Source organism: Apteryx mantelli, chromosome 1, assembly GCF_036417845.1.
Source record: "Apteryx mantelli isolate bAptMan1 chromosome 1, bAptMan1.hap1, whole genome shotgun sequence".
Lineage (NCBI taxonomy): Eukaryota > Metazoa > Chordata > Aves > Apterygiformes > Apterygidae > Apteryx > Apteryx mantelli.
This window is the reverse complement of record NC_089978.1, coordinates 7,980,575-8,124,753: the sequence shown is the minus strand read 5'-3', so window position 1 is coordinate 8,124,753 and position 144,179 is coordinate 7,980,575. Positions and strand designations below refer to the sequence as shown.

The window sequence follows — 144,179 nt, the reverse complement described above, 5'->3', positions numbered from 1 at the left end:
GAAAGACACGTCCCAGGCAGCAGTTTCCAAAGACAACTGCCCTCAGCCCTTCCTTTCCCACCTTCCGTCTTACCTCAGCAAAGAAGGACGTTGCCGTGGTCCTCAAGTTTGCCGCTGGCGAGTCCAGCCACGGGAAGATAGCATTTACAACGGCCAGTGTGATTACGCCAGCTCGGAGCAGAACACTGCACACACAGCACAATAAGACAATGAGGCAACAGCCCATGGACTTCCACCAGTCAAGTGCTGTGATGCAGGTGGTCTTGCTCAGCAGCTCAGGACAGGCTCCCCAGGCAGACATGCCGGAGAGGTTCCCATTTAGCCCCTTGCTGGCTTAGAGTCACCCCCCAAGAGGGAAAGAAGACCTCCCGAAGGCTCTTACCTAGTCAGCAGACACATCCCCTCATGGTGAGTCTGGGGATTCTCAAGAAAAGCCCAGGTTCTCCGCTTCCTGAGAATCCCCGTCCATTTTTCATCAATGCACTTGCAGAGCACGATATCGAGTGCTTTGATGGAAAGCCTGATTTAAAAAACAATTGGAATCAGAGCGCTTGAAACTGTGCCCTGACCAGAACTAAAGCAGCTCAGCCACTTTCTGAGGTGCTCGTTATCTTGTTCCAAGCCCCACTGAACGATAGGCAAAGTAGCCCCTGCAAGCACACTTCATAGCCCGGAAGTGTGCCAAGCTGCCAGGAGACTGGCCTAGTCATCCACTTTGATGCCCCCCAGCTCACTGCACACCTAGGGAACAACAGAAGCCTTGATTTTGCTGATGCTAGAACCTGAGGGTTCTTCTAGTCATCATCTGGAGGGAACTACCAGCAGACCATGGTCGGCATCTCTTTGCCCTGACCCTTGAGGAGCATGCGCATTTTCAGAATACCATTCCGTGCAAAAGATGCACACTGAGGCCCCCACAAAGTTGGGGAAATGGACAGTAACGGGCCAGAATGACCATTCGGTAGTTGCATCACCACTTGTAGGTACCTTGAACAGACCAGGACGAGTGAAACAGGAGGCCCAGCCCAGCCTGAGAGGGGCACTCAGTCATACAAGACCAAGAAATACTTTGTTCTCTACCATTTGCATGAGTAAAGTCTCTCAGGTTCCCCAAAAAGCTGGCATCCCAAGCTGCATTTGAACAGAGGTAAGAACCACCATGACAATCTGCCTCAACATCAAGGAAACAGGGCAGACCAAAGAGGTTCCTCCATGCCAAGAACAAACCTGACCTGGTGATGTAAACCAAAGCCAGCCCCCTCCATCTCTGCCCATTTTGCTCATCACCTGCAAGGATGGCTGTCTTCTCCACGCGCCACATGGACCAGCTTCTCCTCGACTCTTCCCGGGGACGAAGGCATCTCCTTTCCGAGCGTGTCGCTGATCTGCTTCATGAGCGTTGGAAATAACCACGGAAGCAAGAAGGATACTGCTTTCTGGGTCTGCAGAGCCGACACCAGCTCAAAGATGGCACAGGTCGCCTAAGAAGAAATGCCATCACAAACAATCGGTTGGAAAGAAGAGCTTTCCCCACCACTTGCCCCGCCTGCCTGCCTGCCTGCCTGCCTGCCTGCCTGGAATTCCCTGTCTGGATCTCTGACTTCTGCCGCAACCTCGAAGATCAGGAACAACAAGCTCTTGCAGCTTCTCACAGTGATAAAAACGAGGCTGACCTAGCAAAGCACACTGTGAGGCTTCTCCATGTGGATTTGCAAATGCCTGCGTAACAAGACAATGTCCTACCCCTTGCTTTCACTCAACAGGATGCTCAGCCAAAGAGGGGGCAGAAATGTGCCTGTCAGTTAACATACTGTGAGAGATTCCAAAGCAGCCTGATTGTTGTTCACGTCTCATCAGGGCAGTTCCTTCTGGTGGTGTTTTCTGCACTCTTTAGTTTGTTCATTAGCAACTGGAGCACTTCAATCACAAGCCTCTCGCAAGAGTCCTCCACAGCTTTACTGTATCACTGCAGGTGAACAGAAGTTTACACGTGATTCTGTGTGCTCTTGGACCTACAACCCCTCAAAGATACATGAAACACTCCCCCTGGCCAGTGTGGAGCTTTAGCAGCCCGGGTTCCTGGCAAAGCACTAGCACATGCTCTGGCAACATTCTGACTTTCTTCCTCAGGGAGAAAAACAGCCCACTGCTTAACAGAATCTCCTCTAGCACAGTCAGGCTGTGGCATCTCTGTGTTCCTGCAATGGAAAGAGAGAGGAGTAGCATCTATCTATCCACTGGCAGGTGTCTCTGGAGGAGGTTGTTGGTCACTGCCTCGGGGTGATAGCAGGCCAAGACAGATACCACATCAAAGAGAAACTCTTTCAGGTTGTCCTGATGAGCAGCTGGCAGATGATCCTAAAAGATTGTCAGGACTTCTGGTACCTGGATGGGACAAGGCAAGAACAGAAGGTTCTTTGAAGCTTTTCCTAGGGCTTCTCTTGAAGCCAGACACAGTTCTTCAGCACATGAGCAAGTCCTGCTTCCCTGACAATTTGTCAAGCTCTTGTCCTACACTTCACCCCTACCTGCTCTCATTTGGGTGTGAGTGTGCTCCTTGCCCTCCCATGTGCACAAACCTGCTCTCTGTTACTGTACATGCCTTGGCTCACTTCTGTTTTCAGCTTATCTTCTCACACACACAAAGGATACCCTCATATTTCATTTACTTCTGGCTATGTGTTTGAAATAACGTCACATCCAGACTTAACACATTTTCCACACCCTCTGAAGACACCAGGCAATTGCCTGCACAAGGGTCTCAAATCCTTCCAGGTTAACCCAGCTCTGCAGGGGTATTGTTCCTTGCCTCCAGCCACCTCATTTCTCATAGAATCAACCACTTCTCAGGAGGCAACTGCTCTGGAGGAAGGCATTTGGGAGAGTCTTTCCCTGCTAGAAACTGTGGACAAAAAATCTGGACAGAGAAATAACACTAACTTGTCCTGCGGATGAGAGTCATAAAGACACTATCTATCTGCTCTGTTTCCCTGCAGGACAGCAAGTCCTGCTGACCACATATGAAAGGAACATAGCCCAGGAGAGAGGGTGTCATCATTGCTAGGGGCAGGCCCAGACTGTAGTCACTGAGCACTGCAAGCCTCAGGCTTTGTCAGGCTTTTTCCGAGGACACTCTTATCCTCCTTGTTTGAGCTTTAGTAGACACCTAGTGTTACGCCAACTGTGATGAATTCCTCTCCTGAAGGGGGAGTAGCAACAAGCCCTTATTCTGAAAAGGGACAACTCTCTATGACCCTACAATTGAGGCAGGAGCATTGAAAAGAGTACGGGGTCAGCCGGAGAGCAGAGGCCTTGAAAGTACGGGTGCAGAAAGAGAGCTGAGCCCTGATGACTAGAAACAAACATCGCCAATGGGCAATAACTTGCCACTGAAGTAATGCCATTTTGTGAACAGGTTCAGGGATAATGGAGACAGCAAGAAATACAAAAGGTAAACTCTGATAGGACCTAGAACTGCAGACACTCATGTCAACTATGAAGCTTCAATCAGCTCCTCTGTGACACACAGAATACCCAACACACAGGAGGAAAGGTCCTACCTCAAATGCTCTACCTCAAGGAGTGCCTTGTAATGAACAGGAGAAGCCAGACAACCCAGGGACTCCTGCTTCATGAAGTCCTGCAGTTCACAGAGACAAGTACAGAGAAGTCAGGGGGCATGAAAGAAGGTGGCCTTCCCTCAGCAAGATGAACAGGCTCTTCTTCTGCACTTGTGACCAACACAGACAGCCTTCGTGCAGACTTCTCCCAGACCACAACTCCAGAGAGGACAGAGCAATTGCTCTTCCCAGTGACTGTCCACAAGGTGGCAGCACAGAAGGGCCCTAGCACACTGGTGGCTAGGTTTCGGAGGCTCCTAGGTTTGTCCAAGGTCTTTCAAAACCAACGGAGAACAGCGCATCTCTGAGGACACCCATCTCACCCATTGCAAAAACAGCAACTCTTCTTCAGGATGGCCTCCCTCGATCCAGGTCATTCACCAGCAGAATGGCCAGCAGCACCCTTCTGGAAGCGAACTTAAAGCTCTCCAAGTTGTTGGCACCTTGAAGGACACAGCTGACTTCTGAAACACTCTGGATCAGGGCCAGCTTGAGTTCCAAGTCCTGAGGACCAAAAAAACCAACAAGATGACGCAGACGAGGAGCCATTCAAAGGACCAAAGATTAATATGATTAACGTGACTGCCGAAAGATTAGCACCAAAACCAAAGTTCTCCTGAAAGTATTGTGCAGGGAAGAAACTGCATCCTCCAGAAGCCCACAGGACATGGCCTATGTGTCTGTTTCAGAGGAAAAGGATCTCTCTGTGGGTCCTAGGAACAAGTGGACTACCTGAAAGCAGGAAGGAGCTACCCAAAAGAGAGCCTCTGGACTCTGGCCTGAGGCAGTGGGGAAAGCAAATTTGCAACAACGGAAACTGGAAATGTGTGAAGCTGAAGGGCAAGGAGTGAGGCTCACTCAGTTAGCATTTACTGGTGCTGGGAAAGTGATGTCCAGCCTCTGGAAGGTGCAAGAGGAAAGAGTGAGAGGCAGTGAAACACAAAACATTGGCATGGGAAAACACGGCAGCAGTCCAGATTAGCACCAACACTACAAGTCTGCAGAGACTCATCTTGACCACTCTGTTCTACTCTGTTGCATGGGGAGCAACAGGTAGAACTGGCCCTGGGATACTGCTTGTGCTTAGGGTCTCTGGCATCTCAGATAAGCTCCCCAAAACACAAAAAACAACACAGGCCTATGTAAAGGGGATACAGTGACAGGTTTGAAATTGGAGATCCAGGACTCTTGTTGAGAGGGGATCTTTCCAAACAGATGCTCTGTCTCAGTAAGCTCCGGTTCAGAGGAGGGCAGGAGCTGGCTCTGGGCTGACAGCTCGATCAGCTAGCATTCAGAGCTCCCACCTGTGAGCTGGTTCTGTACCGGCACAGGATGTTCTCCACCAATATCTGTCTTGCCCTGAGAAAGAAGCTGCTGCTTGGGTGCATGGAGTGCTGTTTGGCTGTAGACAAGCATGAGAGCAGCATGTCTTCACTCTCTTCTCCTTTTGGTGCTCCTGGACAATTGGAAGAGCCATGAGGAATAGTCCAATCTCTTCATTTTACCTTAGACTTTCCATTTGTTTCTAGCTGAGAAACTGCCTCCAAACAGGTATGAGCTTGCCACTTTCATCCACACTTCTCAGAGCATTTTCCCAAGTACTTCAACACCTCTCTTAACTCTCTAGGGAAGAGAGCTGTTTTCCCTCACACAAGCTGGAGCTACTTTTTGTAGAAGGGCCTGAACTCACTGGAGGTTCAGAACCTGCTGTATCAGTTTGGGAGAGAAGAGACTTTGGTGTTGACCATTGCTAACTTCTCCTTCCCTCTGCATATTGACAGAGCCCTGGCACTAGAGGCTGACGCTTACAATCACAGAAGGTTTGCTTGATCCTGCTGTCATCTACTTGGTTCAGCATGGTGTGCATGGCATCCCAGGTCATTTCCACAAAAGGGATGCGTCTCAGAGCTGCAGAGAAGGGACAGGGCAGAGGGAAAGAAAACAACTTGCCATTAGGAGAGTATCCTGCCAGGGTGAAAGTGGGCTGGCTGACTTTCCCCAGAAGCATGGGAGCAAGGAAGCACTTCAGGGTAGGACTGGAAGCACAGTGGAGCAGAACTCCACTAGGTTTGCTCTCCCTGCAGTCCCAAATTTAGGGCACTTAGCTTGAGGGCCAAAGTCACAACTTCCAGCTGCCCCCAGGCAGTGAAAGACATGGTAGCCATAACCTTGTAGCCCTCCCATTTCCCAGCAACTGAATCCTTTCTCCCACTGCTCAAAGAAGTCAGCATCAAAGCCTGAAGCACAAGTTGCGGTATCATAGCTTGTGACAAGTTTGCTGAGGGTAACAAAGACAGACTCCTCAGGGATTTTCTCCACAGGCTTCAGATGACTCTGTAGCTCATCCATGACATGTAGGAAGTGAGAGCGGGCCTGTCTGTGGGGCCACAGCTTTTTGCCCAACACTAGTGTATGGGGGAAAAGGGAGTTGCAGACAGCAGGGTATGGCCATTAGTAGAGTGGAGGTGCTTGCTGCATCTCAGTGCCTTAGACTACTTAAGAGCTTGCTCTTGAAAGAGCTGCTCTGCATCCATGGCTGACCCAGCTCACATTTGGTGTGGAACTGCAGCTACTACTGTGGGGGCTTGGAAATGCTCATTTAGTTGCACAAGGTTGCATTTTTACCATGCCTTCATAAGTCTGCCACCATAGATATCCCTTTGGGTGAAATTCAGGCTGGTACTGAACAAGTTAGCAAGGTCTTTACCACATGGAAGTCCCTCTTAGGAATTAAATTACCCTCATGCTGTTGTTACAGAACAAGAATCACAAACCCTGTCAGTGCACCTCATGGGGTTTCTGATGGGAGCCTCAGAAGTGTTTTGCGTTATAGCCCTGCAGTTATTGCTTCCTCATGTCCTGAGTGCGGATGAACTGGCAGTCCCTTAGGCTGGGCAGATTTCATGCACAGATGGGCTGACCGAACTCAGAGCATTCTGGATGTGGATGTATCCCTATCCAGATATGGACAGACTGACATGGATAGACTGTCTTTTCCTAGTGCAGTACATCATTTATGGTATGTTTTTATTACATCCTCATTTTCCTGAGAAACATATATTTTTAGATGTCAAGCTCTCTGGAGCCAGAACCTACTTTGTCTTCTATTTATAGAGCCCAATGGCTAACGAAGTCCTAATTCCTGCCTAGAGCAATAGCAGACAGTACCAGGATGTAAATGACAAAATCCAGCCCTAACATGCTGCGACGCTGACACACCGGTCCGATCAGTGCTCGCACCACCGCTGCTTCGGTCAGTACCCCACCACCGCACTCCCGCTCCATCCTGAGATTCTCACTTGCTAACTTGAGTTACAGGTTTCGGGCCTGATGCTGATTTTCCCCTGCCGAGCGGTTTCCTAAGCCACCCCTCCCTTTTTATCTCTCCTCACTTTTGCCGAACTCCCTCGGATCCCGGAGGCTGAAAACCCGGCGGAGGTGAAGGCCTAGGTGGGGGGTCCAGAGCCCTGTATTGAGGCACCTCTGCCAAGCGTGATGGGGAGAATTAAGCCTGGAGTGGGGGGAGGATTTGAAGGATCCTGTGAGGGTTTGGGGGGGGGGGGGGGTCCTGCAGTTGCAGCTCCCGCGCGCGGCCGCCAGGGGGAGCCGCTGCCGCCGGCAACGCGCCGCGCGGCGGGGTGGGGGTGGGGCGCCTGTTGCCGTGGCGACCGGCGACCGTTGGCGTCGCGGCGGCGCGAGGCAGGTGGGCGCGCGGTGGGCCCTGCCCAACGGACCGCCGCCCGCAGCCGGGGGGGGACCGGGGCTGGGGGCGGCTGCAGTGCGCCGAGGTGATTGCCGACGGGAGCCGAGGCCAGCGCTGATGCGTTGTTTGAGCTGATAACGCTAGGAACAGCGCGGGCGGCGGTGCTGGCCTGGGGGGCGCTGGTGATAGCGACTGGGCTAACGCGAGCGGCCACACCGGGGGGGGGGGTCGCCGCCATGCGTGTGCGGAGAGTCACCGGGCTTCGGCTGCGGTGTGTGGGGCAGCGTGATTATTGACTGAGAAGGTGCTGGTAACGATAGTTCGGCTCTGCCGAGGGTTATGCCTCATGATTTATTTGCATGGGAGAAGGTAAACAAACCTTGCTCCCTGTAAAATGGTTTTCTGCTGGTGTAAAATCTGCAGGCAATTCTCAGCCCCCGGCCCCCCCCCCCCCAACATATTTCCTTCTGTCTCGTGTGTGTATTTTCTGCGGTTTGCAAAATCTTGCAAATCTGTTACTGCAGTATGTTCTTTACCTTGTTTTACAGCTTGGAAGCTTGCTTGCTGCTCCCCGCGTAGGAAGGGTTTCATAAATATGTCATGGGAGGTCATCTGGGGCTTGAGCTTCAGAAAACAAATGTTTGCAAAATACTGCTGCGCTAAATGTTCATTCTGTTTGTATCCCATTTTAAGCAGGGGATTAGATTATCCGTTTAGTGGAAGGGCCAGAGATCATGAAAAAGAGTCAGGGATTGCTGTAGTGATTTACTATTTTCAAGGAAAATCAGTAAAATATATGCTCAAATGAAAGTGGAATCAATACCACTCCTGTTAATTCTGCAAAATCAATCAAACACTTGCATATTTGGGCTGGAAATTTCAAAGGGTAGTTAAATACCTAACTCCTTGTCTCAGTGACTGTTTTTACTTAATTCACGTAGTCTTTTTTGAAAATCTCCATCTTACAACATTCAAGTGTTCACAGTTTTTAAAATCTTTGTGAAAAATACTGTATTTAATGAAGCTAAACTTGTATTGGTATCTGTAAAGGTTATGTGGGCATATTAAGGACTTACATACCTTCAGACTTAAAGGATTTCTTTTTGGATGATGTCAGTGAGTTTTACTGCTGTCACATGGTGATACTGTGACAGAGGCATGATTGTAATGAAGTTCCACGGTAGAAATATCTTAATCATGTAGCAGCCATGAACACTTTGATCTGGAACACTTCAGAAGTTCAAGATGCAGCTGGTGAGATCCAGAATTTTCCAGATCTTTATGAATGGAGTTAGCCGTGGCTGCGATTTAAATAGTTAGGTGGTGCGAAGACTGAGTTACAGCTCTAAAATATTGTTCCCGTGAGTGTGAATATGTCTTTAGCAGCAGAACAGACAAAATCTGCCTGCACAAGTAGATTTCCAAAATAGTGGGAGTAAAAATTCTTTTGGTTAAAGCATTATGAATAAGATGTTCAAAGGTGTAAGGTGCTGCATTGGTACCTAGATCCCAGTGGTATGTTTACCCTTTCTTTCATTCACCTTGTAGAGCTGCAAGTCACTGAGCATTCCTTTCAAATACCTCTCTGCAATATACTCTGGAACAGACTGCGGTCTCTTAGCACCCTCACTTGTTCCATCAGCAGACATCAACTACTCATCTAGCGTACGTGGATGAACAGGAAGTCATTTTGTGCACAGCCCACATTGCCTTGTTTCAGAGTATGGTGAATGCAGTAAGAAAGCACATGCGAGTGTAGGGATTAGGCTGCGTCTGTCATTAATTGGTTTAACTTCATTCCCTTGATTTTAGATTGATTTGGCAGGCTTGCTATGTTGCTTTCCACAGTGGCTTTTATTTCCATGTCTTCATTTTAATAGGAAAAGCATCCAGCCTGCTGCATATTTAGTTATGGAACAAGTTGGCAGCAATCTTATCTATTAGTATGATAATTGCAAAAATTCAGAACTTGAACAGCAAGAGAACAGGTTATATACAGTGTTTCTACTCGTTCGGTAATAAAACCTCCTTTGTTAAATCAGCTAATCTGGATTTGACATTTGATTATCTGACCACTAAAAGGGGCTTTTTTATTTTACATAATATTTGCTACCAGTTTCATTACAGAATTATTCATTGTCAGTTGAATTCTGAGGTTGGTAGTTGTGACAACATACCCAGGGAATACTGCTGACATGCATATCCCTTCAGAGAGTGGTTTTGTTCCAGCTCTGACAATGAAAACTGATATCAGAGTTGCAGTGAATGGCAAATATTCATAGTTCTAGGAGAATAGAAGGAGAGGGAAAGAGATGCATATTAACAAGTGGACTGGCTAAAACAAGCCAGATAAAGAAACAGAGACAAAGGACTAGTAAAAGCAACAACAGCTTGTTTGATTTGTGAGAATGTAAAATACAAACCCACAGCAAGGAATGCAGTAAGTAACTAGTGATAGAGGCCCTCTGTTCATGAGCACATATCTATTCAGGACAACATTTCAGGATATGCCAAAAGCATGTGCCTGAGTGCTGCCCTGGGCAGGAGTGTTATTGTCAATAAAACATCTTGTTTTGTTTATTTCAGAACTGTTTAGAATTTGTCACAAGTGACAAAGACTGGTGAGCATATGAGGATCATTAATTTCTCTTGTTTTTTCTTCTTTTCTGCTTGCCCTCCCCTCCCTTTAGATCTAACTTCCAGCAGAAGTACAACACAAAGCATGGAAGAGAAGAAGAAAGAGGAGAAAACAGAAGAGGATCTTACAGAACCTAGATCAGCTTTCTTTGAAGCCTTACTAGAATTTCAGTAGGTTTAATATATTTAACTTTTCACTCATACAGAATATATTTCATGGATAAAGTAGACAGAAAAATGAACTTAACCAGTTGAGAACCTGAACTGATTACCATATAGACTGTGGCAATTGTTTACTCTTCTTCTGTTTTCTCATTTGGGGTTTTCAAGCCTATTTCAGAAATGTACACTTTTCAAACTATTTTACCTATGACAAAGCATTTAAGTGGGTCAGAATTTTTTTTACCTTATTATGTTATAACTTAGGAAAATGAGTTTTATTAAAAACAGAACAAAACTTTTTTGTCTTATTAGTAACAGCTATTTCATCAGTATACTCTGAAGGGGCAAGTTCATATTTGATCATACTTTCCAGGATTCCTTACTTTTCATACAGGTAGGTAGTCACTAGCCGGAATTTTGAGACCAACAGTTCCTTTCGTGCAGCTGAGAGTGGAGCACAAAGGAAATTTTCACGTGCAGTAGACCCTCAGACTGCAATGTGTCATTCTGACCTTAAGGAGTAGCAGAGCCTCTGGGGTGCCCCAGATTGTCCCCCAAACCTCTAAAAGGCTTATCACTGTAGGGAATCACCAGAAGAGAGGGAATCATCCTTTTTCAATCCCACATCATGTATGAAAATTTCTCAGCTGGCAACTGATGGTGGAAAAACAGCCCCATTAAGATCAATATCTGACACACTGTCTTTCTACACTGATTGCAGAGGCCTCTACTGCACCTGTACATATTTCCAAATTGTGTTCTCATTGTGCTCTGCCTGAAAGAAGAACTTTGAACAAAACTGAAAAGCATGTTTAAAAATATCTTAGAGCTTTTATCAGGAGCAGCCAGTCTCCGCTTTCTGCTTTTTACCTATATTGATCCAAAGGGAACATGGTCAGCCATGACACAGGTATAACAATCTCCCATGGACCTTGCTGCTTCTCAGAGGCCCATCCCCAAAACACACCACGTAGAAATGATTTTCCAAATAGTAGTCAGCGTTTCTCCCAGGTGCTCTCTCTAGATTTATATTCCAAATGGTATTCAAGCTACTGTTTCCCTCTGTCAATACTTCAGGTCAGTAATGAATCATTAACAGAGTCTAGAAATAGAAATACAAAATCTTTAATAATCAGAATAATTTAGCAGCATCTGATGAGCTGGTTTCCTAGACAAGATTGTCATACATTCACCTTAATAATATATTTAACTCCGCATAATCAGAGCATCCAGTCTGCATATAATTGGATGTAAGCAGGTGATCATTTGAGAGAGAGTTGAAGGAGTTGTTATCAAGAAATTATAGGTACATCTAGCTAGAATCGTGTTATTTCTATCCACATGCAGATGGTAAGTTTCTAATAAGCAACTCCTAACCATGCAATTCCCCTGCTACATACATTGTTTAGTTGTTGTAAGTGAATAGGATTAATTTTCTGGCTTATCTGTCTCTGAACCAGTAAATGTTCCTGCTCTCCTTTTTCTTCTAATTGCAGTCAGAGCTGCTGTGAAATCATGTCAAAATGCATAGTCACTATATATTATTACAGATTGTAGGCTTTGTGAAATCAGAAGCATAGCTGAGCAAAGCTCTGTTCACAGCTTCTAACTGAGGATGTAGCCAGTCGCTGCCAGGATTGTCTCCATATCCAGTGTACACACTGGGTGATGAATGATAAAACTGTGGACCCAAAATGGGGGCCTTACTCACATAATGGCAACTGTACCCCTAAATTACTACCTTCCATTACTGTTAAAAATTACAATTTTAGAGATGGCCACAGAGAAAATCTCATTGCAAACTGCTGACACTGGGAGAAAAGTGGATTTTAACCAACTTTTTTGACTTTGAAAATAACGGAGGGAAAACTTAACCCAAAAGCTATGTTAAAATCAAGCAGAGAAAAGAAGAAGGTAAAGGGGAATAGTCTAAGAAGTTACAAAATAGTCTAATTTATTTGATGTCCAATCTCTCAGAGGATGATTGAAAGGAGAAAAATAACATTTTTTTGCTCTGAGACTTTTATCAAAGAGATGAAATTTGAAAAGGAAAAGTCTCAGCACACCCAGTATTCAACAATTATCATCAGCATTTAAGGAGCAATGAGTACTAGCTCAGTGTAGAAACAAAGAGCAAGGCAAGGGAGCAGAATAGTTACCACATACAGTTCTAGTGACATCTCTAGGAGTGTGCTGGGTTGATTATGGGATTTTCTGTTTCATTTTACAAAGAACAGAGTACAGATTTCCACAGTGAAACAGATCAGATCCAGCTGAATTATATCACAGGTAAATATTATCCAAGAAGTCAACAAACAATGAGAAATATATCTCTTTGCTAAGAAATAACAAAATGTACTGCTGGTCTGAGGAAAAAATACAGTTTTGGGGTAAAACTATTGTTATGCATATTCCAGTATCCAGACAAATGACTCATTTGTCAGAGAAGGCTTCCACTGAAATGTGTGCTGTACTGACAGAGGATAAGTAATTTCTAGAGCTACAATAGGTGGAAAGGGAAGAAAAAATACTGCTTTCTCTTTCTCTCTCTTTTTTTCCTCTGTCTATCAGTCTCTCTTCACCTCTGTAAATCTAAAACATCTCAGCTCCACTTTCCTTTTTGGACAAAAAAGCATAATAATGCAAGTGAAATTGTCTTTCACATTTATCTCTAGGATTTATCAAGTATATAATATTTATTTAACTTCCATTCCTGCTTTTCCTCCTGTACATTGAAGAGTGGTTGCTGTTCATAGGAAGTTCACTATTTTGTGTTTCTGGTATAATTTTCTATTTCGGGCCTGGGTAGGAACAACACTTACCTTGCCCTAGTAACAAGCCATGCATGACTGACAAAACAGTCTTGGTACTGGGGTGGAGTGTAGTTTCTGTGTGGTGAAATGGTGCATCTAGTATACACAGTTGAGAAAAATAGTATCAAAGAAATCATCAGTTTAGCTGTTTTGTAGCTTTTTGAATCTGACAAATACAATAGAAAAATCATCTAAACAGGAAAGGTCCAACATACTGCAAACAAAATAGTGTATATTTTTGAAATAAACAAAATGATAGACATATTCTACAAGTTAATGTAAAATCTTATAATAGCAGAAATTAAGACCAGCATCAGTATTCAAAATCCAAAGATTGATTAAAATGGCAGGTAATTTAAGAGGATACAGCATATGGCAAAGCTGTCACCTCTGTCTATTAAGTAATACATTTTTGCTGTAGGCATCACCTTCCTACTTCCAGTTTAGCCTTTCTAACTAATACCCCTAACAGAAGACCTGAAGAATACCTTGGACCACACTGGCAGCAGAGGATACAGCAGTAGTAACCTTAATTTACATGACTAAATCCCTTAAAGATCCAAACTTAGCCAGAAAAAAAAAAGATAATTTCAAAACAACTTAATGTGAAAGGGAGCGTCAAAACCTAAAAAAACGATCAAGCAACAATACTTGTTGAGGCAGTAAAAGATGTGATAATTGCAGTACTTGCCTCTATTGTTCACTATGGTGCATGAATTCCAGGAAGGGATATGAGAAAGATTATATATGATTTTGGAAATAGACATCTTTTGCAATCCAACATATTGATTCTAGAAGTGAGATCGATGTTTACTGGAAAAAAAATATTTATTTTACAGCTGTTGCAAAGAGGATAACAAGTAGTCTATGAGAACTGTGAAAGCTGTAAGTTCATTGGCTTAAATGTGTAAATATACTTAGAGGAAACTACTCAGCCTGCAGTTCTCTTAGAGCTTCTTGAAGGCTAACAAGTTCTTGGTGAACAGTTTGTGAGGCTCACCAAACCACATTTTCAGAACTGAATCCCATTAAGTATCCAGATTGGGATTTGTCTGACCTATGTCTGAGTGAGTTTCCTAGGCTTCTTTTATAGTGAGTGATGAGAAATAAATATTTCTGAAGTACAAATCATCTCCCAAAAGACACTGCTAAAATAGGTCAGCTAAACCACAGCCAGAAAGGAGAGAAACTGCTTGTTTCTCTCTGTTAGCTACGAAGAAATCATGGGGAAACTAGTTTAGATGCAGATGGGTACATTGCAGATGCTTTAAAGTAAGAGATGAGTTGAAGTGATGAAGACCTTCATAGTTCGTAGTGGAACGCCATTCAAAATATGGCCATCCAACAGGAGGAGGTGGGTTCCTTGTGCTTGAAAATTTGTTCCTACATTCAAATTGTAAAATATGCTGCTAGATACTGGGCATGTGACATTGTAATGCAGTAGCATACAAAGTGCTGTGCTGTTACCTTTGTTAATATGAATTTGTTAATAATTTTCCTTCCTCCTTTTCTTGTAAAAAGATAAAAAATATTATGATAAAGGATGCAGTTCAGTATGCCAGTGCAGCAGAAAAACCCATGAAATTCAGATATTTTGGAAAGTTATGTAGCCATCCCTAGCTGCAAACAGAGGAGGAATATGTTTGCGAGGGGAGAAACAGCAAGCCTGTGGATGCTTTATATCCTTTCCCACTTCCAAAAGCAGTAAAGAAGACTTTCCCAAGAGTAAGTAAGAATGGATGAAAGCATTGAGTAGTGCCATTGTATATCACCCTGTGTAGTCTGGGGGAATGACTCCAAGAGTTGCTTCAGGCAGAACTGTTGAATGATTCCTTCCTTGAGTACCACTTTTTCTATAGAAAGCAAACAGGTTTGGGGTGCTTCAGTGTAGTCCTTCAGTAGAGCATGCATGGTTTGCAGGTGTCTCAGCTGGTTCTGCAAGGACCAAATGGTATACTCTGGTGGGACATTTAAGAAAACTACGAATCAGACATTTATGGAGTTTCCCACCTCCCACTTTAGTCTGCTAGCTGGTTGCAGGTCTTATGCTTGCACAGTCATAATTATGAAACCTAGATTCCTTCCCTGCCTTTGCTGCTCTCTCATAATCTATATAGATTTTGGAAGCTTAGTTTCAGTTCAGTTTTGAGTTATAGAACTGAAATGGCTCAAGGCTGAAGGGGCAATTCTGGAGTTTCAGCTAATGGTCCCTTTCTTAGCCAAATTTATCTGCTAGGGGAGCAATTTATTTTGTTGCAAACTATAACCATGCAGAAATAAGATAATCAGGGAGTCTCTTTCTCAGTATGAGATGAGATCCAAACTAACATGAAGGTCCAGCTGTATCTGGTAAATCATTTCTTGTGTGCAGTAAGAAGACAGCAGCACTTACCCAATTAGTGAAGCAATATGAAATAGAAGACAGAAAAACATTTAGCAGTATTTATGCCTAATCTATTTTATATAATCTGGCTCTTCTGTTTTTATAACAACTTCTCTTACTTTACTCTTTCTCCATAGAATTCAGATAAAAGAAGAAACAATTGATCAGATTTTGCTTGATCTGAAACAAGTGGAAGAAAAGAACAAAGAATATCATGAAAGAGTAAGTTACCATACATCTTTCTCTCACCACATTTTACATGTGGTGTTTTAATTCACAAAATCAGATTTGATTCTTTCAGTCCAAATGCTGTAACTGTAGTCATTGCTGTGAATCCCTTGCAGTCAATGAAACTGGAGTTAGTGAATCACTTTATGTGCTTAAAAGTTAAAATGGTATCTAAATTACATGTAGCACATACATAAAGTATGTGAATTATACATATACATAAATATAACTCTATTAGCAGATATAGCTAAGTACTGAGATCTGCTGACTAAAAAGGACTTTTTTGATTCACTTCTGAGGTAATGGAATTGCACAGGTATCTATGAGGTCTTAGTTATTCTTGCAAACTTATTTATAATGAAAATTGAACAAAGAAGAAAGAGCATTGCACTTTCTAGGCCTGTCTAGGCCCAGTTTTAGCAGTACATGATGAAGGGTCACTTGTTTGTGGATTAACAGTTTTGTTATTAGGAGTAATTTTTAAAGCAAGGTATTTACTGTAATTACTGATCACACTAGAGTGACACTTAAAAGGTTTTACAAATGCCCATCTATTTAATTTTCCTTGGTGTGCCTTGGAGTCTTGAAGCCTTGACTGTTTCGTTTGTGGGCCTTAACTATCAGTGGAAGTGGCCTTTGGCTCTTCTTTCTGCAGACGTGCAATCTCCTGTGGCTGTTCCCCCAATTTGCATCTAGTTCATGGTCTCTGAAGGACTCGTTCATATTTCAGACTTTGCAGGGTACTTTAGGGCATGCTTCAAGTGCTTTTTGTTTAATTTAGGCATGTTCTGACAACCCCTTGGTTGGTTCCCTCTTTGTTTTCTGCTTCATATTTCTGAGTGGTTTCGAGTTAATCCTTTTAGAAGTGGACAATCTTTGAGACTCTCTCTACTGCATTGTTATTGTTAGTATTTGTCTGGTATGGTTATTTGTTCTTTCATCGTATCCTTTGGGAGCGAACATACAGAATCAGTAATTCCAAATAATTTGAGTGTCATGAGTCCATGATGGTCACGGCAAGAGGATGTAAGCACAGTTGTGGAATCAGTAGGTGTAACGCTTAATTGCAGCTCTGACAAGACTCTCTGCTGTGGTTATGGGCAAGGGGCTTGATTGTCTAATGTCCTGGGTTATCATTTCTATGTCAAAGATGCTAAATTTTCATGAGGAATATTGAAGTTGATAACTCTTAGAAATAAATATTGTTATTAAATCAACCCACAAGCAGTGTTCTTTCCAGGCAATAGAGGACTATTCATGTGATGCACCAAACAGAGCAAGGCCATCATTTGTCTCTCATTTCCTTGTCATAATGGGCTTGAAGTTATTGAGAAGCTTTTGAGACTTGCAAACTGGTCCCTTCCCTCCAGCCTTTTCAAATAAGAAGAATAGCTCTTTTCAGCTGAATGTTTTGGCAGTGCATCCTGGCACTAACCCAAATCTGACTTTTCTTTATTACTTAAGTTTGTAACTTAGAAAACTAATTAGAAAACACTTTAATATGTGCCTTTCCTACTGTTGTTCTTTCACAGAATGACCGTTTGAAGGATGAACAGCAGACACGCATCAGGCGTATCCTAAGAAAGCTGGAAGAGGAAGAGAAAGAACAAGACCAAAAGGAGATTGTAACTAGGGATGACGTTGAAGAGTCACTGAAAGCAAAATGGCAGTATGTTAAGGACAAGGAGCAACTTCTGAAAGGTGTGTTGTGAGTTGTGGAAGTGTGGTTTGCTGTTTACACAGTTGGGATTGAGTAGATTTTTTGCATTTTAAATAGAGATTCAGCTGCGTTGTTACATAATTTGGGGGAGGAAAAGCCGTATGCTTTTTAAGCTCTCTAGGTGTAGAATGAGATTTCTGTGATTCTCATTGGGAGTGAAGTCACATGTGTCTTTGGTTACAATGTTGCAGTGAGAACTGTTGTCTCTTGTTGGCAGAATAAGATCAAGCTGTTTTCATAAGTGATGGTGGCCCTTGACACTATGTGAGGCCATCGTATTGCAATGTATTGTGGGGTAGAAGAACCACCCCTCTATCTCCAATCCCAGTGAAAGTGTCTTTATTAAAAAAAATTATGAAATCACAAGAATTATCAGTTCAAGAAATTTATAAAGAACCCCTCTTCTGATGTTCTTACTTTAATAGATCTGCACTTCCAGATAGAAGAAACAGACCAAAAACTTTTGGTAAAGCGGGCTGAGAGGGATTATTGGTTGGAGTACAAAAATGTAGGAAGTAAAACACAGGCCAACAAGATTAAGAATCTGGAAAAAGACATCAAGGAAGTTAAAGATGACCTTCACAGGGCTACAGGTCAGTTTACAGCTAGCGTAATACAAATCTGATAGGCTCTTTGTGCATGAATTAATTAAATTATGAATTTAATTTGAGGCCCAGCTAATTACAGTCATTTCTATCAACATTTCCAAACCTCTGCACCTAAGCGCGCTGCCTAACCCTGTAAGATGGAAGAACCGTCCCTCTTTCTCCTGTCCCCGTGAAGCTGCCTTTACTAAAGAAATTGATGAAGTTGCAGGCATTATGAATGCCTAATTAAAGAAACTGATAATCCTGTCTTCTGACCATTTTATTGTAAAATACAGAGAAACCATTTTTAAAAAACGTACTGTGAAGGACAGCAGATTGCTAAAAATCAGGCTACATGTATTTGGATACCTACATATAGGTCCTCCTGGAGCCTATGCTTAGTAGTCATGTTGGAGATGTTGACTGCTCCTATTGCTTTTTTCATCATGCACAAGCACTTCACATGTTGAAAATTCCTTTGACAGAGAAGTGGTATGAGCTCATTCTTGAAATAGTCTTTTGAATCGAACATAGATATTGGTTTAAATTCAGTACTAAGGGGGAGCTTTGTAGCCAGTGGTCTGAATTTTATCTCCTAGTTGCATAGTCCCATGTATGAGGTGCAGCAAAGTTGCCAGCGCAGATATATACAAATGTTGGGAACTGTTTCAATTCTGATACAACAGTAGAACAGATTTAAGAGCTTGCATGTTCTGGTGCTGAGTGCTTTACAAAGCCACTAGATTCTCTCTATTACTGCGTTATTTTAAAATCATTTAAATATTTAGCTGTTATGTAACCTGAACTATTCAAAGGAGAAAGAAGTCCTGATTTTCTTCCTTTATGACCCTCTCAGTATTCATGATCACAGCCAAGCAGCTGGTTGTAACAGGCAGTGACACTGCTCTAAGGGTCTCTGTATATTCTGTGCCAGCCATTACCAGGCATCAACTACTGTGGATAAGATCCAGTTAGCTATCTTTTTGTCTCTAGAAACATATTTTATCATGATTAAGATCTGTAGTATGTATTCTGCATTGCCAGCTAGCTTACCAGATATCTAAGCTTGTATTCAAGGAGAGGTTGATATTTTTCATTATGCACATTCCCTGTTTTCAATCTGTTTAAACTTTGCTATATAGCTGCTGATACATGAAATGAAAAGGAAAATGGGCTTTTACATTAAATGCCAGAGTGAACCATTAGGAACACTCAGTCTGACCTCCTACATACCACAGGCTGCAGAGACAAAAACCTGTGGTTAAATTGAAGTATATTTATAAAAAGGTTGTCACAGAGGTACATATAGCAGTTGCCTAATTAGCATCCTGCAAAACTGTGTTACCTATAGTGCATGTTAACATACTACTTTACTCAAGTTCCTAAAATCAAACTTTAAAATTGGCTGTGGAATACAGTCTTCTAGTGGACAACCAACCATTTCACAAAGTTCCAGTGTGATGCTGCAGCAAATTGGGCTTGTTCAGTCCTTGAAAGTTTAACAGGCTTAGGGAGTAAAGCGTAGGGGAAGAGTTTCTCTTTCTTTAGGTACCATTAAAGGCCTTGGCGCTGGGATAGTTCATGTAGTCTAGAGATGGCAATTTAAACAAAGCTGTTGGATTGGAGACGCATCATAAGTAAGACATATGCTTAGGTGAGGTCTGGAGAAAAGAGTGTTGCAGTGACAGACTTGTTAGGGAAAATAGCCTCCATAGAAAAAGTGAGTATGTGTGTCCCTTTCTCCCATTACATCTCAGGTTGTTTAGCTATCTGCAAGAGGATGAAAAGTGGATTTATTTGTAGTGTGTAAGTACCTCCAGTTCATTCTGCTAAGTCTAGATGGTGGATTGATAAGGTGGGCCAGCTTCCACAGTGTTAGATTAAGAACTGATGCAGCTACTTTTCACATTTGACTGCTCGCAATTCCGCAGTGTATCCATGCCCAGATACTCATTTACAGCCAGGTCAGCAGGAGGCAGTGCTCAACACAAGTTCAGAGCTAGGCTGAGTTTCAAGCATCTGGAACAAGTGTGAAGTGCCTTCCTTCAAAAAAAAGCACCACAACCTTCATTAATTTCTTCACAAGAAGAAAATGCCAAACAGTAGTGGGCTGTTTAGAATAGTGCAAAAGTAGCTGAAGGGAAGGATGAAATAACTAAATAGGAAGTGACTGGAACTTGAAAGCAAACAAATTTAGACGTAAGACACACTTTCTAAATAATGACTATGATTAATGATGAAGACAATTGTCAAGGCAATTGCTACCTTCTACGTTTTGTCCTCTTGTCAAGTTAGATCCTTCTGTAAGGCTCAGACGTCAGAGAAGTTTTTAGGCTCCATATAATGATAACTATCTGAAAAAAAAAGCTATGCTAGCCCCTGTGCATAAGATGATCTAATACATGTTTATCCCTAAAAGCTAAGTTTTCTAAGCATATCTCTTTCATGACTCCTGAGACTCTGTTATTGAAAGAATCAAGATTTAGTGTTAAGATATACATATTTATAGCTGAGAATAACTCTGTTTATAAGCTGTTATAGCTGCCAATTCATAAGCTAGTTCAGATTTCTAGTTTTGTAGTTAACACTACTATCCTTTGGTTTTTGGACAATTTCTGTGGACAGGGATGCCTGACTTCGTGGGTTATATTCCTTCCTGCGGGGCATTAATACGTATGTGTGTGATGCTGGCTGGGAAGTTCCAGTTTAGGAACAACATGCCAGTTACTTATTTGTTGGCAGGGTGACACTGATGTCATATAATGATTTCTGGTTTTCTTTTTTTTGGTTTGTTCTTGAAGAATATTATACAAATGCTTTGAAAACACTAAAAGAAAAAAATGACAGACTGGTTGAGGCGCAAGTGAAGAAAAGTAAAGAACAGGCCCCTGAGGTATTCATTCTGCCTTTTTCAAAATGCTAACTGAATCTTATTGATTCATGTACTTTGTATTAATAATTATTTTAACTGGAATTAAGATTTTGAACTTTTCCAGTAAATTGAGAGTAAAATATCCTGTAAATACTCTTACTAAATACTGCATTGCTTATTGCTATAAACACACTGTACCTGTTTTTTACGTAAGACTAACAATGAGTAAATCTGAGGAAGTTTTACAAAGGAAGTAGAGAAAACCAGGGCACTGTGCAGTGACATGACTTGTTCAAGAACATGTCACTTTTTCCATGACCTTAATGTTGATGTTTGCATAGACTTGGAAAACCAGTAAGTAACGTATTAAGAGATTGTCTGCCTGCAAATAGACATTGATTTGAAAAATACAGAAGTGTGTTTTTCACTTTACAGGCAAATTTTGAAACTGCCAAAATAATGTAGTCTAAAGTAAAATTTAGGTTTATTGATGTACAGATCTTTCTGTCACTTCTGTCAGCTCTGATTGCAAACATGACTTTATAAAGTGTTTATGGTGATGGGGTTTTTTTTTCACTCCTCAAATGCAAAGCATACTTCAGTGTAACACTGAACCCACTAGCTGTTTACATTCCCTAACTTCAGTACTCTGATTTTCAGACATGTGAGCAGATAATCCAAAGGACTGTGTGTTTATGGTGATCTACTGTGGTTTCTTCCCTCCCAATTCTTTCTTTCTTATTACTACCATCAATAATTAAATTGTAGCTTTGGCTCATTAGAACAAACCTCTGCATGTTTAAGGCACATGGGATGAATCGGTCCTGCTTCATTTGTGATACTGCTTGGTTTTTTTAGTAGATAAAGGTTTGGTTTCCTCAAAACACAAAGATTTTGGCAGTAGTGAGAACTGAGCAGAACTTGTTAAACAGAAGAAAATTTTCTAATTCAAATATAGGAAATGATAAAATACTGGTAAATTGTTTGTACTATAAACTACACTGGGCCGGATGATGGAGACAAAACAGCTGCTCTTGTAGACTAAATCTCTTTCTAATCCCTCAAGGGATGTTACAGTCTGTTGTGCAGATGTTTCTTGATTATTTCCTGCTAAACAGCAGAAGATGCTTCTTTTTAGTGTACAGCACTGTCAAAGTCCTGCTTTCAAATGGGATGATCTTTAAATTGTGTTTTCTTAGAACGCTGTAAAACACATCATAGACAAAAGCAGTTGCAGGGACATTGAAGAAAATGAATGGCTAAAAGAAGAGGTAAGAGGATCACCTGTTTTCAGTTTATAATGACAGTTAAGGTTTGAAATTATCAATGGCCCACAGTCACAGCTCTGTTTCCATGATGGGCCTCTGAAGACATTCATAAGGAAAAGGAGAGTGGTTGTCCTGTAATTAGTCTGTAACTATGAGTAGCAAGCAGTGTAAGTGGCAGACAAAGGTAGAAGGTGACCATCTTTTTCACACATTCAGAACCCACTTCCCTATAACACCCATTCTCATATACGAGTTATATGAAAGATTACAATGTTTCATAAAATTCAGTATGAGGTGGTGTCAACAGGGGAGGTCCACCTCAGAGTACTCTTTGACAGGCCCTCTTCTCAGAGCTGAGAGAAGTGGGTTTCTTTCCCCTCAGGTAGAGGAGGAATGTGAACTCATTCCAGTTTCCTACATTATGAATTAGTGCTCTGAATTATTGTGGAAAAGAAAGATATTATTAACTTCTCCAATCTTCAGATTTCAGCCATTGTCTTGTAACAAATGTTTTAATTCAGGCTAAATGGAAATGCGTAGCTGACAGACTGTTCCAGTATTTTGGGGTGGGAAATAAAAATTTTAGTTTTATCCTGGTTCAAATTTCAGTTTGGCCACTGTACTGAAAAATGACTTACCAACACAGCCCTAATGTAGTTAGTTCCAAATCTGTATGGATTTGAAGACTCCAGTTATGTTCTTCGATGGTTACTCTGTCACGCCAAGATAATGCAAAGCTCCATCACCTCATAGTGCCAAGCAACATCCTGCTACTGTTTAATGTCCCATCGTTTTCACCTTTTGTAATCCCTGGGGCACATGTGAGCTAGCTTTTCACTGCAAATTTGGATGATTACAGCTGGGTTAATTTGGCTTAGGTGTGAGGAGATTTATTCAGATCACTAGGTACAGTTCTTATCCATGTGCCTGTGGCTAAGATTTCCGGAAAGGTATCCATCCCACAGTACGTCCCACTTCTTACCCCGGTGAGGGGGGTAAGAACTTGCTCGTACTTCAGGACAAGTGAGAGGAATTGTGGGGACTGAATAACCAGTATCCTTTGGGCAATATAACTTCATAACAACGTAGCATTATGGGATAACTACCAGACCAAAAGAAAGTAGAATCTGAGGTTTAAGCAGTGGCCTGGTTAACCTGGGCGGAAAGCATCACTAATTCTAGGTAAGAAGGTTTTGTGTATAGGCAGGACCTAGGAAAGCAACACTTTCTGAGCAAGAGCCTGAATTTAACTCTGCAAGGAAGATTTTTCTCACAAAGCTCTGGTGTGAAAGTGAAAAAGAAAAATCCAGAGCTCCTGTCCCCCAGAACTGATTGACTGGCTACATTAGAAGGTTCTGCTAGCAGAGTTGCATTGTCCAGTGGTGTGTCTGACTGACAGAGCTGTGCTCGTAGATGGTTCTAGTAAAGATGTGAAAGAACCAGAGAGGCCTTCACTTTGCCTGAAAATGTGTCACTGCACTGTTCCACCAAATGTACAGTCTTGCTGATACAGCTGCATTCTTCCTAGGAATGTGCTACTGAAATAGTTACTAGGAACGCTTTCTAATATGGATGTAGTCTTTCTTGTCTTTCTAAGATTACCTTTTTCTTTTTTGTCAAAAGGTAAAAATATACCAAAAGGAGATAAGTGATCTGAAAGCCTCTGTTTACCTCCTGGAAGAAGAAAATATAGGTCTAGTGATGAAACTGGTTGATCTCAGACTTCAGAATCTGAGAGTACCCAGGTAAAATGATACCTTTACAAACTCAAAGACAATTATTATTTTTAAAGGTAACACCTGCTCCTGCCTCCTCCTCCTATTTGGGCTCTCCAGCAACAAAGCCAAGGTAGTTTACTAGTTGTGGGGAGGCAGGATTTGGCTGAGTATGTGTGCGACTTGTATCTCTGAAGGATGACAGTGACATTGTAACTCCATGAACACCAGCATTCAGGGAAGAAACTGGATTGTCTATTAACAAAACAGATCCTCCTAGCCACACTCATTTTCTTTTGGAGGGGATACAGTTGGGGCTTGGAAATAGTTTCTTTTTTATTATAACTGTCTCAGACCCAGCTTCTCAGGCCAAGTGCTGAGTAATAGATTTGTCCTTTATTGTTGGCAAAATGTTAGAGGGTGTAAAGATTAATATGCAAATATATGGGGTTTTGCTATCTCAAGTGAAACACATGATGTGTGGTATGGAGCAGAAGTAAGGAATAGGCCTTGGGATGGTTCTGTCTGTAGAGGTGCCTGTGGTATTCGTTTCTTTTGTATCGAAATGTTTTAGCTTGTGCCCTAGGGAAGGATTAATTTAGCTGCAAAATGTCATCACTAATTGTATCAAAAGCGCAGTGGAACAATGGAAATGATCCTTCTTCCTTTCCCAGTCCCAGCTCAGTGATTTCAGCTATATTGCACAAAAAAGCTTCATCTTCCAAGTAAGAAGTGACCATTTTTTTCTCCTCCACAAACTTAGCCTGCTCTTAAGTGAGAGCTACCAGCTGTGGTTTGTATCTTGGACTGACTGGAGACTATAACATTTGTTTTCCTTTAGTCTCATGAACATAGTTGAGCTAAGGCACTAAGAATAAGAAAAGCAGTGTATTAGCCACTAAGCTACCTGGCTGCCTCCATTGCATTTTTAAACCATTGTGCTATTCTGCATTTGTGGTTAAGCAGCAAATGGCTTTCAGAAAGGGTCCAATTCCCCTGCTCCCTTGCCCCCTGAAAAGATTGCACAAGATAATTTAGAGAAAATTCAGAGCTCTGAGTTTCACTTTATTTTTTTAAAATTTATAGGCATTTGTTTCTTACCCAGGCAGCTGGCTTGCAAGATGAATTACCTAAGGATGGAATGAAAGGATTAGAGCATAGAGAACATAAAGGTAATTCACATTGCCAGCAGTTTGTAAGAACTGGTAAATTACAGAACATTTCATTTCTTACGTTTTTTTTCAAACAGCTTTGGTTACATGGTGAGCACTTAATTTCCAACTTAAATGCAGCCTCACAGGAATGATACACTGTAGTATGGGGTTAGGAAGAGAAGAACACAATTCTTAATACAGTTTTAAAACCGAAATCAGTGTTTCAGTTGTCGAATGTAATTACTCATTTTAGAACCTGGTTAATAGGATCGGCCATCTTTTACGAAGACATGATTCGTAAGATCTTTACTGATCCACATCATCATAACTTCCTTATTCTATGTTGTCCCAGAGAGCATACTCTTGAACAATATACTGGCTTTTACTTGAAGTGTACGTGCATATTACACTCATTCAGCTCATATAGATATTCCAAAGTTAATTTAAATGAGAACCTCGCAGAGCAGATGAAGCTGCATGGAACTCAGCCTGAACTGAAAATCTTGATAAGCAATACTGATCTTCGGGCTGTATATACACTGGTAGGTGTGCCCAGGAAAGGGACATACCATTAGGCAAGAAGACCACGGCAGTGTGTTTATCCATTCAGAGTGGTTTCTATGGCTTCCTTAGTATCACAAGTTGGGTTTTTTTTTTTTTTTTTTTTACATCTTTGGGTAGAAGAAAGAGAAAGACAAAATTAAGTTGAGGAGATGAGTTGTAGACATTGAAACCCTACAGTCAGAAATACACGAACAAGTCTGTTGAAGTTCTGATTGGTTCCAGCCATATGTGGGCCTTTCTGGAGCCATCAGGCACCAGCAAGCATGTTGGCTAAATCTGTTGAATTAGGCATATTTTCTTTGAATAGTTCAGCTCTATTGCTTGTTCTAGACCTTTACAATAGTTAATGGGAGGAACAGCTCTTGTTACAGTAAGCTAGGGTAAAGACACTGTCCCAGGGCACCATATAATTTGGCAGTTTACATACAGAACTGTCTATCATTCTGAGAATTAGTCAACTGCAAATGTGAGCTATTCAGGAGAGTTATGAGTAGGCTGTGTCCCGGGAACTTGTCTATATGTACATATATTGACACACAAACTGATGTAGAAAAAATGTATACTTTTTATTTGCTGTCTTTCCTATTTTTTAAACTATATATGGCTAGGTAGAATTTAAGTTTAATGGATAAATATTCATTTTTTACCCTTTCTCCTCCCACAGACCCACCGCTTCTAACTTTTGATTAACTTCAGTCTCTGACGTTGATCAGAAATTGTAAACAGAATTGAACACAGAAAATCAGTGAGCAAAATCAACATTCAGGTTGGATTGTCAATTAAAAATCCTACCAAAGCTGTTTATAACATCTCACTAGTCAAGCCACATTAAAGATTACAGGCAATGCTCATACTGAGTACTAATTCTGATATTCATGAAGTTTAACAATTACATGCACATTATTGTTCTTTTATTTTAAAAGCAAAGACAGATGGAGATGAAAGTCTTAGAAAAGACTCAGTTCCCCATCAAAAAGAAAAAGCCTTTTCAAAGTTTCTACCTGAAACAGAGAATGAGAAGTCCCAAGACAGCTATGAGGAGTTGTGGGAAGATTCATTCACTCCAACTCTTAGTAGCTTGTTGTATGAAGATGAAAAAGATTTCCAGGTATGAGTTAAAGTAATGGGTTCACTGACATGAACTTAATTCGCTCTGGAAAATGAGCTACTGCCAGGAATGGTCCTAATCTCAGTGTTGTTATGGCAGAAAAAAACCAATGTCTTTAAAATAATGTGTGATTCAGTTGCTTAATCATGGGCATCTAGTGCTATTTGAGATGAAGGACACTCCTTGTCCTTCAGGTGCGGGGCCAAAAGAGGATAGGTTCTGCGTCAGGTAGGCCAGCCTCATGTGTATGTCTTGGACGCCCTAGGGCATTTCTGATAGCATGGGACACAAATATTTAGGCAACTGAACGGTGTCCTAGGAATCAGCATATGTAAGTGTCAGGATGAAATTCCCCATGAAAGAGCTCTGAATGACACCAAGTGACAGTTGCGAAGGTGCTGCACAGACGCTCGTTTGTTTGGATGCTTAGGTTCATCGTAGCAATAAAGGATCAACAGGTCAATGTGGAGGCTGAGAAAATAAAAAGGGATGGGTTATATGTAGACAGAATTTGTGTTGCTCTCGAAAGAGGTGGAGGCACCTGCTCCAGGAGAGCCTAGGTCCTAGGTTGCAATAAGATGTTTCCTGGGTGTCATTTGATAATGCACACTTGAATTACCAGGACTTGAGTGCATTTGTAACAAACTAACTAATTACACTTGGAAAATACATTACTCAACCTCATGGATTTCTGCTGTACATTCAAGAAGATGATAAAGAAGTGGTGCAAACTACAGTGCTTGCTATGTAAAGATACTTCTCCATAATACATGGGGTTTTTTACTTTCAAATTTTCTATTGAAACACATTCAATAATGAAAGACAGTTTAAAAAAACTCTTTTTCTAGAAATTGGCATTAGTTTGAGTTATACTCTGCAAATTGTGTTTGGAGAAATCATCCTGTTGCCCTGCTCAGAGACTACTTTAAGGAGTGGTTCTGTCCTGAAGAGTCATTACACAGAAAAGTTGAACATTTAACAAAATCTGTCCAGGTGTTTGTTTCTGTGCATATGTTGCCTTGGGAGAGGAAAATTAGCTTTTCTCTTTCTCCTGCTGCTCTCCCTGCAGAGCCCACCCCACTGAGGGGCAGAAGTGCTCCTGAGATTCTTGCACTTCGTAACACTTAAGGTAAAACTGCAAACCCACACCATCTTATACCAACAGCAGAGTTGCGTTAGCAACTAATACAAAAGCACATCCTAAATACAACAGAGCTGATTCAGGTGCAGTTTTCCTTCTTCCCTCTCCTTGGCCATATGGTCTTGCTCCTGCCCTTATGGAACCTTAGTGCACATTTCTAGTGCAGTTTGCTGTTGGGTTAGTGAGCTGAATTGGCTCAGGGGTCTGGAGAAGCAGCACAAACATGCTGAAGGTACAGAGCTGGACTTGGACCTCTCTCTCTTCTGACAGTAGTGAGCTGTTGGATTAGCTTAATCCTTCTCACAGAAGTAACCTTGAGAGCAGAATTTGGTCTTTAGAGAAAGTGTCATTGGTGAAAACACACAGGAAAAGAAGGGCACAGCAGGGATGCAGCTTCCTAAGCTGAGCGGGCAAGGCTGGCAGTTTGAAAAGAAACCTCTCTTTACTTGTAAACTGAGCCCATTAATACAGAAATCATTGAACATGGTAACCCCAGGATAGCATCTTTACAGCTGCTTTGAAGAGGAAAGCAGCTGTCTTTTGAAGCACTGCCTCTTTTCTGTATAGTTGTAGAAGAATAATATTCTCTCTTCTTAAGGAATACTTAAAATTGGGTCCTCTGGAGACAAAGCTGATGTGTGTGGTTGGAAGAGCCATGCCTATTCATAAAGAATCACAAGAAATGCCAAGCAAGAGCGGCTTTGAAGATGGTTTTATCAGTAAATCAGACAGGCATATCACAGCTGAGATGATCAAATCCTTACCTAAGGAAAAGGTTGGTTAAAAATAGACAACCTGTGCTGTTAACGTAGAAATGTAACATTCCTAATTCATTAAATATTTGCTCTGTTCTTCAAGGAGTGTGTGGCACTGTGCTTTGTGGAAACTCTTTTTAAGTGCCGAAACATCATGATTACACATTAGAAGTTTAATTAAAGGTATGTCTATGTCCCGATGGCTATTTGAAAGGTTGCTTTCCTTACCACTGCACGCCTCAGAGGTGACTCTTGCGCAGTCCTTGGGCTTCTCAATCCAAGCAGATGCATATGCAACTAATAAAGAATCCAATTTAATATTTGGCTGTGTGGTTCCCACTTGCAGGCTGTCAAATTTGGAATTACATTTTGACAGGCAAGTGAAGACTTAACAGGACTGAAGTTTGTCAGTTGATATGCAAAAGAACTGATACGGTCTTGTGCGCAAAGCTGTTGAACAGAGGACTTAACAGGACTAAAGAAGTCTACCAATCGATATGCGCAAGGATTGACATGCCCAAGGCTGCGGAACGGAAGCATTAACAAGACGGAAGAAGTCTGCCGCCTGGAATCTGCACGGACCCCCGCGGAGGGGAGAAACAATACGGAGGTGTTGTGGTCTCGTCTCGCTAGCTGGGTCCTCCCAAGCAGACAAACAGTCCTGTGATTGCGAAACTTGCTAAAAGTCAGCAAAAGCAGTGTTTGCCCAGAGCCCCAGCCGTATAAAAAGAGACTTGGGAGCTAGGAGAGTTTGAGCAGGGACGGGAACGTGACCTGATCATCCTCTCCGGCTGGACCGTGAGTATTCCCCCCCCACCCTTTTCCTGGGACGCTGGGTTAAGGTAACTCCTCGAGGTTGAGAGCCCTCTCACTAGGAGAGTGAACAAGAAAGCTTTCAAGCAGGGATAAGCAGTGCTTCCAATTAATAGCGCAGTAATCTACAGTTTCAGTTATCCTTTCTAAATTAGTAACTGATGGTTTTGTGTTATCCTTTCTAAATTAGTAATCGCATTATTTTAATGGATGTTACTAATCCAAGAACTTGTGTGAGGAAATAAACATTTCTTTACTATTATTATATTACTGTCTCAGTCATTGCTATCGAACCTTCATAGCGTGACAGTGCGACACATTTTGATCAGCCACTGAACAGATAAGCGCAGGCTACCATAAAATGCAAAACTTAAAAAAAATACTTACTATCTGGCTAAAGCAGAATCCAGTTTATGCCAAGTATGGTTCAACTACTAATAGAAATTAAATGTTTGAATGCATTTTATCTCTCTGCATCAAAAATCCCTAAATAAATGTATTGAAATAACTCAAAATTAATTTGAAACATTTCAAAAACAAAGCATTAAAGTCATAGAAGTTTTCAATGAATTTTTTTTTTTAGAATTGGCCAAATATGTTGTTTAACCCTATGTCTTTGTTCCATACCTGGTCTCTATGAACACAGCTTACGGCACTGATTCTGTGATTTTTTTCCGCTCATACCGTACGTCCTGGAAACCCTATCTGGGGTACACAATGCACTTTCCGACAGGCATCAGTAGGCTTCTGACCTATGCATTTCCCTCCTTAGGAACTTTTTGTAATGTTGAATATTCTGATTTAAATCCTAGATGGGTTAATCAAGTGCCTTTTTTTTTTTTTTTTTAACAGCATATACCCACATGGTATCTCAGCTTATCTCATACTTCAGTGAAAACTCTTTATGTTCTTCAAGAGAGCTATTCCTGCTCATCAGGTGTCTCCTTGAGAGGGAGTCAAACTGTTCTCCAGGCTCCACTGACTATCCATAGACACAAGGAGAGATCTAAAGGTTGGAGCCTTAATCTCAGACTGAATCCCACGTGCCCTGCCCTGTAGTAACTAGATGAGTTTGGATGCAGCTGCTGTAGCCTGAGCACAGTGGCATTACCACAAGGACTGAGGTGACCCCAAGCAGCCACTTGTGAAGAGAATGAGAATACTTACCCGTGAGGTGCTAATGGTTTAAGCATAGCAGAAACCTCCCCTTGGCATGCTGGGTTTTTTTGACTGAAGCGCAAGCCAGATGAAATGGCTTACTGGAAAAAGAGATTAGTTCTGCTCAGTGATTAGTTTCGCCTTTTCATTTAGTTGCAGATTTAGAATATTGCTTGCGTTGAGCAGCTTTTCAGTTAAAGAAAGGACTCCCCTTCCTTCCACCACTCCCCCGAGGGCATTTACCTTTCCTTAGTGATGTACATGTAGGCCCATTTACAGGCTTCCCTTAGCTTATGCCCGTAACCCACACCACCACATGTGGGACACGTGGCATGACAACACGCACTTGTACCTCAGAAAAAGCAGGTCTGTCTGCTTCTTGAAGTCAGTGTTTAGCCTGTGTGGGTGAGAGGGAGTTAAAAAGAAATCTGGAACATGCTAATTAGGGTGCAAGCCACAGGCAGCCTGCACAGGCTAGAAGCAACAGCCTGTAGCAAAATTTATTTAGTGAAGTGTCCCAAATCCCCTTGACTTCCATAGGATTAGCATCAAGGCCAGCATGAGGCTTTTATATGGAGAACAACTAGGTCTTCAACAAATGAGACATCTGGATCTGATAATTTTGTTACTGACAAAATCTCTCAGAAATGAGCAACATTTGTAAAACAGCGGGCTGCTCAGTACATTTTCTGGCAGCGTGGCCAACGCTTCCAACTCCTGCTTAAACAATGGGAGTCATGGGTCACTACGCCAGTTGGTGCAGAACTTACCTCCCCGAAGTTGCCCGTAAACTCTCAGCAGTCTGAAATAGTTGCTTTCTGTCACTGTGTGTCTGTTGTGAGAGACGAGCATAGGGCATCAGTTGGGCTACAAGACAAAGAAAAATGTTCATTTGTCCACACAGCTACAATCCAAGCAAAAGCTCTCTTGAACCGGAGTTACATTTTTAATTGGCCCTTACACAACTCTTTAAGGAACGTGCCGTTTCTACAGGAAAACCTTACAAGTGTTGGCTGGATTCAAAGTTAGATTAAAGAAATATGAATGTCACCCAAGTTACATGTTAAGCATGCTGCAATAAAAGCAGCTTTAATAGAACTAAAGTGCATGTGCTGGAACTGAGTAACATCAACCCATTAAATGCCTGAGAAAGTACAACCAAGTGTGATGTTGTGTACTGCTAGCCTGTATCGACTGAAGCGATTAAAGGAGATGCTTACCTCAGCACATTACTGGTTTGAATTGTTGCTCAGAGAAGTCTGAGCAATTTCCCTGTTAAATCAAGCAACTGGATTACATCGCTTTATCGTCTGGCTGTTTAAGTATGATTTCTCCACAGCCTGAGCTGCAGGGAATGTATGTTACTTAACTCTTGGTCTGGTTTTTGAGAAGTTTGCAGTCTCTGATACAGCTAGGTTATATAATCAGGCAATCCTTTCACAGGTCCAGACGTGCATGTTTTGGGAAATGAGGGTAAGAGAGTTGTTCTACAGCATTTATTCTTGTTTGGCTACTCTCCTGAAGCTATTAAAGTGTTTCTGCTGCCTAAAAGGAAGGAGTTTGCCAGAACAAGGTCAAGACAGAAGCTAATGGACTTATTTAAAAGCCATGCTATAGTGACAAGTAAGGAACAGAGTCTAACGGTACTAGCATCTAAGCCACTGATGTTTTGTACATGGATAATCCTCTGAAATGACTTTCCCTTGGGTTTTGAGTCCACTGTAGAAGGAAGACCATTTCTTTGCAATACTTGCACTCATGCTCTGCAGACTACCACAAACATTTGATGTTGTTTTAGGAAAGATTACTTCACAACATGGTAACAACATACCACACTTTATAAAAGTCAACAGCAACTGCTTTCACTCCACGGCCTGTGGAGCATTTCCACTAGGCCATAGAAAGCTGGTATTTGACATGGTGCTGGCTCTCTTCCTCACTTTTAGTGGTTAAAATGCAGCAAGAGGCCAAAATTATAATCAAATACTGCCCTAGTAGAGCTTAGCTGGCATGGGGAAGTTCAGTTTTAATTATGAGTGAGTCCAAGATCCATGCTATGAAAATAAGTCAGAGACTCCAGCTCTTCTCCTTGTATACCACAGCTGCAGGATATCTAGAGCAACATGGCTGCATTCTGCACATTTTCAGTAGCATCATCAGATCACACAACAGAACTGAGAAAGTTGGCTGTTTGTTCTACGGCTTTTCATCTTTGCCTTCAGAAATTTCATCAGCAGTGAAGCAAGAGAAGAAATAAAAAATGTGTTTTACTCAACTCATACTGATGTCTTGGGCAAATTTTCTCCCACAAGTAAAACACAGGTGGTATTTACTCAGCTTTGAGATGCAAAAGGGTGCCAAGAGGGTGGCAGCAATATTACATCTTGATACTATGCAGGTTTCTGTCCTCATTCTCTGGATCTAGCCAGGACATAGTATACTAATCAGCTAATTCTCTTCATTTTCTAGTTTTGACATGGAAGCAGAAACATCAAAAATTCAGACTTTTCTTGTTGGGCAAATTGAGTTAAAGCTGTCAAGAATATTTCTGCTCTCCACTGTGCAGTGCATGGTAGCTGCTAAGGTCAAGTCAAAAGCTTGTCAAGAGGCCAAGGAGAAAGTTTATCTACATATGCTCTCATTAACATTGATTTTGCTTCTGTATTCAGCAGGTTTCTTCCTTACCTCTCACATGATCTCGTCTGTCTTCTGCTGCCATCAGCATTTACTCTCTCTCCTAGTATTTTGGTACCAGATACTCACTTTTCTGCCACAATCGCCTTTTGTCCCAGTTATGTTATGGCCTTCAAGTTGTAATTCTTTTACCTCATCCCACAACCTATACCTACACTCTGAAAACAGGCACCATTTGTTCAACAGAAGATGCAGGTTTTGCCATGTCCCTCCTCCTTGCTGAAGGGTGTTTAGCAGCTGGGCGCTGTGGCTTTTTCTCATATGACTTGCTCCGATAGCTGGTTACATGACAACAGACCATCTGATGTCATGTAAGTAGACAGTTTTAAATATCTCCTGAGGTACCATCAGTGTCAATTTATTGCAGGTAACAGTTTAATTTGTGACTTTGAAAAAAACAACAGCTCGAGCATTTTGATTTACCTCCCGATGAACATTCTACATTTGGGCTTTTAGAAATTACAGGTATTTACTAGCTGTTCAGGTTCTTGTTTTGGCAAAAGCAATTGTCTTAAGAAATAAATCTCATGGTCATTCTGTTTTCATTTAAGATAAAAACTCACTCTGTGATGATACACTAATAGTTTCCTTCACACAGTTCTGAACTGTAGCCCTCTAAAAGCACCATATCCTCCATTGCTTATTAAGAGTAGGCAGCTTTCCTAGAGTTTGCTATTCTAGATTCAACAACCTGTTAAACCAATTTTGAAGAGAATCAAGTTTTCATATCCCCCCCATAACTGAAAATGGCCTGTAATTCAAAAGAAACACATCTGTGAGCTGTATTTTTCACTTAATACACAACTAAGTGTTATTCTAGCAGTATCAAAAGCAGAAATCTTTATTAGGAACAAAGTAATGGGGGGAAATAATCCTCAGGAAAATTCTCAAGACAGTTTTTCTCTGAAGAATAAATTAAAAACAAGGTTTATTAAGCGACGCCTCCAACAAGAGAGTTTAACTTGGTCAGCAGTTGTGTTCAAAAAAACCCAGAACCACCACAACAGTAAGGGATAAGAGAAGAAGAAGTAGTCATCCCTACAGAAGAGTGATTTTTTGACACCAGAATGGTTTGCAACCTCAGGTCCATGGCCCCACAAAGTATTTTTGAAGCACCTCCGAAGGATCATAAAGGATCCTAGAAAGCAGGCCTGCCATCAGTCAACAGGCTTAACAAAACCGATAGACTGAAACCACTGTGCAGAGCATCATGACCCTAATTAGATAACAGGGTTGATGTTTCTTTTATTACATCTCAGCACACTGGGATAAAGAGGAGGAACAACAAGGTCTACCTCTACCTTGATCTTTTACACAAGCTATGAACTGTGTTTCAGTACAACGTACCCTCTGGTAGTTAACCAGTTTAGCTAGCAGTACACAAAAAGGTACACCTTTTTCAAAATGACCCTAGATTCAGATACAGTTCACATTCTTGCTATTTGGGCTGCAAGCAAAAACTGAAAGGGAGTTGTTCTTTGCAATGTACTCCCAAATTCAAAGCTTGAGTTGTAAGAAGTTAAAGCTTTAAGTAAACTGTATTACAAAACTTGCCAGATCTGTGCCTGTGCATTATATACTCTAAAAGAAACAGGTTCAATTTGTTATTCATGCTTTTAGAAATAAATTTGAAATCTACTACTCTGCACTGCTTATTTTATGATGGATGTATGATGTATATACTTTCAGGGCAAACCTCAGTTAGCTGAGAAGAGCAGAGCTCCACTTCTGTCACAATTCCATGTGGTGAAAACTAGGCTCTGAGGCCGGAGATGGTCTGAGCAAGCTGCTCAAAGCTTCTCTGGCACCACTGTAAGCTGGAAGCCCAGGGGGAGATGCCTACTTTTTTTTTTGGGGGGGGGGGGGGTGAATATTTCTGCTTCTTGCCCAGTTATGAACAGTGTGAGTTTACTACCGTGAATATTTTGAAAAACTAGAAGATAGTGAAATATCATTTTAAGTAAGGAAGCCAGCTCTTAATGAGCCAATTCACTGCAATGGAACCGAGGCAGTCCCCTACAGCACCACAGGGAAGATGTTATACACGATGTGTCATTCGCAGAGTCACAGCGCTGCACTTCCTGTAATACAATATGCACATATGAAATAGATTTGGTATTTTATTAAGTAAACAAAGCAATCAGTGCACATTTTAAGCAGCAAAAAGAAAAGAAGCACCTTAGACTTTCATACCGTAACAAAAGTTCTGTGGAAGCTGCATTTTATTTGAAAATCCACCCATTTTTGCTAACATACATTTTAATATTTTAAACAAAAATAGAATCTGCAGAGACAATGCAGCAAGTATGCTTAACTCATGTACAGAATTGCTTTCATATCACTGACTATCCTTCTGAAGACCCCTCTCCACCCAAAAGTTATGATGTATTTACACAAAGCACCGATCAACAGTGCTACTTTAATTCATTAACTAGATTCCCACTAGACATATGTAAGGAAGCTACTTCCCCTTTTTTACTTTTTAAAAGGTACCTGATCATAAACATGGCACTAGCCAAATGAAAAGGCTCCCTCCCCCCCCCCAACATAATACCTTAATTTTTACAGAAAAGAAGGAAAGTCTTAAAGTGAAAGCAATTCCTCACATTCATTTTGGAAAGGCCTTATAATGTCAAATGTAAAAATAATGACATGCCAAGCACAAAGCAATAAAGTTCCTTCCCAATGCACTGATGCTGAATTAAAAATGTAGTGCTTCTTCTAGTCAGTTAACTGTTCCCTTGCAAAATCCTAGGCACAGAATTGACTATAAGGATTAATGCATTTTACAGCTCTTCCCTAATTCCCATATATACTGAGAATTCATTAGATTCTGACCTTTAAAATATTTAGTGCTCTGTATGTCAGCTGAAAAGCATTCTGAATCAGATTCATTCTTTGTGGATAAAAATCAGACATACTGTATACATCCATACTCATTTTCATAAGGAGGTTTTTTGATACAATATTAATGTTAAATTGATAATCATAAATAAATACAAACAATAATACATAAGGAATGTCTACTGCAAACTGAATATATAATTTTTAAAAAAAGTTAATTTCCATTACTGCTGTGCCTACATTTGTGAGGACTGAAGAAAAGGTAACTGCAGAATTAAGAGTTAGGATTTGACCCTCCCCTCCCCAAAGTCTTATTTTAAGTTACGGTAAAGGACATCTCCATTCCAGACAGCATTTCCAAATACAAATCTTAATTTTCAGAATAAAGGCTTCTCTTTGTATGTTACTGATTATGGATATTATTAGAAGCTGAAAGTATTGATGTATTAGTCACCAGGACAAAAAACAGATCTTAGTCTTAATTCATGGCAATTCTTGGCTTCACACTGTGTATTGATGCTTTCCTATGGAGTTGTCCCAGGTTCCTTCATTGGTCTTCATCATTTTACTGCATTGTTTAATGGAAGAGGAGAGTTTGAAAGACTGAAGTTCAGTTTTTCCTGGAAGTAGGGTTTACTGGTGAGCACATCTTTTTGGAACTGTTCCTTTCTCTTCCATCTAACAGTTACATAAACTGAATCTGTAAAGATTAGAAAACCCTTGTGTTAACTTTAGAGTTCAACATAACCAGAGGGAGGATGTCATTATAAACCTGTTTTCTTCGAAAATTTTCGTTCTTCAAACACACAAACTACCAGAAGTTCTGAAGTTTTGAACAAGAATACAAAATTAGGGTCAGAAAAAACAACCAAAAGCCACGAGGACATTTTTCCAACTGTACCAGCTTTCGGAACATCTGTTTGCATTAAGCTGTTCTGTAAAGCAATGAAAAAACCTATGTATCCATACAATATTGTCACCAGCTGTAATATAACGCACAGCTCAACACGATTACCAAAAGAACCCAAGGTCATTTCTCTCTGATCCAGAGGAAGTACATGAAGAAAAGCCAACTGCTCTGTGCAATGAAAGGCTACGCATTATGCTTCAAGTGTTTCATGGTTTCCACTTGTTTTAGCACTTAAACCTCCCCACCCCCAACTGATAAACACATGAACACTGAAAAGATTTCCAGTGCACAGCGTACCAAAAAAGTTAACTCTTACACACATGAAACCAAATGTCTGCTTGGGCATAAAGTAAATTCTTTGCTTAAGCCATCTGGTTAAGTGTGCAAGTAGGCTGTCAGAAACAGCCATGCTGCTGAACATGAACCCTAAACATTTGCCTGATGAAATGGTAAATACCAGGTAACAGCAGTTCCTTCTCTCTGACTGCAGCAAGTACTAGGTGCTCCAGTTCTTGCAGCTCAGAAAGGAACTACTGGGCTTTATTTCCAAGGGACTGAAGCAAAATACTAGTTTACTTGATCAGGCCTTTAAACTGTTGCAGTTAAGTACACAAAGTTTCCAAGTCACTTCCACAATGCTTCCAACTCAACATGACTTTTTTTTATTATTAATATGACTAGAGCCATTTCTAAAAAAAATAAAGCTTGAATTAGAACTTTCATCTGCGTTTCATCTCACCAAAACCAGCATCTCCCCAGAATAACGGACAATACCTAAGTTGTTCTACAAGAAATCCTGGAGAGAGAGCTCTGCAAAGGGATCCTTTCCTGAGGCTCTGTGAGGACTCTGACTGGAAGGGCTGGATGCTGCAGACAGCTAGTAGGAAAGACGACAGAGAAAGGGAAAGAAAAAGAAAAAAGGTCTCAGAATGACAGAATATGAAAGCTGAAAGTGTAATGAAAGGACAAGGGGAGGTTAAGAGGCAAACTGGGCAGAAATCAACTATTAAAACAAGGTGTTTGGTCATATGGAAAACGGAAAGCCTCTTCAATGGTTGGTGTAATGTAGAACAAGCTGGACATGTCCCTCTTGAAAGGAAACTGATTGGGTTTTGCCAAATAAGCCAATAACCTTGCACCTTCACAGCAGTTTTCTTCAAAAGATTATACAAAACATTAGGCCTGACACTCCTGTGAAATGGGTTAGCACTCTCCCGCTCTACTGTTAGAAGTATGTACCGGCACAGAGAGACAAGGCTGGGGGCCTGGCCAGAGCGTGGCAGCTCTGCATATGCCTGCTCCGTAAGAAATAGCCTCCTCTCAGCATCTTCTTTCCCCCTCAAAACACACTGTGTATAAAAAGAGGCTGAAGGGCAGCTAATAGCACTCGCTTTGCAGATTAGCGGGGGAACCCAGCATCTATTCTGGGGGTAGAGAAAGTTTGACAACTGCTGCTTTTGAGGTGAGAACAGAAGGCTCAGATCAGTAATTTCTACATTTTAACAAAAATCATGTCCTATAGCCAGGTATTTAAAGCACCCAGACCACACATTGAGCTATTTAAAGCACATGACAATTTATGATGTAATAGCACACACTTACTGCCAGCCATCTTGCACCCATATTGAGTGGGGACAGCGGCACTTCAGCTGCTGCTGGAAGGGACCAATAACGTGCAAGCTGTAATAGCAGCAGGAGCTATTCTTTGTTTTCTTGAGGTTTTTTTAGCCCTTTTTCTTCTGTCAGTGCTTTCTCAGTTATAAATGGTGCTTTATTGAATCAGCTTTGCCCTCTCCCCTCATAGAACTTGCATGTCTTTGCAGTTGCAAATAAAACAGTCCAGTTTTTCCCTTTTTGGTTCCACTACCTTAACAGCTTATTTGTAAGAGTCACTAATAACCAGTGCATACTTACACCTCATACCCACTGCAAAAACTGCTGTATGAAGACATATTTCCATTGGAAACACTGAATGTCTGCCAACCTATATATGACGGGGAACATGGTTATGGGGACTGCCTGCAGAAGTGCCCAGAATGTAAATACTGCCATGGCAAATTTAAAGTTTTCACATTAATGTTTGTATCCCAGAAATCACAGGGGGAGACGGAGAGCTTATTTAGGATCCATACTCCCTATCTGGATTGAAATCTTTGTGCTCCCCCTCCCCAGAGCCCCCTACCTATGGGCACTCAGATCCAGTCCCCATAAGCAGATTATGAAGAGTCATGAGACAGAATGGGAAGTGCTTGAGAAGCAGTTTAGGGATGTCAGAAGGTCCCCTTTTCAACTCGGTCCTTCCCTTTGGAAAGCCGTAGCTCACCCACACCCCACCGCTCTCCAGGATTTGAAAGAGACCACTGAGCAAGCCTAACAGAGCCGCAGCTTTGGCAAGGCATGCCCGCTGTGACTCCATTTCATGACACATTCCTCCTCTTCGTGGTCAAATTACTGAAAAAGTTACAAATTAAAAACCCTGTTAAATTGAGTTGGCAAATCTCCAATTGATACCAAGTCCAAAGTAATGTCCCAGTTTGAAAGCAGTGTGGAAGACTGGTAGGTTTAAAGCTCTGTCATTCATGTAGCGCTAGCACGTAGCCAGAAATAGAGGTGAAATTTCAGGAAGCCTCTTCAGGTTAAATAGTGCAAAAAACTTGACAATACTGCTTCCTAGATACCCCAGCCAAATTCAGATGCAGGATCCTACAGTAAATACATATTGTAACAAGATTCCTCTGCTCAATAGAAAAAACCTGAAGAGTACAGTTAAACATGATTTCCTACACTGCATCTAATATCTATGGGGACTATATCTAGAATACTTAGTGCGACTAAATTATTTTAGTGGAGTACATCTAAGACTGCTTATAAACATTTTTGAAAACTACAACCTACCTTGGTGGTTTTCTCAGGAGGAGCATATTTAAGATTACCGCACTGGCCGCCAGTTTCTCTAGCACTAGCAGGATCAGAACTGTGGATTCGGCCCCCTTCCTGCCCAGCGCACGTGTCATTTGAGACATGACGTACCGTGCTGGACCAGACCAAAGCTTAGTCTCCTCTCCAACAGCAGTCACTTCTCACCGCTTCCAGCAAAGGCGAAAAACTCCCCAGAATCAGTTAAAGTAACACAAAACAACCAGTCCGTAAGTGTGATCTTGACTCAGATCTTTAGCTAGGTACTGGGTTCTCATTAAACAAGTCTGCCAGGCTCTTTTAGCATATGTTTTAGGGTTACGGGTGCTCCTTTTAGCACATTAAAGTCTGCTTTCTGGCATCCATCTGTCCTGAAGCTAACAGCATGTTCTTCCACAGTTTCAAAGCAGCTTACTCATTTGAGCATTTACAATGATGTTAACAATTACGGTGTTACAATTCATATAAATGTTAGCAATAAGCAGGATAGTTTAAGTCTGTTTTAAGATTTAAAATGTTCACTACCCACCTGCTTCCACTCCTAAGGCTGTGTCCATTCTACACAAAACACACCTGCATCTGTTACAGCCAAAGGCATAACACAGATTTGTCGGTTTTATATCGTTTTATATTAGTTACCAAATCAGTGTTGTTAGCAGAGCTGAACATGCAAGTACTGCTATTGTCCATTACAACACCCAGGTCTTACAAAGGGTAATTTATATTCCAGTGAACTGTACATCATTCAAACTTGGCTTGTTTCAGCTATTCTGCATTTGCTGCACTGCATTGTACCTGCTATCATTCTGCCTATTTTTCAATTTTGTTTGGACCACTGATTTCACCACGATCACCCCTAATTTCCCTTTTTTTTGCCACTCAACTAAAATAATTTAGTCACACTGCGCAGACCATTCTCATTGCTCTGGGTAGCACCATATATTTCATGATGAAGAAAGCCTGCTATTTCGCCATGATAAAAACAATTATTACTGACTTTAATATGCAAGATAAGTGATTTCAAAGAAGAAAAAAATACAAATGACAAAGTTAAGCATGCAGTAAATTCAATGTAATAACATGGTAATACCTCTCGGTGGCCACAGATTAGTAAATCCTATCTCTACTGTGAAAGGAGAACAGCTTTTGTTTTATTTAAGATGCTTTATTGGCATTAGACCTCTGAAAACTTAACAGCTGCAAGAATGTAGACTGGTTGTCTCAGGGGAAACCTTCCAGGTCACACAGTAAATGCTGAACCAAACAAACAGTGTGTGTTCAGTAGAAGTAATTTTCGTAATAATCAAACCTGTTGTGACAGCCAGCTGAGATTCAACCTAGACCAAGCCCTGCAACATCAAATGAAGCAGAAAGCCTCACCTAATCGTTCAGACCTACCTATCTGTTCATAACTGAATTACTTGGTGAGCCAAGCAGGCAGAAGTTTTTTAAAGGGACATTTCCAAACTGATGTTCTGGGCACTGTAGAAAATGCTTCTTCTTGAGGATCTCACTTGCTCTCTAGTTATTAAGCGTGGTAAGCACTAAGGTTTTTCCTTGAAACAGTATAAAAGCCCCATGAAAATAAAAATACCAAGTCACTCACCTGAAGTGACAGTAAGTGTACAATACAGCTCTCAGAAGTCCAAGAGGAAGTAAATTGATAACCGCATTTCTAGCTCAAGAAACCTAACAGCATCCTTTTTGGATAAAGCCTTTTTTTGGTCCATCCATAAGGCTCTGTTTTAGGGAAGAAGCTGGACATACTGCCCACTGGCAGCATGCAACACAACCACTGACATTAGAGATTGGATTAAGGCACTGGAGAAAGGCTTGAGGCTCTCGACCCTTCCAAACTACTGGCTCAGTTCTTTCCCCTCCACAGAAGGCCCCAAAAAAGATGAACCCAGGTCACCAGAAATCAATATAATAATGAAAGACAGTCACTGAGGAGATTTAATTTACAAAAAATGCTGTTATTGAGAATTCATAAGCTTTAATTTGGATATTTAAATAAGGTTTAGTTCAGAAGGGAAGAACCTACACTTCTTATGCAATCAACAGGCAACACCATGCGTGAAGCAAAGTTCAAGTTACATGTCCGAATTCAGTGGTAGGGAAGTCGTGCAGTGCACATACACATTTTTTCCCTTAAACACACACATTGTGGCATTCTCCCCCCCCCCCAAATATACCTAAATATATACATTCCTTTAAACAGCTACCTGCAGTCAAAAATAAGACAACAGAGCTCTTCGTAAGACCACGATACAGTCCCCATACGTTACTTTTTTAATAAAATCATGAAGTACCCTATGAACTTTGACAAAGGCCATTTAACTGGCAAGTGAAAATACACATGGTTAATACTGGCGTTCCAACCTGCCCTCTGAACTTGACTCTACCTCTAACTACACTTCACAAATGTGACCGCCTCAAACTCCTAAGTGATCTGAATATTTTCTGAAAATAGTATGAAAGCGTGCAAGTTTTTGTTGAGTTCTTCTAAGAAAAATCTATCTTCATGTTGTTAATAGGGGAAAAAAATGAGTTTCAAGTTTGCAAGACAAGAAAAGGTCTGAATTTAAAGTTCAATATTTGAAAAGGTTGGTTCTTCTCAAATTTCAATCTAAACATCAGAGTACCCCTTCAGCACACTCCTACTCCAGTAGGTAGGTTATGAATCTGTAAATCTATCCTGAGAAGCAGAAGAGCAGGCAGTTTAAGGAACACACCATTTAACACAACACACTTACTTAATATGGAAAGGCCAGACTGATTTGTATAGCTACTGGATATCTTTACCAGGCTGTAAATTTGTATTTTCTGCAAAAGTGAGGAACATAAAGTCCTTTGGAGAATATAATACTTAAAACTAGATCAATGTGGTATAGGACTGAGGAACAGTCAGTAGTAGCAATGCAGGTGTGGGGTTGAAGTTTCCCAGTTGGATATGATGTTCTTTCCATACCCATCTATCACATTTGTAGACTTACAAAGGCAATATGTCCTGTTTGTCCCCTGCAATATGCTGTAATATAAAACATACAGCTTACACGAAGTTTTTTCTTTACAGCAAGTGCCAGACTTCGTTACTTTATAAACTCTTTCGCAAATATAACAGGTTAGAGGACTAGTGCCACATATAATTCAGAAAAAGCTGTAATAACACAATCTCACATAAAGCCATTCTTAGAGGAAAAGCAGCAGAGAATGTGAACTTCAGGGAAGACTGTCTTCAGCAAACAGCACGTGTATGTGACTAGTACTATCCTTTTGCTAAAGCACTGAGGAAGGCAGTCATGTTCCCAGAATCACGCTTCCCGGGGGGAAGAAAGGCTTAAAGGCTATCCTTTTTGCTTTTATAGAACAAACTTTATGACACCAACCTGGAAATAAGCAGCAGAGAACCGATCCTTTCATGATCTAGCAGGCTTGCACAATACATTTGTTCAACACAAGAAAATATTAATTTTCTTTTTTTTCAACACATCCAGACCACGTATGATCTGTTTCTAGTATCAATTATTAAATATACGCACCTGTGCTCCTGGTACAGGGCCAAAAGGGTTTGGTGGTCTCATGACTGGCTGACTGTATATTAAAGTTGGCTGTGTCATTACTGGTATGCCTCCCATCTGTGATGGCTAAAAAAACCCAGACAACATCAGATCACACATAGTATTAATACACAAGTATTTAAGGAGAGAAAGGGGAAGAAGGAAAATGATAAATGGGTGAAAAGTCTCGTTCATATTTGATATATGCAACCACAAACACATTCCTAAAGTATTCTGCAAGTAAGGTTACTAGAAGGGAAATTACAACCTTTTTAAGGAATATTCACATTAAGGACAGAGTCTAGTTAATCTTCTGCTGCCTCCTCCTGCCCCAAGAAAATTTGGAGCGCTAAAATGCCTCAACACAAGCATTTTTGCTGGTCCTTGTGCCCCCAAACTGAAGTCTGACAACACTTCCCTTTCTATGCCTTTGAGAGCACAAGACGAGTTTTACAAGTATCAATGCAGAGCTGGCCGAGACCTCAAGAAAACTTGAAAACTACATGCATATACTATACATATAAGTAAACTGTATGTAAAAATAATGTTAATTCATTATGCAATAAAGCTAAAATGTTACTGACACTGTGGCTGAGCCAAACTAAGAGTTTAACACATATTAATGATCTTAGAAGTAAGGTTTAATTTTACTTAGACTCTCATCTCTGCTGCTGCTTTTGGTATTTCATCCAGGCTTAGGTTGATATACAGCAGCAGCGCTGTGAAGCGGTCCCCATTCCAAGCAGCTTTTCCTTGACAAATCCTAGTACCCCTTTTATCACACCGAGCAGCTGTTCCAACAACCATATGGTGAACTCATTCACCAGACTGACCCTGATGAAAAATACCCTACAACAAAAGTAAGGTAAAATAACCACTGGCACAATGAAGCAACGGCCAGGGAAAACTCAAGTCAACAACGGTACTAATCAGATTGCCTGCCCGGCAGGCCCTCACCGATAGAAAAGTCTGCTACTAGGTCTCCGTTCAGAGGTGGCCATGTTTAGAACCCTATGGAACATACTAGTGCTTTGGGGGGGGGGGGGGATACAAAGGCTGTGAAATGGGTCAAAATTTCAGAGAACCCTAGTGTTAAATGTCTTGAAACACATTTGTACAAGGCAGGACAGTTTTCAGGATAAGCTATAAAGCCCACCGGTGTTCACAGGCCATTCTTCAACAGCCGATCTCCTCCTGCTGCTCACATGTTGCATACTTTTGAACAAGTAATAGCAACTCAAGTCAGAGCAATAGAGCTATGGCTTCTCTCAATTCCAGTTCCCATTTTATATTAGCATTTAAACCTCATGGTGAGAGCTGCTTTAGGAAAGACACAGGATTACTTTCTAAACACAGAAGATGTTAGCTTCCCCAGCTCTTATTACAGAACTTCTGGTGAAAGCGACACAATCCACAGCTGAATCAAAATAACCAAGGAAATGCTCCTCTTGTCTTCAGGGCAAAGTTGTGCAGGTTAAGTTTGAATCAGCACTGAAGGTAGTTTAGAATAACTACAGTGACTTTGTACACAACATACTACAGGAGTTGGTGGGTGGGTAGCAGGAAACGAGAGACTCTCCAAACAGACCCTCAAGAGCTTTTGTTGTTCACTTACTGAACATATACAAGTTACAAATTATGAACCTGATTTGATTATATGAAGCATTTTAGTTTGTCTTTACTATATAGATCTGCAAACTGTTTAACAGAATAATTGTTCTAAGAAAACTCTTCCCCCTTATTCACCCAGCGCAGCTCTGCTACATCAATACCACCACATTAATAAAGAAGAGTTAAGGCACATCATTTCAGAAATATTTTAAAAAATGAGATAAGATCAAGACTTTGAACAGTTATTTAGAGCAACAGAAAGCAAAGTTGGGTCCATGTAAAAGGACTTCTGGTATGGGTGGTTCAGAAAGAGATGCATTTCTCAGCTGACACCACAACACACAACAGTGTCACAAACTGGCAGTTTCATGGCATTTATCATTACAGGCAAGTTTCACCGAGATTAGGAGCAAGTATCTAAGGATGGTTTCAATTCACCAGTAAAATATTCCTATTGTGAATGTAGCTGTATTTAGGTGCTACACCAAAAAAAGCCCACCAAGAATAGATATTGTCTGAATAAAAAAAAAGTTAATGAAAGAGTAGATGAGCAAAGAACGGGCAGACTTGAATTTCAGATAAAACCAGACTACACTACTGCAGAAAACTGCAATTTAATGATTTGGTGAAGAATAAACCAATGGGGCTGAAATTCAGACTTGAGCAAAACAGTTCAGAAAAATGACTGCTAGCACACTTAGTGTTCTCCATACTATAAGCAATCAAATCATACTTAGGAAGTCCTACTTACCATCCCGTAGCCCATCATTCCTGTTGGTGTGGTAGCAGGGTATGCCATTACAGGTGGTGCCTAGTGCAAAAAGAAACCGTGGTGAACTGAAAGAAGGGATCAGCTGCATACCAGTGACACACTGCTTTCAAGAGTCAGCTGCAGCACTTCATAAATCACAAATATAGCAAAGAGTGAATTTACGCTTAATAGAATTTGCAGTCTTGTGTTAAAGTGCATCCAAATTATCTCGGATCAAATATAATACCTAAACTAAAGCCTCTAGAAGATTTTGACAAATGTATAATTATATATTTACTATTAATGTGCTAGGGTTCTGGTTTACTAATCTAAATTGGCAACTACAATTCTCTCAGTATTCTGTTTAAAGAGCACACTATGATACATCTAGAGAAATACTTTAGAAAAGATTCAGGAAGTGGAAGTATGTCTTGAAGCACAGGAGATATGCATTTAACTTTCAAAATCAGAAGTAACAGTGCACAAGGGATCTCAAGAGATGGAGTTTTAAAGACTTAAAGGCCCAATTACCATTGCTTTTGCAGATATTACAGGAGTTCTCCTCTTTTTAGCCAACAGGTACGAGCTACGGGGATTTTCCTACCATGCTTCAGCATAACTGCAACTCTAACATTTAACGGTTGGAATGGTAATATAACCGGCTTGGCTTGTCTCTTGTTCAACCTCAAAGTAAATCTAGACGATAGGATAAATAATTAGTTCTAAAGCTACGGTGGTATCACTCACTAAAGCCAGAGGGGACATAGCTCCAGGAACAGTTTATATCTAGGTTGAACACGTGAATCTGCTACTTTACATTCCCTCTCATCCACCCAGTACAGCAGTTAGCACACTCAATTCAAATAGGTTAAAAGTCCTCTTAATGTTTTGCAGATGTGTTTGTATTAACCTCAACCTAAGTTAACTTTTATAAAAGTTGCAAAAAATTTTTTGTCAGAGAAAATCTGGGCTGCAGCTGCATTTTGTAAACAATTTAGCAACAAGTATGTAAAAACAGCTGATAACTCTTAGAAAGAAGCTGTAGAAAAATACATTAAAGACAGTTCTTCACATCGTAGGCACATTCTTTGTTTTACAGTCTTATCATCCACTTTCTAAATTCGTATTCACTTTTACAAGGACAAAAAAAGTTCTCTCAGACTATAATTTGGTGCTTATAAATATTCAGGTAACTTGCTGCTGTCTATCCACTCCACCTCATTAGTCTCTTCTTTAAAAATAATAGTCTAACTCCCACGTTCTTTGCTGTAGAGATTACAGTTCATGACAGGACAAACAAAGATAATATATATCTTTTGGAATATGCAGCTTTTTGATACGGGAAAGACACAAACAGGGAAGCAACAGAATATTCGTAATATTAGATCAATGAAGCAGATAAACACCAAGAATAGGACACAGCAAAGCTGCTCCTGAATTCAGTTCCAAGGTATCAGCTGCCTTTTCACAGAGAGTGGCCAATGTTGCCAGCATTAACTGCTATAAAAAATAAATAATCCCTGATCAAAAATTATCTAGATTGTTTACTACCTAGATTGTTTACTATCCAAATATTTTAATTTTTTGGGTTTTTTTACGTTTCTTTGTGTACCCACACCTACACACATACAAATATGCTGACTATAAGTATTTTTGAACGCTCGAAAATGGACCTACCATCCTTTATTTACAGAGTTACCCTGCAATAAAAACAGAATACAGGGAAAGACCAATATCACTGTTGCCATAACAAAAAAAGCCCTTGATATGAAAGACTACATTCCTCGGACAGCAAGCCCAGGTTATTTATTGCTTGCCATTTGTAAACTGTCAGCATGGATTTGCTTATTTTAGGTGAGTACTAATGATATATTGGTCTCTCCCCACTAAAAAAAAATAAAAATCCAAGATCTACCATAAATGTGGATCAAGTGCCAAGAATAACAGAAGCCTGTGAGATTTCATGCAGTTATTCAAACACAAACACCTTATCTTCATTCAAAATTCACCAAGTGCATTAAAGGCAGCACAGACACACACCCCAGCTATCTGCCAGCAAATGGTACAGTTTAAAGCAAGGAAAAATAATTTTGGTATTTCCCATGCCATCATTCGAGTCAAGAGCCTGCAGAACACCTATGAAGTTCATATATGCTAGGAAAAGCTCAAATTTTCGGCACACCAAAGATTTTTAAAATGAGAAATGTGTAAATAGCGAGAAGGTTATGAGATTCTGCTACAGCAGTGGTTAATATCAGCATGCCAGTTGATTGCAAAAAGGCTGCGGGTTGTTTCACTTACGTATTGTGGAAAATGCATGCCATTCTGTATTTCCCAGGGAAAACAATTACATAATGCAATAACACTGGATTAGAAGCAAATACTTACACAACAGAATATACACAGATAGCATTTTAGTTCACAAGTACATTAAATGTCTACCCCAACACATTCTTGTAATTCAAGTCATTTACTGAGGCAACACACATTTTGTGATACTGTCACCGTTAATAGGTCTGGAATTCTGTTTTGCATAGTCCATTTATTTGGTATATGCCTTTTTTCCAAAGACAAGAAAGCCTTGTTTTCAAAAGCATATTTATTTAGCAAGCAGCAGCAAGTCCACAATAAATAGACCAGCAGAGCAAAACAAAGTGTTTTTTTTTTCCTAGATTACTTTTATTTCAAGACTTTTGAATAAAAAGGTTTCACAGGAAGAGAAACATCCCAACAGTATCTCTAAACAACAAAAGCTGTTAAAGGCAATGACTTATCACAAGAAGATGTATATACAAGACAAGTTATTCAACAGATCAAGCACACAAGTAAATTCAAACCACCAGTCACTAAGCAGGTGAGTAAATTACAGTTTCTACAACATCTACCCATATTCCAGTGATGTCCCCAAACATTTCCCCCTACGTAAGAGATCTGAGTTCACAGGGGCCACCCTTTAGGGAAGTGGTAGCAGATCTGGAGAGATGAGCTTTCTCTTTCCAAATCTGCCGTGTTGTATTAAATTGTCAATTCAGCCTCCCCCAGTCATTCAGAGTCAGATGCAACAGACTGCAGGGAACTTTTTGTTACGTATGCTGTCAGTGTGCAATTCTCCAGGTAATCGGTGAAAGCGTGAGTAGGATTCACATGTAGAAAATGTTCCATTAGCATTGTGAAAACTACTCAAATAAACTCTTACCCTTCATTTTAACAGATACATTAAGAGCAATTCATTTCAGGAAAAACACAACAAAACCCCTCACCAACACGACATGCTGCCAGTGCTATAAAATAGGAAAAGTTCAGCTGATGACCAAATTGACACGCATTAAAAATAAGCCCACGTATCAATGCAGGAAAGCAGCAGTTACATTAAGAAAGCTATCCCACATCACTACAGACACCCCCACAGGTATCAGAAGACAAATCTCTCACCCCACTCTCACCCCAGAGCAAGCTAACTCATCATGTAATACAGGTTTGACATAACCTAATGTACCTTAAGAACATGCTTTTCACACTTCCACTCATCTGGACTGTAAAGTAGCCCCACACACCACTAGATTTCCAGTTCTATGCCAGTTTAGTGAAATACAAAGGGAGCTAGAAGAGAAGATGTTCAAGTACTACTCAAGTTTCCGCTGAACTTACACGTTGCATTGTAAACTATTTACTCTAACTGCACATCTGAGAAAAACAAATCCAAGCACTACTTATCTCAAAATGACCATTTATTCAATTTTCCACTGCTCTTTCACTGCGACTACGTATCATCTCCAAATTTCTCTGCTACATAGCAGTCTGTATAATTAAATCACAGAGAACTCGCTATTTTAAAATGTGTTTTTGCTTACCAATGTTGGCGCATTCCATGCAGTGGTAGGTGCAATTTTGGGTTGCCAGTTGGAACCACCTGTTAGTTTCTTTTCACCCGGCTGAGTCCAATTCACATCACTTCAAATAAAATTAAGAATCATTAGAAAATACTGGATTTGCTTAAAAATCTCCCTCAGATAAACATTAAGCATTTCCTCTTGGAAATGTGACACTATTCTTTTTTGTTAGTGAAGAAGCTCATTTAACAAAGGAGTTAAAATAAAAAGTCTTATGATGACTTGTTTCAGCTGAAATAAGACATCCAACATGACCACTTCAGTTTCATCTAAGCTCAATTAAGTTCCCCAGAACTGACTTCCCCAGGTAAGTTAATCTAGCTCGCTTCTCTTGCGCAAAGGTAGTTTAGTTAGGAGTAACTGCATACTAGATTTCTGGATGATTTCAAAGTTGGCACACGCTGCCCTCACGGACCTGAATGAAATATGGTGGTCACATTCTCATCTTTCCTGCTAGAGAAGATGTTCACTGCAGCAGTTCCCCAGGGATAGCTGTTGTTGAATAGGCTCGGCTTTGAAATTTATTTCTCTAAGGGTCAACCACAAGTCTGAGGCTATGATTCCAAAACCATTAATACAGCTCTAAACAGTTGTATTGCAGCTCCAGATCACACAGAAGTACTCGTATTTAAAAGATGTGCTATGATTACCTATAACTACAATGAAGCATTTTGATGGACTGATTTCCTAAATATATACAAAGCCTGAAAGGAATGGGAGACAGGAATCAGGACATCTTGTCCATTATCACTGTCACCACCACTCAGCCGAGGGCCACTTTCAAACAACCGTCGACAATTCACTGCATCTTATCTGAGAAACAAAAACACTATTCCAATCAGGTGCTCTGAAGGTTAACATTAGGTCATTATTTATGGCTCTGAACCTGTACTTTCATAAAATTTTATTATCAAGAAAGTCAAGATTTGCAACTTTGATAAGGAATACTCACTTTTTAGTAGTTCCATTTCCAATGCCCAAATCTGTGACAAAGCAGGAAAAGATATTATTGAAATTCTATTCATTTATAATAATTAAGTATTTATCTGTTAGTGTTTAATACTTACTGCCTACAAGATTGGCTAAAGATGAATCCAGATCATCTGACACTAATTTGTTAGGTGGTACTTTGGCAACTGGAAGACTCTGGTTTTGGGAGGCCACTGTTGGTTTTAGGAGACCACCTAACTCATCAAAACCTTAGAATGACAAACAAAATAAGTGACTTAAACCATAAGCAGCCCATGAATGATGTCACATTCAGTTAAAGAGAAAGCAAGTTCAGCACAAAGGTTAAAATGTGAAACCTAACCTAGTAATGCTACAATACACAAGAGGGTTAAAACAATTATGCCTCTGGATAAAGGTGATATTTACTGCAGAAAGAAATAGCTATTTGGGGATTTCATTCTAACTAGTCTAAATATACATTCAATGGATTTACATGGAATAGATCCACTATGACTACAAAGCAATCAAAATGCAAAACAAAAAAATAAAGACCTAAAGAATTTAAGTCTTATCAAAATGCATATGTTTTTGCTTTTTGCAGATTTCTGGTTTGCCCCAGAAGAGTCCAATGTCAAAAAAGCAATGTCAAAAGACCGGAAAACATCTACTTTCCAGATGTTCAAAAGGACAAAAAGGGTACTTGATATGATTGCAATTTTAATTAACTGTGTATGGTTGACAATTTCTCTTACACGACCATTTTCTGAAAATAATCTCTACATTCAAAAAATAAGAAATAGCAAATGTTGCACAGCTGTAGAAAATTAAAAAGCAGCTTTACCTCTACCTCTTGCGACCACACTTTACAAATGCAGACTTAATTTCAGTTGACAGCACATAAAAACAAAAGGCGGCTATTCACTGTGTAAAGTTTCACATGCATAAAAGATTTAAGTGAAAGATATCAACGTAAACATTTCAACACAGTTCATATAGAAGTAGTCAGCAAGGAAACGTTATTTGATTATCAAGTAAAAAAATATGGATGAAGAATGCAGCTATTGACCTTTTAAGTCAGCCTTCCTTTCTTCAGCCGGAACATTGTCACAGCAGTATGAGTAAATACAAATTAAGAGCTTTATACCTCAAGAACAAGAAAAAGGACATATGTCATCTATTTGAGTAAGTATCTTACCACCAGAATCTAGAACAACATTAGAAGACTTGTTTCCAAACACAGACTCAAAGTCAACATTAAGGCCAGCTGATGGCTGCGGCTGAGCAACAGGAGAAGGAGTGAACCCTGGGGGGGGAAAAAGAAAAAAGGTTAAATTTTTTTATACAGTATTTCCCATTAATCCACCTTTTTTTTTTTTTTGGCTTATCTTGCATAAAGAAAAGTGCAATTATTTAAGTACTGCAGAAAGATTAGAAATACCTGATAGGCCCAGATTACTCCCTGACATGGAAAGGTATGTAAGGGAAAGAGCAGGAAGCAGTTTATTCAAAGTTACTCCTCCAAAGAAAGTTTTTGTTTCAAGAAACAGGACGAATGGACTATAAAAGACTCTCTCTCCCTTCCCCTTCCATTGCTAAGTCTTTAGTCTAGCTATTCATATAATCCTCGTTCTTTTTCCAGCTACTCACAATAAACCTATCAGAGAAATAACACCGTGCTTCTGCAGGAAAAGAACCCCAAGTTTACAATCTTTTTCAAAATTACCTGCCTGAAGATTATTCCTTCCATCTATTATATTAGTTGAGTAGCTCTTTCTTAGATACATCTGGAGCAAGACCCACACTATGACAGGATGCCTCACTGATATGTAGCAACTAATAATGCCTTCCATTATATACTGCTAATACCAATCTAAATATATTAAATTAATAATTTAATAATTTATCACAAATAATTGTATAATAAAGCTTTTTTGGACCCACATTTTGCAGAAGACCATATTTAGCAATGAAGTTGCTAGTGGCAAGATAGTGGGAGTTACAAAGTTTAACACAAATATCACACCAAAAGTTGGTGGTGTAGCAGTACAAAAATGAATATTGATTTGTTTCTAAAAATCTTTTTTTTTGATTTTTATATATACACACGCTTAGAACATGTAGAACATCTTGATATTCAGGCAATTACAGTTGTGGTTATTCCTCTATATGAAAAGCATCAAAAAATGCAATGCAATCTGAAAAGCAGCTTTTCTGGTTTCTAACAGAAACGTTGATAGTACAGAGAAATAAAAGGATCACAATTACTTCAACAGTGAAATATTTTGGTGGGCAGAAACAACCAACGAAGAACACTTTTGGTGTTTATTTCAGCTTGCTGTGACAGCATCTCATTTCAGCCTTACTATCTTCCTTTCACCTAAAAATTAGTAAGTATAGGATGCTTTCTTGAATATAAACTTCACAGAAGAACCGAATTTGGATCACCTGTTCCTTCCAATCCTATTTGTCTCAAAGGAACTTACAACTCAGCTTGAAGGCAACCACCTCTCAGCTTGAAGGCAACCACCTCTCAGCTTGAAGGCAACCACCTCTCAGCTTGAAGGCAACCACCTCTCAGCTTGAAGGCAACCACCTCTCAGCTTGAAGGCAACCACCTCTCAGCTTGAAGGCAACCACCTCTCAGCTTGAAGGCAACCACCTCTCAGCTTGAAGGCAACCACCTCTCAGCTTGAAGGCAACCACCTCTCAGCTTGAAGGCAACCACCTCTCAGCTTGAAGGCAACCACCTCTCAGCTTGAAGGCAACCACCTCTAAGCACTTAAACAATTTACCTTTTATTAAAGACAAATCATAGAACTTTGAACACTGTATAGCAAGATAAGGGAAGCACTAATGTGGGAAAAGATAGAGGATAAACAAAATGAGTCTCTTTATAGCATGTATACTATCAAGTTGTAGCAAACCACTTCAGAGACCCTGAACTGCAGATGAGAATTCCTTTGATGGGGATGTGCTCTTAAAATCACATCTGTATAAACAGACTTATAATAGCTCATATCTTTCTTTAAAAAATTGATGACTTAACTGCTACAAACCAATCCCCTGCTTTCATATTTTAGGATGTTTCAAGCTGTATGAAGATAACTAGGTAAGATAAGCCAGAAGACAAAGCAATACACAGGACTCATTTGAGTCAGTCTGTGTGAAGAGAACAAATCCTGCTTCTATCTACCACCAATTCAGAGCATGTTGTCTAACATGGGTATTTCAAAAGGTGCAAAATAAAAGCGCTGTTTTTAGCCCTGAAGTCAGTATTTTTAAATGGAGTTCTACTGAGAGAACGAAACAACGGGAACCGACAGGCAGTAATCATTCTATTTTTTATACTTGCAACAAACTACAGAATCACAGTTTTTAATCATTTCGTTAAACTGGTCTAGCTAGTTTCTATTCAAAGCCACTAAAACAAAATGTGACTTTATAGTGCCTTGAAGCATCAACTCCTCCACAAACCACATAGGATCTTCCTAAACGTTGCACAGCAGCAAAGTTAATAAGCTACCTAAACCAGACTGAACAGGGAGAGCTACCTGCCACAGGCCACCTAACAAATATCAGCATGGTAGCCCTGAAGCAGCACCGTACCGGGTTACTGCACAGGCATTACATAGCTGCACAACTGATTATCAGCTGCCTTAACTTACAGGTTATCTTTAAACAGTGCACTAAACTAATACAAAGCTTTGCAACACAACAGGAGAGATGTAATGCATCAACAAAAATGCCAGAAGCAGTGAGAAATCCAAAACCCTTTATCTTAAGGCAACAAGGCAGAGTAAGGTGAGAAGATGTTGATAACATGGAAGTCTTTCATCTGGTATGTAACAATATGTAAACTAGATGAGACCCCAAAATGGAGGTATTCATTTTACATTTAGGCTAAATAAGCATTAGTCTAGTGCAGACTGAAAAAAAGGTATACCATTTGTAACATCTCGCATAAGCAGCGTTACGTGAATCAAAGTGGGCGCCAACATGATAAACGTACTTCTGTAGCTAACGAGTATACCTACTAGCTCTAGGTACACAACGCACTCAAATATCTGTGTTTGTGGTAAGACTGTAGCCCATTACCTACCTCCAAATAGACCAGCTACAGAAGAAGGCTCATTGCGGAAATGAGAAGCATTAGGGTAAGCTTGAGGACCACAAAAAGAGTCTGACAAGGCATATCACAAAAGAGAAAAAGCCAGGAAAGGAGAAGAGGGACAGTTACGGAAAGAGAACCAAGATATACTGTTTATTTGCTATTCCAAAAAAAATTTAATTTCAGCTCAAAGTTAGTCTATAAAACCACGTATACTCAAATAACATGGAAGCAAAAGAATCAAATACAGACATACAGTAAGAAACAAGTTTACATTGTCTAACACAAAAGGGAAAAGCACGGATTCAAAATTACAGCTATAATAGGATAAACATAATTTTTTTTCTTCTCCTCCAAAGTAAATGCCATGTTTTACACCCTTGGGAGACACGAGTGTAAAAGCTTCAAGGCATTTTTCTTATACCTGAAGTACAACGATACAGCCCAACAGTGGATTCATATTTGGTTGCCACAAAGGGATTTAGTTCAGTAAGTGGATTGTAATGATCTAAAGAACCAGAAAGAATTATTTTAAGTCCACATTTGCATTATCATAGCACTTTGGGCTAGAAACTAAAACTGCATTTACATTTCACAGATCAATTTGTCAGCAAAAATTACAGTAATTGGTTATATATCTTAACAAGGAGACTTTGGAAGGGAAGGTGATGCGTTCAGGCTGTCCATCTCCAGGCACTTTGAGGCTGTAGTCTGAAGAATACTACACCGAGCTGGGAGCTTCACAAAAACCCACCAGGCTGCTTGTTCACAGCCCTTCAAGGCCACAGCTTTTTGTGCAACTGTGGAACAAACTGACTGAATAACCCTACCAACTTTCCTCCTGGCCCCACCAAAACAACCCTCCCAAAACCTACCCCCCTAAAAACAAACAAAAACCACAAACAAAAACCACTTGCATCTTAAATGATCGTTCCATGTTTGCATGCAGCCATACAAATTTTACCGCAAGCATAGGAAAGACTGATTAGAAGCACAGACGGGATTATCATGTAGTAGTACCAGCTTAACATATTTTTAAGTTACTGCCTCCACCAGCTAATCTTCCCTGGGAATTCGGGAGAGAAGCTCACAACATGAGTCCTTGCACTCTGAACGCTCTTGTCTCTCTTCCTCTCCACTAACCGGAGAGGAGCAAGGAAAGTAGTCAGCTGGGGTGACAAAATTTAGGTGGCATGAATCTCTACTTTTGTTATAAGGGAGTCTGGAGACTTCTGACAGCAATTCTAATGGGGTTCAAACTGCAAAGTGAAAACCATTTTGGTGCAGGAAGACAAGACTGTCTTCAAATCTAACCTCACTTAAAGACAGAACTGACATGTAATTAATCTGATTCTTATTCTAAGAAAGCTAACAACTCTTCAGACTGAAAAGTAATCCAATTACTATGTACTTTCACCAACAGATGTTTTAGAAGGGTTTATAATGACAGCCATGCTGAAACACCTCAAAAGTAAGTTTAACAGTTTTAAAGAGGCGAGTCATTAGGTGATTGCCTATTAGGTAATGAGTTTGAGTAGACCATGTACCAGAAAACGTGTGGCTTTTGATCAGTTTTGTTGCTATCATGGGGAAAAAAAAATCCTCTACCAAAAGAGTTGGACTAAGCTCCTATGTTTAAAGAGAATTTCATAACCCAAGGAACACCAAAGGCAGCATTTTCTTTCCTTTTTTCTCCCCCAAACACAAGAGATTTTCTTTGTGTAAAGAAACACTCAGACACAACTGCTTCTACTGTAACTATGTTTCTTTACATGTTCCAAGAATATGTATAGCAAGAATACCAGCTAGGTATTCAAGCAAGGATTTTAACACTATGTTCCTGGCACAACTACTAAATCAAGTTCTACAACAAAACAAAACCAGCCCCAAATGACTAGGTCCTAATTTCTGAGAAGCCCCACAAATATACTTTAGAAACTCAAATGAGTTTAAAAGTTTAAGAAAATAAGAAATTAGTTTAAAACGGTACTTTACCAACAAACATTTCATGTGTGGGTGTCCTACTGGTGAAAGTAGATACATCAGAAGACACAGACAGATGAGCAGCATCGTTAGTTTTTGTAAGGAAAGGATTTAGGTTTGGAATGGCATCATCAACACTATCAACAGTAGCAGAAAAAGGATCTGTTCAATTCCAGAGAGCAAGAGAGAGAAGAAAAGGGAGATGGATTTAGTTGCATGTTACTTCTCAGGTCTAGAGGAGTAAGAAGAGTTTAGAAGAGTGCAGGAAGTACAGTTTTCTCTTGACACCTCTAAATTTGGGATGACCTAGCTGTTTAATCCAAAATTGTCCAGAATTATCCATTCTCTGCTCAAGAAAAATACTACCAATATTAACTAAACAGTTATTTTAATTAATATCATCTTGGTCTTATAAGGCATGCTTTTTCCACAGTATGTTTTATAAAGAAAATGAACATGTTATCTCTCAGCAGACCCAATCAGTTTTTGCTTCACTCATTCGTATCCTGACACTCAAAACAAGTTCTCTGGAACAGTGAGCATCTCCTAGCATAACAGGACCTCAACTGCTAAGTGAGGCTTCTAGGCAACACCACCCTACAGACATCTTAAAAAATACATATATTTTAAAAGATTATTTCTTTTAATAAATATAAATAATTATTAAAACTATTTTTATATATATGTAATGAATGCAGCTGTTAACCTGTACATTTCCTTCTACTAATGTCAGAACTGTGTTTATGGATTTTTTTTATTGGATTTCATTAAACACCATGAAATTTTCTAGAGCTAAGAATACACTGAGGTACCATGATAACAGCACATTGCTCACTGCTCGTAGCATCATCAGCAACAAAATTGTTATAGATGTGCCATTAGCTGCAAGTAGAGTCTCTCCTCTTCAAGGGACAACAGTCAGCGAGCAATCCAATGCTCCTTACTAAAGACTGTTGTCAGACAGTACAGAGGAAGGAGGAAAACATGAGTTTATGTGAGTGACTTCCAGAGATATATAGGAGAGTCCCAAGTTTTCTTGGGGAGGGATATCATTGCCGAGCTACAATATTCTTATACGCCAAGATCCAGTAAATAATTAAGATAGGAGGGGCAGCTAGAATCAAATCACTTACTGAGAAAAAGCAGTGTGGTTTAGCTGCCTGGTTTCATTGCACATGAATCTTAAGTGAAAACTCCCTAATGAGATTAGCAAGAGTTTTATGTAGCCCCTTACATGGCTTTGCATTATCACAGTGCTAGAACTGCAATTTACTATTCTGGGCAATGCCACTGGACTGGACTGTCTGAATAACAGCTGTGAGAGAGATTCCTTAAGTACTTCCGTTTCTAGAACTTCCCCCCCGCCTCCAACTTTGCTGGGCAGATTACCGATTTCATCCACAGCTCTTGCAAATACTGCCACAATGCAGCTAGCAGCTTCAAGCTGCAAGTTATATTTCCCTGCCCAAATCCGACCACTTGGTTCTTAGCTATAAATCCCATGCAACTTGATAAGAGGTGGCCTTCAGTCACCTGTAAGCCCTAAAGAACATGAAAATTTGAAGCCATAAATGCAGTTTTCTTTGCAGTCTTATATCTGCTTTGATTTTCTGTAAGCTCAAGGTATCTTACACAATGAAGAGCTGACTCTTCTCCCAGATTGCTTGGCTACGTCTCAAGAATAAGTGAAGTAGTTTATAAGTCATTCAATCGGCAGAATGAAAACAGCCAACGCTGAGTAAAGGATAAGCACCATATATTAATACTGTATTGTAAGATACAACAGCAGTATGATATCTCGTATTGTCTTGTGTATTTTTTAAAGGCTAATATTACTACCTACTGCACTTGTGGACCTGCCAATCATCTGCCACTGACTCCTTGCTTACAGGTACTGCTTATAGTTGTTTTCTGCTACGAATGCTATTTTGGAAGCTGTAGAACAACCAGATCTGACAATAAGATAGGTCAGTTTATCCATCAAACAGTTCATCCTTGCTGTTTCGGTTGCTGCTTCACATTCTTCTGATTCTACTGATTTTCCTTATAACTGACACAAAATCCAAAAATAGACAGCTCAAGCTGTGATTATTTCCCAGCGGACCTATTTGTTTCGGTTCCGAAGTTTAGGTACAAATTGGTAACTGGCAAATATACCAACTCAAATACAGCAGGCATGGTCTTCAAACAACTCAGACAAACAACTTTGATAAAACAATATGAAAAAAGTTAAAAAAGAACAAAGAAAGTTTTGCTATATTTTCTTGAAACTACTATCCACCGGAATTATTTTACATGTGCACTCCACAGGAAAATTACCAGATACCCTCTGTTCTCAAATTCCAAAGCTGGATATGGAATTTCATGTGTTTTGACTAGCAGGACAACACAATACAACTCTAAGTTTATAAGAGCATCATGGTATTCTAATGCGTTTTCAGATTCTCCGCAAGTCTGTCTCCTGACATACTGGTTCTAGCCAGCGTATTCAGTTTTGTCTGGGTCTCAAAAATTTCCAAAGCTCATAAGAAAGGCAACTGAAAAAAATGAATTGGGTTTGGGTAATTTATATCCTGGCATACACAGATTAAGAAATTGCTGTCTCTCCTGACAGTAGTTCCTCAAATTTTCTAAGACCGAAGCCCATCCTTGAACATGCAGAGCATCTGTTTGCACCAGTGGGAATCACTCTGCACCTTCAGGTTATAATTAGCCATTAATGATTCAGGTGTGTTTAAAAGTCATTTGAATTTTGCAAACTCCTACCTTTAGCATTTTACCTGGGAGAACAATGACAAAGCATTTCTCCCTGTGACAACTCTTACAGCTTGAAAAAAAGTAAATTGAAAATACACAATTACATAACTCAACACATTCTCTGGGAGTCTTTAACCTCCTGAGCATTAAGGTTTTTTGAAGCAGAAATTTAAAGGAAGCAACCCAAATATAATGCCCTTGTAACAGTTCAATCTGCCATTACACTCCTAAGATTTGCTGCGTAAAATTATTAAATAGTAACTAATTCTAGGCTTACATTCCATCGCAAGTCAATTTGTACCCGGTTTGATACTCTTCTCAAAGTCACCGTATACACCAAATACAAACACCATCATGTCAGAAAATTACCTAAGGGAGGGATGCTGTGCAGTGGTTAGAGCACAGGACTGGAAACAGCTCAGGTTCCATTCTTGGCTCTGCCACTGACTTGCCGTATGACTTCAGACAAGTCAGTTAATTGCTCAGATTTCCCCATCTGTAAAACGTGGAAAGCACTTCTTATCTACCTCACCTATGTGAAGTGAGTGTTCATGTTTGTAAAACTGATTTTTTTTTCTTTCTTTTTTTGGAAGAAAGGTAAGGCAAAAATAGTGATCCCAGAATCTTAACTAAACTTCAGCAGACAATCTGAAATCTTCACGATTAGTTAAATCTTAGAAGTTTTTAGAAATGTATCAATAGTAAGCAGATACATCAATGACTAAAGAATTTTTACCAGGAATAATTCATAACACTGGAAAAAAGACAGACTTTCTGGCTGAATTTCAGATTGTAAATAAAGAAATACTAGATTGTGACGTGACCTTTGTGAAGACAGTAACTTTCCCTTCTATTCACCCCCCCATGAGATAATTAAGATGAGCTGAAACAGAAGATATATTCCAGAAAGCAGACAAGATGAGCTAAAACATCCTTCTCCATTTCTAAATGCTAAGCTTCTTCGACACTGAAATTTGTATGCATAACTTGATACACTCTCCACTGCATCCTTCTCGAAAAGATGCTCTGATCAGCAAAATTAAAGGACAAGGTAAACTACTTTTATTCACTTTTTGAAGCTATGACATAAATTAATATTGCCCCATCACTCAAAATTCTGTGCAACTTCCCTACAAACAAATGCGGAAAGGTACACAGAGTGCAAGGACACAAAAATAAATAGAAAAGTAGAATACATACATCGCTTATTATGAAGATGTTAGCTAACCAGAAAGATGTTTGGAAAAGCTATAGCTCATAAAATAAAATAGTGAAGGAAAACTTCAGAAAACAGTATCATTCCAACACCTATGAGACTTTCTGATGCCAGCAACTCCATTTTTACATCACAAAAGAAAGTATTTTAACAAGTTTCCGATTTACAGAAAACAGCCTGGAAGTAGCCACACAGTTCCAAAGTTCACTATTTTACTAAGTGCCATTAATGTAGAAAAGTAAAAAGAAACACCTTAAAGACATTAGTAATCCTCCACCAGTGTAACCAACAGCGCAAGCAACCAGTATCTGCTACCTATACCCACAGTATTCCAGAACATTGCAAAGCAGCAAAGAAAAAGTGGAAGCTTTGAGTACATGACTAATGCTCTAATAGCGCTTGAATGAATAATCTGGCTAACGACTTTCGAGAATACTCTTGCCTCGCCTCCCTGGTTTTACAGACTTGCCTGCATCAGTAAGATCATCTAACATTCATTCAGTTCCTCCTTGCAGCAAAAGCAGAATGCTAATCTGGCTACTCTGAAAAAAAGTGTCAGGGGGGAAAGTTCTTTTTTAACTTCATCTCTTCACTTACAGATCCAGCACAGCTGTTTTCTAATTTGTTTCTGTAGTTAAATGACAGTTTATCCAAAATCCTCTGCTATATTTCAAAGAGGTGCCTTTGTTTTCAATATGTAATTCTTGATTTTTTTTTAAAACTTTCTATGTGTATTTGCCAAGCAATTGCCTCCTTTCCCAGTTCTCTATTACTACCTGCAACATTGTTAACTTGTTTTAGACCAAAAAAGTAAAGTCTGTGCATTTAAAAATTCTGTACTCAAGTTCAGTATGCCACATGGGCTGACAGACATCATCACAGAACTATGACTTCTCACAGATAAGTTCCTCTAGCTTGCTACATGACTCGCTTCTGAGGAGAATAATTATGAGGTTGACTCAGTCAACAATTAAGTACATTTTTACCAATTATTCTCCTATCAAAACCCTTTGTAATCACCTCAGGCATCTGCATTATTTTAATCTGTACCTGGATTTGATTTTTTCCATTCCCTTGATCCACTCATAGCTTGTCTTTGCTGAATTCAACATAAGGTTTCCAGTAAATTTTCTGTTTTTAAGGAATAAACAGCCCATACACTAGGAGAAACATTCAGGGGAGTAGAGCCATAAGAACTAGAACCACATCCAATTTACAGTCCTTACCTCCCCAGGTACTTCCTACTTGTGGAGCAGCAGATATAGGATGCACAGATGGATGAAAAGTTGGCTGCAAATCAAGCAGATCATTTGGCAGCTTTGATGTGCTATAAAGACAAATTAAGATAACTGTTTGAACGTCATGAAATAATTTTCAATACAAGGAAAATGCTAACAACTGGCAACCACTACAAAAGCTTTGCTACACATTTAATGGATATGACTAAGCTAAATCAAGAAAGTTTGCTGAACTCTACATTTTTAGTTTTATAGAAAAGAAATTAATTTAGCAAGTTAAGTTCTCTGTCATGCTAAGTGACTTCTGCCAAAGCTGTCTAAGACTCAAACATAATCAGCCATCTCAACCTCCTCTAACCCCAGGGCTAGAGCATCTTAAGTTCAGTGATCTTCAACAGCTTGTAAAAGAATTTTATGAAACCACTAAAGTATGTTAAAACTAGAGTAATGGAATTTTTTGTAATGGGTTCCACCACCAAAATGTCACACCTAAATTCCACAACTCATACATCTTTCCACTTTCAACCACTGTTGAGAAATTGCCTCACATCTACCACCTATTACAGATTTCTTTTTTGGGGGGGGGGGGGGTGGGGGGGGATAAGAAGCCTTCAGACACTTTGCCAACTGGTATACTGAGACTGAGTCATGTGGATGACAATTCATTTAAATGCATCTTTTAGACTACTAAAAAGTAAACCGAAGTCCAAGAACTTCACTTTTCATTTTTGTATGATATCTGAAAAGTGAAATACAACTACTGCAATGACTTCAAGAATCAAACAGGAACAATTAGATTGCTTTGTAAAGTGTTAACTTCATACTTCAAATTCCCCTTGAAAAAAAATGGGAGCATTGGCCTCTGCCCAGAACTTTCACTAGCACGTTAAATAAACCAGAACTTGCACACGTGTCTGCCACACAACCCTAGGTACATGATATGGATATTTAGTTGATACTTGAAGCAATGACGTGTGAGATTTTAAAGTTAATCTATGTAACACAGTATGACACCGTCATGAATAATTATTTTTTGTATTTATTACATGATCATCATTATGGACAGAAGCCAAATCACTGTAGCATCCAAGCACCTTTCAAAATGACACTGTGACAAGAGCCTAATGGTCTGAGGAACAACCCCAGAAGGGACATTCTAGATCACTGCGCAATCTGTTGCAGATCCTATCACTCATATCATCCAGGTTTTAATATCCCATTTCAACAGGGACTGAAATCATATTTTGCAACCACTGCTAAAAAGCATCATGGTCTGGGCACAGCCCTCTAATGTGAATATTGGACCCACGATGATTTTCAGGTAAAGCTTGTTCAAGGTATGATAGGGATTACAGGACACGTTCCATCAATAGCAAGAAACTCAATTCATGACTCAACAAATCCGTTTCAGGTTCACAGGAGCTTCTGCTGTAATCCATTTGTTTGATCCTAAGAGCCATACTGCCAGCAACTGTTTTTAAAGATGAAGACAAATTAGCATTTGTTTTTTTGAAAAGATATCAAATCCTAAAGGATTCTTGCAGACTACCAGCACACTGGAAATACCTCATATGGAACACATTCCGGTACTTCAAAATAGAAGAAAAGCGAGATTTCTGATTTGCAAGTATTTTTTTGCGAAAAAACAGAGTACACTGCAGAATCCTACTAAAGCAGATAAAGTAAATTAAAAAGCTTTTCAGCTGCTGCTAATGTCTCCACAATGTAGCACCTCTGGCTGTTTAAAAAAGCTTTATCAGAATCCTATGTTTCAGACCTCTTAAGAAGCACGATCAGAGCATGATCACATAACTCAAAGTTACAAGTTCAATGTAATTATCTGACCATTTCAAATATTTGGGCCTCTAACAAACAACATTAAAAAAAAATTTTATAAAGTCTTTCAGTTACTAACACTGCCAGATTCTCTAGCTCATGACACAGATTCTGTTTTTTTTTTTTTTTTTTTTTTTTTTTTTTTTTTTTTTTTTTTTACAAACTATCTATTTTCTACATCCTTGGTGTCAAGTAATTTCCTACAACCATTTTCTAATGGAAAAAGCAGGCTACCGAAGTGCAGACTACTTTAAGAACAGCAGAAAGTAAAAGGGGGCAAGTAGATTCTTATGTAAGCTCTAAGGGGACAAGTAAGCATTCCTTCACTAGATTTAGGATGAAATCCAAACCAAAATATGCTTCTGGAAAGCCATTTCCTTCTTCTATACTGACAAAAGCACTGCACTCTTATTATTTGACTGGTATTTTACAGAAGGAGCTCACACTCTCATATCAACAGTTCCTGCTAGTCAAAGATCAGGATTAGTGTGGAGTACTCTTGCCCCATCCTTGCAAGTCCTTGCAGACAGATGTTCCAGATGCAGCTTGGACTGCAAAATTTGCCTCTACTCTTTCCAACCTTGTTTCAAGCTTCCCTTTTACTAAAAAATCTACCAAGAAGATTTGTTACCACTCTGCTTTTAAATACCTAGAAGTGCAACATAAAGTTCAGCATTACCTTTAATACCTCCCATACCAAACATTTATTTGACTTTTCCCAAATTACCTTGAAAGGTTCTTTGGGACAAGGCATGTATGCTTTCCAGTTCCAACTGATGGCTCACATGCTAAGAACAGCTGCAAGGGCTGTCAACAGTTGGCTCTTATCAGAAACTAAACTGTAAAGGGAGGATGAAAACACACTTTCTATGTTGTTATTCACTGCAATAGGATATTTTTCCCCCCATCAACTTTATCAAAAAATATCACTTCTTATAAATGAACTCTACACAGAAACAACCTTCTCCGAAGCAAGCTCCGCAGCAGACACTTAGAGGAAACGTCAGCTGCAGCCCATCTCAGAACGAAGCAGCACTATTGAAACATACCTGTTTGAAGAACTTGGAGTAGAAAAAATATCAATGGCTGGTGTAGTCATTATGCTTCCTGCTGCAGTCGACACAGGAGAAGCTGCAGTTGTTAACGAGGTATGTGGTTTCTTTGCAAGTTCTTTTAGACGCTGTTCCTGTTGAGAAAATGAGTTGGCATAAGAAATCCAGCAACTTTTGTGTATATGACATTGGAGTTAAGTAAAACAAAACGGAAGAATTCATTGTACTTATTCCACATAGTAAAGTGTCACTTGCATATAAAAGATAATTTACAAGAGTCAGTGATGCCATATATCTTTCAGAAACTGTTTTAACAGACTGTTTACAAGTTGTACGATATATGTACATAGGATCCTACTTCCAGTCCTTGCCCACAATACACATTCAGTATGAATAATCCTGGCTCTTCCCCTGCTCCCCTAAGAATTTTCATAAGCTATCAGTAAGAGCATAGAAACAGTATTTTCAATTAAAAACCCAGTATGCCTACCTTTAAAGCTTTTAAACGAGCCTGCTCTTCCTCTAACGCAGCTTGTTTTTCCCTTTCATCAACTTTTGTGAGGGACAGGCCAGTGCTTGCAAGGGAAGAGACTGCATTGGAAAGGGTGGTAGCCCTAAAGTAATTGGACAGGAGAAAAGCTGGCTGTTAATAGGTTACACGTGATAGGAACATATAGAAAATAATTTACCTGTATCCACCCTCCTGCCCAGTTTCCTTCTGAACTCTTTAAGATACTGGTTATAGAGTTTATCTTGCCCTGTACAACAAAGTGGTAAACAATACACTGCATGAACTGCAAAATAAAAATTCCAAGTAATCATGCTATCTCCTCTCTTGTGTTATTGGATTTCAGGTCCCCCCCCTTAAATGTTTGTGCTCCAAGTTGCACCACAAAAATTCACATTTGAAGCTTTGTTCTTTTCCTATGAAACTATTTAAACTATGAAACTATTTAAAACAAGGTGGTGTATTTGTAGATGCACAGGAATCTCTGATTATCTAGGATCTAATTCATGGTGCTGCTAATTTAATAGGTTTAAGAGACTATTAATGAAACAAGTATACCCCAGAGCAGAAGTTTGCAAGAGGATGCAAAAAGATACATAAAATAAAAACTTAATTTTCAAAACAAGCTAATAACCTTACAAAAAAATCAAATAATCAGAAAAGTAGCTAAGTGTTGCTAAACCCTAAAATTGTCACTATCATAACAGCATATTGGGTGCATTATGACATCCCTCGTTTAAACATGTGATAAAGAAATGCTATTTAACTTTGCTAGTCTTCTGCCCCCCAGTATTATGCGTTTTTTATTTAAACATAATAATGTCAGTTGCCTAGAGGATTTCTTTACATTTCACTTTGCATTTTAGCAAACGCTCAAAATCAGCAAATGTCTTTTACCACATACTTTTATCACTTTATTCCACCATTACTTTAAACATCAATTCTGAACTTAAGGATTTCTGGAAGCATTTTCTTCCTTCTGAGAAAAAGGAATTAAAGTTAATAGAATCTAAGGCCATTCATAAGTTGTGTGCTTTATACAATCTAATTACTACCATAAAATGAAGATTCCCAGGCAGTAAGTGAAAACACCCTTAGTTTCTCTTCAAAAGTTCAAGATCAGATCTTACACTTTTAACTACTGTTCTAAAGGAAGTGTTTGCAACTCTGGATTCTAGTTCTGTTGATCTGGAAGAAGCTGTCTTAAATACTCAACAAGAAATATGATAACTGGCTACTCCAGCATTGCTAATGCAATACAATCTTCATTGCAATAGAACCTACACAAACCTTAGTTTATGATGGAATCCCAAAATAATGGATTTAACATTTGATTCAGCAATTGTTTAAAAGAACAAGGGCATAGGCACCTGCTTGCAGCTGTGGAATCTTTGATTTTCTTTCCTTCAAGAGAAGCTAAATGTTGTTCCAGAGCATCAAGAAGGCTACTCGGTGCCTGAAAAAACATCAGGAAACAGATATGAAGAATCGAAGACAAAGTTACGACTTTAACAGACTGCAACTAAAGGATAACTAGCGCAGCAGCTCCGCATACTGACAACATGCTTTGGCATCCAGTATATATTTAATTATTTGAAATATCAAGTGATGTAGTCTCATCACTACCTTACTGATAATGAGCCAACATGACACAGAGTAAGTACTGAAATATGTCAAGAGATGTTAAAGAGCTACGAAAGAGCAGACAATTGGAAGCAGTCAATATTTCCAAGATACTAAGAAGGAAATTGTGCCTAAAGTCATTTCTACATGCATACTCTGCACAGTGACCTTCACAAGTGATTTAAATAGGCATGCAGCCAAAAAACCAAGTTTGCTAAAAATCATAGCTCCATAACATCGTATAAAAGCTTCATTATGTGAACTCACAGACACAAGTTGTGTCTTCAAGCATGATGGAAATTAACTTGACTGAAAATCAATTAGAGTATGACAAAAATGATCTGTAATACTTTACAATAAGATCATTGCATATGAAAGCCAGGCTCTGACAGGGGTTGGATTTAATCACAGACTTTGAAACAACCTGGTGACAACATATGCAAGAGTGCTTGTGTATGCCACAATAGCAAGTTTTTCTGATTATGCAACCCCCAAACGGACATGCACTGACAAATGCGTAATAGGTTTATCTACCTGGGAGAGATCTGGTATGTCTCCTCTGTCAATTCCAACTTGCTGTAAGAAGACAAAAGAACTTTAGAACCTGTTTGCATTTGTTAAAGGCAGAGATGCTCAAAAAGCAAACAACATGAAGATGAACTCATGCAAAAGCACAAGCCTTTGTGTGCACATTTTAAATCTCCACAATTTGGACTCTAAAATGGTTGGTTATAATAAATTCTTCTTTTAAATGTATAAATGTTTGAAGTAGGCTTGGTATAGAGATATTTTAACAGATACCAAACACTAATTGCCTTAGAAACAAGAAGTACCAAGTGCTTCAGAATTATAAATTAGAGAACTTTGTCTATCACATAATTTATGGGATAAGTTATCAGAACTATTGATATACAGCATCTGTTTGCTAAAACAAAGCACCTTTAAAGCTTTTTGAAGCAGCTTTACTTAACAGCTATTGCTCTTTCCTAAAGAGCATATCAGATATAAAACGCTGTGCAGTGTGAATGTACATTTTTACAATAGAAAGATAAACACTACCCACTCAAAGGACAGAGAAAATGAACCAAGCTTTACTATCATAACATTTTGCATAAAGTCATAAGTAACTTAAGAAAAGCAGAATAAGTACAGAAGCACAACTCACCTGAGAAATTACGTAATGCTAGGACATTATTTCAACAATGCTTCAGAAACAAATATGTAACAAGCTAGATAAATTAAAAAATGTTTGGCAAAGTAACTGATTTTTCTTCTATGCTGGCAAATCCTTGTACAAACATATCCATAGGAGCTAGCCAGGGCACAGCTTCAAAACCAAATACTACAATATATTCAGTTACTTGTCTCAATTTCTTATTTGTTAAGCTGTTATTTCATCTAAGACTTAACATGGCAGGATAAGGGGTTTCAAACGAGACTACAGCTAGAACCATAAAAAGAAGAACATCACACAGTTACTTTCCTTGTTTACAGTAAGGTTCTTTTTCAAAGATTGCCCACAATTACTATGTAACAGGGAAATAATAAAATACCTATTTATATGTCCTTCTTAAGCATAAGATAAACTAGTAAATATTTTGTTTTCTACACAGTCCCCAAATGAACTAATCACCAGGGTAGAGACTGGTAAAAATGACCCTTGTTGGAAATGAAATCAGATGGACTGAAACAGTATCTGTTTTATCAGAAAATAAGCACTTTATAAGAGGTTTCAGACGAAGGGCAAAGTTTGGCTGACTGAGGTTTACCTCTGCAACTTTGAGGAACTCTGAGATCCGTGTCATTCTAGTGAGGAACTTTTTATATATATCAAGGCCTTCCTTGCACTGGTTCTTTTTCATATCAAAGTATTTTTCTATAAACAGTAAAAAATATTCACATTAAATAAGAATTTAAGCATCCTGCATTGTTATCTGTATATATTTCCAAGTAAAAGTATATACAAGATGACAAACAAAACATTTTCAGATTTTTCAGATTTTTGTCATGTTAACTGTGGAAATCCCACTCTGTCAATCATGAGCTACCAATACACACGCAGTTACACCTTACCTGCCAGGTACTAGATGTCACATAAGCATAAGCACCCTAGCAGGGACAGATTACCCAGAGAGATGTAAATTCATTCTCTCGGAAAAAAGTTTACAATGTAACAGTCACAAGCCTACTCTATTCCAACAGCCACATATCAGGCAAGGCATCTGGATAACCTCTGCAAGACTGATGCTCTTGTTACAGTCTGATCTACAACGAAGAGCAACAGGTTACAAAACACTGAGTGCTGAAAGCCTATTTCCATATAAAGCGTCACTCAAAACAGGCATCAAAGCAACTGAAGACGAGTTCTTATTACTGAGGCAAAACAACTAGACAGTGGCTTGAGATTAGAAGCATGACTGTCCTTCACTGACTAATCCTGGATTTCACTTTCCACATTGAAAGCACTGGGTAATAACAACAAGTAGATAGCTGTACCCAATCACAGAATACAACTAAATCAAACCCACAGGATATTTTCACCTTAGTTTTATTATTTGCAGGTGTAGATTTCCCTATGCCTCCATTGTGGGCAAGTGAAAGAGCCTGAAGCCTGAATTTGTAATTTCCCCCAGTATACACGATATGTTTTAGAAATATTAAACTTTACGGCATTAAACTTCGGATAACCAAGCATTTGCAAATGCCGTAACTGCAAATTCATAAGTGATCATACCTAGTTCCAACCCAGAAAGAACAGACATCTTGTTTCCAAAGAAAAAACATTGGTTTCAACGAGATAAATAAAATGGTACAAGAAAAAAGTGAATAAAATCTTGAACTAGCTTTGTTTTTAGAATCTACTTATCCCTGTAAAAAATGCAATTGGACAAAAAACCTCACAAACAAATCTGTCTTGGAAAATACAGTAATATTTTGATATTTTGCACAGCATAATTACTTCAACTGCTGGAAAAAGCAGCTGTTCACGATGGTTTACTGAACCCCTCCTCCCCAAACTTCAGCATTGCAGAAAGCAGTTATATTTACCCAACAGGTTAATAATTCCTTCGTTATAAGCTGCAAACAGTCTAATGGCATCTTTGAAGAGGAGCATGAAGGCAGCATTAATTACACCATTTGTAAGTTCATTGCTATTGACCTAGGAAGGTAAGAAAACAGTTAATTCAACTGAATTGGTCCCTTATCAGAAAACTCTTAGCAGAACTTCAGTACTCTGTCCCAAAGCATGCTTTCCAACCATCTCAGACTATAAATAGAAAGTAGCAGCACAGCAAGCCAACAGAGGATCTCTCAGCAGAGGATGAGCCAGTGTTAACCAACATTAATATTAACTAATGTAACTAAAAGGCAGTAGGACAGAAATAACCAACACAAACAATCAGAACAATTCTCACACACTGTACACAATTAGCAACACTCAGAGCATGAAGCGTTCTCTCTAGCGAGCATCATTTCTGTCGGATGTTTGGGTTATATCCATTAAAAATGCATTTTGCTCTTTAAGCTAATTAGGTAACGTGGACACAAATGGATGAAAATGGAACAAAGTTTTGAAGATGCTTAAACATTTTATTTTCCAAGCTTGTTCAAAGTTGTACAAAGTTGAGAGTATGCTTGATGCGTACACACTGCTACTCACATTGAAATCAAGAAGTGCATCCATTTGATTTTGTATAATTGGTACAGTTTTTAGGAGTTTTTCTGTGCTCATTGTTCTCATCACTCCATCAGCCCTATTGTGCAAAACAAAAGAAAATTCCTTAACTGGATTTTGAAGGAAATTATTAGTGAGAAACAGAATGTAGAAAATAAAACAGTTCAGAGAAAACACTTAAATCATGGCCACAGGAAACAGGCCTTCGGAGGCTTAAAAAAAAGCTGTCTGGCCAATACAATTGTAATAATTGCAGTGTACAAGAGCAACAACTTTTATTTGACCAAAACATCATTCTAAAATGATTTTTTCTTCTGAGAGAAAAAAAAAAAGTGACAGCACTCAGAAGTTTAACAGAGCTATGATGGTGAGGTGATACCTCAGAGCTTTGAGCTATAATGGTGAGGTGACCAAAAAACCCAAAACCAAAAACCCACCACACCTTACTTTAAACATATGGATAAAAATCACTAACAAACCCCTTTTAGAGAGCCTCAGAAAGTTATTTTTTAGGAAATTTTTACCTATGCTGTTCTCAACGCCTAATTATTATTTTATGACTGTCTGGATTATTTTCTTTTAAATCAAAAGCAATAAAAAGTAAACAACTGTGGCAATACTTTTTCAAGAAGCTTATAGACACTGTATAACACTTCCTTTTAACTGCAGACTCCCAGTATTTGCTTGTTTTTAATTGTTCAGATTGAATAGCCTAATGATATTATTTGGTTCTGCATTTGGGGGATGGGGGGAGAAGTATTAAAATATCCAAAAAAAGGCAACAATCCAGAAAGAGACTAAGTCACCTCAGTGATTAAAAACCAACCGCTTTCTGTAGCGTACGTCAGACTGCCTCACATGAGCATGAGCACATCAAATCAAGCACTTCCTGGAAATGCAAAGCTCACAGCTGATCCGCACGGAAAAGGCTGTGGCCGTGCTCCAGGCTGGGAGGCAACAGGGCACAGGCTGCTCTCAGCTTTCTGCCGGTGCAGCGTGCTCCCTCCTGACAGCACGCAGGGACCGCGGCAGCCCTACCGTTGCAGGGCAGAGGTGCGGCGCCCCTGAGAAAACCTGTTATCGGGAACAGGCAGATTGCCCCCACCAGAACAGTTAATCTTGCCTGCTCACCGCAGAGCCTCCAGGCACACACTGGGGGCTAAGATAACTCACCTCGGGAGGCTCCAACATCTACCCCAAACAGATGTGGCCCTCCCAAGTGTGCCCACAGCCACATGACTACACACATACCCTATATGTGGAAAAGGCTAAGTTTTTTTGTGTTGTTAGGACCCCACCCATCTCTAAAGGAAGAACGAGTGAAATGAGTCCAGTTGTTCCTCTTTTATTCTACCACTGAAGTTCAAGATAAAACGGACTCTAGAGTATCAGCAAGGAGTCAGAAGGGTTTTGGAGGTTCTCTCAGGGCAACTTCAAATGCCTTTGCAACACTGCTGCAAAATATTATTATGCATGCCGCTACTGCGGTTAACTCATTAAACAGTTTTAATTTGAGATTCCCTTGCGGGGGAGCTGAGAATTAAGTTTTAGCATCAACATGAATTATCCTGTGCATGGATGATAAAGGACACTCAAATGCAAAACTGAAGCTATGTTTTAACTTTAAAAAGCACTGGACATGAGCAGAGGTAATGCACAAAGAACCAAAGATCTTCAACCATGACCAGTACCTGATGAACGAGATGACCTGATTAATTCCATCATCCACTATAACATGTGAGCTATCCAGTTACTGGTGCTCTGCACTGCATTATTTTACACATAATACCTACCTGGTCTCAAATGATCAACTCCTCTTATGGGGGCTCATTTCAGAGGAAAAAGACATAAGACAGACTTCAAGAGAAGTAAATAAAATGCAGTTCTTACCCTCTTTTTACTTTTGTGAAGTCAAAAGCCACCTGTCTATAGGAAACTGCCTTTTCATTCAGATACCTACTATACCTCCTGATAAATGTTGACATGTCATACCCTAAAAAAAAGAAAGTGTTTCAAAAGCTCATTATTTAGTCAATTAAAGAACAAAACCTTATTCTAAATAAAGTTCAAGTTATTAAAGCAAGACATTTTGAATATATTTTTGCCTGATTTTTTAATAACTCATCTGTGTTAAGAACTCTGTCATTATATTCACCATGTCAAACATACAATACAGCAAATATCTAGAAGATCTGAATGAACTATGCAGAAGTTTACTTCGCTTCCTAAGGAAATTACTTCCAAAAGCAAAACAAAGCATTTAGGCAAGTTTTCCTATGCTTGGATGGAAATTATTACAAAAAAAATGTCATGCCTGAAGTAGTTTGAATCAACTCCAAGATACATACTTTCATACGCCACTAAGAAAGAAAAATGGCACTGAAGTAAATATGAAGACCTGATGGAAATTTGACCACATTAAGACAGTGGCAATAGACTGACAGTTATTAAAAATATTTCCTATGCATGCAGGCCAAAAATTACTATTCAGGTCTTCTATCTTACAAGGAAAATACTTAAATTAAGACACTAAAGATCTGTTCATAATCTATACTCAGAATATGGAAGATAAGACTCAGTGAGGCAATTTGGTACATTGTCAGTTATCACAGAAAAGGCCACTGTCCCCAGGCAAACACTCAGTGCGCATGTTTTAGTAGTTGTGGCAAAAAATCAGGACCAGCTACACAGGAAGTAAAGTAGAAAGCAAGAAATAACTTCAGAAAAAGACAGCTACATGTATGATCAGAACTGCACTTAACTGCTGTGCAACAATTCGGAAGGATATTTCAGTTGAAAAATGTGAACCTAAGAGAAATTTATTTACCTGCAGAATTAGTCTCAAAGATGGGCAGAATGGTCTGTGGACAATTTTGAAAGAAGTTCTTGTCCACAACAGTTCTTGTCTTGCTGACATAACTTAGCTGTATGGTGCATTTTGAAATTTAACTTACTAATCAAAATATACCTCTCCATGTGGACAAATCACTTCAGAAATAGCAGGAATAAATCATATCTATGTAACTAATAAGTTGGAAGCATTTCTAGTAGGCCTTTTCTAAAAGAGGCAACAAATTTTTCCAGCAGACAATTTCGGTCATGCCATAAAAGCATTGTAAATGAAGAAATACAACTCTGGGTAAAGTACACACAGAAAAATTACTTCTTAAATGACAAAGTCCATCGTGGCTAGTGAGTTGTATTTACTGTCCCCCAGTATATTACTGATTTTGAATGGGGGGAAAAAAAAAGAAAGAAAAAAAAGATACCTTACCTTGCAATCCACTTTTGTCTAGGAAATTGCTCAAATTAAATAATGTGTTTCTGGACGCCAGATACTGGATAAAACGCTAGATAGAAGGAAAAATGTGAATCTTTTAAATGTATTACTGGTGAACTGGAATTGATGTAACAGTACTTGAAACTCTTGTTATCCAGCTTGTGAAATGCAACTTTCATACGTTAAGACTCATTTCAGATCTGGAAGCTATTATAAAAACTCAGCTGAATTTGCATGTTAAGCTAGTTATTATTTTAGTGTAAAAATCTGAACAAGTCAATGTCACACAGATATTTGATGAATGCAAAATAAAAGCCTCTGATTGAGACTCTGTTTATATTAAGTCAGAATATGGTAGTAAAAACTTCTTTAAAAAACAAACAAAAAAAAAACAAAAAAACCAAACCCAAACAACAAACCCCACCATCACCCCCCCACACACACACCCACACCCAACCCCCACAGCTGGTATCATTTGCCATGGAATCTTAAAAAAGCATATAATCATAAGAGTACTTAGCTATAACATACAGGAGAAATTTTAAAAATACAAGGTGACAAAGTTTTCTTTCCTTATAAATTAAACATTAAGTATAAGAATCCATATAAAGCATTAACAGTACGATATCATGCTTAGTACATCTCACGTGAGTTACACAGTTTACTTATCTTAAAATAATTAGTTGAAACCTATAAAATATGAAGCCCTATTTCAGTTTGACCTGAGTGGACAGGCCAAAAAACAACAATGCAGTTTCCAGTTTATCCCTTGGGGTTTTAAGTTACCTTTGCTCTGAAGACAAATCATGAATTAATACATCTTTGTTACACGTGATGTATTCTCTCATTTCATTCTTCCATACTATGATAATTTGGAAAAGTTTCCTTTTAAAAAAAGCAGATAAAGCTTGCATAAAACCTGTCTCAGAATACAAGTCTTAATTTTGAACTCAGAATTATGTTTCACAGAATGACTGATGCTATTTTGATCTAGTAAAGAATCACTTCAGATCACTAGCAGCACATCTAAAGTTAGCACGAAAAGTAATTTTGTCTTATGAACTATTGTATAGGGAGCTGCTACAAAAATAAACAATCATCCACTTGAGATAACATTTTGAAAAAGAGTTATGATCAGTATAACATGTACTGCTGAATTACTTTCACTAGCACAAATATATAGTCCAGATAAATACAAGAAAGAGTGAAGAAAGTTAAAAGCACTCAGTGCTCACTTAAGCAACAGCTGAAGGACCAAAAGCTTTTCATTTTTTCCAGAAGGAATTAACAGATTCTCTGTAAGCTTTTAAAGATTTCCAAAAGTGTTCAATGATTTTCATGTTCACTGTTCAAATGCCATTTCTAGCTGCAAAAAGTTTCATCCTGAGCAGCAGTTTTATCCTCTTTGCTTCTTTAAACAAATTTGGCAAGCAAAACTTGTTTGGCAGTTTTATTCAAGTGGAAAGCATTTCAGGCAGTGGTCCTGGGAAATACCTTCAATTACTATAAAGTGTACTGATATCAGTTTAAAATGGGAATGACTCCAAACTACAACAAGCTCAAAGTGTACAAATAGACTGTATTTTAGAGAATGTCAACTATCCTAACGATCACGCCGAATGCCAAAACGAGAAGCCTGCCCTCTTGTGGCTCCTTTAGCTTCCAAGAAGAGATCCATTCTATTTCACCAAGACCAAAGTATTCTGCAGCTACCTGCTAAACAGACTTTTTTTTTTTAATAACTTGAAAAATAAAATCCAAAACCCTCTGGAGGCAGGCAGTTACATGACCTGTAACAACTCTGAACTGAATGCGAACCAAAATAAAGGATTTTGGTCTCACTTGTAATTTTGTAAAACTACCCCTCTTTAATCATCCAAGAGCAAAACACCCTTTGGGCAGACAGTAACTATTTTTAGGTAGTTAAGTCAGTGTTTCTACTGTTTGTTTTAATCATCAACATTGAGACATCCTCACAATTTAATATGTTTTCATCTTTTCGTTTTAAATAAGCATTCAGAGTTTAACAGACTCCCTATAGTCAAACAACAGCTCAATCATAGGATTTCTAAACATATGGAAATTTCTTCTATTTCCAACAATGATAAATGCTTCATGAAAAACAGGCAGTGCAAGAAACACTGAATTTCTGAAGGACAATTAAAAGAAAAGGAAGATTGCACTAATCTGAAAGTTAAATTGAAAGGTGCTTTAAAACCTGTAAGCTCTCCAGAGCATGTGGCAACTAGAACAGTGGCAACCGCACCTATGTAACCCCCAAATTTAGTCTTATTTATTGAAAAATACTTTCCTGCCTTTTAATCCCAAGTTTTGCACAAAAACACCTTTGGTGCACATAGCTTAAGTCTCTTGGGAAGACGTCTGCAGCAGTTGTTCTACTTGTTCTACTGAGCTTTTCACACACATTTGTTTAGTATTTGAAAGCTGCTCTCTACTATCATGCAGAAGTGTGGTCTGTGCTCCCTTTAAAAGGGAGTTTGTTTTCCTATCTAGTACGGATTACCTCTGTGAAACAGTATTTTGAACACCAACCCAGGCTTGTTTTCAAAGCCAGCTTCTCACATGTGAGCAAGCAAGTGTCCAAGGAAACTAATTACATTTTGCAGAGTTCAGATTTCAAAACCTGGTTTCATTCTGAGAGCCAGAACGCCACATTAAGCACTCTGCAAAACTAAACTCCCATTTTGCCAAAGCCCACTGGAAATAAAAACAAAAACCTGCCTTTGGTTAACATCTAAGTTTCAACCAGCTCGTAAAATCAGAAGTTTAGTCTATTAAGTGACAGCTATTTTTCGAAAAATTATAAAGAAAAAAAGCCTATATGAAGCATCCTGTGTACGAGAGATTACAACAGGACCAATTTTGTTTCAAGGTGAAGAATGAACTTGCTTTGCAAGTCTGCTAAGAGAAAGACTGACCACACACTCCTAAAATAGCCAACCCTCTGCTGAAGCGAGTGATCAGATTCTTTTACAGGTGAAGAACAGCCCAGGGTTAGGCTAATTGGAATTATCAAGACTAAAATTTAGTTTTAAAAGCAGACATTTAATGAAAAGTGCAGAAAGGAACACATACAGTTTGAATCCTGGAAAAATACCCTTCTTCTCTAAGAGGAAGGAAAAGAACTGCTCATCTACTGAATCCCGACAGCTTCAATTCATTTTTCATCTGATGTTAAAAATAGTCCTGTGGTACAGTCTACTCCATGACATCTCTTTCAGATGCACTAGGTTTGTATTGCCTGCCAAGTTTAAGATAGGAAAGATGGGTCCTTCTGTTTTTATTCCTCCCCCTAGGTGGGTAGGAGGTTGAAGTATTTCATTCTTTACAGACTGAACAGAGATCATTTTTGGGTGGAGGCAGATACTGCACATACTTCTCCCTCAACATCTAAATGGCATCATAAGAAAAGAAAGGCAACTCCTTGCAAATATCAGCACTTTTGCTTTTCTACATTCTCCATTAGAGAATTCTCTTGAAGAGCCGCATGCAGAATGGGATTTTTCTTAGCCTTCCTTTATACCAAGTATCTGCTATGGACAGTTACCAAGTTTACATCCATTCCAAAAATGAAAAATAACATTAAATAAACACAGATTTAAATATTTCCACTTGAGGTTAATTTCAAAATTCCTGTAACTTGCATTAGATTGTTTTCAGTAAAAAGGAATGTTTATAAACCCTTGCTAAGAGAGCCAGAAAGTATAGGCTTTTTAAAATGCAGAAAACCCAAAAAGTTGCTATGCATGGCTTAATATTTCAAAAAATAAGATCCCATAGGAATTCAAGTTGTGGAACACAACATAAGCTTATTGCTTTTAAAAAAAATCTTTTAAAATTGTTCTAGAGTATTTGTTGTTACTTAGAAGCTCACATTCAAGAACAGCTCAGAGACAGGCAGATTCTCCTTCGTTGCAAAAGCTTTGGGGGTGGGAGGAGGGGAAGGAGGAAGGAAAATCAGTTACAAGTTGAGTTATTTGGGAGGAAAGACTCATTCTAGATTAGCCAGAGCATAAATCTAAAATATCTTTCATTTTCAGATTTTGGAATCTCATTCAAGTTAAGTTCTCAGCATTTTTTTTTCTTCATAATAAAAAAAATAATAATGCCACAGAAAAGGGTACCTCCAAGCATACAATTCTGCATTCAGGATAACATCTAGTTTTGATCTGACCATTATGGACTTTATATATTTGTCTGCTTAGTTTGTTACCACTCTAATAAACCCTGTTCACATGTAGAGCTAGGCGAAAAGGCAAAAATACAGATTTTCTTACAGAGATAGTTAGTAGAAGCATTTCTCTGACACATTCATAAGAATGAAGTGCTGTAACTGTTCTCAGGCATATAATTTTTGTATTACCTCATTTCCATACACCATTAGATGATGGGTTGTGATGAGAGATTTGAAGACCACTACCCAGCTACTGTTGGTAGTTCTTTCAAACAAACTGTCTGCCAGTTGTGGGATGTTCACATTCATCTCATTTGTGCACTGGATTAAATCTGCAATAGAGAAATATATATATATATATATATATATATATATATATATATATACACACATAAAATTGTGAGTTCTGTGAAGGAAAAAATCAATGACATACCAAAAATATCAGTACGCTCATTTTATAAAGTAATATTTTCTACCAGAGCTGGGGGGCTTTCCAACAAATAATTTATTGAAAAGCACGGTGGTGATGGTCTATTAGAACTTCGTGATACAAATTCCATTCTCCTTGCTGCCAAAACTCCGATTCCTTATTGTTTTTGCAATTGCCGTAGAAGGTCCTGGAACAAAAGTACCCTAATGATTTGCACTTTGACTAACTGTGACTCCCAGCTTTCAGATATCAATAGCATACAAGAATTCTGTAAGCATCTAATGCTCATATCTAATGAGGTCTTGTTGGTAGATTGTGACTAGAATTAATTGCAACATATGAAATTCCAGCCTTCTGGCCTTCTAATGAACCAGTAAGCCATTGGTTCCAAGTAATAAAAAAAATAAAAAATACAAGCTACGACAAAACCATTCAATTTTTGTTCAATCTGGATTTCTGGCAGACGATGTGGAGAATCTTCAGACAGCTGGTAAAAAAGCCATGATCTCCAGACCCTTTCTACCGTCCTACTAGATTCACTGCTGTCACAACAGTGCAACCATGAAGAAGCATGCTTATAAGACAATCAGTTTAGTCGACAAAGGAAATACATGATGTTACAGTGACAAGTACAACAGAAGCAGATATTAACATCCAAAAAGTGATATGGTACAAGTTGCTTGCATTTAATATGAAGCTTGAACTTGGTTAAACACAAGTACCAATGTCATTTTACTACTACACCTACCCCAAAAACAAAACAGTAATTTTAACTCAAGCTGATAACCCTACCAAAAGCCATAGCTCAATAAAGAACAAGACCTGCATAAGCCGTATGCCTGCCTAGTCTATAGTATGCTAAGACTGTAACTGGAAACATCTTATCTGTTTAACCTGAAGGCAAATGTTTAACCTTTGGAGATAAAGTTTTATATCCTGCTATGAACAACCATTCATCATGAAGGATTCCAAGAAAGACAGGACTCTTCTTTCAGCCACAGCAGCAGATAATGCACGGCTACCACAAACTCACAACTAGTATGAACAGAACTGAAAACGATGGTATTTACAAGTTTAATTGCTAAAGGAAGTGAGCAGGAAATGATTTCCACATTTAAAATGTAACGAGATGGAAAGATTAGCCATTCCTTGATCTACAAGGAAAAACAGCGATGACTACAGGCACTCATGATCTCATTTTTAAGTCACGGTTATCTATTATTGGATGATGACTTCTGATTATTAAGACAATGCTAGGATATTACTCAGCAAGAGACATGCTCTGAGCTGGATCATTAAAACTAAACTGTACAGCTTCTTGATCTTCAGGTCTTCCCACCTAAGTAATAACATAAACAGTTTTGTGCAAGGCTATCTGGCAGAAACACATTAAATAAAGGTATACATCACAGGATGTCAACTCACACACCAGCTTAAGTGTTGCAATGCGTATTAGCAACTGAGAACTTCCATTCTTAAATGCAACATTTGCCAGCTCATCAAAAATAACAAAAAATACATGTCATGAGATGATTCACTAATTAAAAAATTACATATATTCTAGTTGATGCTTCACAATGGACAACTTATTTTTAAAGTACCGGACTTCAAAGTCATGTTTTGCTATCTGTTGCAGTGTGTAAAAGAAAACAGGCTCTGTAACACAGCAAGAAAAGTCCCTTACAGAACTGGTGACTGCTTATGTGCAAAGCATATGAATGCACTTGTGGGGTGGGGAGTGGGGGGGCAGGCACATGAGGAGGGAGAAACAGGAGACAACTGGGAGACAACATAGGCAAGAACAGAGGTACACAGGCAAGTCTAGCCTTCAACAGAAGGAAATGAACTGGTAAATACAAATGAGGGAAAGAGTCGCTGATACCTTTGTTACTACGAAATAAGTTTAGCAAAACAAGAAGTTTGTTGCTGTATAAAATGCAGGCTGAACATATGCACAGAAGTTTTAAGTGAATGATACCTTTTATCAACACAGATGCTTATTAATCTGATATGCCCTGATACCCCACAGTGCCTACATGATACAGACTTCAGATACGTAACATCTGTCTAAGCTTCTTTAGAAGTATTTGCACAAGTAATGCTAATTAGACAAAGAAATGTGTACAGTTAAATCCAAATAAAATCAGCAGTTGGGCCCTAACGATGGCATGAGAAGCATAACACAGGCAGAGCAGAGGAGCAGACAGGGTCCTGCATCCCATACTGCTGCACAGCCAGTTCAGGAAGACTGCCACGTACGGAGGTTTTGCTTACTTGTCCTTCCCCACAGACACCCTTCATTAAGGATGGAACATTAAGAGGAACAAACACATAATTGTTTTCACATCCTACATGTTACACAATGTGTCTCACACTCACCTATCAAAACACTAGCTACATATTTTGAAACCTAAGTGCCCAAAGCAACATATCTCAAGACTGCTAGTTACTGGGTAGGTATGAGCAATAGCATGGGCAGGTATATAACCAATTATATCTAAGGGCAAGGCACTAAAGCGAATCCCTTTAACTTTAGTAATGAAGAGGGGTGGGGGGAGCCTTGGTGAAAGTGAGACCACTTTCAGGGCTATGTTTCACCTATGATCTTCCTGCTGTAGGGAGAAGGAAGACGGCTGATTACTCCTTCCCATCAACACTACAAAAAGAAAAGTTACTCCTCCTCACTCTTGACCTACTGCATCAATCCCAGCAAAGCCTCACAGCCAAGTAGTAGTCTCCTAGGAAGTACAAACCATCTTCATATCTAAAAACAAGCTCTGCAACTTCCATAGCATAAGACACAGCAGAGAGATACCAAATCGATTATAGCTTCAAAGAAAGCAGCAGTTAGCAGCAAGAATTTTAGGCTCAACTTGCAGCTAGATGGGACAGCTGTACAAGAGCAGCTTAGACAGCAATGAATGAATAGTCACGTCCACAGATATAACTGGAGAGTGTCCAGAGGAAAGTCATCAGGATGACGAGGGCCTAGAGCATACGATGTACAAGAAGAGGCTGAAGAAGCTGGGTTTGTTCTGCCTGCAGAAGAGAAAACTAAAGGTGGGGGGGAGGGATTTAAATGCTATCTTCAACTACCTACTAGGTAGAAAGTCTGACATTTCTTGGAGGGCCACAGCAAAAGGATGAGAGGCAGCAGACACACTGCAGCATGGAAATTCTGACAGGATTAAGAAGAAAAAAAAAGAAAAAAGAAAAAAAACACTTCACACAAAGTGGTCAGGCACTGGAAGTGGGGCCCAGAGAGTCTGTGCAATCTGCACCCATAGAGATATTTAAAACTCAACTGAACATGGCCATAAGCAACCTGATCTTTCAAGTTCGCCCTGGTTTGAGCAGGGGCGTTGATTAAGATGATCTTCTGTGGTGCCTTCCAACCTAAATTAGTCTAAGATTTTACGTGCTGCAGATGGAAAGAGAATGAGAAAAATGAAGACAGGCAAAAAGTGAGTTGAAATACAAAGTCCGCTAAAGTCCAGAAGAGTAGGCCAACAGAAAACTATTTTTTTAAGGTTTCAAATCCTTAAAACTTCTTAAGTAGTTTAGAAGACTCAGGTTTTGAAGAATTCCATTTTGCCTACCAACACTAAATGGTATACTAAATTTCAGCAGAGGTTTCAAAATTACATGATCTTCTTAGAAAACAGTTCTAGTTTGTTTTTTAAATAGAAGATATTGAATCATATTTTCGTGCAGCAGTTAGAATTTATATTGCTGAATGATTTTCATGTAATCGCTCAGAAAAAAACCTAAAAACAAAGACAACTAAAAAAGCAAGAACAATTTTAGTGTTACAGACTTTTTTTGTAACCCTGAATGTGTGCAACTGCACCCATACTGCAGTGATTCTTTAAATCTGCTGAAGCAGCACAAATTAAGTATCATATGGGACCAGACTCTTTTCAGTGGTGCTGAGCGACAGGACGCGAGGCAATGGGCACAAACTGAAACACAGACACTTCCATCTGAACATGAGGAAAAACTTTTTCACTGTGAGGGTGACAGAGCACTGGACCAGGTTGCCCAGAGAGGTTGTGGAGTCTCCTTCTCTGGAGATATTCAAAACCTGCCTGGATGCAATCCTGTGCAATGTGCTCTAGGTGACCCTGCTTGAGCAGGGGGGTTGGACTAGATGATCTCCAGAGGTCCCTTCCAACCTCAGCCATTCTGTGATTCTGTGATCATACTGTAAAATATTCTAGGTGAAAAAATATATTCTGCACTCCCAAGATACCTACAATCTTTACAACTGTTCAGACTTCATTACTAGAAAGAAGTCGACATGATTTATTGTTTTTCTAAAATATTACACAATCAGTAGTTGTTAGGTCAGAGAAGTATGAAGAGGAAAAGCATAGTAAGGCTGGAGATTCATATCAAAGAAATGAGAAGATAAGATCTACACAGACCAGCTACTACCAAGCTAAGATGTCGAAGTATAGCATCCACTCCACACCAAGCATGTAACTGGATTAGCCAGTCCATGGTAAGTGATCACGCAACCTCCTGAGCCATGGCAAACCCAAGGTAGTAGGCTAAATAATTACACAGAGGCATCTGCCACAAATCATAAAGAACGTGTGTTCTTTCAACATGTGCGTGCGACCTCATTCTTCAAGCAGACCCTCATTCTGTACTAAGCATCCTTGTAAAACAAAGGTGTGAAAAACTACTATTGTTTGCTTCCCAAAGAAAAGCAAGTAACCTGAGAAAGTTTTAATGAGCATTTCCTTGCAGAATCTTACCTATATTAATTCCCAGTAAGTTTATGAGTAAGTCTGGATTGAAAAATATCTAACTCAACCCTTTTAGCTTATACCATTTGCAGTATCTGGACAATTCGACTGAATATAAGCCAGAGTTATATACTTTGTGTATACACAGTATCTGATCATTTCCAGTGGTTTAGCTATACCTCTCATCTGGAACAATGCTTCTATTCATCAGCATCAACCTGAAAACATTTCCAAGGATCAGTTCTTCCAGGCCAAAGTGTGCCCCACACCTTTAACTACTCCAAAATAGGTCAAGCAACTGTGACAGATTCCTATTGGGATAACTGTTTTTTTTTTCCTTTCATCTTTTATTATAGCAAAGATTTTATCTAAAATGAACGAGTACTAGGTTATCTTCTCCAACAGCTCACAGAACAGCATCTTTAGAATGCTATAGAGACTAAACAGTATCCACCCGGTAAGCACATAATTGAAATAGTGATCATTCAACATTAATATGCACACTCAGGGCCAGGATTGAAACACATTCCATTTTTCAGGAAAAAAAAATCAAAGTGGGAGAGCAAGGTAAATGACACCCCGGTTCTCTCAAAGAGAGAGAAAATTCTTTCAATCCTGCATATATTAAGTTTTGACTAAATACCAAACAAAAATAAGCCTGAAAGTACTGAACTGCTTTGTTCAATAGTCAAGTGCCCATTTTTCGCATCTATGGCTCACTGAATCCAAATTCATGTTTGCTGACACAGTCATATAAGACAAAAATATAAGAAAAAACTTTTTTACTGTGAGGGTGACTAAGCACCAGGAACAGGTTGCCCAGAGAGGTTGTGGAGTCTCCGTCCTTGGAGATGTTCAAAAAGCCATCTGGACACTGTCCTGGGCAATGTGCTCTAGGTGACCGTGCTGGAGCAGGGGGGTTGGACTAGACGATCTCCAGAGGTCCCTTCCAACCTCAACCATTCTGTGATTCTGTGAACTAAGATGATTCTGGTGTAGAATTCAGAAATAGAGCTTGATCAAGACAGCTGCTTCAAAATTAGCACTTTAACACTTTTTTTCACAGGACAAGCAGTTCAGTTTACTATCACTCTTCCTTAATAGATACAATTTTCACACTGAAGTTACCCAATATGTTAGCAAGCAGTTGGTTTTGCTTGGCTGGCATATTTTCTTCTTTTTTTTTTTTCCCATCCTGTTGGAGGTACTACTGTTATAAAATCTCAATGCCCTCCCCCACCTCAAGCAGCTTCTCATGAATCTCACAAGACTCAATCTGTGTTTGTCACAAAGTGGTGTCACAAACGCAGCATCGCAGCTTACTGAAGATTCATGTGGAAATGGACACTGAAACAATAAAGGGGCAAAATCTGCCTTAATGCATATTTCAAATTCAGAAACGAACAAATACTAGAAATATAAGGCATGATCAAAGATACACAAGTGTACCTTCATCGCATTATACAAACACTTGATCTCTCCCAAACCAACACAAAAATCAACATGCAAAATACAACTGTAAAAGACACTCTAGTGATGATTAATCAAATACACCACATTAACAGCTTGACCTTATACAAATATTCAGAATATGCACATATTTAGCTTTAAGTCCAATATGAATCTCAAATTCACTCCCATTTATTGTGATCTTCCACAAACACACGCTTACACAGCTATGCCAAATAACAAGTCCTACATACAATTAGGGGTTTTTTTTGATATTTTACTATTAATGAGGTTATGTACTCTATTGAATTAAGGAAACAGCTAATTTGTTTTTACCATGACCTTTGGACAGATGTGCATGTTAGATGTCTTTGCCCTACTACAAGGTATTGTCAAAGTTTAAGGTTAATTCTGAATAGACTACACTCTCCCCACATAGTACATGTGGCTTTGTTTCAGATAACATCAATGACCAGAGAAGGAAAATGCTATGAAAGACGGAATAAATCAAAAAATTCAAATTATATGCAAAAACTCACAAAAATTTATAAATTCACAAATTAAGACTTTCAATAAAAATTCTTAATATCCTATTCTTCCAAAATAGTTAGAATCCAAATATTTTGAAAACCAAACTGCCAGAAGTTCCAACATGCCAGAAGGATGAAAAGTGAAATTACCCAAACTCTATGACGTTATCACGAAGTTCTCATTTCCCTTAACACTTCCTCTTTCTTAGCAGGATTAAAGCCAAGAAGTATTAGAATTTAAATATGTATTGATGGATCCAAAACTATAAGCCAGATATGCATCAGATCAAGTTCATTTTATTTGTAAATTTACACCTGAAGCCAAAACTTTTTTTTTTTTTTTTTTTTTTTTTTTTTTACACACACAAAGTGTAAAACATTTCTTGAATGAGTTAGTAATTATTCTTCTGAAATCATGTCAATATACAGGAGATCAACAGAATACATGCATTTAACACGAGTTAGCTTTCAAACAGAATAAATAACACACCAATGCCTTACATTCCAATTGCATGAGGAAAGGTTTGTGGCTAATCATTAATAGTAGAACACATAACAATGTCTATACTTAAAATAATTCTACTCAAGAGCACCCATTTAATCAATCTTTTTGCCTTTCACTTAAGACTGTACAAATGGATTTTAGTTAAGCTCTTGAATCAATGACTTAAAGTTATTCATAATGGATTTTTTTTTTCCTGTATGGGAAAAATTTCTCTACAAGACAGAGCATTCAAAGTTAAGATATCTGAATTTCATTATCCTTTTGAAAATCACATACAGTGGGAAAAATTTTGGTGTCTCTACTTAACAGGTGAAATAGCAGAGCACACACCGATAGCATTATAACACTTCAATTCTCTTCTCTAGCTGTCTAGATTTCAATTAATATCTTCTCACTTCCAAGTTATAACACATTCCAGTATGACAGGGGCTCATCTCCCTATGCTGATACTTCTCGCTCAATATGAATATTTGAGCGCTGGAACAAAGCGAGAAATGTGAAATGTTCCCTCAGTTGCTTAGTGCTCAACCGAGATGCAAATGCTTTATACAGTCTATTACACAGTTTTACAGGTAAGGCACTACCAAGGGGTGGAAAATATGGACTGCAATTTCAAAAGTGGAGACACATGATGACACAGAGAATAGCAGCAGCTAATGCTGTCAACTATCTCTTTTTCAAAATTTGGTGAAATATTTCAGAAGATTAGAAGTCAGCAAATTTGACCCAAATCGGTTAATAATCAGAAGTGAGCAGATTTATGCCGTTAGGAAGTTTGCCACTAGGAAATAAAAAATTCCTCTGTTTGTTGTGTTAAGAATACAGTTAAGGCATGCACTAGTGGTGTTGTAAAGTTTAATACACTTCTACTAGTTCTAAACAAATGTTAAGGGTTTAGGATTAAAAGCCCCTCAAAAAAAGAAAAGGGCACATCTGACATAATCGATAATCTCCTATTGATTTTAAATATTCCTGTCGCAGGTTCTGGCAAGGCATGCATATCTGCCAGATCTTTCCTTTCCAGAAGGATGTTTAAAGAGTTATGCAACAGTGAAAAGGAATGTTACTGGAAAAAAAAAAAAAAAAAGAAAAAATAATGCACAGACCTCAGTGTACTTTTTCAAGATTCACACAGCACTGACAACAAAGCTTGAATGAGGAAGAAACTGAATTTACGTACACATTCCAGTAGCAAGGTCAGTTTTTCTTTTGTCACTTCCTGATCTAAACATTTCTTTTTAATCTGAGTGGTTTATGTGAATTTTAACATAACATTCTTTTTACTTATTTTAACCTAATCTCACTATGCTAGATAATTTTTTTCTGTTTACAATCTTTTAGTAAACCTCTCAAAAAAAGCACTGATTTCTTCCAATGTCAATAACAGATCATCTTGCTACCTTGCATAGGAGGCAAGTCTAGATAGCCCTTTGATGTTGTATGTCTAATACAAAGCATCAGGGAACAGGGGTTTTCAACTGGCTGTTGATGACAACAATTATTTGGATTATGCAGGCTATTTGTTCACTCACCTCGACAAGCCCTTTATGAAGGTAACGTGCTTAGATATTTCTTAGAGTTTATTTTAATTTTATCCAATTAAAAAAAGTTTCCAAAAGACTTAGATAAAAATGAACAACTCAACTTTAAATGACTTCACAGGTATGTACCCATTTTATTTAAACAAGTTATAAATTCTAGCAAAATCCCTTGAAAACATTTACAAAACATTTGACATGAACTATTTTTTCAATATTCAAACACTGAAAGATTTAACTGTGCCATGACAGAATGCTGGGCATTTAGAAAAGCACCACAGGAAACCAGAAATATTCAAATAGTAATGAATGAAGAACTAGGCATCTAAGATCCATTACAGATCTTCAGATCTAGATTTAAGATCTATTTTGACAGAACAACAGTTTTGCTGAGTGTGAACCCTGCTACCTTAAAATCTTGTTCTACACATTCCAATTTACATCTTAAACACAGATATTTTAATGCATGTATGTATATATATATACACACATATGGTAAATTTCTAAACAGTTTCCCAAGTCTTTTGTAGAAGACATCCTTATTTAAATATGAGAAAAAGGATTAGAAAAGTTTCTGTATGTAAATAAGTAATTTTCATTAGGGAACCAACCAATTTGTCTAAAAACAATAATCAAAGTAGCTTTGAAGCTGAATTAATTCAAGCATGCAAGACAGACAATTTTTGAGATTGATTTCCTCCTCAAAGAGATACATTTGGTAACTGCATTTGCAAGCGAAGTCTGTGCCAAAACAAAGCGACTCTGAATGGCACACTTAAGCGATCAAGAGAGGAAAAGAGAATGATGATAAATATTTCAGTCTGAGCCAGTAAGTGACATTTTATCTTCCAGAAGGATGTTATATAACCAATATGTACTCTAGAACTGAGCGAATACTTAATTTTGCAGTTACCAGAAAATATCTACATTAGCAGTTTAAGACAAAATATGCTGCAAACAGCATTTGTTCCAAAACTAGTTTTGTTTCTATTCTCAGCAAATCTACTTGTACCAAAGTGATTTACCAGAGGGAGTTTTCTACAGTAGACTTCCCAGAAGCTTCACCCAAGTCCTCTCAAAAAGAGAGCATGGGAACCTAGACTATATATTTATCACAATTAGCAATAAAAATTCCAATTAACAAGTCTTCCTCTGCATATAATGTTGTTCTAAGAGCTAGACACACTAACTCAAGAAACACTTTGTGGAAGAGTTAAAGAAATCTGAGAAGACCCTCTCTGTTCAGAGCTTTCTGTGTTTAACAAGGAATGTGATTTAATCTTATTTATATTGGATAAGGAGGATAAAAAGGCATAGGCATCTTTAATATAACGTAGAGTAACTTGTTCTACAGCCAACAATTTATATTTTCATTTCATCAAGTTGCATCTTGTCTTTTCTTCTGATTGAAGGATGACTAACATGTTCTTTCTCTCACCTATAACCGTACCTTTTTCTAGCTATAATCCTTAGAAACCATTTTGAGTCTCCGTCAATAACCCTGTGAACTCAGCGTTATTGCCTCAGGTATCTCTAATTGTCTAGATGTACTCCTACGGCAACTCTGACTAACCTTTACTACTTACGTTTGAGCACTGTAAAACCGAGAGTTTGTGCAAAATTAATCCCAGCCTAAACCTAGAGTAGAAATGGGTTCAGCCAAACAGCTACTCCAACAAGCTCTTCTCTGAGTAACACTAATTTTAAACAACATTTGCCAGCAAAAGCATCGTTGAAACCGGCTAAAAATAAGTTTAAAGATAAACGAAGCATAGCTCACAAAACAATATACAAGTCACACTGACAAAACTTGGCTTTTTTTAATGGTTCCTCTTAATTCCCATCAAATTACCAATCTGATCCAACGTTTGTAACGATTATTCGACATTCTCCACAGTTTCAAATGCCAGGTAAGCTATTATGTTTATATTCAATTTCCTAAAAAGGAATTGAACAGGTTTCCCATATCAATTCTTGCCTTTAAACTTACTGAGTACTGCCATTGCACTATCAAGGCTAACACCAAAATACAGCTAAATTTTGTCTCAACAGTTTTAACCACATATCATAAATACAATTCTCTTATTTCTCCAGAAACAGCTGCAGACACAATTACACCAGAGTAAGCACACCAGCATGTCAAAGAGACAAGTTACAATAGTTTAGAAACTGAATATACTAACACCACTATCATTCCTCTTATTTGCTACTCTAATCAGATATATTTCTCCTTGAGAGGAAAGAAAAAACATTTTTAAGCTGTTCCATTCATCCTGAAAGCATCATATTATGCTTTCAGACACAAGAAGTTACTGTCATCCTTTCAAGCTTAACCAGCAAAATAACCTGAACTGGCAAAATATTGTAGCACAATGAAGAAAAAAAATTACACATACTTCGGATCACAGAATTATAGAATATTTCAGAATGGGCAGAACCTCTGAAGATCATCTACTCCAAATCCCAGCTTGAAACTGGTCCAATGAGACCAACAGGGTTTTCTAAGCTCTGCTGAGTTACTGCTAAGCTTCGACTAAACCGACAGGTTGTTGAGGCCTGCATCCATCTGAGGAACAAGCTTCTCATAATGCCATGCACTTGTGGTACCAGTACCAGCGGCAACTAGCTTTGATCAGATTTATGATTGTACCTCCCCTTTTTTAAACAAGACCAACAAGATCAACTGAATAGACTTCTAGGTTTTTGCTATAAACCAATTCATTTCTCCATTCCCCCCAGATTTCTGACCTGCAAGTTTAATACAAACCATAGCTTAAGCTTGAATCAAGATCCAGGTAAGTTAATCCATTGTATACTTTAGTATTTTTAGACCAACGCAATTTCATAAAACCAGGTTAGGACGGTTACATGAACAGCTGAACTAGGAGAACCACCAGTGGGGAAGTAAGAACAAGTCAGCTAGAGGCAGTAACCGCTTCAGCTGCATCTGCCGCCAGAAGAATTATTCAGGTAACCACAGCTTAAATTACACCTTCTCTCTTACTCCCTTAACTAACTCCTCTTTTTATTGCTTTGAACACTAGCTACTCTATTTTCACAGCCCCTCATAATCTAGGGTCAACCTATCTATCACATCTCAACCACTATCCCATCACAGAAATCCATGAAGTTTGGAAAGGACCTCAGCTATGCAATTTCCCTGCCTGCTCTTAGACATACCTATACACAGGTAATGGTTTCACGAGACAGCTCACCGACACAAAATAGGACAGTCTCATTCCTGTCCCTATCTGCTAACAACCACGCACTTTCATTGCTTACCTTATGCCAGCACTGGTGTATCTCTCTCCGAACCATATTAATTTGTTAGAAAAGAGGAAAACCAATCCAAGTACAAAAGAACTGGATACTTTTTCCACGGTCTTACAAGACAAAAACAGCTCACAGAAGGGTCTAATTGGCAAAAAAACCCAAAACACTACAGAATAGATGATCAAATGCAAAAGTGAGGAGGACTGTATTTCCCGCTTTAAATATCTTCCACTTTGATAGCAAACCCTGTATTGTTAATGCAGTTCTTCTCTGCACTACTCTGCTTCTGAAAAAGTCAAGCACAAAAAAGTGCCAAAATCCGTGTCTGTTACCTGTACCATTCAGGATGGGTTGCAGCAGGAGAGAATTAACAATTTATGTAGAATTCTTTTAAAATTTTAATCCATATAATAGGTAACAGTTATCTTTCTGAAGATTTAATTTTCTAGGTCCTCTCCTCTGCCTCCAATTTCTTTTTATGTCTGTCATTCTTCAGTATGTTCATTTTCTTAGAGAGAGCGCTGCCAAAGATTTAAGAGATTATTTGAGCTAGCATCAGAAATTTCATTTCAGAAGATGTTTATCAGGTCCTGCCAAACTGAATTCATCTAAATTAAATATTCCTTAACATCATTCCCTACTGAAAAACACATTCCTTTCCCCTTGTAAAGAATAACTGTAATAAATATCTGGTCACAATTAACTGTTGTGAAGCTTAAATCAAAAAGGTCTGTTAAGGTTTGAATCATTTCAGTTATAATTTTTCTCCTCTTTTTTAACAGGCATGTTTCCAAGCTTATTCCTAAGGTAACTTCACAACTGCATCCAAAAATAAGTGTAAGGATCTCTACAGTGGATAAACCTTACTGGTAAAAATTTAAGTTCCTAAATGAATAACCATTAGTAATTCCACGTATTTCTAAAAAGAACTGTTTTGACAGAATGAGCTACACCTCCCCTAAGGATTTTTACTGGTATTATTTTTTTCAGCACAACTTTATTAGGATGCCAATTTAGAGAATGACTTATAAGCTCTTTTCAGTATGAAATTATACTGCTTTATTACAAAGCTATCACGCAGACAGTTTTTATACAAATATAGTGGGGTTCCTGCATGTAGTGAAGTCACGCTCAATGAATACAAGCTACAAAATTCACAAAAAAAGGAGTTTGTCACCACAGCTATAATGGGCATGAATATGAAACAATGATTCCCAGCTAACATTCACACCAGTGGAGGTTTTTATCAGCTCAGTCTAAAACAGATCATCTGTGGCTCACTCGAACCATTTCAGCTGAGGATGAGAAAGTCTGACTTTGAATCATTTCATACTTCAAAGTGATAATATTGCCCTCCTTCTGCACACCCAAATCATATGAAGCAAATGGTCACAATTTTGAAGACCTCTCAAAAATTAGAACGTCTCTCAAGTGCAATAATATTATTTGGAACATGCATATAAAGTTTGACAAAGTTAAGCATCTGTCCATGTTATGGTCTAACTTGGCAAACCGAATACACACTCATTATTCAGTTTTGCTCCTTTGCCAGTATTTGACAACAAGACATACTACCTTGATGAAATTCTAAAGAGAAAACGCCATATTCAACCTTAGTTTTCAGTATGAAAAACTGACACATATTTTTGAGGTGGGGGGAGGGGGGGGAACCTATCAGCATGATTAATCCAGATCACTAAGATGCACAATTTTCTACCAAACACTGTTGTCAACAAAAAACAAAAAAAATTACCTGTTTAAGTAATTTCTAACGTAAGCAATATTTCCAATGAAAGCTTTTCAGATATCCAAACATTTTTCTTCTGCTGAAGCATTACCTTTGCAAAGAGTTCCAAATTTTATCCATACTGCATTACTCTTAGGAAGCAAGAGCTTAAGTTCTTTCTCTAAACAAGGCAAAGATCAACTACTGCCTCACCATCCTAAAGCTGAGAAATATTTAAGGCCTGCTTAAACTACAGAACGCTTTTGCTCCATGTTCCATTCCTACAGTACTTTTTAAAGAGCATTTTACCATGAAATCTATTTCAAAATAAATACTAGTTTCTCCCCGCACACACTGGCGTATTATTCCTATTGAAAAGTATCTGTAAACTTAGACCCTTCATCCCATCCTAACATGCTTAATAATGAGCCTATGAATCATACTGTAAAGGTTATTCTCGACTACAAGATGAAAAATGCCTCCATCTGACAACTAGCATGACAATTCTTGCGCATGCAGTGCATTCAAACTGAGTATGTAACCCAGTGGTGTATTTAATTGGGGGGGGGGAAGATATTCCACATGCTAGTTTCTAATACAATGCATTGAAAAGTAAAATTATGAACAGTTATTTGTTCAAGATTAAGTCAACACTTTCAGAGCACATAAATGCAAACATTGGGGATGCATCCACTTCTTAAGCTCTGAAGAGCTAGAAAGCAAGTACATACTCTGTGGGTTCTGCACAAACAGCACTCTTTGGGAACAGATTAGGATTGGAAGACCTATTTTGACTGGGCAGGCTTTGATTCTGAATGACAGTCATCTAATTCAATACTAAAATAAATATTTAAGTATCCTATATAATAAAGTGTGGATAGTTATATACAGTTGTTGGAGGGAAGCACAGTGAACTACATTAGGTGGAAGCATTCCTGTTTTGATGAAGACTAATTACTTTGAAAATTATACAGCTTTAACACTACTTTTATCTCCTACTGAAAACAGGGAGCTACTTCAAACAGTCTGTATATGTGGAGTTCATCCTATGTTTTTACCCTTAGGTGGGTAGAGAGAGCACATACCATGGTTTATAGGGGGCTGAGAGAGATCAGCATGTGATGTCATGGATATTAACTGCTAGGTCTCTTCATCACCAAGTACATATTGAATACGTTATCATGCTGTCCTCTGTCTCTGACAAGGATGGTGCCCAAATCATCTCTTTCTGCACACTTTAAGTTTTTGGTTATAGTATGCACTTACAGCCCTCTCTTTCTGTTGCAAAGGACCTCAACCTGTAAACACTCTGCAGCGATCATACCTTCATATAATAACAAGTTACGCTGATGGAAATGTGTTAGAAACAAGACTCACAAATCACATGGACAAGCTGCTGTTGTACTGCCAACAGTAAGCAAGCAAACCTTCCAGAACACTCTTGAATGCCTCCTCAACTTCATGCAAAGTCTGAAGTAACACTATGCCCTTACCGGAGAGCTTGCTCTCGGTGGTGCAGTAACATGACCATAGCACAACCTACTGGAACAGGGAAACCATTTCAGCAACAGCAGACACTGCAGAACACAACAAAATCCTCGCTGAGCACAACTCTGCAGTGGTTTTGAAGCAAGGCAGCTTGTATCTCTTCAGGGAGGGAGGTCTTTAATATAACTAAGTTTTACTTCAATATCTAATCCTCCTGAACCCTGCCGAGAACACCCGGCCTCAACTTGTGGCACTAAGTTTCCCAGCTGTTGATGCCACTATTTGGGATAAAATTAAATGGACTTTCTTCAAAGCTTCCAGTCCTACAGCCCAACTGGTCCATGTGGGATTCAGATTAAATCTTTTGAAAACTGTATCCGAAGGAGGCCAAAGTACCTCCTGTGCCACCTTGCAACCTCAGTGGCTTCCCTAATTCTGCACTACAGAAAAGGAAACAGAAAACATGCCCGACTTAATGCATAGCATATTTTGTCAGCAAATACCTCTAGCACAGTTTCTAAATTCAAACATTTACATTTTCTGCATATATAAAGTCTTCACACAGTTATAATATAGGTGCTTTCTGGATGTTTAACATCCACATCACTTCACTGTAAAAGATTCACCAAGAAAAAAAAAGCTTGTTGTAATGGTATACCATCATTCTACAACATGATAAAACTGAAAACACTGAATGTGAATGCCAGCCTGATTTCCTTCCATGATGTCTTATTGAACAGATTTGCAAGCTATAATGTTCTATTTTTTTTTTTTTTTTTTAAGAACTAATCATACACATAATTCATGTTTCTCCTCTTGAACAGCATGGCTGCATCTTTTGGTTAGTTTAATAAACAAAATGCAGGTAAGAAACAACCAAAGCCATCTGACCTGATGTTTTCCTACTTCAGTACTTGTCCCACGCCTCCAGCTCAAAAAATCTTATTCATTCTAGTGAAGTTGTTTGGGACATCTGTTAGTCTCTTCCCATGTTAAAACCAGACTTTTAAGGTTCCATTTTCTTCTAAATAGTATCTAATTCAGAACAAGAACAGTACATTTCACCTGAACTCTTGCAAGTTGCAACAAAAGGCACATTTGAGCAAAAGGAGCCATGCCGCTGTATTAGCCTGCCTCCATCAGCGCTGAAAGAAACTACAGAAAAAGACGCATATATCCACCTCCCTACAGCAGAGTGTTTTGGTCAGACTATGACCTTTTCTACATCAAAGGTTTTTCAGTTTCTGGAAAGCGTTCATGCCGAAACACGTCTTCTACTGTGCAACCTCCCAGACTCTGTAATGCCTACAGCATACAAAGTAGTCCTATATTGATGGCCTCAGCAAACTGGAAATTACATAGCAAAATAAATTCAATGTAATTAAAGTTGTACATTGTAATTGTAAAAATATTTAAATGCACAGTAGGACACATTTCTTGGCAGATGCCATCCTCTACAACTTCACTTATGATAAAGGGTTTTTCAGTTAATTACTGGTGTTAAAAAAAACAGAAAACAAAAAAACCCATGATTTTGTGGAAACACGCCTTACTTTGTGAAGAGTTCATGCTAGTTTGTTGTACAAAATAAGCTATATTGTCAAAAGATTTTAACAGTGGAATAGCATTTATGCTAGGTCCTTTTGTCACTGCAGAATTTTGTTAAAAATTTTTTTGTATTAATTGATACTACTGAAACAGCAAAAATATGAAGAAAGGACCATGCCTTGTATACGGCAAATGAACTTATCATTCTGCAGATATTAAGTTCCTATATATGTGCTACCAACAGGTCTAGTGCCTCAGAAGCAATTTTTCATATCTTTAAAGCACTTTAATCAAAGACTGTATCAACCAAGACCACACACTTCTGAAGATCATCTATTCAGAATAGGCACTGCAGGAGTAGTAACATGTTTCATGCCGCAAATGTTACAAAGTAAACAGAAGTGTCCTATAGACAAAAAAGCTTGCTTTTCATATACCTACACAGAGTAGCAAAATTGGAGTTTCATCTGATATTTAGGAGAAAAAAAAAAAATCAGTGAAATCTGTGCACCTAACACCAAAGAAATTAAGTCATATTGTAATACGGCATGATAAATAAGTCATGCTCTCCAAATGTCACAGAAATGCAGAAGTTGCTTTAAGCTATTCGGGTTCATTCTAATACAGTATGTATCAAAAGCCCAGTATATAAACTTACTAAAAGGCATGCGTTTTCTGACATATAATAAACAGAAGTAAATCCTATTCAGAAATGATCTATTACGACTTGCAGTATTTATTACAAGAGTGCTACATACTTTTTTTTTTTAAATAAATAGTAAGATTCCCACCTGTTGGAGCAGAATTCGTCAGACTGTAGGCCTCAGACCAGATTCATACCTGAGTAAGCCTTACACACATCATGCTACAATCCCAGATATGCGATATTTCTTATTTTGTGTGATAAGTCCCATTATTTTGCTGCTCTCCTGGGAAGTACCTGCAGCATGCTTCCACAGCTCCCAGTTAGATGATTCCTTGCTGTTGAGATGACTAAACAGAAGTCAACATGTCTCAATGAAAACTGCAGCTCTTGAGTTAAGAGCTTGTAAGCCATGACAGAATTAGCCGAACAACGGAAAAAGTGGGAAAAGGGGAAAAATAAGGTAAGGTCAAAAAAAAGAAAGAAATCTTTGCTGATTAGTTGCATTGCTAATAAGCAATAGCAAAAAAAAAAAAAAAAAAAAGGAAAATCCTGCAGATTCTGTAAGAGAAGCAGGTCAATCACAAACTAGTAACCCTCAAGATTTTACCATGAGAATATCTCTCCACTCACAACGCAGGTTTGTGCAGGGGGAATAAAAACACTTGTTCAGAACTTGCTGCAAAGCTTTCATTACCAAATCTCAGCTGACAGACCGAGGAGGAAAACAATTTAAATTATTTGCCTATCATATCAAAATCTTTTTCTTAAAAGAAAAAAGCCATGGCATATGACTTCGCTTGCATATGCACACAAGCAGATACACAAACGTTAAATATTTACCATTTAATGAAAATTGAACACCAACCTCCTACAAAGTGACTGGCAGGAAATCACACAAGACAGCGCAGATTTACACAGTCAGGCACTCTGGGTTGGCACCTTGGAGATCAAGCAGGCTGTTTTTGTACTCCCCAATGTTCTACAAAACCGTTCAAATATGCAGTTTTACAGAATATGTCTGAGACTTTGTTTCTCAGGGTTGAAAAACTGAAAGAGAAGTAACCAACTTTGTAATGCAGTGTGAGGTCTAAGAGGATAATATAAAGTCTAAAATGAATTCTAGACATCAAATTATGAAACAGGTTGCTTTTCCTCCATCCCTTCCTCTCCCCCCTAAATCCCACAAGGGATTTCTTCATGTGAAAGGACACCTACGCACCAGCCATCTATATTCAACTTCTGTCTGTTCCTAAGAGGGACTGATCTTCAATACTCCCAGCAGGGATAAGAGAAAGAAGCTCAACACCAAACTTCAAGCTGTTCCTTCTGTGCTAACATATTTGGTGACTTATGCTATGGTCCAGTTTTGGTAATAAAGTGCCACTACTTTGTAAATTACCAATTTATTTTTTATCAGCTAAAATTCAAAGACACTCAGATCTCAAGTACTTCTTGCAGCCATTTTAACACAAGCCCCACCAACTTCATAGCACCTATTCTACATTTTGCACTTAAAGGAGGTGAACTACATTTCTCTGATGTTTCTCATCGACAGCACTGCTCATATCTTTACTTTTGGCAAAGATAGGATGAGTTTTTGACATGAACAGTTAACAAACTAGATAAAATAGAGGAGATCAAAGAAAAGAAATAATCATTTCTCCCCAATCAAAACATAGGTATCTTCATAAAATGTTTAAACTGACACTCATGTACTGCAAGCGCACAGCTCTCCCATGGAGAAAGGCAGTCAATAAAGGAACAGCTAAAATCCTCCCAGCTATAAATAGAAATGTTGAAAATGCCTGCCTCATTTAGCCTTTACTTCCCTCTTCAATTTAGACTAACATCTCCCATGAGATATCTGGAGCTCCCTGAGCAAACAAAACTCATCCTGGCTCATCCGAGTATAGCTTCATTGCACATTTAAATAGCACCCTTTAACAAGGGCACAACAGCTAAAAGGTTAAAACCATCCTTTCTAGCTCATGTCAAAGCTGATTAGAATAAAAGTTTTAAAATATATTGTGATTTAAGCAAGAGTGGAGCAGAAGTGGTCTTCACTGAGCATGGAGCATGAAAATGAGGTTTCATTTTTTAGCATCATACATTAAGCTTTACTGATTAAAAAAAAAAAAAGCGAAGTGCCTTACAAAGGGAAACCTACCCTGTTATGATAATGTTGGTGTGCTTGAGCTGCATAAATCCAAACCAGCTCTTCCCTTCATCTCTCAATTTTAAAAGAGGTCTTTCACAAGCATTTCTTTAGTGATGATGTGGTCATCAAGTTTCACAAAGTTTTACAGGAGCAAACATGGAGCTTTAAACCCTTTAAGACTGAAACTAGATGAGTAACTGAAGCTGTAAACAGCAAGATCTCCTCCAAATCACATGGCCTCCGGACTGGAATTTCTGTATTTGCTGTGCACTAACACATGTCTCCATCACAAAGATCCTCTACAGTAAACAAAAGACAAGAGCAGAAGTAAGCATTATAGTATCTTGTGTAAGCCTTACTACACCCCAAGGGGCTGAACATATTCCTGTCTACAATTGCTCCTCATTAACAGTTTTAAAGAAAGGAAGAAAGCATCTCATCAGACCTGGTCTATTCTACTTAGGCATAACCAACCCAGAAGAAAGTCTCCTCATAAAATAAATGCCTGTAAACCAAGAAGAAACCTGGAAACATAAGAGTTTCAAACTCATAACACCACAATTCCAAACACAGGAAGTTCAAAGGATCACAGTGTTCCAAGGCATCTGAGAACTAACAGGAAAGCTTCTCTGAATGTCATTCGCTCGTATTCCAAATTAGAGCATTAAAACAAACTTCACATATTCCATGCTTTTAATGGGATGGTAATCTGCTAGGAAATTATGTTGAACTATAATTATAAATGTTTGATAGACTTAAAGCTGCTACCGTTGTGGCAAAGAATTGCAACTGGACCAGGAAGAAAGTTTGAGCTAGTTCCCTATTAGCTATCAAGAACTTTAAATAGAAGTCTGTATTCAGACCATCATTTTTCCCCTCAAATACAGTATAATGTGCTTTTCCATTTTTCAAATGCTTTGCAGCTAGGAATTGTGCATCTTTAGCTTTTCCATCAGAGAGCTAATCAAAAGCAACAGCTTACTATGCATTTCATACTCTTGTTAGTAATAACTACATCCCACTAAGGCAGAAGTGTTCATATTTGGTTTCCATTGCCTTTTCTTTCATTCTCATGATTAGAATCCACTTGAAATAGATTTTTGATACCCTAGATTTAATTCGGCAATGTTATACAGTGACACCTATAACTAAAAGGCATGGACTCCTGAGAGAAGTAACTGCTGTTGAATTTAATACAGATTAGTAATATACTGCAGAAAAAATTACAAAAAAAATAATAAATTCAAATTCACTAATTTGAATGGAAGATAGTTAATGAGATTAGAGTATGCCTTTATCAGTGAAAGCAAAGTGACATGGATTGTCATCCTGAGAACTAATTCAAAATTAAAAGATACCTAAGGATTCCTGTATATTTCTTTATAGTAAAGAAACTTTGTTTGTCTCAAGAGAATGAAAAAGAATGCAAGTATATTATTCAGAAAGGTATTTTGGCTTGTTTGACTGCAATATTATGATTTGAGCAGTAGTAGTTACAGTTCATGATGAGTAAAAAGTAACCACAAATAAAATACCTGGATTTCATCCCTAAAATTTACAAACGGAAATAATCACTATTATGTGATTATTAAATGTAAATACCCCCTGTAAGACAGAAAAAAGGACATTTCAGCAATTTTATAAGCTAGATTCAATTAAGCTAGCTTTACACAAATACAAAAATTAATGAAGAATTGCTTTGTTAACTTCAGATCTATATAGTTGCGAAACAAAGTAAAGTAAGTATTCCTAATAGAGACTGATTTTTAAATGAAAGATTTTTAAGCTTGTCATAACAGTATGTTTGCTAAATTATGAACACCAATGGTTTCTGGCAAATAGAAAAAGAAACAGACCATTAAACCCAATCAAATTACACTGCTACTCACAGTATGGTGGCTTAACCACAATAGTTGAAACAACTTTTAACATTTCACATTAAAAACGAGGTCAAGCAAAGGATTCAAAGAGCTGTGGATCAGGAGAGTTCGTGAAGTTTGAAGTAGGTTGCAATGGGGGCTGCAACTATTATGGCAGTGCTATGTGGAGGGAGGAGGTAAATCAAATTCAGACTCAAGTGTGACCCAATTTCCAATTAAATATTGACCCATTTGTCAGCAAAAATGCAGATCTCAATCAAATAAATTAAGTACAACTTCAAACAAATTTAGGTGAATTGCTGAAGTGATTCCTGAACATCAACTTTTTTTTTTTGGTAGGCGGGGGTATAATACATAACAAAACTAAACCTAAAACAAAAAGCACACACCTGAAATGCAAGGGACAGGTACAGAAGTATTGCTACATCCCATTACAGTTGCTCTTCATCCACCTCAAAAGCATCCAAACATAACTAACAGTAAAGTAAGTTACAAGCAGCCCTCAAGAATGCCAAAGAACATGAAGACGTTTTTATTATTTGATAGCTACAACACCGAGTCTTCTAATTTGGCAGATATTACTATAATCAAAAAGTTATAGACAATTAGAGCTTCCGTAAGTGGATTTACTGCCAGGTTAAAGGTGCAGTAAATCTAGCAAGCATTTTAAACATATATTTACTTATGTTTGAAACCTGCATTTAGTTTCATTCATTCTGGTTCTTGAAATCCAGTTTACTATTGTAACTTTAGGAACTGGTGCTGTGCACCAGAATACCAGTGTTTTGTGGGGGGGGGGGGGAGGGGGGGTTGAGCTAAAATAATTGAGGAATGATATGAATTTTGTTACCATTTTTTTCAACTGACTTGATAAAACCTGGTTTTAGAAGCTAACGTGGGGGGAAAAAAAGCATTTTTATACATTGTTTCAAGAGGAAATAGTGTCATAAAAATTATAATTGAGCATTGATATTTTTGCATTAAATTGTATTAAATTAACTATTAAAATTGACAAAAGTTGCAAACAATAGACATATGTTGATGTTGCAGTGAACAGTTGGCAACTGGAATAGTTAAGCTACATGCTACTGCAAGTACCTTATTTAGAGTAAATACATAGAATACCAGAGTGTTGTTTCAACTAGTGAAAACTTATCACTTCCTACATTGGTAAAAAGATTCACTGCTGCTGGAACGACGGCATTTAAGAATATATGAGCTTATAACTCAAGGACTCTGCTTGGGAGGAAGTAATAAAGAACATTAAGTGAAGATTTCAGAAGTGTCTTTTTAAGAGAATGAGTGGAAAACTGAAAAGAAGGGGTTGATGTGGAGAGATCTTCAAGAAATCAACATAGGAATGGAAAAAATTACGCAGGAGTGATCAGAATTGGTACAAAATAGAGCTTACTGCATTTTTTTTTTATTTTATAGACCATTGATAGGTTATGACATGAATCCAAATAAAACCACAGGATTTCGAGATGGATGACAGCCAAAATTCCTAATCCTGCTTTTGAGCCACTTCTTAGCATGGAGCTAGAGGGAACAAGCCTGAAGTGAAACCCCAAGTTACTTTTGGTATAGATCTTGTCATTTTGCACCTTCTGTTTTCAGGTCAAACCTACAAAAACCTCATTTACTCATGTTTAATATTGCAAATGATCCAGATAAGCACTACATTAACAAAACTCCTTTAGCAAAATGTCATAGGGAGGTTTAGTCACAACTGGATATTTCAGTATATTTGTTATTAAGCTTTTCATAAAGTTAAGTCATTTTCACAGATAGTTAGATACTACAACATAGTTTTACTTCAATTCCCTCATTCCTCAACTCTCAACACCTGATTTGCCACATATTACTTATAACTTGGATTTGCCATTAATAGACTTGAGAGTACCACAAGTTAACACCAGATTTGCTAACATTATTTTGAGCTTACCAACTTATTGATTTCTACCTCCTTTGAGTTTAAGAGTACACCAGTTATCAACAAGTTCACACCCTAGAGACTCAGGATCACATTTCAAAATGGACAGAATTGACAGCAAAAAACATATCAAACCCAACAATTCTGTAATCAACATCAATCATTTCTTTCCACTTTCTTGTAGTTTTCCGACTAGTTATTTCTTGCTTGCTTCTAATCCAGTGCAGATATAGCCTGTAATAAAATTTCTCTCCTACCTCAACCTTTGCAAGGTAACATTCAGATCCACATTACAACTACTTTGAAAGGTTAAGACTTCAGCTGTTAGGAAACCTGAAGGGTCAAGCTCTCATACTGATGGACATATAAAACAATTATTTGGCACAAAGCAAAGTTTTCACTGCTGCATCAAAAGAAGAGTTTGGAGAGAGACTCGTAAGTAAGAAAGCATACCTGAGATTATTGGTTTAAATTTATATCAGGAACTATCTGGAAATGATTGGTACACTACGGAACGTCAAGACTTTAAACAAAGTCATTTATAATACGCATTTGATTGCTTCTCAAACATTTAAGAAATAGCTCCTGCAAGGTTTACACAAAATACAAGTGCACATATCTGACTAGTAGTATCTCAGCCTTTTAATACTCAAGCACAGATTACTCTTAAAACGGTGAAAAGACTTTAAGGATATTGAGAAACTTAAATTTAAGAAGGCTTACCAGCCTCATAATAAAAACAGTAAAATTAAAAATACTAAGCTTCAGAATACAAATGGTGTCTGCTTCAGAAAACGTGTGGTACTTTCTAGGGAGAGCAAGATGTCAACAACATTTTATAAGTGAACTTTCCCAACATGCCACCAGCATCACCTGCTAATATAGTCTACTTATCATATACTTCACACAAGGCAATGTACACAAAACAGAAAGGGGAAATTAAGTTCCATGTTGGATAAGTCACATTTTTTGTATTATTACACAAACTAATGTTACTTTGTGAATCAGTGACTAAGAACAGTTTAAAACTCTCGCATCAACAGACTGAAAACTGACCTTAAAATTAGAAACTAAAGATTGAAATAGATCATTAGGTCACAGTCTGGCCCGCAAAAGAATGCCTTTACTAAGCATCACTTTTCAAAGACGTGAAAGATGACTGCCCCATTAAAAACCATAGTAAGAGCGATAACTCAAAGTTATATGACAACTGAATAACCACAGCTTGATGCAAAACAATGGCAGTATGAAGATTCACAGTAAGCTGAATGCAGGTGTCCTATAGCTTATCCTTCTTAGTTCCTGCCTCTTACTTCATCTGAAGTAGAATACTGCTGCAGGCTAAGGAAAATAAAACAACAGCTGCAGAACTAAATGGCTATTCTTTCTGCAAATGAGCAGCTGTGGTAGAAAATTGGCCCTCTGGCAGTCTAGAGAGGAGTATGATAGTTCTTGTACTCTACTAAAAGGCACAAGTGAATATTCCAAAAATATTCTAGTAAAAAGTTTGGAAAAGTTGGCTAATGAAGAAATTCAAAGTATTCACCTTTTTTTCTGTGTTCTTTCATGTTTCCTTTAGAAAGAAAATAGTAATAATGCAATTATCCATTATTTGAAATAATTATAGATACATAGAACAGTTCTAAGTACATATAACCACGAGTTGCCTCCAGAAATCAACTATAAACTGGGAAGCAAAAACCAAGAGAAACTTCAGGTAAACCTGCCAAATAGAAAACATGAAGTTGGTAAAGTACTGCAAACAAAGACAATCTATATCTACTGGAGAATACATTGGATTTGGAGACACTAGGAGTTAGCTTACTGAATCATTGAAACCCAGTTTTGCTTCAGTATTAAAAGTCAGACTAGCACTTAAAACACTGTATTCCCCAGCTTCACTACAAATCTCCTGTGGGATACAGGGAAAAGCACTAAAAGTCATTGCGCCTCAGTTCTCCAAGAAATCCTCCATTTACCTTCTTACTTGAAAATAGAAGCTGTCCCCAACAGGGATATCATAAAGCAAGTCTAACAGGGTTTTTATTTGCACTAGTAGTAGCCTATAAACAAAACTTAAAAAGCTGACATGAGGACTGTGAAATAAGTTCCCAACAAGTGCAATTAAGTTTACTTTCACTAGTTTCTCACAAACATCTACACAGCACAAGGCAGGTTTACTATCTTCTTTAAAAATACTGATTTACTTCACAATAAGAAGTGAAGGAAGTTGCACTCTGGCATAACTACAGAGAGATTTCCTGGTAAGTATGGATAATTACAGCATTGCAACTTCCTTCCAAGCCACCCATCCACATTCTCTTTAAAAGAGCGCTACTCCATTAGGCACAAGCCGATAGGGTTACTATACTGCACTCCTTCAAGAAACCCAACCCTAAAAATGTTTTACATCAAAGCTTTTCTAACTACACTCCACAACATTCACATGTACACAGACATTTTTATGCTACTCAGTTCCACTTAACCGACCTACTGAAACTTCCTAGTTGTCATCATCTGTTTACCTTCTGTTTTTTCTGATATTAATTACACACACAAGCAGTGGTTTGTCCACCTAGAATCACGTGAAAAAGTGAAATCTGGCAACAAGTTTTCCAGCATTATGTACATTCAATCTCTAGTGCTTGTTCTTTGCACTGCTATACAGTACTGAATTCAGGTAACAAAAATTAAGTATCAAAGAAAGTGGTGCATAAATTTCAGTATACAAATAAACCTACAACCAGTTCCGAGCTGTCACTGCTCAGAGATGTGAAAAATGGGACAAAGTCCTAGTGAAACTAGGTTTTCTGTAAAAGAAATTTCATGAACCATGCTTTGCATAGTTTCAAGACCATTAACCTGTCTGACTACTGTAAAACAAGTAATCCAAATCACCATGATTATAAAAGCAGCACCTAGATTACCAAACCGAATCCTTGTCCCAACTATAAGACTGGAATTCCAGAACAGGAGAAACAGTATACCCTGATGTAAAGATACGACCATAAGGCGACTGCTGCCTATCACAGGCCAAGCCCACTTGTAAAACAGAATTCTAATTCTTTCTCCCTCAAACCAAACAAGCAACTAAGCTTTGTAATTGGTGAGAAGGGATGTTATTTGGAGTAGATTATATTTTTATCATTTCAGGTCAAGAATGTTTTTTTTTTAATTCTTTGATAATTAAAGGTAATACAGAGGGAATATAGGCATATAGGATTGGGATCTCTTCAATTCTGGAACTCCATAAACAGATAAGAGTAAGATAAATTGGAATAGGAATGATCATGAGTACATGAGTACTTATTTTGGATGCCCCCTGATTGTATGAGTTGAGATAATGTGAGGCTGAGTTACTTAATATGTTCATGATGCTTAAGCTTAATAAAAATATATATATATACATATATATATATATATATAAGACGACAGTCACAGATTTTGAGATCTATATAAGCAATACGCATACCACATGAACAAGAAATTAAGCCATTGTCATAGAAAAGGCTATGAAACTAAGGCTTGATTCCAGGACAGTCCCACAAAATTTGGCTCATCCGGTTGTCCAGAACATAGCTTTTCAGAATGAAGTAATATTTAACTGTCATGATCATCATAAACACACTAAAAAATACATTCAAGAAGCATGTTGCCTATGAAAGATTGGTGTATTAATAGTCATTCACAGCAAGATGTCAATTTTTAGGGTTTATCTAGTATTTAGAGGGTTTAAATTGTTTGCAAAAGGAAGATATGTGCAAGTAATTCAGAGGTGGGGCTTGAGTCACAGCTTCTGAAGGAAAAAAAAAGCATTTATTTTTAAACATACAACCATAAACAGTATGAACAAAGAAAACTTTCAAAATATGAAAGCGTGTGTCATTTCCTGATGCCAGGACCAGACACTCCCAACAAACTTATTAGGGGCAGCATACAAAACTTGATCTAGCCTAGATCTCTTTTTACCGATTAAAAAAAAAAAGCGACCAGTATTAAAACTAATGAATTCTGTCAGAAAAAGGCATGAACTGGGACTTTTTACAGCCCATAATAGTAGAAGGCTCCCGCTTGTAGTAGAGAAGGGACTTAAATGCAGAAATGGTTTTCTCATCTAGCAACTACCCAAAAGCTTTCTAAGTTCAAAGAGTACCAAGCACCTTTCTATGACAGCATCCTATAAGTCTCAATTAATATGTCCCCTAGCAACCATGTTCAGAACACCACCCTTATATATACATGCGAGTCTGAAGAGCAGTTGCCTCATCAGTTTGATCTTCCTTTCCCTAAGGTTTATATGGTGAAATAATTCAGATGCTAAAAGCTTTATTACTGAAACTATTTTTTTTGCTATTCCACACAAAAGGGGAATGAGAGAGGGAAAGAGTCTGACAAAGGGTTCTCCAGAAAGCATCCCTTCTGTTGTCTGAAATCCAGCAGCACCATAATTTCATACATAAGCCATATGACAAGGTTTTTTCTCTACATGGAACTAAGTTACTTACAATCCAAAGATTTCCTGGGCCTTCTGACACCCTGGGCTGACATTAAAAAATATCAAAGCTAATCATTTACCACTCACTGTTCAGATAAGAGATTAAATGAAAGAAGAAATATCAGGAAGAAACTGAAGCAGCTGTTCTAGGGTTAGCCTAAAAAAAATAAAAAATGGATCACATCACTTTCAGTTACTCACAGATCAAGAATTTCTTAAACCTTTAAGACAGACATGGTTTGGTGGAAAGAAGGAATAACTACGGGATATGCAATCCAAGTACTATCATCTGGTCTTGTTATCTTGACTTAGAGGGACTCACAAGGGAAAAAAAAAATTGAGACACATGAAGATCCCAGCCTTTTCCTCACAGATGTGGGTGGGAGAGAAGGAGAAAGCATGCATACAAAAGGCACATCTACAGTTCTCCCTCCATTTTCTTTCTTTACAGGTGAGAAAAGGTTAGTGGGGAGTTCCTTAAGGTCTAGAACAAATAGATGTGAGCTAATCAGGTATTCAAGTCAGGTGCATCCTTAGTCCTGTGACCTTATAGCTTAATGGAAGACACAGTAACATGAACTTCAGTGCTCATCATTCTCTTCATAGTCACCTGAAAGGAATGGAGTTGTGAGAAGACCTTTTAGAGCCTTCCCATTGCGGATCTGTTTTTAATAGATGCTGAAAAGTGGATGATTCCTATATAGGAGGTTAACCTCAGATACTGAAGGTCCGAAGAAGTCTTCCTATACCCATTTTCCCAATGGAAGAAAACAGACTAGAAAGGATACAATTAAGAAAAACACTCTTATAGAAAGAGATTTGTCCCTCAGGCACTCATTTCACATGTTCTTCTACATGGAAGAGCTAGAAGAACAACGAAGAAGCAATTTTTTTTTTCCCTAACGGACTATCTTGGAGAGAATTAAGGTAACTGATCAGCTATTCCTTCTGAAGCTTCAGTATCTCCTGAACAGAATGGAGGAGTGCTGTCCTAGCGGACAAGACAGATGAGCTCAGTTAATAAGGAAATCCCAGCCCATTCCCCTCCGCTCGGTCTCCGTGGTTCTTCCTCTCCAAGGAAGGGATACGGGGCAAGTGCCTTCCCTCAGGAGCTCACCACCCTACGCGCAGGGAAGCGCCGGACAAGGCCCCATCTGGGGAGGAGGAGGTCCGCTGAGCAGCTTCCCCACCACGCCGTCCCCACGCCCCCATCCTGCCCCCCAAACGAGCGGCGCCCGGCGCTGAAGCGCGCGGGGCTCCCCGCCTGGCGACGCTCCGCGTCCCCGCGAGGCCGCTCCTCGGCGGCCCTCCCGGACCCCGGCACAGGCCGGGCGGCCCCTCTGCCCCGCGGGGGAAGCCCCCCGCCCGCCCCCACCCCGCTACTCACAGTCCAGGTGCTTCTTCTTGGGCCCCATGACCTCGTGGGTCGTGGCCTTGCAGACGGTTTTCGAGACAGCCGAGCCGGTCACGCTGTGCTGCGCCGCCGTGATGCGGTCGGTGAGGCTTTGGCCGGACATGGTGGACGCTGGCGGCGCTGGCAGCGAGCGCGGCTCCGCTGCCTCCTCGGGGGCCGGGACTGGACGGGACGGGACGGGAGGACTAGCCGGGGATGGAGCTGGCGCGGCTCCCTCACCCCGCCGTGCCGCAGGCGGCCCCCGCTCCGCCCTCAGGGACGGACCTGTCACCCGAGCAGGGACCCCTCCTCCTCCTCCCACCCCCCTCCCCCAGCCGCCGTCCCCTCCCCCTCGCGCCTTCCGCTCGCCCGGGGACAGGGGACACACGCTGGGCGCCGCAGGAAAATGGCGGCGGCACAGCTCCTCCTCGGATCTTTCCGGGCCGCCCGCATCACGTGACCGGCGCCCCGCCCCACGTGACTCGCGCCGCCCCGCCGTGCCTTACGGGACGCTCCTCCCCCCTTGGCGCCACGAGCCGGAGTGGCGGGGAGGGGGGAGCGGTCACGTGGTGCGGCGCGCGCCCCCCTGCGCGGGTGGTGGGGGCTGTTGAGGGGCGGCGTTGGCGCTGACCGTTGGCCCTGACCGTTGGCCCTTGGGTGCGGCGGGCTCGTGCCGGCCTCGCCCTCGACGGCGAGGGGGTCTGAGGGGGAGGTCGATGGGTGAAGACAGGCACGCATCCCAATGCTGGGTGATGTGTGTGGGCAACCCTATTCTTTCCCATTAAAAACATAGATTTGGTCAGTGGGAATATCCATGGGTTCATGTGGGTTTCTGCAGGGTGGAGTAAAGTAGTAAAAAGCTCTGTGAAAGTTCATGAAAGAAATGAGAGGTTTCCATCCCAAAGGAAGTTTTTGTATTTCTCAACTTGGAAAGTTTTGTGGCAACTCCTTTAGTGCCACCTTAGACAATGAAAATGTAAAGAAAGAAATCTGTGCAAAGGCTGTGAGGAGTTTCGGGCTGTGTGGTTGCTGTGATCATGCCTCTCCTCAGTGTTTACTTTTTATTTGAAAGCTTGCCAAAAATTTTTCAAACGTGCATCAGGGCAAGCATAAATTTTTGTTTTTTTCCATCCAAGTCCGTTCACGAACAGCCTCCCACCATTTTCCTATTCAGCTACTCAGCAAATGCTTCTCAGGGCTCTTGCATTTGGTTTGTGGCTCTGTTCTTGACTTGTTGGGATTTCGAACAAGTTACTTAATGTTTTTGTTTGTAAAAGATAACTGCTACTTAACATGCCTTCTGTAGGCCTGGTATCTGTATGACCCAGATACAGCGGTTGACAGTGAGGTTGAGTAGTTACCTCCTACTGCGCATTGCTAAAGTGCAGCCACAGCCACCTAACTATCTACAACTTTCATTACTTGTTACGACAAGGCACTGCTACTCTTTTTCCCAAACAGCAGTGAATAGCGCAGCAAAACCAAAGGATTCCAGCAGACAAATGTTCTTCCTCTCCCAGAAGTGCCCCTGATGAGGTTCCTCATGGAACCGTCCCTCATCCATGAAACCACTGAAATATTTATTAGGCAACTTAAACAGAATCAGTATACAGATGATACCCAGCTCCGTTTCTTTGACAGGGTATATAAGTAGGATTATCTCTTTATAACGCATAATGAAAATCGGTGTCAGACAAAGGATGTCTGGGTGAAGCTGAACCCAAGCAATGCTATTGCTGTGTATGTAGAAGGAAGGCTGCACTTGTAGAACTTGCTGCCTCCGTAATGCCAGGCTTTTTGAAGATACTGTCATGTTTGTATTTTTTGGCTCCTTCTGAACTGTGTCTGGATTCCCAAATATCCATACTGGGGAGATAAATCACTATTGTATGCAAGATACACACTTGAGAAGGCTGTTGTATCAGACAGCTTTAAAGTAAAGTTTTGCACTATGAAAACACCGAGAGACTGCTAAAGGCTATTGGTATAGCAACACATTTAACTGTGAATAAGTCATCATCTCTTTGTATTGTTTCCAAATTATACAATAAATCAGAGGTTAAAATAATTTTAAAACTGATAGTAGTTTTAGTGCTGACTTCAACTAGCATCAGGATTTCAACACCCCACTTCAAGGACTCTTGCTTGCTTTTTGGAAAAGTTCCACGGAATTGGTCAAAGTAATTTAGGATCCACCTCTTCATCTCTGATTATGTCCATTGCTTTCTCCTGCAACAGTGAAACTATCCAAACAGAGGAAGCTTGTGACTGTAGGAGTTCTTGAGAGCAGATTTAGACAATATATCTCATTCGTTAGGGGAAAGAAGTGACCTAGGTCTTAGAGGTCCAAAGCCAAAAATGAATTTAGCCTGAGTTTTTCTCTTTCGCTCTTCATATGCACAGAAACCTCACAGTGTAACCCTACTCAGTTAAAAATTTTACCCATTATTTTTGTTCATAAGCAGAAATGGGACAGAGAAATCATGGGAGAACTTTTTGTAATTGTTTGCTGCTTTTTAATTGCTTGGGAGGCACTTGATACCATTATGATGAGGAGCTTGAAGCATTTTGATAGATAATATCTGAGTGCCTCCCAAAGATTTGGAAATTGAAATCAAAATATTAATCTCTTTTCCTTTTCCACCTGAAGAAAACAAGTTTGATTAGTTTATAACTCGTTTGTTTTTGTTTGTGTGTCTGGGTGTGCTTGAGAATGAAAGGAGAAAGGAGTACATATTTGAAGAGAAACTAATGCTGATATGAGTCCTATATTTGGCTAAGTGGCAAATCTAAACAACATTCTTTTCTCTTGTGAAGATTTCTTTCAGAGTCTGGATCCACCTCCTCCGAAAATGCCAAATCTACATTCACAAGCTCTCCAAAGTGTCAGTGTTTCTTTGGCATCTTAGCTGTCCTGGAGGGACAGGCAAGCTGACAGGGCTGTTTCTCCCTGTGTGTACCGTACAGTGCTGAAAGTCTTGCCTCAACTCGACCTTGCTAAGTTATTATGTGTATCGCTTTCCTGCAACATTGTCATTTCTATGCTGTGTGGTGTCTGCCAGGCTGTAATGCCCAGAATCCAGCTATGTGCTTTGGTTCCCACAGTGCTTCTGGCATTCGTGCCTTCCTTCATGCTTCATACTATTGCAAACACTCAGCAAACTATTAGGAAAGCTATGGTTTCAGGGGCATTATTAATTGGGTCTAGCTTCAGATTTAAAACAGGTGTTGTGGCTGAATGTCAGATCTGTGAGAAATCAGCCGTTCTGGGGCGCACAACTGGTGAGGCATGGAACGGAGCACATGGTAATGAACTGTAGCAGACTCATTACCAAGGCTTCTGAGATATATCTGGAAACAACAACAAAAAAGACAGTAGCCATGAACTGGGACATGTACAGCGCTGAGGGAGAAAAATGTCAAAGAGGCAAAAAATTTGAAGAAATAAGGCTGGGCCAGTGGGACAGGGAAGGAATTGCTGAGAGAGATGGTAGGAGGTGCAGTGATGGGGCAAGGAGGCAAGGAGGAAGAAAACCAGAGGCAGTGAAACCATCTGAATAAGATCAGGAAACAATGCTGTAAAAATGATTTGGAAACATGCTATAGTCAAATCATTGTCTGTGACCCATTTCAACAACAACCATCAATTCACTTGCTCTTAATGGTTTTATATATATATATATATAAAATATATATGGATAATATAATATAATGGATAATATTTTGCCCACATTTCAAGGAAAGGTGAATTTGCTGTTAGTCCCAGGGGTTCTGCATCTGTTTGAGTCAGAGAGAAAAGATACAGGAGAAAAGATACAAGAAAGGATAGACTGTTGGAAACAGATAGCAGAATATTTGCTCTTTGGCTTCCCAAATGTAGCCAGGTACGGGCATGACATATGCGTGTATCCATGGCTTCTTAGGACTATATGGTTCAGTTACAACGCACCTCAGAACAACGTAGAACTCCAAGACAGGAGCACAGCTAGAACACAGACCACTCTCTGGTTGTATAGGGCCTTCTGTAATGGAGGTGGGTTATTAATATTACAATCTAAGGCTATTGATGCACTTTTGAGTAGCCTAATTCTACCAGTTATAGTAGTGCCCATTTAATTACAGCATAATAATTTCAAAGTCATTTTTAAAGAGTTCTGCAAAGATTCACCCAATTTTACATTTCTGTGAAAGCCAATACTCCAGCTTGATTATAATAAGAATGCACTATAATTTGCATTGCCATAGCAACTTCATCAAAGTATTTTATGGGCAATAATTAACTTACCCTTGTAACACCTCTAGGAAAAAGATAAACATATTTCTAAGAAACTGTGACATAGAAACGTTACCATCAAAGTGACACTTTCTAGTAACATAGTGAAGTAGAGTAGCCCAGGCATGTGCTTCTCATGTTGCCTGCATAGACAGGCAGCCAACAGAGGTATGGACAGAGACCAGATTACAGTTGGGGGGAGTGAGGGGAGGAGGCACAACTAAGAGTGCGGGAATTGTGCAAAATAGCCACAACGCACAACAGAGTTAGGCTATTTTTTTTAGTTGATATCCCTTTCCACTTCTCTGAATATGCTTGTTTACACCTCTAACCTTTCTCTTGCCCACACATAACATGGTGGCCCACCAAGCTCTTCTTTCTGCTTCTCTTGTAGCCAATTTGTTTCAAACTGTGTTTCTGATCCCTCAGACTCTAAGTACTCAGCTCCTTCCTTCCAGTCCTAATGAACATTATTCCATGCTCAATTCATTGCTGCTTCAAATACTTCACTTTTTTATCTAAGCACCCCCTGCGCCTGTCCAAAATGCTCCTGCTGAAATCACATATTGCTCTTACTCCTGCTTTTCTTCCTCTAGCTCCCCACTGTCTTCACATCTAGTTCAAACCTCTTGTCCTTACAGACAAAGCCAACATGCTCAAGTTCATGCTGAGACATCTTTTTACTTCTCTCCTCTCTTGCTGGAAATGGTGCCAGTTTTGATGTTTCCTTTGCTCCTCTCACCTTCCCCTTTTTGTGCTTCTATGTAAGACCAATACCCAACATTTTCCATCATATATGCTACTCTGAGCTCTGCAGCTTGTTCCACCTCTTCATGCAGCTGCAGTTAACTAGTAGTCAAATTGCTATACTGTTCCCCAAAAGGAAGACAACATTGTCAAGGGAGAAAGCAATTGCCCAAGAGCTAACATAATTTTGACATGAGAAAAGTGGGTAGGGAGGGAGAAAAGTGACTCAGTGCTATTTCAAAGGAGGGGAGTGATCTGAACTGATTTTACGGCATTCACTTAGAAGTAGCGTATTTGGGTGGGAGCTCCCATGCCATATGAGAAGATCTAAGTAGAGGTGAAAAACAAACATGATACTTCTGAATCCTGTTGTGTGTTATAACACCTTTCCTTCCTTGCCCTGACACGAAACTCATACATTGCAAAATGGATTGTATCATTAATGCTGTACGCAAATGCCTTCAAAACCAGGATTGCTACCTGTAAAACAAATGCACGTAATAAATGCCTTTTAGAGTGTGAGACAGAAAGGAAACAGGCTGACCTACATTTTGTTCCCACTTTCTAGTGGCTGTATCAAACACTGACACCTCTGAAGAGTGAGAGGTGTGCTGTCGCCTGTATCTGCAGTGCATTGCCCATCATCAGGCATCCCTAATGCGTTCCTGCTGCTCTTTCCTAAAACCCTTTTTTTTTAAACATCATTTCTCAACAGTGGGTACTGTCACATTAACTCACTTGGATGCTACAAGGGAAAAACAACCCTTGCAGCACAGCCTTATCAAAGTGGTAAGTGTACTTACACTTCCTCGAAATTTATGGGAGACCATCTTTGACACAGGAAAAACAAGTAGCCCAGTGCCAGCTAGTGACACTGTCTCCATCCCTTCCTCCTCCTCATCCAGAAAACCTAGGGCCTTGCTGCCAAATACCCTTCTCATCATCATACCAGGCTGGCAGTGTTCATGGGACTTGGCAGGAAATAGCGTTTGATAAGAATCCTTCTCTGGGCACTTCTGAGAGGTCGCTGTCATTCATTTCGCTCCCCAGCCAGCTCACAAGAACCAAGCCAGCTGGGTGAGTGCAGGAGGAACTGCATTCCTTTTAAGCACATGTAACTCGGAAGCAACTCCTATCATTTTCTGCAGTTACCTTTGAGCCAAGTGCAAATAAAACACACTACAGCCCCACAGGAATATTTTTAAGGAAAGTTATAAGCAAATGAAAATGCAGAGTATGAATGGAACAGCCACTTCAGCCTGCTGCCAAGCTATAATTAGTACTTATACTCGCACACTTGCATGCACATACGTGCAGCAGAGCTTAATAGAATCCCCCATTAATGTAGAGGCTCATGTGCTTGGGCTCTATGTCTGGGAAAGCTTTACACCCACATGAATTTTGATGCGAAGCTGAAACAAAAATGTTGATGCTGGCAATGCCAACTAAACAGAGTAAATAGCTGGGTCCAGCCCTGCCAATGCTGACATGAATGGGGCTTCTCACCCAGAAGAAAACCTACGTGTGAAAGTATTCTCAGGGCTAGGCCTGTATAGCAAAAGTAAATCCTGCTTCCCTTCCTCAGATGAATAAATCCATTTATGCCAATGAGTTGGTTTCAAGCCTTGTATATCTAAGTTCCACTCCCTGGTCTTTATGTGAGATCTGGATCTTGCCCACTGGAATGAGTCAGGCTATCAGTGTTTGGCGGTGTGCTTCTGGGGTCAGAGGCTGCATTACACGGGGGCAGACTTCATGCTGATTAAATCAAACTGCTGCACTGGAAGGGATGTTAACTAAATACCTCCCAACATTTTGATGGTGGATAAGGTATTCTGAATCTTAATATCAATAGAGGGTTTGTCCTAATTCATTCAGTACACACAAGTACAGAAATGAAAGTGCTTTCCTTCCATTCAGTGAAATGGAGGAAATGCATGAAAAAGAAACAAACTAGATATTTAAAATTGCTTTGTTTTTAATGACCTGAGAAGCGAAGAATTACTAGTAATATAGGGATGATTATTCTCACCTTCTCTTTCATCCTGTTTCCTACTGTCATTTCTTAGAGCCTGAGAAGAAATATTTTCGGAGCAGCAGTGGTGCAGGCTTATCTTGATAATGTGCTTCAGCCATGACCCCTGTCTAGTAGCCAGATTATAGGCTCTCCTTGTTCCCTCCACTGAGACCTGGGACATGCGTAGGCCAGATGTGAATGGCAGGGACGTGGAGCCTCCTCCACAATCATGTAATGGGCAACTACCTTTCTGTCAGCACTTGGGCCAGATGTGATGCCACACTGGAGGGCCAAAGGCAGGAGAATACGTACTTCCAGTTCTACCTCATGTAGTGTGTTCTCTCTGGCTCCCCAGAGTTTGCAGATGGGTTTGAGGTATCAGAGAGAAGATGAGGTGATACACTGGGAACAAGTGAGTTCCCAACACCACGGCAGAGGAGTGGGAGAGGGGCTACCATAAGGCTGAAACACCCTTGATAGTCTCCTGGTAAATCCATATCAGTTTAAGATTACAAGTGAATCTGGAAACAAACTTTTATGACTTGTGAAAAGAAGATGCCTACTGTGTTGGAAGTTTTGTGATGTGAACCTTTCCACTGACAACTGGCCAGAGGCCAACAAATTCGGTTTCCATAGATAACAACATCACCAGAAAATGGTCATTTTTATCTGCACCCAAGAGCAAAGAACAGTGGGGGGTCTGTATTTCAGTATTCATATGCCCACCTATCCAGCTCTTCTCTTTTGGCCACTTTTTATATGTGCTTTTGGTAATCAATTGAGCTCTCCCTTGTCATTTTACACAGTGTCCCTTTTCATTGGAAAGCCAGACATGTTGGCAGTGCTCGCTTCTGTAGGAATAAAGCAGGAATAATGATCCAAAAGAAAGGATTATAGTCTCTCAAATTGCACTGGGATATTCTCAAGTAAAACACTAATCCTGCATATGTTGATACTCACTTTTAACATTCTCCTAGGTCTCTTCATTGCTAAAGACTTTGTGCATCACAGCAGCAATTGAAACCTAGGAATAAGCACAATAGCAGGACACTGATGAACATTTTGTGCACCTGTATTTTTTAGCTCTTACAACCCAAAAAATAGCAGAAGAAAAAGGCAAAAATGAATATCAGATGCACTGAACTGATTCGGATTACACAACCTGGTTGCGGGAAATGGGAGAAGATAAGTAGTTTGTGCAACAGCTTGTTGACCTGAAAGATCAGATACTTAAAAGAACATTTAACTAAGAGCAGCTGTAAAGAAAATAGAGTAGCACAGGCAGGTAAAACCACAAATCAAATACTTTTCAGGGCCATATTTCATCACATACAGTATACTTTCAGATGTGATATTCTGTTCCTATTGAATCTGTGGCAAAATGCCCACCGGCTAGAAACAGAATAGGTTTTGTCCGTGTAAGCTGAGAGTGCGGTCAGCAATACCAATGCAGTATAGAAAGAAATTGCGTAGGTGAGGAGTAGGCACTGCAAATTCAGTGCTTTGCTGATCTTAATGCTTTTATTTTCAAATTAACATAACCTTTTGCTCTTGCTACATTATAACAATCACTTTTTTAGGTGCACAGTTTTTTAAAATCTGATGGCTGGAGTGCTAAATGCTAATAAACTGTATTTTGTAAATATATTTTTAAAAGGTTAAAGTGTTTGGAAACATTATAAACACTGTTTTCAAAGCAGAATATTTTGGTATCATGGTAAGTTCTGTTCAGTAAAGTTCTTAAAAACTTGCTATTGCTATTCTCTTTCTGTTCCCTTTCCTCTGTTTCATTTTGTTCTGTTTACTGAGAACTATCCAAATTTATATTTTTAAGCCTTAATTCTGAAATGGAATCTGACAGATCTTTGTAATTGTCTGGCATCTCAGCATTATAGTATGTATCTGAGTGTGGTCTGCATGGATGTGAAAATGAATATCATAAAAAAACTACTGAACTTTTTGCACAATTAACTAATTTTGCATCAAAACAAGTAAAGTTGCCAGCTGTGTATATGTAGTATTTTTAAATCAGATAAAAATAGGACTGCTGTATTCTTTAATTAGCATAACTGAAAGTTAGCCAAATCGGCTTCGGACACAGCAGGAGACGTACAGTTTGTCCTGATTTTGTGGGGAATGAAAAATGTAATACTTGGCACATGAACTAACTATGCTAACCAAAAATGTTATTAAAACATAGTCAACTAAATGAAATATGTTGGTTTACCAGAGATTAGTCCACATATCTTAACAGAACAGAGGAGCACAGTTTTTAAGTTGTGGACTACTGAATAAAAAAAAAGGTAGGGAATTTGATTATCGCTGACATTAAAATGAAAATTCTGAGAAAAACTGCTTATATTTTAAAATCAATAAACTCCTTTTGCCAAATCCTGGCATTCTTTCTGGCACAGAGTAACACCATCCCCTACAAATAGGTCTGTTGACTTGGGAATGCAGTCTTCTGTTGCAAATTGAAATTGCAAAGCATGTCAACTCGAGTGGACATTTTCAAATGTTAGGATGTTAAAAGCCACCTTTTGTTAATTTCTGTGTGCCCACTTGTATCAGATCAGTCTAATGAGGTTAGAGGTATAACTTTGGGAAAAAATGTTTATTAAATAGCAACAAATACCAACTGAGTAAACATTGTACGAAAGCTGATTTCCTCTAGCCTAGATGTAGTCCCTGCCCGTGTATGGTGGGACTGCAGATTGACTTGCTAAGCGGATACTTTTTTCTGCAAATTGAAGGACAGAATTCTGAGAGATGCTAAGCTCTTGCAACTGCTGTCATTCTCAAAACCACATCCTTAAGCAGATATACTCTCAAGAGCCGCGAAAATCTTATGAAAGACTCTTTTGAAAATCCCATAAGAAAGTCTCTCATGAAATCAGATATGGGCTTCAACCCAGTCCTGTTACAAAAAGGTAAAAATGATTCTTTGCAAAGCATTTCCCCCTGCACAAATGGTTTGCCTGTTAAAAATATTCTCCTTTAGAAAGTGCAATAGAGCATGAGCACTCTTAGGCAGTGGTTTCTGACCCTCCATGAGGTCATAGCAGTTTTGAGTGAGATTGACGTCATGGCAGAAATTAAATCATTTAAGTAGTTCCTGGGGCTGTAAGCCAGATTGAAGGTGAACTTGCAATCAGGAGGACTTGCTTAAAAGCCAACTGGACCGCATCATACTCTTGTACCAGCTTCCATCTTTTAAGACTTTGATGATTGTACACATTACACTGTCTTTAAGATGTATCTGATAGTCTCAGTGAATGAGACTATGATAGATCATTTCACAGACAAGAAACAGAAAGATGAGACACAAAGACAAGAAAGGCCCTCAAAAATTCCCTTTTCTCAAGTCAGAGCCATTGATTCATTTTTCAGCTCAGTCCACAGAGCTGTGACCTCCTTAGGTGGGAGATGTTTGTTAGGCACCCTTCCTCAAAGATCCTCAGATGTCTTTTCTACCCCAACTCCATATCCCGTTGGTGTGAGGAGGTGGGATGGCTCAGTCACTAGACAGGCTTTCTACCACTTCTCCATGATAGATACTCAGCAAAAGTGGAATGCATCCAGATTCTTTGGCAGGCAAAGGGATGTGTGGGAGTGTTTCTCCCCTTAGGCACTTGCTAAAGGTCTCATGGGTAGATGGGAGCATAGCTGAATACACAGACCTGATTCCAAGGCTCTGCAAGAACCTCTGGCCAGTGCTGTCTCTTAAAAAAACACAGCAGAGGAATGTAAACACATGTTTGGCCAGTAAAAGAGTCATTACATATATGTTAATTATTGAAGAGGATTTCCCATAAGTACAGGGCTTTTGACACAGCTTTGATCTCATGCAGGGTAGAAGTCTCAGGAGTCACATGCTGTGCCTTAGAACTACATTGACACTTCTCCGAGCCCTAAGAAGCTGCAAGGGCATTTGCTGCAGCACAGGAACAGAAGAAGCTTTGATGATTGAAACTTAAAGTTGCGCAGCATCATGCTGGAGCAATCCTCTGTTTAATTAAAAAGTTTCATCAGTCAGAACATCTGAGTATCTAGCTATGATCCCTGGGTGCTCCACACATGAAAAAATGCAGGAAAAAGTGTTTCTCTTGAGCCTCCCAAACACTCTCCTGTTCCCCATAACCTAGCTTAAACCAGCCATAAAAATCAATCTCATCTGCTCACTCAGCTGTTATCTTCTCACCAGATTTAAATGCCTTCCTGTGGCCTTCCCTCACCTCCTGCATCTTACTGGAGCTGTTCGTATTTCTTTGCAAGGCCTTATACAATTCAGGCTACACCTACACAGCGCACTATATCAACCTACTAAGCAAGTAGGTATAGTAAGGAGATGGACTGCTGATTAGTGTTTACTGCAACACGGTTAGTTTTCATTGTATGATGTAAATGAACCCTTAGGTCTTACCCATTTCCTTGCTGCCACTTCTTCCATCTTGTCCTGCTTCCTGTGCTATTTTTGTGCTTCCCCCCCCTTCCCCCTTTACCATCCCTTCCAAAGCTGTTTGCACCCTGGTCTTCTTAAGCCCCTAACCCTGATCTACACTCTGCTCCTCTTCTTGTGAGACACACTTCTTTAATTAGGATGCTTTGAAATCCTCTGTTGCCTTAATGAACAGCAGGTGAAATTGCTAATAAAAAAGAACTAAACCAAAGCCATCCATGTGACATAGCATGGGCTAAACAGCCCCTTTCTGTCACCTAATTGTCAAATCCTTTCCATCCTTCTTCCTCCATCCTGTGCAGTTCTGTCAGACCCATGATATGACACCCATGTTCAGAAATCCAGTCGCGCTGGGCTATCTGCACTTTGATCAGCCTTCTGACTGGATCTTTAATCGTGTATGTGATAGCATATCATCCACCCCAAGCCTCTAGTAATAAATCAGATCTGGGAAAAAAAAATCACCCAACAGGCTAAGGAATCATTACATTTTTGCTGTTATGGATGTGAGATTCTTCTGTTCGCCTTCAGCTTTTTGAGCTATTAGGATCTGACTTTCATGCTTCCTCCACAATACAAGCTAAACTAACCTTTCCAAACAAATGCTGAGATTCTCACATGGGTAACATGGCTCTAGGCTCCCACAAAAATCACAAGAACCAGGGACAACCTTAGGCTGTGAATAGTCCCTGTCAGTGAAGGGGGTGACTCACCATGTCTAAAGTGAAGCCTTCCCTCAGATCCTCAGGGGTGAAGGCCCCAGAGGTCTAGTTTAATAATCAGCCCATCAGCATTGCTGGTGGTTTAAGCAGCCACTGTGACATTCCTCTGTGCTTCGCACTGAGGCCACTCCTTCCTCATGCCATTGCCTTTGAGCATGCAGTATTTGTGCTGCTCTGTGAAGAATCTAGCCAGAGAATTTATCTGGATGAAAAATAACGCTATCTCTTTTTTTAGGCATTAGTTTTTCAGTCGGATTAGAGTTCCCTGATGCAGTTTGTCATGTGGCTTCAAAGTGTGCTGACACAGAGTCCGAGTGATGTGAGGGTGGGAATGTGCAGGCAGCAGTGGGAGTTTGGGGATGTGAGAACTGTGCAAGCAATCTTCAGCAGTCCAGTAACTGAATATCGAATATTGTCCCTGCTTTGGGACTGAAACCTTCTGTCTTTCTTGCCTGTTAAACTCCTATTACATATGGTGCTCTATAAATAATGTCTTTTGAAACTATTACAAGGCTAGTTTAAGAGAGACAAATACAGTTACTGAATTTCCACCATGATTTATCTTCCAGCCCTTCTCCCCTCACAGTCCCCTGCAGCTGATCATCTCATTTATGTATTTAGCAAATGGAAAATAGAACACTACACTGTTTTTTTCCCCTTTCTTAAAAAAAAAAAAGGTGACAATTCAGCCCTACAAAATGACAAAGGAAGGCAACAGAAGCTCTGCTCAGGAAGCAAGACATAGATTTTCATTTCAGGCTTTAAAGGGTTTCAAATACTGAGAAAGGGTTGAAGCATCTAAAAAAAACCCCCCAAACATTCAAGCAATCTTTTAATTGAAGGAATAATAAATATGTCAGAATTTCTACCGGTATCTGAAGGGCTGAATGGGAGTTCTGTACTTGTGTCAGGGATAATTTGTAGTCACAAGGTAGATCCAAACTTTGATTTTGTTAAGATATCAGTGTTGAAAACAGCATTTTTATGCGAAGTAATAAAATGTGAATTACAGCCCTGAAGAATTTGAAGCATATTTATTTGCAGTAAAAATCTGTCCCAGAAGGAGGAAAGAATGGTTTGTTGATAATATTGATCCTGTAATAAAGAAACTTACCTATGGCAGAGGGCAGGCCTTTCCAAAAAAACAGTTCTGAGTGCAGATTGCATTCTGCAAATTATGCATCCTTAGGCCATGACTTCCAGCTGGGGTACTTTTTCTTCTAGTGATGTAATAACAGAGTCCAAAAGGGAGTCAAGGCCTCAGCTGTATTAATATTGACCCGTGAGCTTTTGTCACAGGCGAGCATGATTTCCTGATTCCTTTGACATCCAGGAAAGAAGGGTGACTGAGAGGCCTATAAATCTCAAAGTCCTGTTTCAGACTAATAGACATAATAGAGCAAAGGAGAGAGAATTATGGCAATGTAGCATTTGCATGCTCAAAGTGCTACAGTTATAACTTCCACAATACCCTTGTAAAGTTAGGGAGTAAAGGTTGTTATCTCCTTACAGATGCTTTTCAAAGGTAACATTTCCTGGAAAATTTTTTAAGTAACATTAAACTCTTCAGTTCTTCTCTAGAAGCTAATAATAAGTGACAAACCAAGCCTATAGCAGCAGTAAAGATAGATCCTGAGACTTCCTGGGTTTCAAGCTCACACCACCTCACAAGCATCAAAATCTCCTGTACAAGACATACCTGGAAGCTATGTTAAAAGCTGGGTTTTGTTTTATGCAGAGAGAAACAGTTGCCTGGAATTTGTTTCCTGCAAATTGTCCTTCAGTTGGCTTCTCCCTGAGCAGAAGTAATTCTTGTTTCTACTTCTGATGATAAGCCACAAGTTAAAACAAGCAGGTTTCTTTTGAATACCAACCAGCTATTATTATACAATTTTTTATCAGATCTAAGGAAACCTGACCTTAACCCTAGGACACTACATCACACAGCCATACCTTTCACATGGAAAGGAGGAAGAAGGGGGAGGAGAATCCGTATCCTGCTTTGCTATCCAGATGTGACTGCAGGTATTTAAAAACATAATTATGGAACAGACTAAGCTCTTTCACTTTCAGACTGACTGTGTCTCACCTCCTCAGTCCATCTCTGGGTGCTGTAAATATTACTAGTCATGTAGCAGGAAAGCAATTAAGCCACAGGATTGCTACCTAGTGACTCAAAAATGTGAGGACAGATAGAAGCCATGCCTATTTCTGAAGTCACTTGTTCAGCAAGCCAATACAGAGCTGTGCAGCCTTTATACCTTAGCAGTAGGTGATTGCACAGAGGTGATTTCACGAGTGATGGGTTTGTGTTGTTGCAGATGTTCTTCCCTCAATCTGCCCCTTTCTGTGTGTTGTGGGAAGCAGACAGACCAGAGCCCAAACTTATCATGTTTAGGAAGCCTTTGCCAAGAACAGAGGATACTTCTCGAAGCTATTAGCTCTTGTGTTGAGATCTTGTAATTCTTTGCATTTTACATAAAGCCCCAACTTCTGGAATGGAGTGGTTTTGTAAGAAATTCAACCTCTGTTTATTTTTTTGTAAGGTTTCTTGTGTTCGGGTTTGCAAAGAAGGGTCTTGTGAATTAAGGATTCAGAAGTTGGGCATGGCATGAGGAACCCCCATCCACAATTTCCACCTATAGGGAACATAGAGATTTTAAAACAAATTTCATGGTAATTGGGGTTTGAGTCATGATTTTTTAAGATCTGGGCTGCTAATAGTGCTTCTTTTGATGTGCTCTGCGTAGTCCCACAAGCTCACTCACAGCTGGTCGTAGACTAAGTGCACAGTTTGTACTGTGTAATAGCATAGTATAACAGGTTTCCTGATACCTGTTAGGTCTCAAAAGTCATGTCAGGCAGGCACTGCTTGCCTCTCCACAACTGTTTATTTTTGCTGAGAGCAAAGGAAGAGCTTTAGGCCAATGTGGATTGCACTTCCCACGGCTGATGGCTTTCCCCCACTCTCCTCAATGCAATATTTTCAGCAGTGTTAAGAGTGATTTCAGAATATAGCACTACTATTTTTAAAATGGCTCTTACTGTAAGACTTCAGCTCAGCATCACTTTGGCTCTCAATGCGATTTCTTTTTCATATGCTGCTCACACTTTTCATTATAATATTCTAAGCAATTACAAAGCACTTTACAAACATTAACTAATTAATCTCTCACAACACCCCTGAGAGGTACGCAAATGTGTATTATTATTTTTTCTTCACTGATGGGGAAATCAAGACATGGAGATTAAAGGCAATATTCTCTCCTTTGTTTTCACTCTTGGAAAAGAGCCAAATTTATTTGATTCTGGCTGAAGGTGGAAGAGGAAAGTCAGGGTGCGAGGGCAGGTCTGGGACAAACTCTTACCATTTCTTGCAGCCTGTGAAAAGCAGCTGTGCTGCAATCTTTGGAGGTCATGTCTCTGTGAGGTTCTGGAGATGATAAAAGGAAGTAAGGGAGAGTTTTGTGACAGTATGAGTTTTCCATCAGTCTGAGTGAATAACATTGCTACTTCAAGGTTGCAGCTGTTCACTGCAGAGACAGGAGCTGACCAGTCATTGACAGAGAGCTTATAAGGAGTCTATATTTACAGAGGCAGCAAGGTGGCTGTAAGAAGTGACAGGGCATCTTGCAGGGTTCACTGAATTTACGTGGAGCTTGCTTATTGTGGGAGAGGAGAAGCTTCTGGTAAAGGAACAAGGAATAGCAGGATTGTGGAAGGGCTGCTATGACACCAATTCATCCTCCTTGCTCTTGCTGCGACTGAAGTGTTCTGGCTCATAAAGGCATTTCTGGAGGGAAGGGCGAATCCATTAGGAAAGGGAAAATTATGCTGATTAAATCAAGCAGAATTTGGAATGCATTTGCAAAGACTGTAACTCCCAGCGAACAAAATATGTAATCTAAGTACAGGAAACAAAAACAGGGCCTCTAACTTAATAGAAGAATGTATCCTAGTGAGTTAATGTCATAGTGATAGATAGCTATCTTCCTCCCACCCCTAAGACAAGGCATTCCATGTGGGAGCTGAATGGGCTTCCACTAGAGAATTACGAATCCTATTTTGGATCAAGCAACTCCTATACTTAAAACTGGCTGATTAGGTCTCCAAAACAGCTGGCACCTTACAAAAAATCTGTGTTCTTGTAGTTAAATTTATGTCAGAAACCACTCTTCCTCCACCCAGCTGTCTGTCTCAGTAATGACTCCAGTTTCCGGAGAAGGAAGGAGATGCCTCTATCCATCATTTGCTTAAGACTCAATTCACCTATCACTGTCATTTCAGAGGAGCAGAGAGAGAAATATGTGGTTACTCTGAACTCTTCTACATTCTATAATTTTGTTTGGGGTTTAGAAAACAAGGTGATAAATGTCTTCTAAATGTCATGCATAAGATGGATAGGTGTTCCCTCCTTAACCTACCATTTTCTGTTAAACTCTCCCTCTCTCTTTGTTGTCTGCTCTTGTTTCTTATATTCATTGTGAACTTGAGGGCTAAGGCCTGCTGGTGTATAAAGCACTGACAACCCTGTGGCCAAGGTTCCTGACTGGCTTCTCAGCACTACCAATACTGTAATAGTAGCAGTGCTAAGCTCTATTGAAAACACAAAGGAAAGAGGATCTAGTTGTCATTCTTTTACCTCTGTGTCTCCACTTCCTGTATCCAGGAGAGTCATCTAGCCCAAATGTTAAGTACTGAGTGTGAGATTTCTTCTTCTCTTTATGTTTTCTCATTCTCTGAGGACCTCAGTTCCTGGCTTAGCACAAGGCACAGGTTTTCAAAGTCTCATACACTCAGTGTGAGGGCTGTACTGTTGTAGTCCTCTTTGCTCCCTGACAGCCAGGCATGTATATGTATTTGCAGTATGGCATTGCTCTCCATCTCAGTGACCCCCTAAGCAAGGTGAGCTGGTCAGTGAATCTCTTAGCCTGCTGAATCACTGTGTTTCCTGGATAGGGTCACACAGCAGGGCAGGCTATGATGGAGTAGCTAGAAGGCACTTATTTTCTTCACCTTTTTATTTACATTTGCCCCATCTAAGACCATGCTAGATTGTGAGACCTCCTCATCTACCTCCTTCTGGCTCTGGCCAAGCTAGTCCTTTGCATTAGCAGGACGAGGAAGCTTGACTGGGGAGTTCCCAAAGGCTATGAGGCCTCTTTCTACTCCCTCCCGTTGTCATTCTGCTTCTGCAAAGAATAGCACTGCTGCTTCAGCAACTTATGAGTGATGGGTACTGTTGGGGGTCCTTTGCTCTTTGTCTCCCTCCAGTTTCTTACTTTTACATTTTTAACCCCTTGTCTCCATCTTTTCCCTTTTTTTCATTCATTGTTCCCTATAGTCATTTGGTTTCTCCTTTTCTGCTCCCTCTCTCTTTCTTTAGCCACCCTCCATTTCTCAGGGAAGGCTTTGAAGTTATTTCAGGGATGGACTAATCCCTGTCCCTAAAGTGCAGAAACAAAAGGGACAGTGGCCAAACTGCTACATGAAGAACCATTTTCTTGTGTTTATTCCACACTTGGCCTCTCCTAGCTTCATTTGATGGCCCCATGCTCTTGCTTTGCAAGAGAGAGTGAAGAGTGGCCTAGGGAGCTTGTCTGTTTTTCAGTGTCTAGTAGGAACTGTAGGAAGGCTGTTGGGAACTCTGAGCTCTTGGGTGATTTAGTCTGGATATTCAGTGTAGAGCAACTCTCTTGCTGAGACCACACTGACGTGAAGGTTTTGTAGGGTACAGGAAGGGGGATAAAGACAAGGCTCAAGTAAAAGCACCCATGCAGCTGAGAAAAAGACTACTTGCTTTCTGGTTAGTTTATAGTATTATGTGTGTATGCAGTGTTGTGTATGAAATAGCTACATATTTGTAGTGGGCCGGCCTTATGCCATTTAAACAACTGTTTAAACAAAAGACTCCAACATAAAAGCACTTAAATCTATCTGATACCACTTTTTATATTCACTTTCAATTGCTGTTACAGACCTATCAATTTTACAATGAATGTTAATGACTGCTGAGGTGCCCAAGATGAGCTATTCCCAGTGCCATATTACCCACACAGTGCTACTGATCTTGATAACATAAGATATCGGCAAATGCCGTTGAATATGCTATCTTGAGATCTCCAAGATGCAGCTTTTAACAGATGCTGATACTCAGCTACCAAAAAAAACATAGGTACAGGAAAGGCAGATCATGTTCTGCTAATGGTACACTGGGGTCTAGCCAAGTACAAAAGAAGCTAAACAAAAGCCACAGCCAGGCCTTTGAAAGTAAAACTGTGTGAAATATTTGCTTCTGTGAAAAATACCCCAACTGCTTTTTGTGTCAATCTTCCTGCAAAATCATTTTCTTCTATGGCCTTTTTTTTCAACTTCTGACACAAAATGTACTATCTGGATGGCTGCCAAAATGGTGAGGTAGCTTTTCTTAGGTCACTTAAAGAGGAGATCTAAGTGTTATTGGTGGGATTTTGCCACACAGTGAAAAGACTATAAGATTTTTCTGGTTCCTTAATGGTACGGCCTCTTGCAATACCATTAGTAAACTGTGTTTTCATTGCTTTTCTCAGAAGGGGAAGAGGCCGCATTATGAGCCAGCCAGAAAATAAAGCCAAGCTGGTTATCTCACATAGCTTTCAACATCATTAAAAAGCCAGTTCCCTTGTGGCCAAGATTTTCCAAAGATACTGATGATTTGAATGCACTAACATCTTTAATATCTGGATGTCCTCCTTGAAGTACCTCAGGAAGCCTGATTTTGGAAAAACTGTGCTCCTAGACTGTGAAACTGAGCCCTTTTCAGTTGTCACAATGTAAACTGGAAACGGCAAATATCACAGAGGCTTTTGAAAATGTTGGCAAAGTTAATCTGTACATTTATAGTTACTATAAAAGTTTTAAAAAGACTCTGCAAACTTGTTTGCATTATTAGAATCCACTTGCATTAATCCTGAGCTCCTCCTCATTGCTGTCTTATTTAGATGTGGATTTAAATAAGCATATAAGATCCCATTTAACATAAACATGAGAGTACTTTAGTGGAATTATCAGTAGTGGCTTTAGCCTATTTTCTAGGATAAACATCAGTAGTAACTTCCCTCTTCCATTAGCTTCCTAACTCCTCAATAAAACCTCAAAAAGAGAATTAGATTCTTCTTTGTTGCCAGTTTGAACAGGCAACATTTACTGCTGGTGCATAATAAATATTTCCCATACGCAAATTTGCTTATTTGCTGCCCCTAACTTCTTGCTAAGGAAAGAGGTCATTTATTTTGCTTAAAGTTTGCCCTGAGAGCTATTCAAATTAACAAGATGCTAAGTGCTTTACTGAGGAGGGTCTTTAATTTCCTCAGCTGGTACAGCTGGAAAATCCACATGTATTTATTCTGTGCAGACTGTGCTGGGATAGATACATATCTTTGCTATGTATAATATATTGTTAGTTTCTCAGCATGTATCATCATGCTGGGTCAGTTAAGAAGGCTAATGAAATGTTTAAAGTGAATTTTCGCATATAATTTTTGCACTGTAAGGGATCAACAACAAAGCTGAGAATATTTATGTAGGGTATCCAGTCATTGTGTTCATCCTATATAATGCATAAAGGCTATTAATGACATCTTCTTACACCATTTGGACAAGAGTATGCCCTTTATTATAGTATTTAAAATGCAACTTTGATATTTGCTTTTAAGGTGGTATTGCTAAAGTAATGAGCAGTAGAGTTAATGTCTCTCTGAGTCTGCTTTAATTTATGCTAGCAGCCAAATTGGCTCTAATTACTCTTAGGAACAAAGGTTCTAGAGGTGGCATATGCCTGCTACTTGTGTCACCCCTGTTGCTACAAAAATCAATGGAGCTCAGTGGGTCTGAGCATGTTATGTACAACATACACTCATCACAGGAGGCAGAGAGAGAAAAGATTTCTCTCTCGCTTTCCTGGTCCAAGACATCTGGACCAATACATTATGTGATGGTGGTTTTGCCTCCATGTATTTCTTTGCAAAACTCCACGAGCAGTGGAATTTCTAGAATTTCATTAAAGGAATTCAAACCCAGATGTGGGCTGTTCTCGCTTGAGATGTCAGAAGTGAAAACAGCTTTTCGTAGCTTCACATGCTGCAGTGAGAGAAGGAGTAAAAGAGGAGTTATTTGAATGCCATGAAACTACCCCCAAGTGGAACAGTGGATATGTTCACAAGGACTTTTGCAAATAAACAAATAAAAATGTCACCACTTTCACACAGCTAAACTTGAAAGGAACATGCCAAGATCAAATAGCAGCTGTACCCACTGGAGCTGGAACTGAAACAATCTGATCCACTGCATTTGCTACTTAACAAACAAGACTTGCCTGATAAAAATGCTCTTAAGCCTTTCTAGCTCTGTGGTAGATACAAGATAGCTCCCCAGTAGCTTCACAGGAGCAGGCTTTACTAGGGGAGCATGCAGAGCGTTCGACTTTTTCTGAGCAGTGGGTTTGGCATCTGCTGAACAGATCAGAGAGTACAGACATGAGGAAAGGGCCCGGCACTGCATGCCAAACACACAGGCTGATGAAACCTCATGAGGCTAGACTTCTGTTTTATTTCCATCCTGTGTTTAGAGACAGAAAGCTGCCATCTTCACTGAACTTATCATTAACATGGATGAGAATGAAACGGGGCTAGTCTCTGTCCTCATTTCTGCTATTGTAAAGCTGAAGTAATTCGTACGACTTTAGGGATGCCTTTCAGTGCATGAGCACTTTCCAGCATTTAACTGTTTAGTACCTTAAGCAGAGTTGTTGATATCAACAGCAACCTGTTGACCAGCTATTAGATAAGAAGACAAGACTGCAGTTTCAGGGGAATTTGAAATACACAGCACACTGATCTTCTCCTCACAGTGGTGCAGTGTGGCAGGGTGATCTGCCCTGGTTTTAATAATATCTGTTCATTCCGTTTTATCTGAACCAGGCCTCTGAGACAGAGGTCATTTCACTTGGGTAGAGGCATCACAATCCATTTGTTTGAGGGTTTGTTTGATTGTTGTTTATCTTTTAAAAATCTGGAAATCAGTGTTCTCCCTTCCTTGCTTCGCTGGAGAATTTTTCAGGGGTTTCAGCTAAATAAATACAAGGCATGGGATCTTGAACAGATATAATTTTTTCAAAGTGTGTCATAAATTGGAGTTAATGGATAGCAATCACAAAAACAAATTACATTTCTAAGCTTTAAACAGTGGATAGAATACTTTGACTTATTAAGACTCATTTTTTGTTTCTTATATAAGGCCTTTGCAAGTTCTCCAGTCTCTTTTCCAGGATACTGTAAAACAGAAGAGCAAACAGACAAACAAAACCCCTTTTTAGGTCTTCTGTATTCATCATAAACAAAGAGTGACATAAGCCTTAAAAACATTTAGGTGACCTAGGTGATTAACTGAGAAACGTGTTGCTTAAGGACCAAAACTTTGGAAGGCAAGTTTGAGCATTCTGGTCACTCATAATTGCAAATAACCCAGGAAAGCTAGTCATAACACTCAGTCTTTTTGCCATTATAATTGTATATGCACAACAAGTCAGTGTGCGCCTTAGCAAAACTGGATGAGAGGAATCCACCAACTTAAAAGGAAGATTTCATTACACACAAAGGGGAAAAACCTGTTCAAGTAAACGGTTTCATTTGTATGTCACAGCAAATTAGATTCCTTCAAAATCTCCTCAAGGGAGTGGGGCCTTATGAAGCCTTTCATCAGAGGCCCCAGACTGGGCTCTGCTTCAAACTACTTCAGAAGAAAAGAACAAACATCCTCCTTCCAGTGAACCGGATGTTTTCTGAAGGTGGAACAAGGTATCCACTGTAACTCAAAGGGAGGAAGGATCACATAACACCAGGCATAAATGCAGAGTTACCAGTTTTCACAGCCTTTATTTTTATTACTTTTTTAAACCAGGAAGCTTTTCCACATCCCTGTTAGAGCTATGAAGATCTCTGGGTTTCCTTTGCTTTGCATCTGCTGACATTTGCATCCCAAGCTCTCAAAAACAGTCATCATGTGCTTAACAGAGAGCGGCTGCTAGAACATTTGTCTCTCATAATAGTCCTATGGCAAGTACAGAAGTGGTATACATGGAAACATATTTATTGGAAGTATTTGATGTATTTTTAAGCTCTCTTTTAAAGCAATTTAGTGGCTGGAAAGCAAGGGAGAGAGAAATTTCCCTGTACATTGCCAATAACTTCTCCGTAGACTTCAGTTTTGGAACTCTGATGTTGACCAGTTGCATCTAAACTTCTTGGGAGCTGTCAGAAATTCAGACTGGGATTGAAGCACCTTTCTTATGAGATGGTGCAGGCAGTTGTTACTGGTGTTTTCTTCCCTTAACTCAAAGTTCAATTGTTATGCAACAGAAAACAAAATTTTTCCATGGACTTCCTCCCACTTTTCATCACTCTCCAAATTTAAATAGAGATTGATATTCTTGTTAGAGAGATCTACAGAACGGCGGAACAAACCATGGAAAGGGGCTTTTTCTCTAGCAGACTGCATAAGTTTCAAGAAGGAGTCTTTTTAGCATCCTATCACTTTAAAATAGCTTACATTCTTTTGGATTTTCCTATCATGGTTTTAATGGTTTTGCATGTTTTGCCTGCATATGCAAAAATACTTAGACAAGGATGTTGTTTTATGCATTCTGGAAAATTAATTTTTTTCCTTCATGCCCAAGAGAGGAGAGGGCCTGATCAGCTTGAAGGATTAGTGAAAAAGGATTTGAAGGTTTTCACCTCCTGGCAACTCACTGTTAGACTCCAAGTTGTAATGATTTCATGGCTGGTCAAAAGCACATTGAGAAATGTTTCTCAGTTGCAGTTTTGTTTTCCTAGATGGGAAGCCCCTGTCGCAAACCTCATAATGCCTGGCATTAGCTGTGCTTTTTGGCAGGCATTTCCAAGCTAATAGACTAAAAACTGAATGGCAGGGAGATGACCTAGCTCTTTACCTGTAGAGGATATGACAAAAAACAAGAACTGTATAAACAACAGCAATGCAAGCTTTAACGTGTCTTCCATCCCACATATTTCAGTCTTTATCCAGAGGGACAACCTTTCAGGGAGAGAAGATAGTTTCATTAATACACTGATTGAGTATTGGCTTCTCTTCTGAGATGCTAGTGTGTCCTGGAACAGTGATAATGATACCCATCTGCTAGAAATGAGACACAAATCATTTTGTAGAAGCTAAAAAAGATCATTATATTATTAAAGAAAGTGCCTACTTAAACCTCTGCTATCTATTGTAGAGGGAATGCAAGTACCAAACTCAGCACTGTGAATTACATTCCTGGAGCTAAGCACTTATCTCTTAACCTATGATGAATATCACAACATGCAAGTGTCTTTCTATGCCTGGACCATAACCCAGAGACACTGCAGTCCGTATGGATCTTTCCATTGACTTCAGAGGATGTTAGACTAGAACAAAACTGTGAACTTCACTTGGATGAGTCACCAAGTGGACCGGTAGAATGGGAAAGGTGGGTGGAAGAATGATCAATAATAACTGAGATTATTGGTAGTCAGTTAAGAACTCAAGTCATTTTTTTCAGATGATGAGGAACAGGGTTCCTAAGCCTGCACAAGACCCAGGATGTGGCAACAGAATGAAACTGCAAACAAATTAGAAGTGATGTCTTGAACCAAATTAGTGCAATTTCCCAAGCAGTTCAGATCATCTACTTGAAGTGCTGTGGGGGACTGTGGTATCAAAAGGAGAGAATGGACCAAGAAGCACTGATAAAGAACAGACTTTTGGCTCAGTTGGCTTCAGAAGATAATCACAAACTTTCTGGAAGCCAATTTAAGTGTTATATTCCATGCCAGAGCGCAGTCTAATTTCTCTGTTAAGCCTTTTGCCAGGAAATAAACTCTTACATTCAAGAGGTTATTGCATTAAGCAGAAATGACTAAGGCTCAGATTCTGAGATCCAGCTCAATGCTGAATGTTACCTCACTTGACAAGCAGACCTTAAATACCAAGAAAGGCATTCAAAAAGTGAGTACAGTTATATTTTTAGCTGAACCTCCTTCTTACCTTGATATCTTGTTTCTTATCAGAATGAGTTAAAGCTTCACTGAGCGTAAGACAGACGAAAGCTGAGCTGCTACAACGCATGACTTGATTTACTGAGAAGGATCAAATGGGTGAGAAACTGGTGATGCTGGGCACAAGGCAGCATTCCTTTCTCAGCACAGAGCAATGCCCAAGTGTGGTAGTAGGCAGAACCTATTGAAAAACACAAAATACCCAATGTATTCACAGATATTTTAATGAGTTTGTTTTACTTTGGCTTCTGGAATCAGAGTTATTTACAAATAGTTGGATGATGACCAGATATTTTTTTCAGAAGGGTGCCATTTCATTGTTCTCCTGTTTTAAAAATTTCCGTCATTCAGTTAGGGAGCTGAAACAATGTCTTGGACAAAAATGACATATTCACTGCAAAACAAACAAAAAACAAACACAAGCCCGGTGTTTTTTTCCATTAAAATAGCTATCTTTATCCAGCTGGTTATCCCAGAATAAATCCTAATGGACGCAAGGCACAGCAGTTTCTGCCTCTGTAAACTCAAGGTAAAATCCGGCTGGGGGAAGGCAAAGCTGATCTTGCCCAGGTACCTCCAAGTGAAAAAAAGATCCCTTTTGCAGTGACGACAAAGCCCTAAGCAATCAGCCGCACAACATAAGTAATGAATAGTGAAGTGTGTGAACAAATGTTTCCCAGATAAGCCATAGGCTGAGAATTATTGATCTACTCACTAGCTTCTGATGCATACCACAATTTTTTAAAGACTGCCTAAGCAAAAATTGTGTCATATTTGTTGTGCATTTTACCCCAAACATTAGTGTGTCTAGAAAGAACTGTGCTGCTCTAAATACCTTCTTTTGAATGAAACATGAGGTCTTGACCATTTTTAATCATTACGACTACAGCACTTTTCACAGAAGTAGGGTGTTAACCTCTGAGACATGGCTATATTCCAACTCAGATGTTTTTCTTTCTTCCTGAATTTTCTCTGTAGTTTCAGTTGGATGACGTATTCTTCACTTCCCTTCCTTTGTGTAACCCTCGTGGCACAGAATGGGAAAGGCTGCTCTGTTTCCCACCACAGATACTGCCTGCTACTGAAGTGCAACTAAAAAGGGATGTCTGTACAAGGAGACCACATTCATACCCTTTAATGCATTTACTTAAGAGAAGCTGCATACCTAACAGGAAGACTTTGTCCACAGTTTAAGCACTCTGGTATTCATGCTGGTTAATAGTACTGTAGAAATGGGGAACGTTATTATCCTGAGTATTGTTAGTTCACCGTTCTTCAACTGAAAAGGTTTTTACCTTGCCTAGAAAGTGAGGGAGATGACTATGATTAGTTGATGAGCTGTTAAACTCCAAATTAAGAAAAATGAGAGGCAGTTCTGCAGCATAATAGAGGAGAAAAACTGTGGAGGAACAAAACAGATAGCCTTGTAGATGGTCTACCTTTATGATACATAAAAGAAGCCTCAAAGGATTGAAAAGGAATCCACTCTGCAGTCCACTCTTCTCTTTTACATTAAACCTTCTGCTTACGTCTTGATTACAAAATTCTCTAAAACTTCTTTCTCTACACTATGCCAGTAAGTGGTGCATTTTGCAAACAAAGCCTAGCATAAGTTCAAATCCAATTTCGCATGCTGCAGGAAAAAACCTTACCTTTTGTCAGCCAAGTTAAAGTCCCTTCCCTGGAGTGGAACATGCACAGTTGATAAATTGAGGGATCCAGGTGAAAAATGAGTTAGAACCAAAGTAAAGAGAACTTCTAAAGTATCAACAGTTCTTGCATGACCCCATAATCAGAATATCTGAGCATCTTATAGTGTTAACCATAGTCATTCTCACAATACCGCTCTAAGATAGAAGTAAGACTATTTCCCTTTTTATAGGCAGGAAAACTGAGACAGGCAAGCCTTTCCCAAGGTCTCTCAAAGGGCTGGGCTAGCATTCTTCCACTGTACCACATCGTTCCTGCCTAACACAGCTACAGATCTTGGCCTAGAATAAGCTTTGTTGATATTTCAGCAGCCCTGAACTTACAAATGAAGGATGAAGAAGCACAAGATACTTTTCAGAGCCTAAGAAGCCATTCAGTAAAACCAGGGCAAAGTCAGTCTTCATACTGCTATTTCGTAGTAAATCCACTTCATCCCAAGATCTTATTCCTTCACTAGATTTTTATTACCTTTCAAGATTTCTTTATATACTATAAAGAAAGACACAGCCCTAATTCCATGAGGATAATTTCTAAATCTGCTTCCAAGAAGTTCAGGGGCAAAACCCCAAGATCTAAATGCTTCAAACTTTTGAACAACTCAGAACTGACACTTGTGGCTTAGGCCCATCTCTGCTCTGAAGCTTAGAAAGCTATTCCCATTTCACTGATGTGATTTTAATTTTAAAAGCAGTTCTCCTGGCAGGCTGCTCTCCCCTCAGTCCATTACGTAAAGTAAACTATTGACATATGCAGACCAGTTGAGGCCATCTTCTCCGTTAAATTCAAACCTTGTTTTAAAAGTGCAGTTTTAACATGTTGTTCTTTCTGAAATATTCCACAATATGTGCTTTCACGTTTAGTTATATAACATAACATTCTTTTATAATAATAAAACACAGTGTATTTTGGAATTGTTCACAGACTGAAGCAGTTTAGAAAATGGGACAGATCCAGATGTGAAAACGTTCTGTGGCTTGGCTAGACATGTTACTAAACCTTTGAGTCAGACGTCCAAATGACGCTCAGGATGATTTTAGATTTCCTTTCTGAAAGGGACCTAGTGTTTTTCTAGTATGCACAGGGAGAATCAGGGGTTCCTATTTCTGATGCCAGGTTCTGCAGTTTAACATATCTTGTCATAAACACTGAACTGAGTGTTAATTCAGTAAGATCTTATGACTGTTCGTAAGCTTCATTTAGGCTCTTACATAGTCTGCTAATGGTCTTGATACAGGAGAATACATCATTAAATAATAATGTAATATTGAACCCAATGACTTCAAGCTAAAGAGGCAAAGATGACTGATGAGAACTCAGAAAAAAAAATCCTCTTTGGTAGTTTTTCATGTATGGGCTAATTCATATGACTTTCCCAAACTGGTATGTGAATACTAAAACATAAGTATATGAGAATCTGCTATTCTAAGAGAATAACTAAAATAATATATAAGTATATAGGGCTTTTCTATTTCAACAAGCTCATGAAGGGATGTGACTTAGGCAGGACTACTGCTTTACAGCACCCTGTTGGGTGAAAATGGGCAGCCAGCGTGCTGGGAGTGACAGGAGATTTTGCCAGGGGACACCTCCTTCCTTATGAAGGTATTTTCATGACCCTGTGGAACAGAAGGCAGCTCGGGCCAAAGTTGTGGTCTGCATCTCTAAATAGACATTTGAGACTACTTCCACAGCGTTGCCAAGGGTGTGACATCATTGACATAAGTCTTGGCACAGGGGATCTCTTCTCCAGATACCAACCATTTTCTCCTCTGTCATTTATCATATGTTGCTATGACAGCTTGAATGGGTCTCAACACAATTAAATTGCCTGCGCATTTGATTGCTGCAGGGCACTGCTTCACCTTGGCCTTGTACTGTTGTCTGTACAAATTTACATATAGGGCCTTACAGGCTGGGTCTCACAGATGTTATATATGTCAGTCCCATATTGTCTCTGCACAAGGAGAAATTCGGTGGATTCCTGGAATTTCACTGCCATGCCACTGGGATGCTCTCAGAGTCCAGCCCTCATTGCTCTGATTTGTTACTGAGTCGGCTACCTGATTTATCTACTGCCTGGGGAAGATGGAGGACTAAAAGGTCTCCACTAGGATCAAATACTCCTCTTCAGCTGGCTTATTCCAATCTCAGATTCTGGTCTGAATCAGTCAGGACCTGTCCCACTAATTCAACAGCATTTCCACTGGTATAAAACAATGGGTCTATGTCAACAGTGTGCTGCTCTGGATTTACATCGCATTGAAATCAAAGCAGTCATAATGTCATCCGCCTGCAGGAATAGAGTGGTGAGTTCATCCACAATAGTTAGTTTAAATCTGCCTATTTCTTCTAAGCCAACTTTGATGGAAAACTCTGGGCTGACTGCCTTTGAGTTTGCTATTTTCTGTTGTTTGTTGTTCTGCTTCCTGGTTATTATTAATGATATCCCATCATTATTCAAATACTTTCTAACCACAGGAATTGGTGCAGCTACAAGTTCCCTTTTTGTTTCTCCCCTTCCCCCAGTAACTTATGAATCTCTATTTGTAGAGGCCAAATGTCACAAAATTCTTTCAACCTTTTCCTCCAAATAGGTATGATATAGTCATTTACTCTGCTACCGAAGACTTCAGCTTTATTACCTCACACCATTTATTCTTTTAGTTATTCACACAATTCTTATTTACTCATTCAAAGGAGTGATCCTCGTGCAATTCAATTTATTTTGCTGGTGAGATTCTAATTCAAATGTTGAACTTCAGCTTTCTTTATCAAAGTTACTATTTTAAAAACATGATTATCTTCATGTACCCTCCATCCACAGCTGAGCGATATCTGGGTGGGAAATGACAGACAACTTAAAATCACATTCCAGACCTGCTTCATTTGCAGATATAACGGCCACATGCACAGAATGGCCACCTGTCCTTACCAGCAGTGAAGGATATGTATATTAACGCCTGCACTCAACTTTGCAGTTCTGAAAGCTTTCTTTGTAGAGAAACAAGCCTGGACATTTCATGCACTTATATGGTATTTTGTAGCCCTGGTATTTTAGAGCCAAAGGAAATGTACATGTCCAAGAGAATTTGCTGGATACACAGACAGTATTCTTGGAACTGAGTTTAACTGAAATCATCAGGGAAATCACTTTGTTGCTTTTCTTATGCTAGTATATCCACTGTAAAATGCAATGTGAGCCTCCATCCAGAGGAGGAACTTTTCCACTCTTCCCGAAAGCAACAATCTCAGACACGATAGATTGATGAGCAGCTCATACACACACATACACACTTTTGTTCTCTTTGCACTTTATCTTTGGGAAATCTCACACTCAAACATATATTCATCTATCAGTTCAATGTGGGAGACTTCCTGTTCTACTCCAGATTAGCCTCAAGGGTTGGGGATAATAACCTAATGTTGTTAGGCATCCATAGCATCAGTGTGAACAGTTAAACTACGCACCTGAAGTGCCTTTTGTAGCTAGTGAAGAGAAATAGGCATTTTTAGGGACCAAGGTTAGGGATCTTTTTGATCCAACCTGATATGTTAGATAGCTCCCTTGGATGAAACCGATTGCACCCTAAACTCCACTAAATAGACCTCCATTGTCTAGAAAGGGAGCTTGAGTGATTAGCTCAGATGTAGACGTATATGTTATAGTGACATCTGAATCACATCCCTTTTCTATCCAGAAAAAACAGAAGTTCCTGTTAAATATCTATCAGCCCAGTTCGTTGTTCCCCTTTGGATTCCTCCTCCTAGCTTGCCTTGGCCCTGATGCCTAGAAAATACTTGGCAATATATGCAGTCTTGCTGACTAATGCAGTTTCATTGTTTCCTTGCTCTCCGTACAGGTCTGCTGTCTTTTGTCTTGCCTTTAGATTGTGAAGCTGCTTGCCCATGTGTACATCATGCTGACCTCAACTGTTCCTGAGCCATCAAAGTACAACTAACAACCAGATAAACAAATTTTGAAAAATTAGGTGTCAATAACTTTTCACAAAAGCTTTCCTGTGGAGATTTCCACTGTCCTCTTTCATAAATACTAATATTGTGCTCCTTTTGATACAAATTCTTTAGTCTTCTGCTTTTGATTCTTTCATGCTTCAAGCTGAAAACTTTCAGCCAGGTTCTGAAGTTAACACACTGCTGCTACCATGTGCTTTTTTTGTAAAATTACCTTACTGTGTGTGCATAAATTACCACACTGTAGGCAAAAGAGTCAACATCTTTTTGAATGTGGCCAAGGGTGGTAGAAAACTCTCAGGCTGTAACAAGTTTCTACCACCTGTTGCTCAGACAGGATGAATTACACTTCAAGCAGGTATTGGTGAGACAAGATTTATTGGTAATATCTCTTTTATTAGACTGGCTGCTATAGCTAGAAAAATTAGACAACTTTCCAAAATATAAGCCCTTCTTATGTCTCATGCCATAGAAACAGCAAACAGATAAAACACACCAGAAAAGGTGTAATCTACAGCCAAGCCAATACCACTGCATTTACCCTAGAAAGAACACACACAATACTACATTAATAATCTAAGAATTATTTTTACTGAAGCATGCTATTCTATGTAAGTAGATAAGAGTTTCTGAAGGACCTACTATCCTATCCTCAAACAACCCTCTACTTCTCTACATTTGAAACTAGGGAGTCATTTATATACATGCAATTTCTTTGGGTCTTTTGTTTTGTGCTGTTTCCCATTTTCTCTGTTTTATCACCAGAGAAATCCAAGTGGGGAAATAATAGGTAAAATAATTAAACCACTGTGAGATAATAATTAACTATAATGCAAATATCTTTCTTTGAGAGGCAAGAAATAACTAATCACTGAACTTGTTTTTTCCCAAATATAAGAAAACTGAGCACTGTGAGAAGGCAAAACCCAGCTGATCAGGGAACTAACTCAGGCACCTGTCACCATTAAACACCATCTATCCATGCCCGCTTAAGGTTAAAGCATCTGTCAGTGTACGCTGTAGCTGAACAGGGCTGCTCAGAAATGGATACAGATGGCTATAGCGGATTATCAGGAATAGGAATCCTTACAAGGTCCATCTCCTGTAAAGTGAAACCAGTCAGTGTTGCTTCTGAACTCTGCTAAACCTGTTGTAGGCCACCTCAACAGCTTTACCTTGTCTTGTGTGCTCTATTCTTCTGCAGAACTGTTTTTCTGCTCCCCACTAAACATGCCTTACATGTTGGGAAATGCTGTTGGTCTGGAATGATGCCTGAAAGCTTTCGCAGGCAGGAAGGTTTTAGTCTGATAAAGAAGCGACTTCAAATCCAATAATACCAATTCTCAGAGTTAAAAAAAGGGAGGAGGAATACCTGTTGGAATGGAAATAACCATCCTCTTTCCAAGGACAAGAGATGTGTTTAATGGTTTTTCTAACTCTCTTTTGCACTCTGCAGCAGCAACTTTGCTATTGCCATTATTTTTTTCTGTGGAGGAGGACCTGCTCTTCAGCTTGGTGTTTTATCATCCACACAAGTAACTTTTAGAAGAGGTGGTGAACTTATATGATGTTAGTCATTTCATCGTAGCGATTGCTCCTGCTTCAAATCTGTTGATCCTGACATGCTAGTAACATATGCTCATGACTTTCTCTATTACAGTTCCAGGCAATGTCACTTTTCTCCTCTCTGCTAACATTTTGATCTGATGCAATATCTGTGCAGCATTTTGAGATTAGTCACCTTTATGTAACACAGCACTGTTCCAAAAAGCAAATCTTTCTGAATTTATATGTGAAAATTGCCAGACCCTATTTAGGATCCTCTTTAGTATGATCCACTCAACAGGGGCCTGTTCACATCAGGTATGAATTTGGTCTAAGAGTAACTAAGGAGTGCAATATTAAGCCCTGAGCTGACCTCTTTTTTTTTTTTTTTTTTTTTTACGGTGAGATTAATAGAAATTCAGTCTTGCATTATACGCATCCCTTTCCTACATGCTTAACAAGACACATAGGACAGAAGTCATCCCATCCCAAAGTAAATGTCTAACATAGGGTAGATGAATTCTCCATCTCCAGTGCCTTCTTTGCTGATTGCACATGGACCCCAAGGTGATCAGCTGAGATGGAGTCACCTCCTCTATAGACACTGAACACTGGGGGAAATGAATCCCATCTATATTACCTCAAAATCCTGAGTTGTTAAAAATGTGCTTTTTTTTTAATAATTGGGTGCAACTCTATGTTCCAGCACACAGTATGTTTGCTGATAGCTGCTGTGGGACAGTTACCTTCTCCTACTGCCAACAAGTATTGTTTGTCCCTGTAGCTCTGGCAGCAAAGTTCTGAGCTGTCAAGCAGATGGGTCAAGATTCATGATGATTCTGCATGTCCAATATTTGTTTCTTTCTTATTCCCTGAAAGACTAATGAAAGACATTAAGGACTGTCACAGAAGAGCATTGTTATTCTAAAATAAGCACATGCCAGAATTAAGGATATTAGTTGTTCACCTATAGCATATATGTCAGGATGCTACCTTTACTTACATAATTACATACTATTTTGTCACACAGGAACCTTTCCTCAGTCAGGGCACAGAATGATTTCATAAGTGGAGAGAATTAGGACAACATTCCATCTGGCATCTGCTTAGCTTTCCAGCCTCTATACGTGATGTTTTGCATTAGATATATAGGAAATGTAATGGAAAGCTGCCTGTGAATCCTGTTCATAGTGTAATCAGAAAGTGAGGCCAACAGTAAAGGAGGAGAACATAGTGCAGAGAAATGAGGTTATTTCGTAGCATCAGTTTTCTTCACAAAGAATGCTGGGAAACTCCAGAGTATGGGAGCAGAAAAAAGAGGTTATTAGCAAAGACTAGGGTATCTAGAAGGAAATTATAGGAGTGTAAGATAAATGGCAGCACAACTCAGGAACCATGGATATTCGTTGTAGAGCTTTGAAGGAGTTTGGGATCCAGTGAGATTCTAATGAAACTACACAGCATGCTTGTAAATGCTCATCCAGTGATTTAGTGCTGAGAGGACAGGGGAACTGATTCTGTGTCCAGGAATTCCAATACTGTTCCCTAAAAGAGGGCATCAGCAGTATGTGCTTCATTTAACCATCCACTGCTTTCTTAGATGTAGAACAGAGGAACTGACAGTCCCACGATTGCTCTAGTAGGGCCTCCTGGCTGGACTTAGGTCAAGGTCATCCAGCTCACAGCCTCCTCCTGAATATTTGTCGACATCATGCAGCCAAACACAGTATAGAGCATCCCCTAGTAAGTGCTGAGCCATGCTTGCAAATCTGTATAGCACAGATGTTCCTGATCCTATCCACTGTCATGTTTCTGACAATAGCCATGTTTAGGAGATTCAGAAGAAGATGCCTTACAGCAAGCAGATGTAGGAAAATGCATCCCATATGACAGACATATTGCAGATCCCAATTACAAAGCTTAAATCTGAAATGTGACATTTTATATTCTTTCCTAAAACCTATTTTGGCCTCAGCAATGGTAAGTCTGGATAATCTTGGAATGCATGTACATGTCTAATTTTTTACTGAATCATCTTTAAGTATTGGTGAAAATGATATATAGTGGATATGAGTCTTCTAATAATGTGCAAAGTTTTCATTTTTCCTAGTTGTTAATGTTCTCCTGGGCTACATTCTCTGGCTGCATCCTCCCAGCTGAGCACTAAGAGTTCCTGTGCCTGCCCAGGAAGCCCCAAGTAATTCAAAATCAGTATGGTCTCTAGATCATTCCTGTTTAAAAACAAAAGGAAAAGCTTTTCAAAGAGCTCTAAAAGCCTTTGAAACCTTTCTCTGAAGTTTCTGAAGCTTTTCTCCAAAAAAAAAAAAAAAAAAAAGACTCCAGCTGAATACAGTTTCCTTGATCCACAGCAGAGCTCTCCCAGTGCTAACCATATAAAACTACCTCCTTTACCTAGCAGTTAACTTCCTTTTCCTTGTCTGTGCTCCAGGATAAGTATCTGGCATGTAAATGATGGCCACTCCCCTTGGGTCCTGCAAGCCTACTTTTACCTCTCCAGCTTGGGTCCCCTGGAGCTTCTTCCCTCAGCCTCAGCCACATACCTTACTATTGTAGGCTCCATAGGTCAACAGCCCATCTACCACCCAGTCTGCTGACAGATGTTCTCCTCCAGAGCCAGCTTGGTGGAAGAAGTGATCACTTCTGGCTGACACCCCCTGCCATAAATTGCTGCCTCTGTTCTCTCTCTGCCCTTGTAAAATACCAACTCCACAGCTCTCTGCTGATAAAGCTGTGGGAATGCTTCCTCACCCATTTGAGTGGAAAACAGCCAAATTAGCTTAGACAGTTTAAGTAGTTCATTTTTGCAATCTAGGTCACTTTGTCTGAGATGGGTTAAGAAGTGTTTACATGAACAACTCAGCTTACAGCTTTGAGAGGTCAGGCACCCACAGAAGAGAGGCAGTGAAGAACATTTGGGAGTGATAACTTCTTCCACTATCACTGCTGAATCTAGAGGAGGATATCAGGTCTAAAACTGCCTACTGTACAGAAAGAATTTGGGTAGCTGATGTACACAGCAACTAGCTAAGGTTTGCTTTAGCACTTGGGATACTGGCTGAGCAGAGATACAATTAAAATGGAATTATAAACTAGGTGATGATCAGAATATGACAGATCCCCACACACCTACTAACAAGGAAAATTATGCCTCACTCTTACCTTATAGTACTTTGGATCCATCACTAAAACAGGGAATGAAGAAAAAAAACAGGTGATGAGTTGAGTTTGCAAACAGTCTTTGAACAGGTTCTTCACAAGGAGTAACAAGAGAACTAAGCTGTCTCTGAGAAGTAAAATACTATCACAAGTCAGCAACTGGAGAAATCAGTGGTTGCTCCACCCATGTTTATCATGGCCAAGAGTTAACACTGCGTAACTGAAGGTTTCACCGTAGAAGCCACAGTATTTAATATGGCACTGCCACTCTGCTGAATGACAGGGGTCTCACATGTTGGTGTCTTATTTCAGTACTTGAACTTTTGCTTTGAAAAACACATAAAACAAATGAATGGTGGTGCACACAGAAGGTACACAGACTGTCACCTGCTCTGTCACAAATGCCAGAAGCAATGCTGCTGTTCCCATATCTATTCTGGTGGGAAGGATTAAATAAGAGAATAAATCCTTTTTTTACTTGCCATTATTTTGGCAAAGGAAGAACGCCATAAAACAGACATCAATAAAGCATCTTCTTTTCAAACTAAAATCTTGCTTACATAATAAGAAAAAGAACTTGTATTATTATGTGTGAAATTGCCATCTGGGAACCTTCATATAATATTCCTTGTTTGGAGTGGTGTCCATGGATTTATTTATGAATATTTATTACTGAGCTGGAAAAGAGGTGGCAAGTAGGGAGGAAAATGTGCAGACTAGTCAGTATTATTAAGGAAGGAGAAACCTCAATCCACTACAAGGATTTTCTGAAGGGCTGATTCTGGAATAATGTGCTCAGTTTGGCTGCTGTGTTTAAAAAAAGAATACAGCTGAACAAAAAAAGTTTGACAGATGAGCAGTGAAAATCACCAGAGAATAGAAAACATTGTTTGTTAAAAGAAAAATGCTGAAACTGTTAATTTTAGAAATGGGACAAAGAAGGGAACACTATGATAAAGTGCTTAAAATGAATGCTAAAAGGAGGCACGCTGAGATTCATGTTCTTTTCACGAGAAACCGTTCACTGAAATGGAATAGCAGTGAGCTCGAAAGTGAAAGAGGGGAATATTACTTCAAACAATATACTACTGCCTTTTAACCTCCATTGAGTTAAAAGTCAAGAGGTATTAGGGTGAGAGCTTAGCAGGGGCAAAGAAAGGACTGAGTATTTTCATGAAGAATGTAAACAATCGTAGTTAAAGGAATAGGGATTAAACTATTGTATGGGAGGAATATAAACCCTAACGTTTCATGGCCTAAGCCAATCTATAACTGATACGGTAAGGTAGAAACCACTTACCCCAAGTATTCATGCACCTGGTTTTATAGGATCTCACCATTACCAGGGACAAGATACTTAACTGAATGAATCAGTGTTCAGATCCAGTGTGGCAATTCCTATGCAAGTACCAGCACTTTGGTGGCCATCCCGTTTAAAGATGGTGCATAGTTGCCAGAAAGATCTAGATATCTATATTGAATCACCTTGTTTGACTTTTGAGTGCCTACAGCATGAAGTAGTGGAATCCGCTTAATCTCGATATGGTGTTTGTAAATTCTTTGGAAAAGATCTTCTCCAGACCTCTCACTACAGTGACACTTAAAATGTCTGGTGCTAGTGAGTAGGTATTATCTGGGAAAACGTTGGGTGCAATAAAACCTTTGTCCCCAGATGTCTGTGAAATGGTACATTCTCAACACAAAAAAACAGCTCCCACTTACGGT

General features: G+C 39.3%; 2 protein-coding genes and 1 long non-coding RNA gene across 5 annotated transcripts; 1 reads left to right on the top strand and 2 right to left on the bottom strand.

Annotated features, from left to right (window-relative positions):
* Positions 1-5,131: 5,131 nt before the first annotated feature.
* CCDC83 (coiled-coil domain containing 83) lies at positions 5,132-28,552 on the top strand. Of its 3 annotated transcripts, XM_067315280.1 has the most exons (12): positions 7,297-7,323; positions 10,014-10,131; positions 15,456-15,540; positions 17,079-17,247; positions 17,692-17,859; positions 20,655-20,746; positions 21,925-21,996; positions 23,617-23,738; positions 24,795-24,880; positions 26,350-26,534; positions 27,604-27,663; positions 28,274-28,333. In XM_067315280.1, exons 2-11 carry the CDS (start codon positions 10,046-10,048, stop codon positions 27,616-27,618), a joined length of 1,080 nt encoding a protein of 359 aa, XP_067171381.1. In that variant the 5' UTR covers positions 7,297-7,323; positions 10,014-10,045; the 3' UTR covers positions 27,619-27,663; positions 28,274-28,333. The 3 variants fall into 3 exon arrangements, with proteins under 3 accessions (XP_067171303.1, XP_067171381.1, XP_067171224.1); XM_067315202.1 differs by lacking the exons at positions 7,297-7,323; positions 27,604-27,663 and adding an exon at positions 5,132-5,171 and having other exon boundaries at positions 28,274-28,552; XM_067315123.1 differs by lacking the exon at positions 27,604-27,663 and having other exon boundaries at positions 28,274-28,552.
* LOC136995282 (uncharacterized) lies at positions 24,809-26,356 on the bottom strand. The gene is made up of 3 exons (XR_010886840.1): positions 25,432-26,356; positions 24,942-25,018; positions 24,809-24,838 (listed from the first exon to the last, which is right to left on the bottom strand). It is a non-coding gene; the product is annotated as an uncharacterized lncRNA (long non-coding RNA).
* An 8,098-nt stretch (positions 28,553-36,650) lies between the features above and the next one.
* Positions 36,651-108,037, bottom strand: PICALM (phosphatidylinositol binding clathrin assembly protein). The gene is made up of 23 exons (XM_067315014.1): positions 107,741-108,037; positions 78,190-78,332; positions 73,800-73,875; positions 72,416-72,518; positions 70,511-70,604; positions 69,898-70,009; positions 68,619-68,725; positions 67,384-67,425; positions 66,597-66,682; positions 65,209-65,332; positions 64,716-64,852; positions 61,819-61,919; positions 56,632-56,781; positions 55,061-55,144; positions 54,628-54,708; positions 51,724-51,831; positions 50,645-50,776; positions 50,530-50,560; positions 49,539-49,638; positions 47,989-48,012; positions 45,688-45,747; positions 43,308-43,412; positions 36,651-37,726 (listed from the first exon to the last, which is right to left on the bottom strand). Exons 1-23 carry the CDS (start codon positions 107,868-107,870, stop codon positions 37,634-37,636), a joined length of 2,223 nt encoding a protein of 740 aa, XP_067171115.1. The 5' UTR covers positions 107,871-108,037; the 3' UTR covers positions 36,651-37,633.
* Positions 108,038-144,179: the final 36,142 nt, after the last annotated feature.

What these genes read in the sequence shown, in the direction of transcription:
- CCDC83 (XM_067315202.1), top strand. Translation starts at nt 10,046, where the DNA reads ATGGAAGAGAAGAAGAAAGAGGAGAAAACAGAAGAGGATCTTACAGAA. An exon ending in GAAGCCTTACTAGAATTTCA is followed by an intron (nt 10,132 to 15,455) that starts GTAGGTTTAATA and finishes CTTTCTCCATAG; the next exon opens with AATTCAGATAAAAGAAGAAA. An exon ending in CAAGGAGCAACTTCTGAAAG is followed by an intron (nt 17,248 to 17,691) that starts GTGTGTTGTGAG and finishes TTACTTTAATAG; the next exon opens with ATCTGCACTTCCAGATAGAA.
- PICALM (XM_067315014.1), bottom strand. Translation starts at nt 107,870, where the DNA reads ATGTCCGGCCAAAGCCTCACCGACCGCATCACGGCGGCGCAGCACAGC. An exon ending in AGTTCCTCAAAGTTGCAGAG is followed by an intron (nt 67,426 to 68,618) that starts GTAAACCTCAGT and finishes GTCTTCTTACAG; the next exon opens with CAAGTTGGAATTGACAGAGG. An exon ending in GGAAATGGAACTACTAAAAA is followed by an intron (nt 49,639 to 50,529) that starts GTGAGTATTCCT and finishes TTTTATTTGAAG; the next exon opens with TGATGTGAATTGGACTCAGC.